This window comes from Peromyscus leucopus, chromosome 17, assembly GCF_004664715.2.
Source record: "Peromyscus leucopus breed LL Stock chromosome 17, UCI_PerLeu_2.1, whole genome shotgun sequence".
Classification (NCBI taxonomy): Eukaryota; Metazoa; Chordata; class Mammalia; order Rodentia; family Cricetidae; genus Peromyscus; species Peromyscus leucopus.
The window spans coordinates 3,601,644-3,743,902 of record NC_051077.1 but is presented as its reverse complement, the minus strand read 5'-3'; the positions used below and the strand labels follow the sequence as shown (position 1 = coordinate 3,743,902).

The following is a 142,259-nucleotide window of genomic DNA, read 5'->3' as shown; positions in this document are numbered from 1 at the left end:
CGGCGATCCTCCCAGCCTTGATACCTGTGAACCATAACAACCACCAGCATGGCACAATGACCCTAGGGTGCAGGAATGGCCTGAATATCTTGGCTGTAACCAACACTCTCTAATTAGGTTTAAGACCCACTCGACAAGAGGAAAATCATGCCTTGTCCTGGAAACCTAGCCAATTATCCAGGGCTAGTGAAGTCATGGATCTTGGAGGAGAACCCACAACCACTACTTGATTAAGTCATCATAATCCCTAACTACACTCTTAATGGTTGTCCTAACACCCACGGATAAGTGTAGTCCTCACCCCTCATCGAGGAAACATTTCTTTGAGACATACAGACTACTACAGAAAACCGCAACCAATCAAAATGCAGAGTTGTGGAGCCCAGCCCCCAACGGATACATCTACAGTACAACTTCTGTCCCTAAGGCTCAGGGATCACTGCACAAGAAGGAGCAGGAAGATTGTGAGAGCCAGAGGATCAGGGAGTTTGCTGTGAGACTGTGTCTCCTAGTAATGTCAGAAACTGAACCCATAATGTCTCACCAACATGACTGTTTAAACAGAAGCTGAACAAAGACGACAATAAGTGTGCTAACATTGACAGGGAAAGCCCAGGAGGTCTCAACCCTACACAAACAACTACAGGCAATCAAGGAAAGCTGAAATCTGGAGACATAGTCCTCCCCAGGTAAGAGCACACCAACTGGTTATCCAATACCAAACAGTCAGCCCTGAAAACACATGTACAAGTAACATTATAGTCAGAGTGTGTGTGTGTGTGTGTGTGTGTGTGTGTGTGTGTGTGTGTGTGTGTAAGACGATTTAAAAAGAGGTAGTGAACTTAAAAGAGAGCAAACGGGTGTGTGGAGGGTTTGGATGGAGAAAGGGGAAGAGGAAAATTATGCAATTATAATCTCAAGAAATAAGTTAAAAAAATTAAAATGAAAGGAGAAAAACAAAAAAATTGCGGGTACAGAGACAGAGGAACCCAGGAAGGTGGGGAGAGCCAGCCACACACCCCTGAAACAAAGACATCGCCTCCACCTGGGGCACAGCCAACAAGGGCACACAGACACACTGTGAAATCCTTTGAAGAAAAGCAACCATAATCAGAGCATGTGTGGTGCAATGAAGGCAGAGCCCAGAGCAAGCTCGGCCTTCCTGCTGTGTGTGCTGCCAATGACCTCAACTCCCCACCAAAGTGAATCAACACATTTAGTTCCTTCTTATATATGTATATAATTACCCAAATATTCACAATATAGAAAACTTCCATCACCCACAATAGCCCCCACTTTCTCTTGCATTTGATGTCTTCCTCCTAATCCCATCCTCATGCAGCCATGGATTTATTTTCATTACCTGTAATACTGCCTCTGTGAGACTGCCACATAAATAGAATCATGAAGCGTGGAGTTTGCTGTGCCTGGCTTCATTCACTTGCTACAATGCTTTTGAGCTTCATCTTTGTTGACACAGACACGCTTAGTCTTGAAGCAAGGGAAATACCTGCCGGCGACCTGGTTCTGGTAGAACGCTGACCAAGTGACGTAAGCAAGTAATCATGGGAAAATGTCAACTGGTCCTTCTTCCTTCCTTCCTTCCTTCCTTCCTTCCTTCCTTCCTTCCTTCCTTCCTTCCTTCCTTCCTTCCTTCCTTGAACTGGATAAGACTGGATCAAACAGCCGCAGCAGTGTCTATTAGAACTAACAGTGAGGGTGGTGCGGGTGACCAGATGAACATGTTTGAGGTCAAATGTTCTACTTTGGCTTTTGTTGCTGTTGATAAAATACTGACCAAAACCAACTTGGATTGGAAAGGATTAATTTCAGTTTGTAGGTTACAGTTCATCATCCCGGAAAGCCAAGACAGGAGAAAAAAGTGTGGGGTGTGTGTGTGTGTGTGTGTGTGTGTGTGTGTGTGTGCTGCTGCGTTGGAACCCAGGGCCTCACATGTGCACACAATTTTTGTTTCCTAAGATGCATCCTTCACACATTTTTTTTTTTTCCGATTTGCTCAGCTACCCAGCCAATTCCCTAAATCCTTAGTTTTGTGCTATCCTTTTCCTTCCTGTTCTGGAATAACCCAGGGACTCTGTTTTAGGTGCTCGACCGTTGGCCTTTGCCTGCTTGCTGCAGGACTGTGAGCCACCAGTGGAAAAGCATCTTGGTTTATCTGAGGAAGGTGACGGCAGGCCCTGTTTCCTGTTCTGTGAGGTTTCACACAGCCTGCCCAGAATCAGGACCTCAGAAAATGCTGAGGACACACCACATCCATAGGTGGTTGTTGTATCATTACATAACTGAGGCCTTTTGTTTCAAAAGTTCATGAGTAAAGTCCAAATTATTCAGTGAATAAAATCATGAAGCAGACATGGCTGTGTGCTGGTAGAAAAAGAACATGATCTGATATCAAGTTTTAAGCCTTGGTCTAAAGAAGTATAGGAATAAATTGAACCTTTAACTTGGAAGTACAATGGTTTCGAGATTTTATCTTTTTTGTTTTTTTAATTTTCTATTTAAATGGCTGCCTCCTTAAACATTCTTATCTAAGTTAGGCATGACGGTGTGTGTCTGTAATCCTAGCACCTGAGATGCTGCAAGGCAGGAGGATGAAAAGTTTGAGTCCAGCTTATGCTACAGAGAGAGGCTGTTTGAAAAAAAAAATCATCTTTAATGGAGAAAAATATTCTCCTAAAAATGAATTCAAATGCCAGGACTTATTTTGTGGTGGTCCCTCGGTTTCACTCTTCTCAAAACAGGACTTCTGTGTGATCTGCAGCAGTGACCTTCCTGCAAGGTCTACTGGGGCAAGAGTGGGACCACGTGAGGGGGTCACCAACCACTCTCTGATTGGATTTAAGGCCCACTCCACGAGACTGAACCCATGCCTGACACTGCGAAAGTGACCAAGATCCTGAGACTAGACAGGCCATGGGACCTGGGGGAAAACCTTCTATTATGTTGCTAAAGGAACATAGCAATAGTGACTACAAGTGACATACTGCTCTACCTGTAGATCAATGTACTGCTCATCCCTCATCAGAGAAGCTTCGTCTTGCAGGAGATGGGAATTAACACAGAGACCCACAACCGGTCAATGTGCCGTGGGTGAGAGAGACTTTGGAGCACGCAGCCTGGATGGGATGTATTTATCACGGAATGCATTACCTCTTAAGGCTCAGGGGTCTATTCAGAAAGGAGACGAAGACTGTAAGAGGCAGAAGTGGTGGATAAGTCCAAGGAAACAGCATCTTCCAGAGACAACTGGACTGATGCACATATGAACTCATGGTGACTGTGACAGCATGCACAGGGCCTGCACAGGTTCAAACCTGACAAAAATCTCAGCTCTGAGGAGGGGAAGTGGACACAAGTTCCCACCCCTAACCAGGAAGCTGTTTGCAATTGGCGCCTGCTGGGAAAGGGAAATCAGTTTTCTTCATTGGAGAGTCCCTGGGTATTTCAACCTACTCCAGGAGTAGTTAGTTGGCTAACACAAAATGGACTCCATGGTTTTTTTGTTTGTATTTGTGTGTATGTGTATATATGTGTATGTGTGTGGTATGTATGTGTATGCATGTATGTGTGTGTTTTTTGTTTCATTTTGATGTTTTTGTCTTATTGTTTTTATTTTCATTTTGTGCTTTGTTTATTTATTTATTTATTTTTTTGAAGCAAGGAGAAGGAACACAAATCTGGACAGGTAGGGAGGTGAGGAGGATCTGGAAGATCTGGAGGAGGGGGAAGAATGTGGTCAAAATATATTGGATGAAAAAAAATCTAATAAAAACAAGGACGAAGGAGCAACAGCCAAGCAAACTAACAGACACAGGACTTCTGCTCAGCAGATGCTACAAGTTCAACTCCACTCTGGGGTCAAGGACTCAGGCCACACGCATGGTTCCAGGTGACTTCTCCCTTACCTAGAACTGTGCCTGTTTCAGAACTAAACGTCTCACGTTTCACTAACTCCCTCAATGTCTGGCTCCTGGTCAGTCCACCCTAGAACCAACCACAAAGCACCTCCTGGAACCGGCCGACTGAGCGCACTCATGACTTGCCGCACCCGCTGAGCAGTCCTTGTGACCCAGTTATCTGTGTTGCTGTGTGGTGGTAACGCAGCAGGACACAGACGAGGGCTAAGGAGCTGCTTCTTGGGGCCAGGCCCACCCGAGAGGGCTGGTATTACCGCGGTATCCCGTGTCCAGCCTCTGACAAACCCAGCGTCTCCCCTCAATCCCTCAGCTTCCTGCTCCTCAGCCAGGCTGAGGCAAGAATCCTTATCAGTGGACCTGGGGCCTGGGAAGCTCCTGCTGAGAGTATGACCCGAAGGGCCTTGTCCTCTTTCCCAGTAGGTAACACATGCTGTCTGCTGCTGTTAAAACATCGGAATGGAGTCGGGGTAGACACAGCTCCCAAGGTGTGATCCTCCACAAGGACTGGAGGCCAGATGGCCTGTCAGCAGCAATCAGCTCCAACTCACTGGAGCGCAGCAGTGTGTAATTAAAAAGAACAGCAGGCTCCGGCCAGCAGCGCTGGGACTAAGCATTTGGCTTTGGTGGGGGGGGGGAGGTAGAGTGTGTGTGGGGGGTGGGCAGAGGTGGATGATATCCTTAAACCAGGCATTGCTACAGATGCTCTGCACTGTGTAGAAGTGGTACAGCACTGGCCACATGAAGCATGTGTGTGTGTGTGTGTGTGTGTGTGTGTGTGCGTGCAGCAACATACCCTTTTTGTATGTCTCTCTCTGCTCCTCAAAACAGGGTAGTCCAGGTATGCTTGCAACTCAACATGAAGCCTAGAATGCCTCAAACATGTAGCAGTTTCCTCTCCTTCAGCCTCTCAGGTCCCGGGCAATCTACCAAGTCAAGCTCTAACTTCTTCCTTTCTCTAAGGAGTGGTGGCATGATAAGCTCTCGAGAGAGAACAAGCCACAAACACATGTGGACAGTCTGCTGGGGCGTCTTGTGAAGCTGCCTCTGCAGAGCCTCATAGGAAACTTGGGGTGCAGGGACAATGGATGCTGGGTCGTCCTCTCGGCTCTGGTCACTCTGTAGGCCAGGATCAATGTTCCTAGATTGCAGCCCATTCTGTCTTCAGAACTGGGTTCTTCATGGTTGACACACCATAGTGTTTGAAGTTAAGAAACAAGCAAATGAAAGGTTTGATGGCCAATGTTCTGTGTGGAGGCGGGATGTCCCTTCCGATGCCGAAGAACGGTCACATCTACGCCAAGAGCATAAAATGTCTGTGTCGCCTGCATGGCAAATGCTTCATGTTGGTCTGCAGCCCTACCATCTGTCATTCTTACAGTCAGCTCCATGCAGACTCTCATTTATTTGAGAAAAAAAAACAAAACAAAACCGTGAAGTATCGATAGTCTGAATGAGATAAGTGTTTTCTATGACCGAGTATCCTATGACTAGAAAATAATGATCTTCACCGAGCTTGGAGAGACACAGAGTCACCAAGTTAATACAAAATAGGCCAGACAGTGAAATGCACTGGAGGGTAAAGGAATAACGTGGGCAGGGTGGTGTCAGTAGGCTTAAAACCTCTCTACAGGGATCATGGCAGCCAAGTCCCAGTGGAAAAAGGGAGATGGATGTGCAGTTACCTGGGGATGACGACAGCCTTGCAATGGAAAGAATGCACTCTGCTGAAAGCGTACCAAAGAGCCAAGAGTCCTGGAACAGCAAGAAGAGGGTCAGTAGAAGAGTCTGGAAGAGCAGCACATGTTCACACAGCATCCATTTATGTGCTTGGGGGACGCTCAGAGGTCTTTGCAGAGGACGCGCGCTCCTTGTGCGACATTTGTATCCTGTGTCCCGTGCGATGTGAGTCTGAACTTAGTAAAAGATATGGAGTCCCAGCTGGTCCTTGAGGCCTTCTATCACCATCGACACTTAAACATGACATTCTGCTCAAGACCCGCCCTTTCCTTAGGTCCTCCTCTCTGGCTGTCTTTCTATCCTTCCATCCTAGATGGATCAAGTTGCTCATCTCGTGGACATAAAACACAGCTCTTGCTCCAAAGGCAGTAAGAACAGTGTATTCTTCACCAAATATGAGTAATCCTGGTGCAGGAAAATCGATTAGGGTCTCTCCAAATGAAATGTTCCGCTGGGGAAGTGGCAGTGCTGTTTTTGTGGTTGCAGAATAACACAGTCGTGAATCAAGGCTTTTGATAGACACATCAGTGGGGACACCAGGTAGGGATATTTCTGCTAGAGACCTCAGATGCTGTCTGGTGACACTCAGCCTGCTGGCTAGCGGAAGCCAGAACTCTGCTAAATGAATACGTTCCAATGCTTTGGCTTGATAGCTGAGAGGCTATCAGATACAGGGAGGGGCACCAAGAGCTGCTAAGGGAATTAACGATGGCCCCCAAGTAATTCTGGCTCTAGATCAGCAACCTTCCAACTCCCCACAATGACAAAGTTCTAATCAACCAATGGATCTGAACCATCATCAACACAGGTTTGGCTGTTCATAGTAACAGCTGATGCGGGGCAACCCCAGCTCTGTAGACAATGAGGCAAGAAAGACAACGGAACGCCCAGTGACTAGGCTGAGAGCACCTCAGAGGTCAGCCAGCCCTTATTCAGCCCAGGCAGATTCGTAGAGCACTCTAAGATGAAATCAATCAGACTCCACTTCCCTCTACCCCATAAAATCTGAGAAAGACCTAAGCAGCCCTAGAGCACTGGGTCCCAGGCCTCTGACAGCTCTCAGTGCCTTTGTTGGGTGGTCTGGGGCTCAGCTTCCCAAACAGTGGATCATTCCCTGTAACTGAAGGTAGGGTTGTGCAACGGTCAAAGGTTTCTAAACAGATAGTAACAAAAAACTAACTCAAAATCAAATACGGAACAGCTCCAAGGTGTTTTCTGTTGGTGCGTGCTGGTGTCAGAGTGTGCGACTTAACTGTAGCTTTGATTCTGAGTGCACAGCACTGTGCCCTGAGCATCCCATCATGCCATGCAACACCAGTCAATACGGCCTGAAACACAGCAGCTCAGAATCCAGTCTATTGCGGCATCTCACTGTGCATACGTTTCTTGCTCTTCTAGGAAACTAATGGTCTAGTTTTGGAGAACAGGATCAGTAGTTCCCTCCTGCCACCCCTCAGCACATATCAAATTAGTTCATTTTTTGTATTGTGTTCTATTAAAATGTTTGATTTTAAAAATTGCTGTTTACTGGGGCTGGAGAGATGACTCAGGGGTTAGGAGCAGTTGCTGCTATTCCAGAGGATCCAGGTCTGATTCTTAGCACCCATATAGTGGCTTACAACTGTAACTCCAGTTCCAGCGGACCTAACATCCTCTGTGGTGGTATTGTGTTCCCCAAAATATTGTGTACTCTAATAAATTTATCTGGGGTCAGAGAACAGACAGCCACTAGGTACAAAGGCTAGAAAATGGTGGCACTCACACCTTTAATCCTAGCATTCCAGAGATAGAAATCCCTCTGGATCTCTGTGAGTTCAAGGCCACATTGGAAATAGCCAAGCATGGTGACTCATGCCTTTAATCCCAGAAAGCCAGCCTTTAATCCCAGAAAGCCAGCCTTTAATCCCAGAAAGCCAGCCTTTAATCCCAGGGAGTGGTGGTAGAAAGCAGGAAGATATATAAGGCGTGAGGACCAGAAACTAGAGGCTTTTGGCTGGTTAAGCTTTCAGGCTTTGGAGCAACACAGTTCAGCTGAGATTCATTTTGGATGAGGACACAGAGGCTTCCAGTCTGAGGAGACAAGACCAGCTGAGGATCCGGCGAGGTGAGATAGCTGTGGCTTGTTCTGTCTCTCTGATCTACCAGCATGGACCCCAATAACTGGCCTCAGGTTTCATTTTATTAATAAGAACTTTTAAGATTCCTGCTTACCACCACAATCCTCTCCTGGCCTTCTCTGGCACTGCGTGCATATGGTGCACATATATACATATAATCACACAAGCACACACACAGACATACAAGCACACATGCTTGCATGCACACACACACACATATGCATGATATAAATAAGAAAAAAAATCACTGTTTAAGACCACCGTGGTGGCTCAAGCCTTTACTCCTAGCCTCATGAAGGCAGAAGCAGGTGGATCTCCATGAGTTTGAGATCAGCCTGGTCTACATATCGAGTTCCAGGTCAACCCGGGTTACATAGTGAAACCCTGTCTCAAACAGCAAAGCGATCTGGCAAGCTGGAGAGATGGGTCAGAGGTTGAGAGCGTGCTGCTCTTTCAGAAGAACTGGCCCGAGGTAAGCTCCCAGAGCACCCGAATAGGGCAGCCCCAACCAGCTGTAGCTCTAACTACAGGGAGCTCTGTGGGCACCAACACTGAACCTGCATGCACCTACCCACCCACAGGTGCACGCACACCCATGTGGTTTAAAGTAAATCTTAAAAAAAAAAATCCCATTTGAATCGCTGACCTGAAATTCATTTAAAAAAATTATGCAATGAATATTGGTCTGGGATGGGGACAAAACTGGTTAACAATTTCTGAAATGGTTCTGAACATATCCCCACCATGTTGCATTATATATTTGTGCAAAGTAACCCCCAACACTGGTGATTCTAAGATCAAAATGTTTATCAAGAAGCTAAAGGTGCTCTACATCCTGCTGTATCAAATATGCAGCCAAAGTTTAATTCTTGATGCAAAAATATAGATGTCCATGCATCTCACTGGCATGCAAATTTGCTTTTGTTCTTTCCTGGTAGCATGACATGGACACCAAATAACTGTTCTAGGATAAATTTCTCTATGATTTGTTGTCAGTGTGTTTGATGTGTGTATCTGGGTTTTTTATGCCTGCACACCTGGGGTCCGGTAAAATTTTCTCAAGTGGAAAGGGACAGCAAGCGTTCAAACTCAGGAAGCCTTGGTCTGGAGGGACCCTTGCTGCTCATTCACCAAAGCAGAGCAGGAGATGAATGCAACTCCTTCGGGGAGAGTGGAACACATTTTGCAAGAGCCTGGGGGACTCTAGCCAGCAGGCATGCTTCCCATGAGGAGGTGACGGAGCAAACTTCTAAGAAGGGCCTCTCCCCTCCTCCTCTCCCTCCTCCTCTCCCTTGGTGCTCTCTCCTCCCAGAAATTGCTTTGATGCATGTGGAAGGGACAAACGAAAGGAGCTTGAGGCTTAAGCATGAAGACACTGCAGAAGATCAGGCCCCAGAGTAAGACTTGCCCTGCCCTCCTCTCCCAGGCAGGCAGGGAGGTGTCTAACCAGCAAAACAACCCCTGAGCCTCGTCGTGGCCACCCACAGGAGCCCACATGTCCCACCTGCACATGTCTCGTCCTAGGACAAGGTGGAAAAGACCATCTCTAAACCTCCAGGCCCAGGCTGCATCCTACGGCCCTCACCTCCTTAGAGGTCCGAAGAGCCAGAGGCTGTGCCTTGGGGGCAGCACTGTGCAGCACTAGAGGACTCCCGCAGTCCTCCTGTCTGTCCACAGGTGTGGCAGGATTAGAGTCTGAGTGAATGAGGGCAGGCTCAGAGCCCAGGGTGGAGCAGGGCGCACTGGAGGCAGCATGCGGCTGCTGTACCCATGGCTTTCTGCCACAGATAGCAGTGGCCCCAAGAACACAAGCTGTGTACTTCTAAAACCTCTCAAGAGAACAGAATCAACTTGAAAATGATGGGTCCGTTTAGCCGTCTGCTCACAGAATTCCCAACAGTTTAATGGTTTTTCTCTCACAAGCATGAACCATCAGCATGCCAGGGACTCAAGGCCAAGTCTTAAAATCACCCTTTAAAAATGTAAACAAACCAGGGGCTAGAGAGATGGTGCAGCAGTGAAGGGCATTTGGTTGTTTGTCCAGAGGACCTGGGTTCGATTCCCAGCACCTACAGGGCTGCTTTAACTATCTGTAACTCTAGTTCTAGGGGATCCGACCACTTCTTCTGGCCTCTTCCGCCACTGCAAGCAAATGGTGCACAGACATACATGTAGGTAAAACACTCATAAAATTAAAACATAAACTATATTGTAGAAATTAAATAGAGCAGATTACCCTAGCAAAGCTAGAACAGGAGGTGAAACATTAGAGACGGTTGGAGCTACTGAGTTCACCTTCTGAGTGTGTACTGGGCTGTGACTTCACTGGGCCATCTGCCTTGTGGTCCTTGAGCATTCTGAATTATTCTGGGATGGAAACAACCAGCTCCTCTCCTCCCATGGCTGGGTCAGGAGACTGTTACTCACTTCTGTGCGTCCAAATCTCACAGAGCAGGCTGGGACTTAGTCCTAAAGCCTATGGCTTCACAACATCCTGCAATCAAAAAGTTCTGGAGGGGGGAGGACAGAGAGAGAGAGAGACAGAGACAGAGAGAGACAGAGAGAGAGACAGAGAGACAGCGAGAGAGACAGAGAGACAGAGACAGAGAGAGATAGACAAAGAGACAGACAGAGACAGAGACAGAGAGAGAGGCACACACACACATACAGACATAGGCACACACACACACAGACAGACACAGTCATAGACACACACACACACACATTGATGGACAGACAGACGAAAGGGGAGAGGGGGCAGTGTGCAGTGGGGACCCAGGCTGTCCTATGTCATGAGAGCCCCTGCCCTGGGTTCCTTGCTATCAAACCCCCCGGGCAGCGTGCCGCTCACAGACCTTGAGTTTCCCCGGACCTCAGCTTCTTCCCCCCACCCATGACATGAAGGGCTGGTTTTGCAGAGGGCTGTACCCTGCAAGGTGAGTAAACACGGGTCACACCCTTCCTGTGCAGAGGAGGTTTGGGTTCCTACCGAGAGAGCTTGGTTTCTGGAGCTGCAGTAAGAAGGGGACCAGGGTGGAGCAGGGCACGCTGCGACAGTGAGGTGACAGCTGCCTCCATGTCACCCTTTGCTCTACGCATTCTAGCCTGTGAAAAACGTGGATTCACGTTCAGTTACAGGACAGAGGTCCTGTGGAATGGCTCTGTTTTCTCCCAGTGGTAACGCTGCTTTGCAAAGCCACAGGATTGGAATTGCTTCTGGTATTAGAATGGCTAATGGCTCACTGAGGTTGCCTTCCCGTGTGTGTGTGTGTGTGTGTGTGTGTGTGTGTGTGTGTGTGCGTGTGTGTGTGCGCGTGCGTGCGCTGTGAGTGTGTGTGTGTAGTGTAGTGTATGAACATATACATGTATAGGTACTAAATATGTGTGTGAGACTATGTTAGCATATGTGTGCTAAGTATATGCACATAAGCATGTGTGTACTGAATATGTGAGCATGTAACCTTGGGCATGTATGCACAGAGTATATGACCATGTGAGTGTGAGCATGAGCCTGTGCAAATGTATATATGCTGACTATGCAAACGTGTGTGTGGTGATAACAGGAGTGTGTGTGGTGATAACAGGAGTGTGTGTAAGCTTCTGTGGGCTGAGTCTGTGAGCATATGCCCGTGAACACGTGGATCTAGACTAATGCAGCTCTCTCATGTATGTGGATTCCTGTCAAAAGGCAGAGCATCTCCAGACGTCAGCGCCAAAGGGCTCTTCTATTTCTCATCAGCCACAGCTTCCCCTTTCTCTAGCCCTGAGACCATCTGGGCCTCCGTCTCTGTCGCTCTCTTGCTGGAGAATGTTGTGCAAGTGGCCTCCCTGCAGATGATGCCTGGCTGAATTTCCCGTACTGTCTCAGAGTTGCCCTAAGTTTAAGCCTTGGCCTGACCAGCAATATGCCTCACCCTATCTATTCAGCACATGCCTACTCAAGGAGAGGTCAAAGGTCATTTCCAGTTTTGCGTTTAACCCTGTTTTGTGTGCCCGACATCTTTTTTGTTTTGTTTCTTTTCTTTTTTTTCGAGACAGGGTTTCTCTGTGTATCTTTGCACCTTTCCTGGAACTCACTCTGTAGCCCAGGCTGGCCTCGAACTCACAGAGATCCACCTGCCTCTGCCTCCCGAGTGCTGGGATTAAAGTTGTGCGCCACCACCCCCCGGCCCAACATCTTTTAAAAGGCAGTTTCTCTCTGTAGATAGAGTGACAGATCATGGAGGTCCTTGTGGTGTGAGGGATGGAGGTCCCAGCCATCTTCCTAGCACAAAGCGGCAGAGCAGTGGGTGGCTAAGGAGGCTTAGTCTGACAGGATAGTGGTGCTCTGGAGACACCTGTTGCACTACCTCACACACCTCTCCCTGTGGTGTGTGGTGCGAGGCCTATAAACCCTCCAGTGCTCAGCACATGGCAGCGTCAGGGGATGAGAGGCCACTCCTGACTCTCAGGCAAAGTAGCCAGTTCAGGCCCAGGTGCCCACACCACGGTCTAGAGCCGTGATTCTCAACCTGCGGCTTGCAACCCTTTGGGGTCACGTATCAGATATCCTGCACACCATATATTTATATTATGGTTCCTAACAGTAGCAAAATGACAGAGATGAAGTAGCAATGAAATAATTTTATGGTTGGGGGGGGGGTGTCACCACGACATGAGGAGCTGTATTAAAGGGTCGCGGCGTCAGGAAGGTTGAGAACCACTGGCCTAGAGCTGGTCTTAGAGCCTGAGCATCTCTGTTGAACAGAGATTTGGGGAGAAGAGGAATGCTCGTCTGCACCTGGAAGACGAGGAGATTGGAGTGATGCGTGCTGTGGACAGACAGTGACTTCCTGTCACCCTTCACAGCCAAGGGCTCTGACGTGGATGGGGAAGCGGAATGTAGCGGTGCCCAGCCCGTGTCTGCTCCAGATGCACCACACAGTTGTCCCACCGGGACCTTTACACTCTTCATGGCTTGGGCCCAGAGGGTGAAGTGTGTGGGGTGTGCCCTCCTCAGCCAGCCCACCCTCCACTCATTAGTAAGTGACAGAGCAGCCCCATTTGAGGGAAGGAAAGTGGTGTGCCAGGTCCGAGCAGGGTGTGACCAGCGATCTTAGTCCCCTAGAGCTATTTCCTCTAAGAACACAGGCTCGGATTCTTCCGTAGCATGGCCACTCTGGCTATGCCCAGGATGTCTCTCTCTCTCCTCTACAGATCCCCTGTCCCTCGGAAGAGGGCAAGCTCACTTGCACCCGGAGAACCACACAGGGGAGCCAGCCCTTGGGCTGGGCCTGGCTGGGTGTCTCTGTTGTTTCACGGGAGGGCAGGTCCTAGCCACAGCCAAGTGCTTGGAAAAGATTTGTTATGTAAACCAGTTTCCAACCAGAGCCCACCGAATCTAAACACATATAGAAACTTCAAAGAGCCAGGAGAAATAAAAACTCTCGTGCTGAAGTGGTGGACATACAAGAATATTTTTGCCCATTTAGAGGTGGTTTTTCTTTTTCTTTTTTTTTTTTTTTTTTTTTTTTTTTTTACTCTTCAGCTGGGTCCCATGACTAGCAGCCATTGGTAACGACTTTTTTTCTTCTTCTTGATTTCAGCAGGCTTCAGCCGCAGTTTCGGATGTTCCCTGCATTCATTGTCTCTCCAGCACCTTGGACAGGAAACACCTGTCTGTGGGGCGGGACTTCCCACAGCTGTAGTTCTGCTGCTGCTTTAAGCCTGTGTGGGATTCTGACCAGAGGTTCCTGTCCTGACCGCTGCCGTTCATTTTAAACTCCTTTGGGTAATTTCATGGAGATTTTAAATGGGATTAAAAATACTCCCCTGCCATCGTTAAAGAGGTAAGACATTTGAGGTCTCGTTAGCTGCTCTTTTCAGCAATTTCAAAAGCTATTTTGGCTAATGAGGATAAAAATATTAAGCTAATTTCATTAAGATGAGAACCATATGGTCACCCCAAAAGAATGTTTTTATGGTCGTCACGGAGACATGGCACACTATCCCACGAGGGTATCCTTAAACACCAGATCTGCCCCTACCAGCTCAGGGTAAAGGTGCGGGCTTGTGTAGATGGTCACGGTTTCTCTCAGCGAGCCAGGGCCTGCTCTGCTGAGAACATCTGCATTTTTTTTTCTTTTCTTTTCTTTTTTTTTTTTTTTTTTTTTGGTTTTTTGAGACAGGGTTTCTCTGTGTAGCTTTGCGCCATTCCTGGGACTCACTTGGTAGCCCAGGCTGGCCTCGAACTCACAGAGATCCACCTGGCTCTGCCTCCCAAGTGCTGGGATAAAGGCGTGCGCCACCAACGCCCGGCGAACATCTGCATTTTAATGCTCTGCACACACAACTGAAACTCATTCTCACATGTGGAGGAGACATCCACAGCTGCAGCTGCACTTGGAGCAGGTAAAGCCATTCAGTCACCAGGAAGGGCCACGAGGGACCCGGCTTGCTCTGTGTGCACTCTGTACTTCGGTATGAGGTTTGGGGCCCCATCGAGAGAAAACTGGGGAACGCACAGGGACACTGACGGCCCAAGTAGGGAAGGGGGCTCACCACCCCCACTTCTACTTCTAGGCAGAGTCCTCGGCCTGGCTGTGAGGGGGCGGTCAGGGAGTGACAACCCACAGAGCCCCCTTCCTACTAGTGACAGAGAGCAGGGGACACCAAGAAGGGCTGTGGTGTGGACACACCCCAGCTGCTGTCACCTGTGCCTCTCCACAGCCTGCTCACCCTCTGCTGTTTCTCCACCGTCTCCCCTGTGACCCGCGAGACCACCAGAAGCAGCTTTCCCATGCTCTTTCTAGCTTTTCACGAAACAATGCACGAAACTCAGACACTGACTTGGCCCAGAGCGCGCGACTGCGTCCCCGCTCTCCAGTGTCATTTAAGATCAGAAGCATGTCCCCCTAACCTGTTAAACAACCTTTTGAATAAATTTTTTGAACAAAATATTGTCCTTCCTGCAGAGTTTACCGCTGGGCTCTTACCAGACACATAGCCCATGTAAGACGCTTTCTCTCTGTGTCTCTTTTCGACTCCAGCAGGCTCAGAGCTGACCTTTGTGCCCGTTACACCAGCTTTCCCCATATGATGACACCCCAATTCCTTCCTTTGAAGCTTCTAAGAACTACTCTCTCATATACTGACTGTTTATCTTATGCTGCCTCAAATCCTTCGAAAGGAGATTGATTGGCTATGAATAATGAGTGATCTAAGGAGCTACTAATAGTTTCACACTTCGCAAGAAATGATTTTGAGGGGGGCAGGAGATTATGTCAGAGAACAGGAAGTAATAGTAAGTTAGAAGAAAAAGAAATAATAGGCTCTGTATTACCATCTCTTGTTCCTTTAAAGTAGTTGTTCTCAACCTGTGGGTCGTGACCCCTCTGGGGGGTTGAATGGCCCTCTCCCAGGGCTGCCTAAGACTATCCTGCATATCAGATGTTTTCATTATGATTCATAACAGTAGCAAAATTACAGTTACGTAGTAGCAATGAAGATAAGTTTATGGTTGGGGAGTTCACAGTATTAGGAAGGTTGAGAACCACTGCATTAGAGCTTAATCTTTTCCTATGTGCCACTGGCTTTGTGTCTAGGACATGGACTGGGGAGGCCAATGATGTATGACGAAACTTTTCTGCTGGGAGATGCAGCACACACACACACACACACACACACACACACACACACTCTACTCATCCCAGATAGGGAGCCCATGACAGACCCAAGTACGGATGCCACCAAAGTCCAACTTGGTGAGCCATGAGCTTTATTGGAGTTACTTACAGGAACAGAAATGACTCAAAGCAGTTATGTCACCACAGGTCACCCCAGTGTGTGTGACAGCTCACAAAGTTGGGAACCTGGGACACACTGCACAGCTTTCAGGCAGCTCCACAAGTTGGAGAGTGTCCTTTTCCAGTGTCTCAGTTGGTCTAAACCTCTTCCAGGCAGCTCGGCTGGTTTCTGAGAGTCTTCTTTGTAGCTTGGTTCTGGTCCTCTGAGAGGGACTGAGCGTTTATTCACTCTCACAGGGTGGGGCCTGTAAATCTGCTCAGTTTCAGGGACTTCCTGAAGCTGAGTTGTTTACCTTCCTGCTTAAGGTGCTTCCCTGCTGGATGGAATGTTTCAATCTTGAAGGAAATTGTCACACAACGCGGAGGTCTACAAAGTTCTTTGATGGGAGACCCTAAGACATGCTACATAGGCACCTACGCTTCACAAGGGGAAGGGGGTCTACCCTGTGTATGACAGACTTGTGTGTCTGGTTAAACACAGCAGACAGTGAGCAGGACAGCCTTGGGAGTGACACCTGTTCTCCTTGGTGACTGTCCTGGGGTTCTCCAGAGAGTCTTGTGACATATGAATTTCCCCTCAGTTCTGTCCCGTGGTAAGGATGATGAACACAAGAGAACAAGTTTGTAGAGGGGTTCAAGAATAGGTTCCTAAGGCACAGGTGCTCTGAGATGCTTGGGTGGTAGAAACCTCAGGTTCTGGTAGGAATAGACCAAGATCCAGTCCAATGTCATACAAGTTCTGGTGCCACCAGCTGGCCCAGTAGCCTCTTCCCCAGCCCTGCTCATGGCCATCTGCATCCTAGGATAGGTGACAGCTGGGTCTGCCTGCCACCCTCAGTGGGTATCATAGATTCCCAACTCTAAATGGCTGAGTTGATGATGGTCTTATGGCTACGATGCTCTACCAGGGCTGAGCTGGACCAAAGGCTGCTTGCTGAATATCATGCATTTTTCTTAGGGATGTTCCCTTCAGAGCCTGGAGGACCAGTCTATGTTCCTCCAACCAAACTGCAGCATGGGCTTTCCACCCACAGACCACACCAGTGTTCTCTCCCTGGGTCTTGAGGGCAGTACATGTCAGACAACATGGTTATCTTCCTTACACTCCGAGCTGCCTACAGGGTTCTCTTCTGTGCCTACCTCAAATTTTCAGCCTTCTGTACCCTTCTAGAGATGGGCCAGAGAAGTGACTCCAATTTCACAATGAATCTGCGGCTCCAGGCCCTTCTTCACAGAGAAGAGTGGGAAGTGTGTGACATAATTGCCCTTGTTTATGAGGAATTTCCTGGTGTTCCTGGGAACTCTGGACACCTGGAGGCCTCAGCAAGTAACCGTCACAACTCTGCTAACTTGCTTCTGGACCCCCCTGAGCATGTCTTAGCAAAGCCTCGTTTGTTCCCACAACCTGTCAATGTTTTGATAACCAGTGTCAACTCACAGATTAGGCTGAGGTGGTGCAGAACAGGACTGGGAAGCTGTGGGGACAAGCTATGACAAGAGGCTGCAGATGAACTACTTCAATTCCCTCCATAGCAGGAAAAGGAGAAACACTTGGCAGGCACCTCCTGGAAGCCTGGGTAGGAGCTGGCACCAGAACTGTAGTAAGATGGCTATTGTCTCGAGTCTGTGGTTATCTATTGTTCCCCTTCAAAATCTATATGGCTCCTCAGGAACATGTCTACTGAATCATATTGACCACTTATGCTCCAGGGGCAGCACTGGTCTCTGTCCTGGGATTACTGCCTTTTACCTCCCTTTATGATGCCTTGGTTGGCCTTCCCAACAGGGACAGCTCTTAGCCTACAAGCCAAGGGTGTGCATGGGTGTTCAGACTCCCACTAAATTCACCTATGCAAACTTCACATTCATCACAAGGGGGGATGGTACCTTCATGAAGCTAAGTGTGCAGTTGGTCTACTGTGAGCCAGTCCTGTGCCGGGCTCGGTTGGTTTTTTTTTTTTTTTTTTTTTTTAGCTTCACAAGTCCGCATTGCACAGCAGCATAATGACCTTGGGACCACAAGCCCCAGCTGTTCTGGAAATATCTAAGTGAAAGCCCCTGCTAGGCGGCTGCAGGCCCTTGGGATGTCCTGGAGCATGTTAGCATGCACGCACACGTGCATGTGCTCACACATGCACACACCAGGTGTCATCCTCAGAATTCAGACTCACCTTAGTTAGCAGTCTGTAGGTGTGAAAGCTGATCACTCTGGAAATATAGGGCAAGGACTTTTGGGGAGGAAAAATTTCTTTAGTTTCTTGATATTGATATTTGGTTCCCTTTGGTTTTATAAATTAAGCCAGAGCTCCTGGGAGTGTTTTCCTTTTTTTTTTTTTTTTTTTTTTTTGGTTTTTCAAGACAGGGTTTCTCTGTGTAGCTTTGCGCCTTTCCTGGAACTCACTTGGTAGCCCAGGCTGGCCTCGAACTCACAGAGATCCGCCTGGCTCTGCCTCCCGAGTGCTGGGATTAAAGGCGTGCGCCACCACCGCCCGGCCGGGAGTGTTTTCCTTACGTAGCTATCTCCAGGCTCTCCTGTCTCGACGGTCATGATGCTACTGCATACTCGTTGCCGCTGATGGCTGACTAGCAGCTTTCCTCTCTCATCTCTCGGCTCCCTGCTGCCACTGTCCTCACCGCTGTTAGGTGCTCAGGCCTGTCTTATCTAGTACTTGTATGGGCTGCCGTCCCTGAGCATCTCCCAAGTGCACCTTCACCAGCGCGCCCTTGTCACTTTGTAATAGAGCATCATCTGCCCAGCCTCACAGAGCGGCGCATAGGCCAGTGAGCCGCTTCTCTGAGGATGTGAAGCCCATGTCTGTGGTCTGCCATGACAACTTGGCAGCCTTACTTCACCAAATGTGGGGTTGTACTTTTTTTTAACAGCTTCAAAAGGCTGTCTGAGGAGCAGGGGGTATTTGCTAGGGTACTGAGTCCCCCTGTAGGTATCAACAAAATCTCAATGAGCCACTCTGCTCCATGTCCTTCAGGTCTAGATCTGCCTGGCCTCAGCTCCTGGGGCCCATATTCAGTGTCTTGGAAGGGCTGTTGGTCAGCTGTCTCCTTCATTACGGCCTGGCTCCAGCTGATCCAGTAAAGGGAAGGGACCAGTAGATGGAACAGAAGCAGGTATGTAGTATTTTGAAGAGGTCTCAAAGTGTTTTCCAGGCATAGAGAGGTCATCTGCTTCTATTGAGAGAAATAAGACCTCTGAGCACATTCAGGAGTCCAGAATTCAGGTTTTCTTGGCCTTTTCTCTCCTTTGGTGGCTGTGTGTGTGTGTGTGTGTGTGTGTGTGTGTGTGTGTGTGTGTGAATTTGACACAAGCTAGAGTTATCTGGGAAGAGGAAACTCAATTGAGAAAATGTCTCTATTGCATTTCCTGTAGAAAAGTCTGCAGGAATTTCTTGATTGTAGGACATTGATGACTGATATGGGAAGGCCCAGTTCGCTCTGGGAAGCGCCACTCTTGGTCAGGTGGCCTTGAGTTGGGTCAGAAGGAAAGCTGAGAAAGTCAATAGAAGCGAGCCAGTAAGCGGGGTTCTGAACGGCTTCTGCTTCGGTTCTTGCATCCAGGTTCCCACCTGACTTTCTTTTATGATGGACCATGATGAAAACAAACCATTTCTTTTTACTTTCTTCTTCCTTCCTTCCTTCCTTCCTTCCTTCCTTCCTTCCTTCCTTCCTTCCTTCCTTCCTTCCTCCCTCCCTCCCTCCCTCCCTCCCTTCCTTCCTTCTCATTCTTTCTTTTGAGACAGGGTTTCTCTGTGTAGCCCTGACTGTCCTGGAACTTACTCTGTAGACCAGGCTGGCCTTGAACTCAGAGATCCGCCTGCCTCTACCTCCTGAGTGCTGGGATTAAAGGCGTGCACCATTACCGCCCAGCTTTGTGTTCATTTTTTTTTTTTTTTGTTTTTTGTTTTTCAAGACAGGGTTTCTCTGTGTAGCTTTGCGCCTCTCCTGGAACTCACTTGGTAGCCCAGGCTGGCCTCGAACTCACAGAGATCCACCTGGCTCTGCCTCCCGAGTGCTGGGATTAAAGGCGTGCGCCACCACCGCCCGGCCTTGTTCATTTGTTTTGTGGTCGGTGTTTTATCCCAGTATAGAAATCTAAGATAGTCTTTCCATAATTTTGTGTTGTCCGCCCCCCCCCCCACAACCCCCACTCCATCCCTGCCCAGCCATGAGCTTGCTAGACAAGTTCTCTACCACTGAGCTAAATTCCCGAGCTAAGAATTCAGGATTTTTAACATGTCAACCTAGAGGGGCTCCCTTCACAGAGCCTGACTGTGACACAGCAGCTTTTGGCCGGCTCCAGCCTTCGGCTGCTCTGGATACTTGCAGATCCAATGCCTTACTGATAGTCCTGGCCTGTGCATCATGGGTCTGTTCTCTGGTAGCTGGTGACAGAGCTACCGCATGGCACCAAGGGGCTTTTGTGTCACACCTTTCTTTCAGTTGGTGTATCAATGATTTAGCCCCCTGACTCCACAGCCAGGACCGGCTCAATTTTCAGACCTCTCAAAGGCAGTGTATTCTTCCCACAGGTCTCCCATCCAGCTTTCACTGATGAAGGAAGGGCGTTCTTCAAGGTCACTGCAGAGGTCGCCTCTGTCACCACTTAGCACCCACCTGGGCCAAGTCTGTGGAAGACACTTGCCGTGACTACTATAAGGCAGCTGAGGAGCCTGGAGCTCTTGCCCCTCACGAAAGCTGGGAGTTGTCCCTGCTGCAGGGAAAACTTCATCTTAGTGGAAGGATCAGGATAGGACCTCAGGGAGGTCTGATGGCTGCAGAGAGCCAACCACCCCAAAGTTGGATGGATACCAATCAAATTGCCAGTAAGCACCAGGTTTGAAGGTCCGGGGATGCCAAAATCAAGGCCCACGTAGAGGCTGCCCAAGTACACCACGGGGGCAAGCAGGGTCTTCCTGCTAGGCGCGGGGTCCACACGGACCTCACGTTGGATGTGCATCACCGTCCGATTCTTCAGCGCGATCGGCAGGTGTCACTTCTCTTAGGTGCTGAAGCTGGGGCCAGGGGAAATCTTTTCCTCTCATCCCTTTGGCTTGAATATAACCTTTTAAAATTTTAAGCGCGAGTCGGTCTCGCGGAAGCTGGCGGTTAAAACACAGGACAGTACTCACGACCCTCTCTTTGTCCCCGGTCCGAGGAGACCAGATCAGCGGGGATCAAGAGAACATAAACCGCTAAACCCCGAGTCCCTTCCGATCCCGCCTCAGGGTCGGACTCCGCCCCCTTACAGATCCGACCAAAGGGACGCAGAGTTTCACAGTAGGCGGAGTCGTGCGGCCCCGCCCCGCGCGGAGCCCTAGCCAATGAAGATCGGGGGTCTGGCAGAGGAAGGCGCCCACCGCCCCGCCCCCGAGCTCTGCCAATGGACGGGCGCGAGGCGGTGCACCCGAGCAGAGCGCGGACCGCAGCGCGCGGGGCTCCGGGGGCATCCGCCGCTCGGCTCCGTCTGCCGGCCTTGTCCGCCTGTCTTGTCCTCCTCCTGCGGCCGCGCTGCCGGGCCCTCGCGCCCTGGCGAGGTCGACAAGCAGCATGGCGGTGGAGGAAGAGGGGCTGCGGGTCTTCCAGAGCGTGAGGATCAAGATCGGTGAGGACCGCGGTGGCGTGGGCAGCTCCCCAGACCCCTGCTCCTGGTATCCGGCCCGGCTGGACCAGCTACTCGTGCTTCCCCGCCCAGACGGCCCGGTTCTCCGTGGCACTGCGGGGGAGGCGGGACCTGCATCAGGGGGGGCGTCTGTTTGTGTGCGTGAGCGCGCGTGGCTGTCTGCGTGTGTCCGTGTGCGCAGGACCGTTCCCGGACCGCTCCGGGTCTCGGGCGCCTGAGTTTACATGCACGAGCACACGCGGTACCGTCCCGGTGCTCCCACTTCAGGGGTCAGGGCTACTGATGTTAGTCTCCGGGTGTCCCCTTCCCAGTTGTGCGCAGGAACTTCCTTCCCAAGGAGGGGGCGCCCCTTCACCCTTTCTGCTGTGCGGTGCTGCAGGCTTCGAGGCCGTGCGCGCGCGACTGTGTGTCTGCGCGCTGCAGGCGTGGTGATGGAGCTGCCAGCACCTCCCCCTCCTTTCATTGAGAACTGGCCGTGGGAGCTGTGGCCGGCAGGCCTGGCATTCAGGCTGCGCTCGGCTGTTCCGGACTTTGGCAGCAACGCTGGGGGCAGGGAGTGAAGTAGAACTGGGGTGATCTGGAAAGGACTTCCTGATTTTTTTTTTTTTTTTAACCTGAAAAATTTGCTTTTCCCAGTTGCCTTTTTTAAAAAAAATCTTGTGAGTGATGTGTGAGTCCACTTCCTAACAGTGGTTTACAGAAGTGACCGTTACACATCGAACCATTAACGCACTGGGCAAGGGCCAATTTTCTGGAAGGAATTCTGGGTCCTAGCGCTCTGTGCCTGTAGTCTTTCCCCTCTGAACTGCGTTCCACATACTGGCCTGTTCCCATGTGAAAAGGCCCCTAGTGGGTGGCAGCAGCCACAGTCTAGTGTCAGTTGTCGATGACATTCGATGCTGTCTGAAGAATGCCCGCTACGCGCAATCAGCGTGTTGCTTCCTGTCCGCTTTATTTTGATTTTGAATCATCGCCGAGACAGTTTGATCTTTGGTTCAGAAGCACTGCGGATACCATGTGGAGCCTGGGCTCCCAGAGGGCATGGGAGGGATTTCTCTTGCTTTTGTGCCTGGAATCGCTGTCAGTTTCAATCTGAGGAATGGGGCCGCTTCTGTCCGCTGTGCGGCAAAGAGCCCTCGTGAGAGGGTGGCCAGGCTTCAGTTTCTTTCAACCGAGACCATCTCACCAAGTGAGTCCACCGGGCTCCAGGGGTACTGAGCCCCTCTACTCCAGGAGAGCAAGGGGGGTGGTCTTGTTGTGGAATACTGTTAGGGGAGAATCCAGGCCTTCAGGTCAGCAGGGAACAAGGGTCCAAGACCTTCCTGTTCGGGCCAGTGTGGCTAGCTCAGCTACTGTGCACAGGGAAGGGTTTCAGTTCTCATCAAACAAAGAGGATTTCTCTTCCAGAAGGACACAGGAAGACAACAGGGAAGGGAAGTCTCTGATACCCAGGACACAGCCTAACCAGTCTGCCAGCATAGGGTCTTCGATAGAGGAGCCGTGGTGGTGACAAGTCACAAGGTCTCCTCTGTGGATACATTTCGAATAAGGTTGTGATTGGAGCCTTCATTGCCTCTGATTACATTGGGGGCTGGGCAACACTCACATGTTCAGGACGGCGGCAGTGAGGTTGGGTAGAGATACCCAAGCTCCAACTACCTGCCCCCTCCCTCCCTAAATGTGCTCTGTCTCCAAGAGGCTTGTCTTTCTCAAAGGTCCTTACCCATAGGACTCATCAAGAGGGGTGCCCGTGTGCTCTCTGGGTGGAGTATGCAGGGGCACACAGCTCTGCCTGTAGACCCTGCCTCCTGCGTCCGCGCACACGGGTGGGCGTGTTGTGTTAGCCCTTCGGAGCCCAGAAAACAGCTGTGGCAACTGGTTTGGGTTTGATGTTGCGTAGCTGCCCTGTTTGTCTGATGCCACTGGGGTCCCCAGGGAAATCCCATCAGACTAAATAGGACTCCTCGCAAGGTGGGTGGTATGCCGGGCTCCCCGTGTGCTGGGCTCCCCGTGTGCTGGGCTTCTGGGTTTCCTTTTGCAGTTCTTGGTCTGTGGTCAGTTCACTCTGTGATTAACATCTGCCTGAGTGTCAGTGGCTGTGACATTGTAGTTGACTCGAGGGCACCACGGTTGACCCGTCCTGCCCCTCCTGTTTCTCTGTCTCTGTCTCTCTCACTTTCACACACACACACACACACACACACACACACACACACACACACACACACACACACGTCACTCCTCTGAGCCTTGTCTCCAGGCACTGTGGCTTCCAGCAAGCCTGCTGGTGCCTGGCAGGGTGACCTAGAGGAGCCTCTTTCTTGTCACAGCCATTTCCCCATCTGAATAAAGCAAGAGCTCATGTGGGCTACATCCGGTGGGAGTGCGCGAGGCTGTGGTCTGTCCTAGTCGACACCCTCCCCCACCCGGAGAAGGAAAGAGAGACAGCTTCCCCTCCAATCACACAGATAAACACCATCACCACTGCTGTAAGAACGTAGGGAAGGGGCCAGCGCTGTGAGGCTTGGCCTCCACTTGGTTTTAGAGCACGGGATAGTATTGGTTTCATCAGAAATGAATCTCTCTGTTCTTCCTCTTTCTCATTCCGTCTACACTTTGCTTGTGCAGAAGAAAAAGCCACAAAAAAAAGTAAAGTATCTTAATTAAAAAAAGAGTATTTTTTTTTTTTTTAAAATCCCGTCTTGAAGAAGAATCTGTTGCTTCTCCATTTAAAAGTTGCATGGTTGTTTGGATGTGTTCCTCTGTGCACTTAGAATCTTAAGTGTCGGTGGTAACAATTACTGCTTTGTTACAGCCATCTTCAGCCATCACATGTGACTGACCCACGCTTCCTCGAGGCGGCTGTATTGAGGAAGTGTGTAGCCCAGCTCTCTGGAGTCGATGCTGGCTGGTGATTGGGCGGGTCGCTGTGGCCAGAGCTCATCTGCCCAGCTATTTTGGGCCTGACTGTTCCCTGTGGTTGCAATATAGCTTTACTTCCCAGTCAAGTTTTCCTTTTGCATAATATTTATTACTTGTTTTTAAAAGTGCTCTCTGGATAGAAATGTTGGGTGTTCTAGAAGGAATTATCATCTGTCGATTAATAAATAAAAATTCAAAATTCTGGCTTTGCATTCCCAGACCAGAAATGTTCTCTTGCGCGGTTATGGCTTTCTTCCTTTTCTTTCTGCTGTGGTCTCTGTTGAGCTCCCCGGGTCCCCAGGAAGGCAGGCTCTGCTTCCTGAGTTCCCACTGGGCTCTTGGTGACTTCAGTCCTTCCGCCTGGATGTCACGGCAGCCACTCTGCATCCTCGCTGAGGCTCTGTGCTCTCGCTCTACGGTTAGAATGTGGTTACGGAGAAGTGTAGTGTCCAACAGAGCATACAACGGTAGCTCCTCCCATCCCGCGGGACTGGGCTGCTGTGGACCAAGGCTGGTTTCTCGCTTACAATTCTCCCCCTTGCCTCTCTGCTGACAACAAAATCTCACCAGAATCAGGAGGAATCAGTGAAAGGAGGATGAGCAAGAGTGCAGGATGGGGTCAAACAGGGGTGTGAGCCGGCCTGGCTGCTCAACCCCGAGTCGGCAGCGGTTGACAAAGCCCCAGATTAAGGGCTGGAAGCTCAGTTAGCCCATTGAGTAAAGTTGCTATCTCCACTGGCCACAGCATGTTGACACCAGGGTTGCTGTGGGTCACACAGCAGGCCATGGACCTGCAGGGGGCGGTTATGCTTTATGGGTTAACACAGTTGTCATGGGCTGGCCAAGGCTGGATTCAGAGAGAAGAGGTGTTTTGTGAGTCATGGCAATAGCCTTTGTGATACAGTAGCTTCTGGGCCCGAGTTTAAGAAGATGCCGTGTGGGCCAAATGTGGTCCTTGGCATGGGAGATTTTAGATTCTCTTGAGCTCTCTCATGCTAAAATTAACTTGGGTATTCCATTAACCGAGCTCAGCTCAGCTGGCTGGGCTATTTTTAGCTGCCCAGGACTAACGTGCAGATCTAGGCTGTACCTGTGGAAGCTTGGAAAGCTCAGGGTTGGACTGCTTCGTCTGCTGATCCAGGTGCCGCCTGCTGGCATGCTGGGTTTGCCATGCCTATGGTGGGCAGAGATCTCAAGTGAGGGGTTTGTGCACATTATTGTCTCATTAATTTTTTTTGTTTTTGTTTTGTTTTGTTTTGTTTGAGAGAGGGTTTCTCTATGAGGTTTTGGAGCCTGTCCTGGATCTCGCTCTGTAGCCCATGCTGGCCTCGAACTCACAGAGATCCACCTGGCTCTGCCTCCCGAGTGCTGGGATTAAAGGCGTGTGCCACCATTGTCACCACTACCACCCGGCTGTCTCATTGATTTTAAAGATTTTATTTTACTAGTAATTGTGTGTGTGTGTGTGTGTGTGTGTGTGTGTGTGTGTGTGTGTGTGTGTGTGAGAGAGAGAGAGAGAGAGAGAGAGAGAGAGAGAGAGAGAGAGAGAGAGAGAACACGTATTAGTGCCATACCTGCCGAGGCCAGAAGAGGGTACTGGAGTCCCTAGAGATGGCATTGTAGGCAGTTGTGAACTGCTCAGCTGTGCTGGAAATTGAACTCAGGTCCTCTGGAAGAGCAGCAAGTACATTTAACCTCTGAGTCTATATCATTAATTTTAATTTCTCACATGATGTCCATGAAGGGTAACCATATATATATATATATATATATATATATATATATATATATAATAAAACATAGCTAGCCTGTGTGGCCCTGGACATTTCCCATCAGTTCGCAAGGGCTTTTACTTCCCCTATGATCTTAGATTTGCATGGCGGCTGGCAGGCTAGTGGGGAGCTTTGGAGGGAGCAGGCAGCTGATGCTAACTAAGGAGGCTGAACAGGGCACCGGTCCGTGCTTGCAGACAGCAGGGCTATGCTGACTTCAGTGCCGGCTGAGCGGGCTGACACTCACTGACAAGCAGGTGCAGGGCCGGGAACTGAGAGGAGCTCCTAAGTCTGAGCACGGGGATCAGCCTGAGGTTAGACTTCCATGAGGTAGCCCCAACGTGCTGTGTGGCAGCCGCTCCCGAAAGGCAGAAAATATTTTGATTGGACTCCCCGAAGCTGATTGTGTATCTGAATGCATAAGCCGTACACACGCATACACACACCGAGGAGCTGACTGCAGCTGGCCTAGGGCAAGAGACAGTGTGTTTTAAGTGTGAGTATGAAAATATTTAGCAAAAAATAAATAAATAAATAAATAAATAAATAAATAAATAAATAAATAAATAAAAAATGGATTTTGCAAATGGCCTTAGAAGGCCCAGGTGGCTGAATGACCTTGGAATGTGGGCTGGCTGGTCTTTAGGACCAGAGCCCCAGACAGTCAATGAGGAGAGGAGGTGGATGTTCCATTCTTGGAACAGAAACTCAAGATAGGGTGGCGGTTGGTTCTTGATAACTCTGCAGTTTTAGTAGATGAACTCTGGCCTTGGTCTCATTTACCTAAGTGGAAAGTGATGCTTCTGTTGACCCAGTGATTGCAGATGCACCCAGCACTGGGTCTTCGCCGACAGTGACAATGCTTCCAGTACAATTTAAAACGTTTGGTTCTGTTAACTTGTACAAATTAGTGTTCCACCCAAGCTGTGCATCAATCAGAGAGGGCTGAACTTTGACTAGTGGAGGGGGTTGAAGTCTGAAGAGAGATGGCTTTGGCTCTGCCCTTGGAGAGAGGATTCCATGGATCTATGGATCCTGATGTGTCGCACCCCCCCCCCCCCCCCCCCGCCCACCTCGGATATTGTGAGGGAGGCATCACTGGTTGTGCATACAACTTTGGGCACAGATGATTTGGCCTGGAGCTTCCAACTTCGTGAATAGATGGGCCTCCCTGTAGGGCAGAAAGCATGTGTAGGTAGGTCGTGTCAAGACTCAGATATATGACTTGTAGGTGTTGGTTGGCTTCTGGAAGGCGCAAGTGATGTCTAGTTATGCATGTTGGGCTGGGAGGGGCCTCATGGGTCACAGCTGGTCTTCTGTGGGTGCCTGTCAAGGTATGCTGGTCTATCCTGTCAAGGTCTGCACCGGGTGCAGAAGAGGAGCCGCTTGCACAGCTGGACCTTTCCTGCTCTGACCAGACGGTGATCTTGTACAGAAGTGCCTTCTGCACTGCCCCGTAACCCAATGAACCAATAACAGAAAAGTGAAGTAAATGCTGGTTGAAAGGGTGATCGATCGCATCATGGAGTATCCGCAGAGGGACCAGGGACGCTGTCTCTGGGCTATTGTGCACTGCATGAGACCTGGACTGTGTCCTTGGGTTCTGCTCTGGGCTTTCCCTTACTGAGAAGAGGCTACATGGAATGACCCCACAGCAGTTAAGCTCCTCTCAGGGCTAAGATGGTCAGTCAGGCTTCTCTTTGGTTTCTTGTGAAGAAAAGAATTTCCTTTCATATCTGAAAGTGGTTCAGATTAGTGGTTCAGCTTGCCAAAGCTATGCTTTCTTCTCCAGGTGGGTTTTCCTGGCGCGAAGCAGCAACTCTCCAGCCGGAGAGGGTGAATCTAGGTTCCGAGTCATCTCTTAGGGTTTGCTTCCATGCTGGGCTATGCTCACCTTGGCATTGCCGAGCAGTACCAGTGCCAGCCACTGCTCTTAGAGCTGATAGAGCAGCTGAGGCTACATTGTACCTGTGGAGGGTGGTTATGGTCCCAACAGGTATTTCTCACTTTTCATCCAAGGCTCGGAGAAGCAAGGTGGCCTCCTACTAAGTTGTTCTGTGACGTGTCTGCCTCTCAGGGCCCAGGAGTCTTCATGATTGGCAAGGATGGTCCTTGTGGACTTGTCCTCCAGATAGGAACGACCAGCCTCTGAATGAGTGCCCTTCCTTCTCAGTACATTTTAAAAGCAGCCTTCGTGGGACTAGTCCACGGAGCACACCCAGCTCTGACCAGCACTGGTATCACCAGGCAGCGTGGGATAGAGAGAGCTGAGGAGTCAGTGTCAGGGGTGACCATTTGCAAACCCTGTCCCAGCTCAGCGACATCTTGTCGGGTGAAACCTTCAGACCAGCATTATAAAATATGACAGCCTGGAGATGCTGCTCTCTTCTCAACCTTGGCCTCCAGGGTACTTGATCTCTCTGTCTTACAAACTCCTCTCAGGAGGGGTGAGACTCACTCTCTCCCGCTGGAGAGTTGCTGCCTCGTGCCAGGAAAACCCACCTGGAGAAGAAAGCATGGCTTTGGCAAGCAGAAAGTGGGTTCAGTTTCAGTGTGGGGACGTATCTCAGTCCTAAGACCCAGAGCCTCTGGGCATCTGCTTTGTTTTGGCTCTGGCTAACTTGGGATTTTCCAAGGCTGGGGTCAGACTGGGGCACGGGGCTATTAGCATCCAGGAACATGAGGCACTTCCGGAAAATTCATCTGTGTGCAAGCCCCAAAGGCCCTGGCCAGCCTGCCCTCTTGTCTAGAGTCTGGGATGAGTGCTCTGAAGGGGTTGGGTTTCCCATGGCCTTTGGGGTGAGGGCTGAGCGGGGGAATTCCAGACCCACAGATATACAGATGGCATACTTAGCCTTCTTGGGAAGCCTTGCTGGCCCGAGGCCCTTGATGTAGGCAGGCTGCTGCAGGAGGGAATTCTGGGAAAGCTCAACCGCCACAGAGCCTAGAGAGGACACTACCTCTTGTCCCAGTGGCCGATCTCCAAGACTCTGCTGCTGGATTCAGAGGTTGTGCCAGATTTTCATCTGTGCAGCTGCCTCAGCCGGCTCCCTGATGAGAGGATGCATTTCTGCTACCCAGTCCTTGAGCCTGGCCCTAGACTGGGCACAGGAGGAAGGAAGCAGGCTGCCGGCCTCAAGCCCGAAGGGGCACTGAAGATAATTCCTGAGTGTCAAGGCTATCTCCCAGTAGTGGTCATGAGAGCCGTAAAGTTGTTGACCTAAGAACACACAATAGGGCATTTCCTCCACCGTGGAAAGCTGAGTTCTAAGGGCTGGAACTGTGCCCTACGCTTGTCTGGACCGCTGGGGGTCTGACACTGGCCACCACTGCCGCTTCCTGAGGCGTGAGGTAGGGAGAGAGAACTGACCTGCACCCATGAGGCCAGCATTCAGGTTAAGTCAAGGGCCATTCTCTTTTTTATGAGGCGTCCACTTCTTGTGATATGGTTAGGAGCTCATTTACACATGCACACGTGTTTGTGTGTGTGTGTGTGTGTGTACGCGTGTACGCTGGGGCCACTGGCAGGGCGGAGCTTCATGCCCCAGCATGCACAGTGTAGCAATTGTGTTGAGGGTTGGGGTTCTACACTTTCCAGGATTCGTAACAACAGGAACGGGTCACTCCTGGCATTGTGAGATTTGCGAAGTTTAAATTAGTCCAGATTTTCACTTCTCCTGTCACCTGCATATGGGTGGGGCTTTGTCACCTGGGGTCCAGGAATCCTTCAGACAACTTACCTCCTGCTATCATGGCTTTGGTACTCGGGTGCACCTGCCCTTCCATTCCCACGCTGTAGGATCTTCTCCCACAATTGTTTTGGATTTTTAATGTATTTTATATTTGCGTAACACCCTCATGGTCTTAGGCCTGCAGTTTAGAGTTCTTCTCCTGCCATTTCTTCTGCTTGTTTCTGACCTGTTTCCCCAGGCAGGAGCCAAGGCCGGTCTCCTAAGCTGTGTGCTCCGGAAGCCATAATGATTCCCAGGTGAGGGTAGAGCAAACCTGAATGAATCCTTATCTATGGGAAGGAAGCCATGGGCAGGTGCCGGAGCTTGAATTCAGTAGGTAAGATGGACCAGGGACCCTAGGCAGGTACGAGCCATAGACTGCTAATGAGAAGCATGAAACAGATGCCTGCAGATCACTGTTTGGACAGTAATTTGGGGAGGGTCCACGGGTAGTTTCTACCTGCAGCTTGTTCCGGGCAGAGTTGGTGCAAAGCCCTGTGCCCGGTGGACTTTTGCCAGAGGGTGAATGAAGCTCTGCCGGGAGGATGCCCAGCCTCTTTGAGCTGTGCTGACTGCCCAGCCCTCCGGCTCTTCCTGGGATGCAGTTCCAGTTCCCTTGAGGAGTCCTGGAGGCTGCATCTGAGACATTAGTGAGGCTGCCCAGCTCCCCAGCTGGTCCCATCCGTCTGGAATCTGTGACATTCCTTTTGCTGTTCATCATTTCCTGCCGCCGGCGGCGGCGGCACCGCGTTGAGTGTTTAGAGAGAGAGGTTCTGAGTATTGGAACCCAAGAATGTGTTTATGCATGGCCTGAGTGGAAACCAAGGGTCACATGGAGAGAGAAAAAAAAAGTCTTTCACTGTTTTTGCCGAGTGTCTTGATTTCAAATTTTGTTTCATGAAGTATGTTTCATGACGCCTGCCGGGAAACTTGGTCTCCTTTGCTGTTCCCTCGCTGAGCCCCGGGATGTAATTTTCTCCAGAGGGCTAGAGGGACCGGGTCAGGAGGGTTCGGCAGGCAAAGAGCTCCCATGGGGTCTTCTGCCCCGAGTCAAACACAACTTGCTTACTCCTTGCGATTGCCATTTTTACCATCAGTAGTGTTGTTCATCCCCCAGCCTCAGCTCCCACTCCATGGAGGCCACCCACCTCAGGGCCGGCTACACCATCTCTCTAGCTACACTGCACCTCATGGGGTTGTGGACATAAGGATGGTCGGCTGCAGATGTGTGAGGGGCTGGAGGCTGATAGGGTGTCGGGCTGGAGGCAGATCAGCTGCACTAGTTTGGAATATGATGGGCAGGATTGGAGTTGTAACTCTGTATGTTTGGATTCTGGTGTGTTTCAGAGTGGCTGGCTGCCTGGGGAACGCAGGGTAGGTGTTGCCCAGGGGCTGCTACTCAGGGGCTGCACACAGGTATCATGTTTTGGGATGCGTCTTCTCCTTCCTAAGATGCCTTCTCAGTTCCCTGGTCCTTGCCCTTGTCAGGGCAAGGAGAGAGTGATAGGGCAGCCCTTTTACCAGAGTGGACATCGAGGAGAGGGTTCAGAGGGAGGCTGTGTGTGTGTGTGTGGGGGGGGGGGCTACCCACCAGCCCCATAGCTCCCCAGAGTTTTGAGTGAGAGTAGGAAATATTAGACAGAAGGATTAGAGTGTGGAGATAAACAGAAAATAAAGGATAACCTCAAGACGGCCTGGAACCTATTCCAATGGGCCCTGACTGTCTCTGCCCTAGGGTATTTATAGAAATGCCAAGGGGTGGAGCAAAAGACCTCCTCCCCCAGCACAGCCAAGTGCAGACCATCTCAGACACCTGCACTCAGGCCCGTGGTCCCATCGTCCTCTCTATGCAGACCTGCTGGGTAAAGCCACGAGGAACCTGAAAACAGGCTCCCATACAAGTAGGCCCTGGAGAAGGTTTACCCAGGACCTTGGCCTCCCTGGTCATGAGATGATGTAGAGGTAGGACCCCATCACCACCCCCCCCTTGCTGGCTCTAAGGGGCCTTGTTACCCCCAGATTTGCTACACACGGCCGAGAAAGCTATGGTTTCTGTCGGGTCTGACTGAAACCCTGGGGGGAGAGGCTGTGTGGTGTCCTGTTTATGTGTGGTCTTCAGCACCTGCCACCTTCTTCCCAAACTGAGAGCAGGTCAGCCCAGTGCACAGCAGAATTGATGCTGCCCCTCTGCCTGGGTCTGCCATCCCAGAGTCTGGAAGGAAGCGTATGCAGAGGGCAGGTCTCTCTGGTACAGAGGTTTTATCAGGCAATTTTGTGTCCCCCCACCCCCCAACCAAGGGTCATTTGGCGATAGATGGGTTGTTTGTTACATGGTGGATGCAAGCCATGGGCATCCATGGGGTGTGGGGTGCAAGCCATGGGTATCCATAGGGCATGGGGTGCAAGCCATGGGCATCCATGGGGCGTGGGGTGCTGAGGTGGAGCCCTTGTTGGATGACATTCTTGAGTGGCAATGTTGGGAGGAAGAGTGGCTATGGGGATTTTGTTGAACACTTGTGGACACCGAGAATGTGTCAGACTCAGGTCCCCTCTTCTCTTCAGGAAATAGAATATCACATTACTGTCCGTCATATTTTGGGAGCAGGGAGCAAAGGTCTCTTTGTACATCTGCTGGAGGAAAGACCCCAGAGCTGTGTACTGTATGACTGCCGCATCACAGTCTTGGGTGCGGATCCAGGGGGTAGGGGCACTTGCAGTTCACCGGCTGGGCGCCCGTCACACGTTACGTGAATTTTCTGTGCCTTGGTTTCATGGGCAACGAGAATGGTAACGGCCCCTTCCTAGTAGTGTCGAGGATTGGATAGTGTGTGAAGTGCCAGTTCCGAGTGGGCACAGACTAAGTCGAGTCTGATGTCATCGTTCCCTTCTGGCTTTTTATCTCATCCAGGAGCGACGTGGGGGTTGGTGAGCCAAAGGCTGGGCTGGGTGTGACCGGCAGAAAAACCTCATAAGACTACGGAGTTTGCCTGATGAGCGGGCACCACGGGCGGAGTCGGGCTGGGAGGGTAGGAATTTGTGGGACCCCTGTAAACCAGAGCCCACGCCGCCTGCCACGCGAAGGCCGTGTGCCCTGCATTAACTGACAGTGTTCAGATGAGTGTGCTCCGGTCTACCATGACATGCTCACCATGTTGTGGCCCCGTGCCTGTGTAGAGTCTTTATACCATGTCTGCTGCGGGGCAGCAGCACCAGGGTGTGGAGTGTTGTACGTCAAGGCTGCCTTCCCAGAAGCTGTGACTGGGCTCCCTGCCACTGGTGATAAACAGTTGGTACAGGATCCCGAAGTTGAACGGAGCGCTTGAGTGTGGTTGCAGGTAGCCCGAAGCCACTCAGCATAGTCGTTGGCTCTGTGCTATTTCCCGGACTGTCCGGTGGCCGTCTCCGCTACGCAGGCCACCGTGACAGCAGATGCAATGTGCCGTGGTAAGAGTGTTGAATGTCCCTGAGGGCCTGTGCATCAGAGGCTTCATCTCCAGGTTGATGCTGTGGGAGGAAAGATCTTTGGGCGGTGGGGCATGGAGGATGCTGCGGTCCTGGGGCCCTTCTTGTCCATTCTTGGTTATGAGGTAAGCCATACTATCCATCCGTGGTGTGCTAACCCTCCACACCATCCACCCGTGGTGTGCTAACCCTCGCCTCGAGTGCAGCCTCCCGTGGTAGGAGCCTCCAGGGCGGAGTGAAAGCCGACCTCTCTGTAAGGTGATGAGCACAGGGGATACATCTTCAGTTTATTTTGCAGAGTAAAGGAGGGCTCCCACGTTGGGCCCAGCTTAGAGCAGACCCTGTGTACCGTATAGCCCACGTGTGGACGGGCAAGGTCAGGTTCAGCGCCTGGGTCCCAGTGTTTTCCTCCGAGTTCCTTGCTCGCTTTCTCTTAAGATGCGTTCATTTGCTCACACCCAGCAAAGCTGACTGGGATGGCTCCACCAGGGTGCCCAGGAACTCTCCTCCACAGTGGCACAAAGGAACAGGTACCTCACTGCTCACAGGCAGGAACACAGTGCCCTCCCCACCTACAGCGAGGGCCTCAGGGGATCTGAAGGGACTCTGGATTGCTAGACCTTGGCTCTGTGCACCCATGAGGCAGCCTGTCCCTGGAACTAGTCCTGCTCGGGCCTGTAGCTGACCTGCTGGTAACATTTCAACTCCAGAAATACCAGGAATCTCCCTGGCTTCCTTCTCATAACTTTTCTGGGGCACACTGGGCCACTTCATTGTTGATGTGTGTGGAAGTAGAGTCTCTGAGAAGTCAGCACTGGAGGAGTGTGGGAAGCAGGTCAGCCCCGTGTGGTTTTAAAGGCCACAAGAATCAACTATTATGTTTTTCAGAGTGAAATAAGGTCTGGGTTCATCGCATTCTTAGCAAGCAAATGGCTAGTTTTTTAATGGGTGGAGCTCATGCAGGCTCTCAGAGCTGGGAAATGCTGACTGTCCTGGCCCCCTCTCCTTACCCTCAAATGCGTAAGACCCATATGTCCTGTAACGCTTTCCAAGATAGTTTTGGACGCCAGTCTAATAAAGGAAACGTCAGGAAATCCAGAATAGAAAGTTAGCACATGGCCAGAGGAAGTTCATTTTAAGCCCTACAGATAAGTTAGTGGTCTGACTCTCTAACAGTACCATACCAGTCAACTCGCTGAAGACAAGGGTGTCTCCTTCACTCAGGGAACGGGGGGTCAGTGTCCACTGGGAACCTGGAAAAGCGGGTTAGGGGTTTTTGGTGTTTAATGAGCTAGTGAATGTCTGACATCATCTATTTCACAAGCTGGGTCTGGGTGTCCTGTTAGGCTTCTCTTATGGTCACTGGGAAGGAACTCAGCAGTGGTCCGCATTGTTTATGAACCTTTCTTTTCTTTATGAGCGGCAGCTTTCAGGGAAAGCCACGGCAGCTTGCAGGGAAGCCATGGCTGACGTGCTTGCCTCCCAGTGTGTCTGTCTGTCTCTGGTGCCCATGCAGGAGCTCTCCAACCCTGGGGCTCCGTGCACGGGTGTCCATGCTCCTTGGAAGCAGAGCGAACAGCCTTGCAGGAGAACACAAAGCAGGAAAGCAGCCTGTGGTCATGGAGGTGTGTTGGTTCAGGATGAGTGGTCAGGGATCATTCATACTCTGATTCCTGCCTGCTAGATAACAGGGCCCTGTACCCTGTCAGGCTTCCCTCCTGTTGTCCTGGGTCAGCCATTACCATGGCCTGGCCACTCTGTGGTCTTAAGGCTTCATGGCATCCCTGTGCACTCTCCAGTCCTTCTGTCTTACCCTGGGGCACTCTCCATCCCTCATTTCTTTGGAGTAAGAGGAGGGACCCACCCTATCCGTGCAATATCTACAAAGGACATGCTGTTCTGAGTTGCACTTGGAATCACCCCCAGATGACTCCGTGGCCCTCTAGAAACACATTTGTCAGTTCTAGCCTGTCCCAGATGCTGATTTGCTACAAGTGAGGTATTTGGAGAAGCTGTGTAGTTAGAGGCTATTTGGGACAGAAGGCAGTGTGCCCGTAGCTGAGAGTACTGAGCACTGGTGTGGCACTCTGAGAGACTGGATGTCCTGTGGGTGGGAGGTGGCATTTCCTCTGTGAAGGCATCAGCCAGCACAATTCAGTTTGTGGTCCAGCTGTGGCTGGCACCGGCAGGTGCTATTCCGATGGTTCCTGCAGCCCTGACAATGGTGGCGTCAGTATGTATGCATGGTGAAGACATACTCTTGGCTTGTTGGTTTAACTACATGTACAGGTCCAGGTCTACGATAGAATCTCATCCTGTTGTCCATGTGAATTCGGGGCTCTCTGGGTAATCCCTTACCCTCCAGCCATCATAAGACCAATGTGAATGTGTTGAGTTCAAGTGGTGATGCTCCTGTACAGACCCTCACATGGCCGAGGAACCACTGTGAGCCCCACCTGTGTGGTCTGGGAACTGGGATGCTTGGAGCCTGTGGCGACTCAGCCTCGCTGCTGTAGCTCAAAGTAGCCAGACAGTGTGTCATGGGGTAAGTGTGACTGCATGTCTGTGGAGCCTTATTTATGGACACTGACATTTGGGCTGCACATAATTGTCTTATGCTCTGAGATATCTTCTTGATAAAGTTATTTGGAAATCTAAAAGCCATGTCTGGAGAGATGGCTCAGTCAAAAAATTGCCTGCATAAAGATGAGTTCAGATCCCTAGCGCCTGGGTAAAATCTAGGCACAGGAGAGTGAGCGACCTTGGAACACTCACTTCTCAGTGGGATATCTCTATCAAATTCCTCTCCTCATGGTGCAGGGAACTCTATGGAAGAGGAGGGGGGACAATTGTAAGAGCCATGAGGATAGAGGACATCAAGGAAACAAGACCGTCTAGACACACCAGGACCGACGTGCATATGAACTCACAGAGACTGTGGCAGCATGTATAGGGCCCGTACAGGCTAAACCAGGGGTCCCAGTGCTGAGAGGGGATGGAGACGCAAGCCCTCACCCTTAACCCAGAAACTATCTCCAGTTGCTAATCATCCACAAAGGAAAAATTAGTTTTCTCCGACGGAGTCTCACTGGGTACACAAACCACACTTAAGGGCAGGCTCATGCCCAGCAGATGGCCAACACAAAACGAACTCAGTATTTTTGGTGGTGGTGGTGGTGGTGGTGGTGTGGTGTGTGTGTGTGTGTGTGTGTGTGTGTGTGTGTGTGTGTGTGTGTGTCTGTCTGTCTGACAATGCTTTGTCTGGACACTTTCTTTTTTTTACCTTACAGATCTTGTGCTTCTCTATTATCATTTCCAATTTTGTTTTTATAGGTCTTCTGTGTGTCTCATTGTATATGTTTCTTGTGCTTTTTCTTTGGCTCTTTTTTTTCTATTTGCTTCTTTGTTATGTCTTTTTCTGGTTTGTTTTTATTTTATTTTTTTTTTTTTGGTTTTTCGAGACATGGTTTCTCTGTGTAGCTTTGAGCCTTTCCTGGAACTCGCTTTGTAGACCAGGCTGGCCTCGAACTCACAGAGATCCGCCTGCCTCTGCCTCCTGAGTGCTGGGATTAAAGGTGTGCGCCACTACTGCCCAGCTTGTTTTTATTTTACTATTACTTTAGATGCCTGTTTGTATTTTAATGAGAGAGAGAGAAAAAGGTATGGACTTGGGTGGGTGGGGAGGATCTGGGAGGAGTTGCAGAAGGGGAAACTATAATCAGAATATATTGTATGAAAAAATATATTGTATATTCAATAAAAAGTAAATAAGATAAAGTAAAACCTGGGCATAGTAGGAGACAGCTGTAATCCAGTGCTGGATGAAGTGGGTGGGTAGGAAAGGAGGGCCTCTGGGGCTCACTGATTCCTCAGTCTGGTAGAATTGATGGATTCCAGGTTCAGTGAGAGGCCCTGTCTCAAAAACTAAAGGAGAGCCGGGCGGTGGTGGTGCACGCCTTTAATCCCAGCACTCGGGAGGCAGAGACAGGCGGATCGCTGTGAGTTCAAGGCCAGCCTGGGCTACAGAGAGAGATCCAGGAAAGACGCAAAGCTACACAGAGAAACCCTGTCTTGAAAAACAAAACAAAACAAAAAACCAAAACAAAAATAAATAAATAAATAAATAAATAAATAAATAAATAAATAAAATAAAAAATAGAGCGGACAGAGGAAGACACTAATGTTGACCTCAGTTCTCTACATGCATGCACATACATGTTTACGAATACCCATCTGCATACATAATGTACACCCACATGAGTGTGTATCCTCCATACACATACACAAGCCAAAAAAATACATAAAAAGCCATTTTTATCTTGCATTGGCAAACAGAACAACTGATTTGGGGCTTCAGTCCATCTTGCTGACCCCAAGCATTGGTGTCTCGATACAGGGCAGCGGGCAGCCCGAGAGCAGGGGTCCAGACCTCTAAGCTGCCCAGTCACCAGGTTCTCCAGGTTCTCTGCCTCTGGTTTCCCTTCTTTTAATGCTAGATTCTGACCTTTTCTTTTCCTTGACACACTGAGTTTTCTGTTTATAGAAGGAATGTTTCCCTTCAGTCCACATTCAGACCACAGCCAAGTGAGGCTGTTCAGTGCCTTGTGAGCATGAGAGGGTCTGGCTTGTGGTTTGTACCCTGCCCTGACCTAGGGCTTGGCCGCGTCAGAGCCTAAACTTTTTGAGGGAAAGTTCCATGCCCCCTGTCCTTGTAAGCTCTGGGAGCTGGTTGCCCTTGGGGAAAGCAAAACTTGGAGAATCAGGGCTTAGGGAAAGGCAGAGCCTGCTTCTGGGGACCCGACAACTCTCTGAAGTGTTTGGGTTGGAATTCTCGCTGCAGAAGTTTGTGAGCCAGAAGCGCCAAGACTCTCTGGCCGGGGAGGAGGTGAGGCTGAAGAGCGGGGCATCCCTGGCGGAGGCGCTTTGCCACCGGGCTGGCAGCTGCTGCCATCCTGGGTGAGCTTCCTGCCAGTCACGGGTGTGTGAAGCCAGCACCCACGCCTTTGCTTTCACCTTTTAGGGGTGCATCACATGGTACTAATTTTTTTTTTTTCCTCCACGAGACCAGTGTGCTTAGCAGTGCTCTGCTTGTGGGATACGGGTGGTTGTGAGCTAAAGTGATTACACAACAGGCCCCGGCCTTCCCAGGGAGGACTGTTCCTCTTTAGTGCCCGAGTGAGCTGGTGCTCCTCCTGTGCAGGCCAGCGCTGGACACGCCCTCCCGACTTGGCCTCTCCTCCCCTTGCTTTGTGCCGCTCACGGTGCAGGCTCTGTGGATGCTCGCAGTTCCGAAGGCTTCCGGCAGATGCGGGCGCGTCCCTGTGAGGAGGCCCTGACAGGACTTCTTCCGTTGAGTGAGGGGCCTCAGGGACGACTCAAGGCCCCTTGCGTAGTATCGGAACTACTGGGGACCCCCCCCCACAGCCCCAATGCACAGTCCACTCCCCCAATTCCCCGGGCTGGGCTGGGACTGGCTGAGAACTTCTGGGGACCTGATGTAGGATCAGACGCGAAGGGGAAGCAGAGGAAGTTGGCAGAGAGTGTGTCTCTTCTCTTTCCTCAAGTCTCTACCCTGAACTCTCCCCAAATCCTGTACTGCTCATGTCATTTGTGGGTTCCTGGCAACTGTTGGTCTGGGTCAGCGGTTCTCAGCCTTCTAGAGCTGCGAACCCTTTAGTACCGTTCTTGTTGTGGTGACCCCCACCTCCCCAAGCATGATATTATGTTCATTGCTACTTCGTAGCTGTAATTTTGCTACCGTTGGGATAGGGCTGCAAATATTTTTGGAGACAGAGGTTTGTTGAGGGGGCACACGACCCATAGGTTGAGAACCATCGGTCCAGGTCTTTGTGTGACTTTTACATGCGTGTGTGGAGCGGTGATGGGTGAGGTTGTATGATCACTGTAGAAAGTTTGGGGGAACCCAGAAAAGCAAAGTTAAAACGTGTGTAGCTGCGCTTCCACACCGGGGTGCCTCGTGTGTAGGAACCCCCAAACACGCTTTCTTCTGGAGGGCTGGACTTTGCCTGTGGGTGTCTGAGACCTGGAGCATGTTCACTGGGTGGTGTGAGCTCTATGGGGACCGTCTTGCATAGTTTGAAGTTGACCCCATACAATATCCTCAGCCTGTGTTGAGGGGAGACCCTCTCATCTAAAAGCTCTCTAACCCTATGGCCTAGCCACACGTTGACTGTGTGTATGGCCAGCCCTAAAAATCATAGTTGGGAGGTCTGAAGGCCTTATTACTGTTGAGACGAGGACCTGCAAGCTTTGTTGGGTGGGCAAAGGATGAGTAAGACGTTGTTTTGGGGGATTCGGTTTTTGCTTTGACATACTGGCTGTGGGTTGTAAGAGCCATTGGGGTTATCAACCTAGTTCTTTGTATCTCCATGTTCCCATACCCATAAAAAGGTGAAAGAGGAGTTTCTAAGCCAGCCACGTGTCTGTTGGTTTTATCGTGTTATTCTCTGCCTAAGATGATAAGCGTGTGGAGTGTTGACTGAAATTGAGTTTTGAGACCTCTCTTGACGCTGATGTCTCTCTGATCCTGGGTCAGCAGGTGGGTAAGGGCCATGTGCCAGCGGATGGTAACCCTTGGCTCCAATACTAGGATGTTGTTGGCAGGAGGCATGCACAGCCTGTGCCTGTCTGGCAACCTCCTTTTTTGGAACTCTGCTAGCCAAGGTGGGAAAGTGAATGGGACAAGGTTGTTCATTTCACATAGGCAGTATGTCCCTGGAGACTGAAGCAAGCAACCAGAATTGGTCCACTTTACTGGTAGGGAAACTGAGACTTGAAGCAGCTCCCATCCGTCCTTAGTGCTGGCTTCTATCTTGGGATGAATGCCCTGCAGCGAATACAGGCCTCTGTTTCTGAGGACCCAGGGCCATGTGGTCCTGTTGGAAAGGACAATGGTGATGTGCACCCTTCTCCGGTGGCCGCTGCAGATCTAGCCTGTCTACTGAAGCCTGTTAACTGCTACTGGCTTATGCTGGCTCTGGCTTCTTCTGTCATAGGCTTTGTGCCTTCTGAGCTGACTGGGTGCCACGGGAGGTGATGGGAGAGGAGACAGGTGCTGTTTTAACGAGGGCCCAGACTCTGCCTGAGGAGTGTATAACAAAATGTCAAGGAAACTGTCCAGAGTCTCCCACTGGGTGTGGGGAAAGAGGAGGTGAGAGCAAGCATGTTCCACACTCTCCTCCAGCAGGCTGGAGGGTAGGTAGGAAGATCCGACTCCAAAGCTCGTGCAGCAGGCAAGATGCAGGAAAAACCCTTCTCCACCAGGAAGCCGTTGATGGAGCACTGTGTCTGGCTCCAGGGTGGTGCGAGCCCAGGCTTACCCAGGGCGTTGTCTTCTCGCACACACTGACTTCTCCACCTTCTGCCTTTCTCTCTGCCTGGGCTTGGTGGAATTTGGGGTCCCTAGTCAGGTTCTGGAGCCCAGCGAGGTCATTTGTGAGATACGATAGTGGAAGTCCGTACCGGGGATTTCCTATGAGTACAGTTGATTTTAATTCATGGAAGATTGAGGTCAGCTGCTGGCTGGATAGTAAATGACAGTCTCCACCAACTAGAGGCTCCGGGTCTGGGAGCTAAAAATAGAACCGGTGGGGGAAAAGAACCATTTAGAGGATTAAACTGAAGATGAAACTCCAGGGAGCAAAATTCAGGGTGAAATGGTTCGGTTGGCACAGAGCTGGAGAGAAATGGCCGCCCATGGGGTGCAGAGACTCTTAAAGACACGTCTCTAATCAGGCTGTGTGTAGTTAGGTAGAAACGATTACTTAGAATTGCAGTAAAGTGAAGACACTTTGAATTTTGGTTATTAGCTCTGCTTAAACTTTAAAGAAGAGAAATTACGGGGATGCTTTTGAAGAAAGATTTTATTTTGTGTATGTCCGTGCACTGTGTGAGTGCATTGCCCTTGGAGGCCAGAAGAACGTATCAGATCTCCAGGAACTGGAGTTGCAGGTGGGTGTTAGTTACATCGTGGATGCTGGGCATCAACCTGGTCCTCTGGAAGAGCCAGCGCTCTTAACAGTTGCGCCATCTTGTTGCCAGCCCCGTTCTTTGGGCTAGCACCTGTTCTCATTGGAAGTTGGGCTTTGGAACCAGAAGTCATGAAAGGTGACATGGTTCCTAGGAACCAGGTAGACTCTGCATTCCGCAAACTGTCTTGGGATGCTTGTGTGGTCATTTTTTTCCCGTTGGTCCTAGGGGTCAGGCTTTCTGATGGGCAGGAAGTGATGCAGGAAGTGATGACCGCAGTGGGATTCAGAGCCAAGGTGATGCCTCAGGAGGCATTTTAATTCCCCAGGAGAATGGAGTGGGTTTGATAAGTGGGGTGGATTCGTTACCCATTCACCTTAAAAGGAATTGCGTTCTGGCTCACACTGTAGAAAACGTAAGTTCTGTACGATTCAAGGTGACTTGTGGGGAAAAATTGAAATAACAACACAGTTGGTAAGCCATCAGAGTGTCCTGATAGCCCAGGACCACGGGAAAGTTCATGACCAGGAGAACAAACCAGAAAGCAGAACTGTGACTCAGGAACCTACCAACTGAGAAGAAAAAAAAATATATATATATGAAAAAAAAGTACCTCTGCTGAGCACAGTCTTTTCTCTTGTTATTCCATAGACAGTACTCACTTACAAAGCACGTGCGTGGCTATTACAAGTCACCTAGAGCGATTTAAAATACAGATGAAGATGCTACATGTAAATTCTGCACCATTTTCTATAAGGGCCTTGAACATCCGTCCCGGGGCGGGGGGGATACTGACTGGTCCCCACAGATGCTGAAAGTGATGCATATAAGCCTTTAAATGTCTATATGGCAAGATGTTAATGGCTGCAGAGTGCTTTGTTGTTTTTTTTTGGTTTTTCCAGACAGGGTTTCTCTGTGTAGCTTTGTGTCTTTCCTGGAACTCACTCGGTAGCCCAGGCTGGCCTCGAACTCACAGAGATCCGCCTGGCTCTGCCTCCCTAGTGCTGGGATTAAAGGCGTGCACCGCCACCACCGCCGCCCGGCAATGGCTGCAGACTGAAGTAGACCCTGACCCCCCAGTGGCTTCTACAGAGCGACACCAAGGCTCAAAGGAACACAAAATACAGACTTGATGCTGTTGCCTTGCCCACCCAGCACTTTTGGAAACAAGCAGGGAGCTGTAGTTACAGCAGGGAACCACGGGCTTTCTCTACTCAGATCGATACCGTTTGAGGGCTCCAGGTAGTGAGCGTGTGAACTCTGCCCCAGGGCTCCACTGTGTCTGTGTGTGGGCTCCTGTGTGCCTAGCCTGTACAGTGATGTGTGTAAGGGTTTTGGAGGTCAGTTAGTGATAGCTCTCCACAGGGACTGGCAGGTGTGTGGTCACAGCAGCCTCCAGCACGGACATGAGGCAGGAGCTGCTGGAGTGAGATGAACAGAGCAGTCAGGGTAAAAGCCTAGTGATAGCTTTTTCAATATGGTAGAAGGGTGGGGAGCTACTTCAGTATCGTGGGATAAAACTTCACTAAAAGTAGGCTGGGCATGGTGGCGCACACCTTTAATTCCAGCACCAGGGGCGGCGGGGGTGGGTGGGTGGGTGGGTGGGGGTGGAGAGGCAGGCGGATCTCTCTAAACTCAAGGCTAGCTTGGTCTACATAGCAAGTTCCAGGCCAAGCAACGGTACATAGTGAGAGCCTGTCTCAAAACAAACAAACAAAAACAGCTTTAGTAAAAGTTCAGAGCGCCTCTCCTGTTCCTAAATGCATTCGCTTCTTGTATGGCTGTGTGTTCAGAGAGAAGGGGACCTGGGTCCACACCATGTGACTTGCTTGGCCATCTAGGTGTGGGACTAGGTGGAGGGAGCAGAGCAGATTCCCTACCGAGGCCTATGTGGTACATATACATATCTATATATATATTATATAATAACATATATTTTATTAAAACATATATATATATAGTTTTAAAATATAGGAAAATGGTTTTTGAAAGATTTAATTTTGGACACGCACGACCTTCTCTGGGCTGCCGCTGCAGGAGCAAATGCGAATCCTGCCCAGTGGGTCTGTGGTAGTGTGGGTTCCCTGTCAGGAGACTGGACTGTGTGTAGTTCTTCCTCGCATTTGTGCCAAGGCCTGTGGCATCTGGGTTTCCAGCAGCAGTGGGTCTCCTTGCTCGACCCAGCCGTCAGCATGGCACAGAGTGGGCGCAGGCGGCGGGCATACCCAGAGTGATTACAGACTGGGACCTGTCCCAGTTCTCTGCCCCTTGTGGAGAACCACACATCCAAGCTTGCGTCAGCCCCGCCCCTCCTGGGTTCTTGGTGATGATTTAGAGTAGGAGGCAACAGTAAAATTAGACTTTGGTTTTCTTTCCTTATTCATTGCCGGGGGCAAGATTGCTGGGGATCGGATTTCACGAGTGTGTTCCGCTTGGACGGTCCTCAGCCCGTGTGCCCCAGTGTCAGAAACCCCACCCAAACAGTGCATCTGACTGGAGCGGCAACCACAGAGCCCACGTGGGTTTGTGCTAGGTCCTCTGCATACATGCTGTGGTTGCTTAGCTTGGGGTGTCTGTGAGACTCATAACGGTGGGAGTGGGGGTGTCTCTGATTCTGTTGCCCGTGCTTGGGCCCTTTTTCCTCCTACTGGGTTGCCTTGCCCAGCCTTGATAGGAGGGTTTGTGCCTAGTCTTTTTGCATCTTGTTATGCCGTGTTCAGTTGATATCCTCAAGAGGTCTGCTCTTTTCTGAAGAGAAATGGAGGAGCAATGGAGCTGGGGGAGAGGGGAGGTGGTGAGGGAGCGTGGAGGGGGGAGGGGAGGCTGCAGTTGGGATGCATTGTATGAGAGAAGAATAAAAAAAACCAGTGGCTCTTACAGAAGAGTGGCCGTGAGCCCTCCCTGTGGCTTCAGCTTCCTAGATAGACCATAAGGTTTCCTCTCTGCTGCAGTTAGCACCCATGCATGTAAGTCCTCATCCTGCCCCAGAGCCCCAGGGCGATAGCTCTGTGCACCACCCAGAACTAACTCACAGGCTGCTTTAGGCTTTCCTGAGACCTAGGGATTCGAGAATGGTCCCAGTGAGAACTCAGGGGGTTCCGGCTGCAAAGACACCTGGACCTGTCATCCTCGGTCACCGCTGGGCTCCCTTGTCGGTCATATGGGTTGGTGATAAAAGACTGAGCCCAGCAGCACAGAGGAAGCTGCCAGTGAGGAGCCCTTTGCCCGGGAGTTCTCGGGAGCCTGGCTTTCGGGCCGCTGGATGAATCGAAGCCCCGTGAGGGGAGCCATGCTGGCAGGTCCAGCTCCATCTCAGGGACAGTGAATCCTGGGCAGTGCTAGCCCCGACCTGATCCCCAGAGGCCGTGTCGGGTCAGAGGAGAAGGTGAGAAAACACTTCCTCGTCTGTCTCAGAGCTGGCACTGGGACCAGAGTCTGCCAAGGCAGAACTGTGCAGAAAAGCAAGCTCTGGCCCCAACTCACTCCTTGTTTCCCCCTTAGACTGGCTGTGGTGACAAGCTCACAGTTTCTTGTCAGCCCTTAAAGGACACGTGTTAAAGAGGCCCTGTAGAAGTGAATTAATGTTCTGAATATTCTTTAGAAATAATACACCAAAGTTCTGAATGATTTTGAATGAAGTGTTTATGATAGAAAACAGCTTATTAGGGGAAACAGAAGCCATGAACTGTTTTACTATGGAGGCCCCCTCCAAGGGACAGAAGGGGCAGGGCCATGGAGGAGCCTGACCCTGGACTGATCTCCAGTCCTCTAGAGAGGGATGGTCTGGGGCTGGTATGGGGCATTGCTAGCATGTTCGAAGCCCTGTATTAACCTCAAGCATTACGTAGACCAAGTGCGGTGGCTCCTGCCTATAATCTGTGCTCTGGGAGGTAGAGGCAGGAGCATCAGGAGCAAGGTCACCCCCAGCTCTGTAGATCCAGTTGCCAGCAGCCCGGGATACATGAGACCCTATCTCAACAAAAGCAGGGCGGGAAGCTGGGGAGATAAAACACTTGGCACACAAGCACAAGGACCCAGCTTCAATCCCCAGAGCCACATACAAAGTTGAGCGCAGTGGCTTGTGCTTGTAATTCCAGCTTTGGGGAGGCAGAGACAAGCAGATCCCTAGGGACCACCAGTCAGCCACCCTAGCCTGATCGGGGAGCCCCAGGTCCCAGTGATGGCTTCTGAGGAGCAACACCTGCTGAGACTGACCTTCAGCCTCCACAGGCATGCTTTGTGTGTGTGTGTGTGTGTGTGTGTGTGTGTGTGCGCGCATGCGTGCGCGCACGCGCACGTGCGCACATACACACACCTCACACGGAGTCGGGAGGTCTGAGTAGGGAGGCTAAACCAGAGTTACGATGTGTGCAAGTCTTCTGACTCTTCTCGGTGTCTCCCTTATTCTAACAAATTAAAAAGAAATCATGCTTAGGACTGTGAATCTGTTCTCAAGCATTAAATAGCCCATGGTCCTTCTAATGCAGGTGACCACGCGTAAATGTGGCAGTTTTCCTTAAGAGTGTTACAAAAAATAATTCTGGAAACTTGAAACAGTCTGTTAGCCAAATGACGTCTGCTTGTGTGTGAACATGGAGGAGAGGCTGAGCCGTGCGCGTGGAAGCTGCAGCGGGCTGCCGTAGGGCCGTGGCGGCGCAGTGACATTGTGCTGTTTGGATCTGCTTCCCGACACTAGGCACGGGGTGGGGGTGGGGGCTGGTCGGTTATGATGCTGGTGTCCTTGCTGGAGCTCAGCTAAGCTAGCGGGTCACCAAGGACTGATCTGTTGACCGAACCAGAGGACTGTCTAAGGTCATTCACGACTTTGACCCTTCAGCAGTTACCACTTGGCTCTGGAGATGTTCAAGTGGGTGTTTGATCAGAAATGCTCGGTCTGAGGAAGTGATATGAGAGGTACAGCTGCTCTGTGCGGGAGCTGTGAGGGCTGAGTCAAAGGTGGCAGTGGCCGCTTGCTGAGGGAACTCAGAGACCAAGGCGGTTCTGGTTCTGGTGGATGCCCAGCGAAGCCCTGCTGGAGGAGAGGGCTTACACACAGGGCCACGAGGTGGCTGGAGGTGTCAGCAAGAGGGAAGGGTGTGTCCAGAAGTGGCTGCCGATGGGAGTGTGTGCAGGAACGTCAGGGAAAAAAATCTGCATCAGCCTGGGCACAGGTGGGCGCGCACCGGTTGGGGCTTCCATGGTGGCTGGGATCGTGTTGACTGGAGGCAGCAGAGAGAGCCCTTGCCTGCCTTTCAGGAAGGAGAGGAGACATCTCGGGTGACAAGCCCTCTCGTGAGTCAGTGAGCTGTACACATGCTAGGAGAATGGGAGTGAGCAGAGGACCTGGGGTGTGGGCTTATTGGGTGCAACAATTCTTCCTGTTTAGGGACCAGGTTATTCTGGGTGGGGATGGCCACATAGAAGTGAAGGAGAGTCTCGTCTGGGAGATGGGGTGCAGGCCGGGAGCTGAATATTGGGCATCAAGCCACGTCAAGGGTCTGGCAAGAAGTAGATGACACTGAGTGGGAAGAACAGTTCATAGATGTCATCTGAGGCAGGAGGATGGCCCAGATCTGGCATCTTGTAGTGCCATGAGAAAAAAATGACTGGGGCACAGGCATGAGATATGGCGGTCACTCTCAGGCAGGAAGTCTGGATGCTCAGGAAGTTTGTCCAGGAGTCTGGCACTTGTCGGGTGTCTGTGATATCTGATGCACACACTTGTCAGCCTTTTCTCTGTGGAGGACTTTAATATACATTGAGTGAAAGAGTAGCTTGAGTTAGCTCACAGGAACAAAGAAGATTTTTTAAAATTGTCATTTGAGACGGAGTCATGCTGTGAATTCCAGGCTGCCTTTGACCTTATGATCCTCCTGTCTTAGCCTTCTAAGTAGCTGAGATCACAGGCAAATGCCACAGCATCTGACTAGATCATGGTTTTGTTTTATTTTTGTTTTTACTGTAATAGCTCTTCCCACTGACTTGGAGTGCAGTGAATGCAGTAACATACCTTGCTGCGTGGAGAGATGTACAGGACTGGGGCCAGTCTACCTACGGTAAACCACAGGAACTGTAGAGTTGGAAAGAAACTCAGAGTGGTGGTTCAGATGAGAATGTCCCCATAGGCTCATATATCTGAACACTTGGTCTCCAGTTGGTGGAACTGTTTGGGAAGGATTAGGAGGTGTGGCCTTGTTGGAGGAGGTGTGTCACTGCGGATGGGATTTGAAGTTTCAAAAGACTCACACCATTCCCAGTGTCTCCCTCTGCTTCCTACTCAATCACTCTATGAGCTCTTGGCTGCTGTTCCAGGACCATGTCTCTCTGCTGCCTGCTGCTGAGCTCCCCGCCATGATGATCATGGACTCCAGCCCTTCAAGGCTGCAAACCCCGATAGACTCTTTCTCCTATAAGTTGCTTTGGTCATGGTGTCTTCTCACAGCAACAGAAGAGTAACTAAGACACTTAGTTGGCTGATGACCAACCATGTCACTTACAGGTGGGAAAACTATGGCCCTGAGAGGCCAGACAACTCACTCCATGCCCCTGGATTATGGGCGAATGAATGCCTTACTCCCGGACCACAGCCACAGCTGTACTCCCCAGGTTTGTGAGAACTTTTGACCATGGTGCCTTCTTCTAAGTGTACTCTTGGTCCTGTGCTGTGGTGACTGTGATGCCAGTGAGTTGAAGCCCTAGACAGGCTGTGACATGACAGAGCCTGGAAACACAGTACTGTTATAGAAGTTGGGTTCAAACCCCACATATTTGTCCATTGATGTGAAAAGTCCACGGCATTGGTAAATCCATAGGAACAATGCCGAAGCGTGGATTTCGTCTTGAGGTTGAGGGCGACTCTGGTGGCAATGAGTTGCTTCCTTAGGTGATGAGTAGCCTTTACAGTGATGTTGTGCTGCTCGGTGACACACTCAATGCCTCCAAGGTGCAAACTTTACGAGGGAGAATTGTATGGTATGTGAATTACATCTCAGTAAAACGTAAGTGCAAAAAAAAAAAAATCTCAAATTAAATCTTAGTTAGGTGACTATTGCTGTGAGCAAACACCATGACCAGAAGCAGCTTGGGGAGGAAAGAGTTTATTTCACTCACATTTCCTTATCATAGTTCAATGTCAAAAGCAGGCAGGGTAAGAACTCAGTCAGGATAGGACTCTGGAGGCAGCTGAAGCGGAGGCCACGGAGGGGTGCTGCTCACTGGCTTGTTCCCCATGGCTTGCTCAGCCTGCTTTCTTATAGAACCCAGGACCGCCAGCCCAGGGATAGCACCACCCACCATGGTCTGGACTCCTCCCCATCAATCGCTAATTAAGAAAATGCCCTACATGCTTATCTATAGCCTGATCTATAGAGATATTTTCTCAGCTGAGGCTCCCTGCTCTCAGATGACTCTAACTTGTGTCCAGTTGACTGAGAACTAGCCAGCACAGCTACCTTCTGAGTGCCATAGGGGACCAAGTCATCACTTGAGAAATCAGGATACAAAGTAATACCAAGTAATAATGATTTACTTGGTGGCTTCGTGAATGGCTCACAGAAACAGATGAGGACGTCTTACCCCTTCAGTTCAGCCTATCAGTGAACATGAAGTACTCAGTTTCTGTGTGTATAAGAAAAGGCAAAGAGAGGTTCTAGAGTCCTGAAAGGTGCTGAGCTGTGAGGGAGGCTGTCAGAGGTGGCTGGCATTCCCAGTGGAGTCCATTCTCACTGCTGGGCCTGGATGTGAGAACCCATGAGCTGAGTTTAATGAATGTTTGTCATGTCCCACTGGGCATGTGACAATAATAAAGCTAAAAATAAACACTGAAGGATGTGCTTCTTCCAACGCCTTATGGTTCCTTACAGAGATGGGGATTAGAATGTGAGCTGGTGTAAGGAGCGTGAAGTCATGTGTGTGGGTGATGGCCTCTGTCAAGATGGAGGAAACCACCTTTGAAGAGGTTGGTTCTGGGGTAGGGAGGAAGCTTAATTAGTGTTTGTCTTGCAAGCATTAGGACCCAGGCTCGAACCCACATCAAAAATCTGGACGGAGTGGTGTACACTTGTAACACCGGTGGAGGTGGAGACAGGCAGATCCATCCCCAGGACTCTTTGGTCAGCCGGCATGGCTTGCTCGGTGAGCTCCACGGAGTGAGAGACCCTGTCTCAAACAATAAGGTGGATGTCTCCTGAGGAACGGCACTCAAGGTGGATCTCTGGCCTCTACATGTATGTACACACACATGCACCCACCTACACATGCACACATAAAATAAGAATACAAAATAATTTTGCAGATGGCACAGAGCATAAAGTTCAGAAACCTGCAGCAGCAACCCATTCCCTTTGGAGGGTACAATTCCCATTAACCATTTACCACCTTGTGCCACCATGGACCTCTAGTTAATTTTGTTATTTTTAAAATCACTTCCAGAATATTCTATCTCTTTAAGTAGCAACATTCATGCCTGTCTAGATGATTGGCCATGGTTTGTCAACTCCTGCATCAGTAGGCACTTGGGTTGTTCCCACTTGCTGGCTATTGTGGCTAAGCATATCCACAATTTTCTCCCCCTCCCTCCCTCCCTCCTTCCCTCCTTCCCTCCCTCCTTCCCTCCTTCCCTCCCTCCCTCCCTCTCTCTTCCCCCCTCCTAAATAAGCAGAGGGGTCTGTGGGTCCAGGGAGGTGCTCATGTAACTGGGGTCCCGCAGGATCGCTCTCTGCTGTGACTTTGTCTTGTGATGTCCCTGCAGCGATTCTCCAGGGTTCCGTTCTCCCCATCCTCTGCCCTGCTTGCTTGTTTCTTCTGTTTTTCTCTTTTAAACTGTAGCCGCCCTTTGTGGGTGTGAAGTGATATCTTGTGGTTTGGGGTTGAGATTTTTGGAATGACTAATGACTTTGGCGTTTTGTATTTCTCTGAGGAAGTGTTTGTTTGGGTCCCTGAGCTTTGTTTTGTTTTCTATCTCTCTCTCTCTCTTTCAGTTTGGTTTCCTTTGTTGAGGTGCACAGGTTTTTAGGATTGAATTCTAGGGCTGGGCATGTGGCGCCGTGATAGAGCATGTGCCAAGCGCGTGCTCGGCCCTGGGTTCTGTCCACAGCAATACACACACACACACACACACACACACACACACACACACACACACGCCTTGCTCTCATCTCGTGGGGGCCTTCCTATTTAGTCTCTGTTCCCAGACACCACTGTCATTGGCCCGATGCTTTTCCGAGTGTGTGCGTGTGCAGGAGGGTAGTTATGTTGAACATGCCCTTGGAGAGACAACTGCTCTGAGTGTCAGCGATTACTAGAGCTCCATGGGGTCGTGACAACTATGTCTTTGTCACCAGAGCCATTTGTCTGACTATTCCTGCCTCAGCTGACAGCAGGGGAGAGGAGGGGAGGGGAAGGGAGGGGAGGGGAGGGGAGGGAAAGGGAGGGGAGAGGAGGGGAGGGGAAAGGAGGGGAGAGGAGGGGAAGGGAGAGGAAGGGAGGGGAGGGGAAGGGAGGGGAAAGGAGAGGAGGGGAGGGGAAGGGAGGGAAGAGGAGGGGAGGGGAGGGAAGAGGAGGGGAGAGGAGGGGAAGGGAGAGGAGAGGAGGGGAGGGAGGGGAAAGGAGGGGAGGGGAGAGGAGGGGAGGGGAGGGGAGGGGAAGGGAGAGGAGGGGAAGGGAGAGGAGAGGAGGGGAGGGGAGGGGAAAGGAGGGAGGGGAGAGGAGGGGAGGGGAGGGGAGGGGAAGGGAGAGGAGGGGAGGGAGGGGAAGGGAGGGGAGGGGAAGGGAGGAGAGGGGAGGGGAGGGGAAGGGAGGGGAGGGGAGAGGAGGGGAGGGAAGGGAGGGGAAGGGAGGGGAGGGGAAGGGAGGGGAGAGGAGGGGAGGGGAAGGGAGGGGAGGGGAGAGGAGGGGAGGGGAAGGGAGGGGAAGGGAGGAGAGAGGAGGGGAGGGAAGGGAGAGGAGGGGAGGGGAAGGGAGGGGAAGGGAGGGAGGGGAGAGGAGGGGAGGGGAAGGGAGGGGAAGGGAGGGAGAGGAGGGGAGGGGAAGGGAGGGGAAGGGAGGGGAGGGGAGAGGAGGGGAGGGGAAGGGAGGGAAGGGAAGGGGAGGGAAGGGAGGGAAGGGAGGGGAGGGAGAGGAGGGAGGGGAAGGGAGGGGAGAGGAAGGCGGGAAGGGAAGGGAAGGGAAAGGAGGGGAAGGGAGGGGAGAGGAAGGGAGGGAAGGGAAGGGGAAGGGAAAGGAGGGAGGGGAGGGGAAGGGAAGGGAAAGGAGGGGAGGGGAGGGGAAGGAAGGGAAAGGAGGGGAGGGGAGGGGAGGGGAAGGGAAGGGAAAGGAGGGGAGGGGAGGGGAGGGGAAGGGAAAGGAGGGAGGGGAAGGGAGGGAAGAACCTACTGGCTTGTAATGAGAGTGTGGCCTCTCTGCTCACTGCCTGGTGGAGCATGTCGTGTCGTTGGGACCATGTGACTGGGTAGCTGCCCCCCCTCCACTCCCTGTGTCTTTACCAAGGTCACACATGCATGTTGACCCTTGCTGCACAGGAGCTCTGAGCTGCACTGTGTCCGTCCTCTCTGTTCTTGCTCTTGGAAAAGTCTCCCGAGAGGCGTCCAAGGTAGCCTGAACTACCGGCAGGATGCTTGAGCAGCCCACCTGCCTTGTGTTTCGGGAAAACCCTGGCTTTGGCTGGAGCAGTCAGTCCTCAGTGCTCCTCAAGCCTGGATAGTGTGCGGCTGTCGTCTGGCTCCGTAAGACAGCCTTCTGTTTGTGGAGCTGGGACATTTTGTCACCTGCCTGAAAATATTTAAGCAGGTTTACCTTCCAGTCAGAGACTTATAATGAAATAGATGCATCCATGTATAATTTGTTCTGGTTTTTTATTTAATTTAATTTATTTATTTATTTATTTATTTATTTATTTATTTATTTATTTATTTATTGGTATCAGCTAAATTAAGGATAGGCTCTGGTGTTCTGATTAGAAGTGGGTGGGGGTTGCTAAAACTTTTTGACATCCAAATGTTTTTCTTTCTCACGTCCGATTCAGGATTCTTTTTTTTTTTTTTTTTTTTTTTGGTTTTTCGAGACAGGGTTTCTCTGTGTAGCTTTGCGCCTTTCCTGGAACTCGCTTTGGAGACCAGGCTGGCCTCGAACTCACAGAGATCCGCCTGGCTCTGCCTCCCGAGTGCTGGGATTAAAGGCGTGCGCCACCACCGCCCGGCATCCGATTCAGGATTCTTCAAGATAATGGTGTAGAAAGGGCAAAGAGAAGTAAGTAATCCCCAGGTTAGAACTGCAGAGGAGCTCGGGGTGAAGTTCTGTTTGATCCCAGAGGAAAAGATTTTTCTCTCTAGTGGGGAGCAGGTGTGTCACAGGAGGGAGCCCCTGTTCCTAGGTCAGGACTAGGGCTTGGTGGTGTTCCCATGGGGCTGGGATTCTTGTTTGTTTTTTTGAGACAGGGTTTCTCTGTGCAGTTTTGGTGCCTGGCTTGGATCTCACTCTGTAGACCAGGCTGGACTCAAACTCACAGAGATTCGCCTGGCTCTGCCTCCTGAGTGTTGGGATTAAAGGTGTGCGCCGCCGCCGCCGCCGCCGCCGCCGCCGCCGCCGCCGCCGCCGCCGCCGCCACCACCAACACCGCCCGGCTGGGGTTACAGCTTTCTATCTGTCCCAGTCTCAGTGCCCTGGTGGCTGATTCCCCAAATGCAGTGTTTCCCAGCTCCAACTCCCTGACTCGAAACCAATAAAGCACATGCCAGAGGAGTCCTTGCTGCAAGCCTATGTGGCAGCATGTCCAAAATCTGTGGTGCCTCCTGAGATGCCTGTCAGGGAGAGCTCTAGGGAGGTGGCAGGGACCCTGTAGCCCCAAGAGGGATGACTTTGAGCCCCAAGGCTGACATATGGCTGGATGCTTTAGTAAATCAGAAGCAATAGGTCCAGAAGGTGCTGGGAAAATGAGAACTTTGATAGTAAGGATGATTTTGGCTCTCCTAAATGGTGTCTTGGGAGTTTGTGTTCGGTCTCCATCGGTACCTGTCCCTGGTCCCGGGGAGGAAGAGAGTTGGAGAGAAATGTGATGTATAAGTAGTCTAGACTGCTGACCAGGGGAAGGCTTTTCAATTGATGAAATAGAATTAGAGTCCTTTTAAAAAAGCTCCTTGTAATAGACAGACACATCATAAATGCACGCCAGAGGGGGAGAGCATGGGAGACTGGTATTTTTATCGGTCTAGCAATGTGGTCATTTAAGTAAATTTTGTGCCAGATATTTTAAGTCTAGGAATTTATCACACAGAAATGGACTCTATAGAAGTCCGTTTATGCTGCTTTCTTGGTAACAGCAAAAGATGGAAACTAACCCCGTTATTGGGGAAGGCTGAACCGTAGCAGCAGGCTGTCTCTGCTTCCCATGCTGGCAGCGATGTGAGTTTCATGATGTTTTCAAAGAGCTCTGTCATGGAATGTTGTCCTCAGGAAGATGAAAGAATGCCAGTTTGAAACTGGAATCCAAACACTGTCAAACCAGCGAACAGGAACCCCAAACCAGGGCTTGTGGGTGGCGGAGGTACCAGTCTTCTACCCTGTGCGTGGTAGATGGGGGTAAACCAGACAGAAAGGGATGGATGGTGACGGAGGAGCAGATGGCAGTGGCTGGACAGTGGAATGACTAAGGCCACATCACAAACGGATGTTGGGGTTAAAAAAAAATGTTTTCATATTTTTTGTGTCCAGGTTTTTCCTGTATGTGTATGTATGCATCACATGCATTCTTGGTGCCCTCAGAGGCCAGAAGAGGGTGTCAGGTCCCGTGGAACACAGTTAGTTGTAAGTGGCCATGTGGGTGCTGGGAATTGAACCTGGGTCTTTTGGAAGAGCAGCCAGTGCTCTTAACCATTGAGCCATCTCTCCAGCCCAGGTGCGCTTGGGATTTACCATGGGCTCCAGGGACCCCTGACCAGGCCATGCATGACACTTGGTTCTCAGCAGACAGTTGGATGGTGATGATGATGATGATGATGATGATGATGATGATGTTGTAGATGACATTTTGTGGGGTCAGAATATTTAGTAGTTGACTTTGAAAGAAAACAGGGTTAGTTGTAGACACAGAGAAAACTCCATTTTGGACAGAGTGCCTGCTCTGACAGTAAAAGTGTCAGCCGGCTTCATGCTCTCTATCAGCAGACATCTTGCAGGAGGTATGCTCAGAAATGGCAGGGAGGCTGGCTGTTGAGGAGGCAGGAGTTGGTGCCATCCCTGGCTGTTCTAGAGCGAGGGCGCAAGAGTGTGGCTGCACCTGGTTTAATCTTGGACCTCACGGGTGGAGTGTTTCCTTCTGTGCATGCTGGTGCCATGAAAGCATGGTGCTGGCTCCAGCCTAAACATCCATCAGTGTGGTCCGTCCACGCCGTAGACTATCACCCAGCGTGAGAAGCGAGACGCCCCCGCCCCCCACGGTCGTGAGCCACTCTCAATGTAAATGAACCCTGAGAAGAAACACACGTAGTGTGGGGTTCAGGGCTGGAGGAAGGGGAAGTGGCAGCGAGCGGGACTGGCCTCTTCCATGGGACAAGAATGTCCTCACATTGGCTTTGGGGATGCTTGCACAACTCCGCTGCTGTCCTGGGAACTCGTCAGTTGTGTGCTGAGTGATGTTGAAATGCTGTCTCAGTAAAGCTGTTCCAGGAAAAAAAAAAGCCACCAGCCAAAAAACAAAAAAACCCCAAGGCCCAAGACACAAGAGATACACAAAACGTGTCCCCCACACCTTACCGGCGAGAACAGTTGGCTGCCGGGGTGGTGTGCTTTACAGTTGGCTGGCATCCCCATATCCTGCTTCCTCCCAGGCTCCCTGCACGGAAGACAGGCATGTTCTTGCTCTCGCTTGGCACTTGCCCTTGGGGTGTGTTATTTTGACACCTCCCGTCGCCTCCCTCCCCTCTGGTCGTTTCTGAGAGGGGCCCAGACTTCCCCAGGAAAGCAGGCTTTATTCAAGTCCCCTTCCTCGGCCCGTTTCCGGGGGGCACCCCATCTTTTGAAAGCGCCTGTGTTGTGTTAGCCTGAGCCTCCCAACGCTGTTCCTTTTTAGTCTTGTCATATTCCTGCCCACTCTGTTTCCTTTTATTTTCTTCCCTGTGCAGCTACCCCGAGCTTCCCACCCCACGGGCTTAGTGACAGCCCTCTGGAAATTGTTGTGCAGTGACTAAGACCAGAGCTGAATCGCAACAGGATCCTTGAAGATGGCCTTGCAGGAGGCAGCAGAGTCCTGGGTCCCAGGCGTGGACTACTCCTGGCTGGTGTCTGGGCCTCTCTCGTGCTTTATTTTTTTTTATTCATTGATTTAAGGAGCAGCATTCGAGAGCAAAGACACAGAGATGAGTTGGGAACCCACAGAAGTAGACTGACTCGGCCTCCCGGCTCCCAAACTCTGGAGCTCCGAGTGGCTGGCTGTAGTGACTCCCTTCCTTCGAGGGTTACGCTTTGAGAGGGAAGGAGGCAGTTTAGGGTGACACAAGAGAATCACCTTAGAAGTGACTTGGGCTGGAAGGCAGCGAGAGGGTCCTCTGTTAGTTGGGCTAGGCCTGAGGTTGTTGGTGGTGTAACTCTAGAGCTCAGTATGGGCTGGACACTGTACTTAGAGTCGGGCACCCACCGTGGCCTTTGGAAAGCAAAGCATGACGCAGTACTTTCTTATTCAAGGGCAGGATAATTACTTCTGCTTCCCAAAGTTGCCGCTCACTAATAGCAGTTGTTTTGCGTGGGGCTTTCCAGCCCTGTCCCAAGGATGTTGTGTGGGTACAGAGCAGTGTGACGCTTCCTAAGTGTAGTATGATAATGATGATGACATTTAATTTTAACTACTATTTAAAATGTACCTGGATCTGTTTGGGAGGCTTCACCCAGCTAACTTAAGGACTAGCAATGAACCCTCTCCCTGGGTCGGCTCCCAGGAGCTCAGATGCCTTGTCCTTCACTATTATCCAATGCAGGTGCCCAGCTCACAGGAAGCTGGTCCACAGTCCCACCCCACCCAGTGAGCACCATCCAAGACTACTGTGGCAACGCTTTTCTGATGATGCTGGAAGCCTGTGACACCCGTGACACCGCTGGGTGCCCTGGCTGGTCGGGTGGGCAGAGGCATAAAGAGATCAGAAGCCAACGAAAGATTTGTGTTCCCCCTTTTTTAAATCCAGCACATGCAGGAATCAGGGCAGAGCAGAGTAGTCCTGACAACTTTGTCACGGGTCCAGGGTCAGGACAGGCCTCCCACATCATTCAGGTTTGAACTTGCAGAACTGTTGATGAGCAGATCCCTTCTGCGGCTTGTGAGCGTAGACGGGCCCCAAAAGCCAGATGGGGTGTGATAAATACAGCTCTAGTGTCGTGACATGTGCAGGCAGCTGGGTCGAGTCCTCTCCAGACATCTTTACCTGGGAATATAGTTTGGGACAGCTGTGGACCCCAGTGATATCCCCATGTGTTTGGAAGGCCTGCAGGCTGGTAGCTGATGGCGTGAGGCTTCCTGGAAGAGAACAGTATTCTCATTTGACGTCGCTGGCTTCTCCCTCTGGGAATTTGATGGCAGAACATGATATTGGCCCTTCAGGAGTAGTCTGTCCTTCACTAAATGGTATCTCGGAAACAGGCTTCCATTCAGTACAGAGGCTTTGATGGTGGGCCTGCCCTGTGGTCCTCCGACGTAACTCATTCAGGAGGCAGGTGGACCAGCGTGCCTGCCTTCTGTGGGTGCCTGTGTCTACTTCCACGGGGGCCTATGTGGCTCTTACTTCACTAGTCTCTTCAGTTCCCAGGCAGGTCCTGGCACACATCGAGGCGTGCACAGAGGCAGCTTGTTGAACCTGCCAGTCAGAAGCTAAGGAAAGCATTGGATCTGCTGACACGTACAGTTCTGTGTAAGGTGTGTGGTATGGCTGGAATATGTTGTATCAAGAGTGAGGGTGGTAAATACCCAGCTGTTGTTCCCTGGATGGTTCACCTTCTGACACCGTCGCACGTCTCATGCCTCCCTGAGTTGAACCCCGTAGTGACTTGAGGGTGGGTGCACTAGGCTCTTTGGCTGCAGGTTGTTTTTCGATGGTCTGGGCTTAGAAAATGATGGAGAAAATGTGGATGTAAATAAGATCCGGTAGCTGAAGCTGTCATACCATGACTAGCACAATATAAAAAATAACAAAACATAAGCCGGGTGGCGGCGGCGGCACACACCTTTAATCCCAGCACTCTGGAGGCAGAGGCAGGCAGATCTTTGTAAGGTTGAGGCCAGCCTGGTCTAAGAGCGAGTTCCAGGATAGCCAGGGCTACACAGAGAAACCCTGTCTCAGAAAAGCAAAACCAACCAACCAACCAACCAACCAACCAACCAAATAAACCCCAAAACAAAACATTCAAATAAAACATACAAACTTTCCAGGATTTAATCGTTTGATCAACGAGTCACTTGGGACATTAGCAGATGAGGGAGGTATCAGCGTTCCTGAGGTGAGGCTGGAGGAGGCCTGGTTGACACAACTTGAAGAATTTAAGGCCAAGAAACAGGCTGTGTGACACCCATATGAAGAAGCCATTTTATGTGCTCAATAGGCAAGTCCAAGCTTCATGACAACGACAGATCGCCATGTTGGTTAGTTATGGGGTCAAGAGTGAAGCCACTGTGAGAACCTGGCGGCCTATAAAATTATCTGCTTTTAAATAAAAGATGTTCTGCATTTTAGTGCTTTTGGTGTGCCGTGTGCTCCATTTGATGCTTGAGTAATCTATGACAAGCCTGGGTAAACACATGCATGTGTGTTTTCTCTGGAGAGCCGGTTGCCAGTACTTCCCAGCACCCCAGCTCAGCATGGTCCCTTTTGGCTGGAGTTAGGCATCATGCAGGTTGGAATTATTCCTCCTACGCCTCTGTCTGCCTCCCCAAGCTTGATTCCATAGAGACAATTCTCTCCATGTCTTGTAGGCAGAGATTCTGTTCTCTTTGCCCTCCCTCCCCCCCCCACCTCTTTGTCCATCGCCTCTGAACGAGGGGAGGTGTGTCTCTACCCACTGCAGTGAAAACATGTCCCACCTCCTCTGCCAGCCTGTGATTCATGTTGCCTAAGCTCCGGCTGTTTGCAGTGTGTGTGTGCAAGCAGCACCCTTGTCCTGGGTTGGGAGCACTAAAATTTGCAGCAGCAATTGGAGTTAATGCAAAATCTCTTTATCTTGGACCAAGAGTTGCTGGTTTCCTGCTGCGTCTGTGAGCTGGTTTATGAGGAGCAGCTCTTGACAGAAACCAGTGTCTCCAGCCTGGGCTGTACCCCAGAGCCACCCAGGAGCATTCATGCCTGGTTCCTGAAACCCTTAACCCATACCGCCAATAGGATTTGGACTCTGGGTGTCCTGTGGGTGCCCGTCTCCTGAAGGGCCTCCAGAGGTTGTACTGTAAGGGAAGTCTGGAGCCATCTCTGTTGTGGGCATGAAGCATGAACACCTGGGATGGAATCTGGGGCCCTGACGCGAAGGTGTCACCGTCGATTTTGTTTGTATGCGGCCGCCACCCGGCACAGGACTAACCTTCAGGTGCATAGAGCCTGTGGACCTGTGCCGCGTGTAAATAGAAAATCTACATCTGTGCAGTGGCTTCCTTGCCTGTCTGTGAATGTGCATGGAGCCCCAGCTTTTCTCCCCGCTCCACATTTCCCAGTGGCTGTGGCATAGGTGCAAGCCAAACGTCTGTGGGTGTATCCGAGTCTCCCGGCGGTGTGTCTATGGAGACGGTCTCTTCTTTTGTGACTGCCTGTCTCCATTATTTTGGTTTACCATCCTTGGCTTGTCAGAGTGCCACTCTCATTTATTTTATATTTAAACAAGTCAGAAGCAGCCACATCAGTTCCCCGATGTACTCCCACAGGGCTTCCGCTTCCAATCTCCAGGGCTCGAGAATTTCCAGACTAGGTTCCCACATGCTGCTCAGGAGTTAAAATGCAAAGACCAGCTGATGCCAGGATTCGGGGTTCAGGGGAGAGTCTAGGAAGTGGAAGAGGCAGGTGGGCAGAGCCTCCAGGGCCTGAGCCTGAAGGGAAAGATGCTCCCTGTGGTGGTGGGAGGGGCCTGTTCCTCTTATGTGTTCAGCTGACTGGTGACCTGTAAACTCCTGCTAATGCTCTCAGGGGCCAGCTGTGAGTGGCTTCACCGGACATGCTTATCAGGATCCTTGTAAGCATGGGTCGAGAGACTTGAGCTGGATAGAACAAATGGAAGCTAATGTCCCCGGGTTCATAGTCATTTCTTCTGCTGAGAAATCTTTTCTGGGAATTTGTAGTTCATCCATGTTGTTGCTGCTCTTAATGGGGCTAGAAAATATGGCCTCATTTCTGCACCTTTTATAAGTCTTCACGGAAGACTCATTATTATGTCTGATGCATTATTTAATATCACTTGCATAAGATGTCTGGTAAATCCCTCCTGGAGAGTTGGTGCATTTCATTTTAATAAAATAAAATAATAAAATTATGTTATACCAGCTCCCAGAAGCTCAGAGGAGTGCTGTTCCCACAAGCTAGAAATGGGTAGATGTAATTTTCCTTATTTTTGCCATTCCCAGTCTCTTTATTTTCACACAACAGTCTTATTTTATGCTCGTCTTTCTGGAAAGTACTTCCTGTCCTTTGTGGAAACTGAAGGACTCTGAGATGTGGCAGTGGCCACGGGGCAGGCTCTTCCCAGGGGCCCACTCGGTGTTGGAGGCCCATGCTCACAGTCTGTGTGATGTGATTTAGAAATCCAGACTCACTAAAATAATAAGGCAGTAAAAATGCATTCCAAGAATAGAATATTTCGATGTCGTTTTTTTTGGAAAAACTCTTCCGTGTTGTTACAATACATGGCCTTGACAGATGTGAACTCCAAGGCCCAATTATTGATTCAAAGTTAAAGATGTTGGTTTCCACACTGTGGAGAATCCTGGACTCCAGTGGCCCTTCCTGCCCTCCTCAGTTCAGAGCTGTTACTAGTTGAGTCTGGGAGGAAGACAGCTTTCAGCCAGCAGCCAAGTCCTTCCCAGTTCCCCAAACTCAGACTCCGGTCATGCTGGCTTCTGGTTTATTCTGTTAGCTTTCAAGGGCTGCCGTTGACTTCTGTTGGTGTGCTTCAGAGTCTGGGAACCCCTGGGCAGGGAGCAAGGGTTGGAGATGCGGTTGATGGAGCTGCAGTCTTGAGTGTGGTCACTTGCATGGCTCTAAGAATGAAACCTGTACATTGTCCCCATCACCTACCGATTGGGATAGCTGCGCTCCAGCTGTCTCTGGTTTGTTCCCCAGAGATTATAGCAGTCCGTGAGTAGTTGTCATACACCATCTTCAGGTCCACATTGACCTTAACACAGTCACAGTAGTTAACTTGAAAGGCCTGCTCTTACTGATAGGCAGTGTACACACACACACACACACACACACACACACACACACTCATGCACTCAACAAAGAGACCTTAGAGTATAATGACATTGTAAGATAAAACAGGGTCCCGGCACATGTCTTTAATCCCAGCATTTGGGAGGCAGAGGCAGGTGGAGTTCAAGGCCAGCCTGTCTACAGAGCAAGTTCTAGGACAGCCAGGGCTATGTAGTGAGGCTGTGTCTCAAATTAAAAAAGAAAAAGAAAAAGAAAAAAGGATAGACCTAATAGATGTCTATAGAATATTCTTCTCAAACACTACATAATACACATTCTTCTTGGTAGCCTATGGAATTTTTCCATAAAGTAGACCACATAAAACAAGTGTTATCAAATACAAGAAAACTGAAATAGTTTCTTGTATTCTATCTGGCCACAATGTAGTAAAACTAGAAATCAACAGCAAGGGAAATTGCAGAGAATACACAACTCATAGATCTTGAAAAACACACTATTGAATGATGAATGGGTCATTGAAGAACTCAGGGGTGGGGGATTGACATTCCTGACACTGAATGAAAACACCACCTACTGGATGGAATGTGTCTGATGAAAGCAGCCTAAGCGGGGACCCCAGGTCTTAGAAAAACAAGGACAATCTAAACCTGGAACCAGGAAATGGAAGGAAGTAACAAAGAGCAACAGAAAGAAGAATACAAAGAATCAATGTAATGAAGAGTTGGCTTCTCAAACAGGTAAGAGTTACAAACTCTTACTCAAACTGAGAGAGAAAGAGAGCCAGAGTGAGTGAGAGAGTGTGAGTGAGAAGATATCAAATTAATAAGGTTAGAGGTTAAAAAAAGGAGATATTGCAAAAAAAAAAAAAAAATCAGTGAATTCGGAGGATTATCATGGCATATTTTACAAGCCTACACTCTAATAAATTGAAAAACTTGACTGAAATAGATACATTTCTAGGGACATCTCACCTACCAAATGTAAACCAAGAAGACACAAACAACTTAAGTAGATATACAATAAGCAATAAAGTTGAATCAGCATTAAAAAGGCCTCTGCAGCTAGAGAGCTGCTTCCGGAAGGGAGCACTGGCCGTCTTGGTCTTTTAGAGGGCCTGAGTTTAGCTCCCAGTGCCCACGTGGCCGCTCACAACCATCTGCAGCTCCAGTCCCAGGGGATCCAACACCCACTTCAGGCCCCAGAACTGCGTGTACACACGTGATACATAGACATACAGACAGGCAGAACATGCATACACATAAAAATTAATAATAAAAAAATTTAAAGACTCTGAACTAATAAAACCCAAGGCCCGGCTAGATTCACAACTGAATTCCTTCATTGCTAAAGAAGAGCTAATAGGCCGGGCGGTGGTGGTGCACGCCTTTAATCCCAGCACTTGGGAGGCAGAGGCAGGCGGATCTCTGTGAGTTCGAGGCCAGCCTGGACTACCAAGTGAGTTCCAGGAAAGGCGCAAAGCTGCACTAGAGAAACCCTGTCTCGAAAAACCAAAAAAAAAAAAAAAAAAAAAAAGAGCTAATAGCAATGCTCTTCAAACCTAGGGAATTCCATAAACTTAGCTCATCTTCATGAAGCCGATGTTACACTGATTAAAAAACTGGGCAAGGGCACAGCAGCAGCCAAAGCGATAGGCCAGTCTCCCTGGTGAACACAGATGCAAAGATGACCAATAAAATACTTGCAAGCTGAATCTGACTATATGTCTAAAGTATCAGTCACCACGATCAAACGGGCTTCATTTCAAGAAGGCAAGGATGGAGCAAATCAATAAATATAATAATCACATTAATTGTCTCAACAGATGCAGAAAAGGCCCTTGATAAAGTTCAGCATCCCTTCTTGATTAAAAAGCTTGAGCTAGGAGTAGAAAGACTATACCCCAGCGTAACAAAAAGGCTTTTTATGATACTCGCGTATAAACATTTTACTAAATGGGGTCTCAGTGCAGTTCCACTAAAACCAGGGACCATCGGGGCGTTCACTTCCTCCACCTTATTCAGTGTCGTCTCCGAGGTCTCAGCTAGTGTCACAAGACAACAGGAAGGAGTAAGAAGGATACTGAAGGACAGTGAAATTCATCTCTATTTGCAAATGATGTGATTCTGCGCAGAAGAGACACAGAAGGCCGCACAAAGCTCTGGGAACTGGGGGACGCAGAATTAACGTGAAAAAGTCAGTAGCTTTTCTACATCAGAGTAATGAATGTGCTGAGAAAGAAACCAAGAAAACAGTCCTAGTCCCAACAGCATTTAAAAATGCCTAGGGATGAACTTGACAAAGGGGTCAAAGACCTTGGCGATAAAAACTTGAAGGCCCTGAAGAAAGATATTAAAGTAGACACGACAAGATGGAAATGCCTTCTGTGCTCATGGATTAGCAGAGTTAATATTGTGAAAAATGGCTATATTTTGCCAATAAATATTGCCAAAAGTAATCTATAGATCCAATCCCCAGTAAAATGCCAGTGAGGAGCCAGAAAGCTGACTCAGCAGTCGGGAGATGTGCTCAGATCCCAGCACCCATGTATCCCGATGGGTGTCCCTTAAATACCTCTAACTCCAGCTCTAATGAAATATAGCACCTTCTTCTGGACTCTACATTCATGCACACAGGTGCATTCAGCTACACACAGCTGCACACATACACACACATACACACACACACACATACACACACACAAATGATGAAAACACATCATTTAAAATTTCCAACAACTATCTTAATCAGAACTAGAAAAAAACCCCCTCAAGTTCACAGACATAAACCTACATAGCTCCAGCTACCTGCTTTTTGCTAAAGGTGCCAAAGACATACATTAGATAAAAGACAGCTCTTAACCAATGGTGCTGGGAAAACTGGAAATCTGTATGTAGGAAAATAAAGGGAGATTGCTCCATGCTGGGAAGACTGGAAATCTCTATGTAGGAAAATGAAGATAGGCTCTTCATCCTGTATGAAAATCAACTTCAAATGGGTCAAAGATGGCAGTATAAGAACTCAAAATCTGCAGCTGTTACAGGAAAGCACTTTAAGAGGCAGGCATAGCCAAAGACTTTCTGAAAAGGACTCTGCCAGCTTGGTAAGTCATGCCAAGAATCGATAAATGGGCCATGTGAAATTTAAGAGCTTCTGCACAGTGAAGAAAACAGTCGCCAAGTGAAGAGAGCCTGGTTCCGAAGAGGAGAAGATCTTTGCAGGCTGTTGTTTGGCCAAAGGTTAATACCTAGGATGTAGAAAGAATTTAAAAATGAACACCAGAAAACCAAACAATCCAGTCAACATTTGGGTCAATAACACAAGCAAGCAGCTCTTAGTCCAGTACAAGTGACCGGTAAACACATGAAAAGACGCCCCTCAACCATCAGGGAAATGCAAACTAAAACCCCATCGAAATTTCATTTGACCACAGTCAGAATGCCCGTCATTCAAACAAACAACAGGTTCTGGCCGGGACGTGGAGAGAAAAGAACCCTTGTACACTGTAGGCGGAGTGCGAATTTGTCCAGCCTCCGTGGAAATGATTATAGAGGGTCCTGAACTAGAATGAGAGCTATTCTATGACCTGGCTACACCACTCCTAGGCATTTCACTAAAGGACTAAGGGAGCACACCACAGAGATGCCCGCTCACACCCAAGTTTACTACAGGGCTCTTCTCAATTGTCAAGCCACGGAATCAGCAAGATGAAGAAATTGTATGTGTGCAAATGGAATTTCATTCAGCCGTGAAGAATGACATTATGTCAGTCTCTGGGAAGACTGTCATGTTAAGTGAAGTAAGCTAGCCAGAAAGATGAACACTGTCTTAGTCAGTGTTCATTGCTGTGAAGAGACACCGTGGCCACAGCAACGCTTATAAAGGAGAGCATCTCATTGGGGGTGGCTTACAGGTTCAGAGGTTCAGTCCATTATCATCATGGTGGGGAGCATGGCGGTATGCAGGCGGATATGGTGCTGGAGGGGTAGCTGAGAGTTCTACATCCGAGTCCAAGTCCACAGGCAGCAGGAAGAGAGGGACCCTGGGCCTGCCTTGGGCTTTTGACACCTCAAAGCCCACCCCTGTGACACACTTCCTCCAACAAGGCCACACCTCCTAATCCTTCTCAATTAGCGCCACTCCCTAGTAACCAAGCATTCAACTCTATGAGCCATGCTTGTTCAAACCACCACAAATACCGTGTTTTCCTACCTGTGGGTCCTAGGGTTTATTTTGTTTTACTTTTTAATCTGAGACAGAGTCTCTCTATGTAGCCCTGGCTGTCCTGGAACCTGCTATGTTGACCAGGCTGGCCTTGAACTCAGAGATTCACTGTCTCTGGCTCCTAAGTGCTGAGATTAAAGGCTTGTGTCACAAAGCCTGGCCCTGCTAGAGTTTTTTGTAGATATATAAAAGTGTGTGTGTGTGTGTGTGTGTGTATGTGTGTGTGTATATGTGTATGTGTGTTTATGTGTGTATGTGTGTGTGTATGTGTGTGTGTATGTGTGTATGTGTGTTTATGTGTGTGTGTGTATGTGTGTGTGTATGTGTGTGTATGTGTGTGTATGTGTGTGTATATGTGTATGTGTGTGTGTGTGTGTGTGTGTGTATGTGTGTGTCTGACAATGAAAGCAGGGAAGACTGAGATGAACTAAGACTAGAAGGAAGTGGAGAAGGCAGGGCACTAGGGAAGAAGCACTACCGGCGTGAATATAGTCAAAATACATGACATGATACACAATTGTCCTTATGAAAAACAACACTGTACAACAAATATGACAATTTAAAAACAGGAAAAGGAACACATGCAGTTTGGGAGGAGATGAAGGAGGGCACTTGGGTGTCTGCAGCCTGTGTGCACTCAGCCGGATCCGTGTACTTGGGATGATAACTCACTGTTCTCCGTTCTTTATGACGCAGACAGAGCCTCTGAGTCTAGGAACCTGGTGAGAAGGCACAGGGCAGATAGATGTGCAGTGCTCTTGTCTTCCTGGCCAGAGTGGCTTGCTAATGGATGACTCAGAACAACCATCTGTTGGCTGGGGGTGCTGTTGTCATAGCAATCGGGATGTTTCTACCCTGTCTAGGTGTCGGCCAAACTGTGCGGTGCCAGTGAGTGAATCCCACAAGCTGTTGGGGCCTGACTGGATGCCCTTCCAGGGAAGCACAGTTGCTATTCTCCTATTTTGACTTTCTGTGGATAATAAACAGGATATCAGGTCTGTGTCTTCCACCAAAAACCATCTCCCACAGGACCTTTCAAAGAACATGTTTTTTTCCAAGAAACAGGGTGACTTGTGGCTAACAATCACTTAGCACTCATTGTAAAAACACGTGCTCACACAAACCAAAACAAACCCAGACATAAAAACACAAAGAGAAGACAGTTAAAAATCCAAAGGAAAGGAAAGCTTTAATTCATGTCATAAAGGTGTCTGCCTGGAAGGTAGTAGAGTCCAGTGATTTTTCAACTCAAAATTTGTGACCTCTGCCGTCGGTCTCCAGCCAGAGCTGGGGATGGAGAGTCCCTTTTCCACGGCCAGAGCTACAGTGTTCCCTCTGAGACCAGCAGGGGGGCTGTAAATTCCAGCTCACTCCTGTAGAAGTTGTGAACCTTGTTCTCACCTGTGGATTCATCATTGGTCGGTACAGATGATGCACGTGGTGTAAGGCCGCCATGTCTTAGGGAGCCAGCAGAGGTTGATCTTCTGACATGCTGAAACTGGGCCCAGCTTTACTGCCTCAGACCAGGTCAGTCATGTCTTGATTCTACCCAGGAAGAAGCGGACACTCTGGGAGAGCCGTTTCTAGGGTGAGAGTGACTATAAGAAACATGCCGGGTGATTTTTCTCTGAACCACTGTTGGTCATGGATGGTTCATTGATGAGTCCTGAAGAACTCCAGGGCTGGTTGGGCTTGGTGGTTCGGAACTATAATCCCAGCCTCCCCAGGAGGCTACGGCAGGTAGATCACACACTCAAGGCCAGCCTGAGCAACTTAGCAAGACTCTGTCTCCTGCCGGGCAGTGGTGGCGCACGGCTTTAATCCCAGCACTCGGGAGGCAGAAGCAGGCGGATCTCTGTGAGTTTGATGCCAGCCAGGTCTATAGAGTGAGTTCCAGGACAGACTCCAAAGCTACCCAGAGAAACCCTGTCTTGAAAAAAATGAAAAAAAGAAAAAGAAAAGACTTTGTCTTAAAAAATACAAAACAAAACAAAAAGACAAACAGAAAACAAAACAAAACATAAAAAAGAGGGCTAGGAATGAAGGCCAGTGGTAGAGCACTTGCCTGGTACAGCGAAGCCCAGCACACACCCACACACACACACCCACACATGAACCCCAGGGCCTTTGAACTGTCCAGACTCAGAGCCCAGAGTCCTCAGGGTAGAGGGAACTGAGGCCCCACACAGACTATATGCCCCCACTGTGGGAAACAGCGCCATGCAAGTTAGGACCTGTGGGCAGCTCCAAGAGATGATATGTATTGGCACAGGTGTCCAAAGCACTCTGGGACATTGGAAAGAAAATGTGGTACAAAAAATATCACCCATTGAAAAACATCTTCTTTAACCCTCCCCTTCACTCCGTGTCTCAGGTGAACAACCTTAAGGAAAAGTTTAAAAGTGAGCGAGATGCTCTGGGGAGTTCTTGGCTGACCAGTTTGTAAGTTGGTGTTGTTCTGGCTGAACTGTTTTCCTCAAAAAGGCTGAGCCTATGTGCCCGCTTGCCACTTGAGGAGGCCAAGGCTGTTTGCTGCTGTCATAACGGCTGACTACAGAGCTCTGAGGAACATCCGTCATGGCATGATTGGCTGTGTTGCTTGTTAATGCCGACATGAAGTGGTATTGACAGGTACCAGTGTGTGCCTTCTGTATCTCTGTTGTACGGTACTACTCCTGGGAAGACGTGAACAAATGTCTGTCCACCCAGTAGTCAGCCGGTGATGGACCAAAGTGCCGGTACCACCAAAATCCAGCTTGTGTTTACTGGGGTTCATTAAGAGAGTATGGGTGCCGGGTTACTTACAGGAGCAGGGATAACTCATAGCAGCTGGATCACCAAAAGCCCACCCAAGTATGGTTGATGACTCAAAAAGCTGGAACCCTGAAGAGCTCTGCAAGACTTGCAGTTCAACAAGTGGGAGAGTCTCTCCTCCTCCTCCTCCTCCTCCTCCTCCTCCTCCTCCTCCTCCTCCTCCCCCTCCTCCTCCTCCTCCTCCTTCTCCTTCTTCTGTTTTTCAATACAGGGTTTCTCTGTGTAGTTTGCCTGTCTTGGAGCTCACTCTGTAGACCAGGCTGGCCTTGAACTCACAGAGATCCACCTGGCTTTGCCTCCCAAATGCTGGAATTAAAGGTGTGCACCACTGACACCCGGTAAGAGAGTCTCTTCTAAGCAGCTCTTGCTGTTTATATAATCTTGGGGAGGGAGGGACCTTGTGAGCCTGGTAAGTTTCAGGGACTTCCTGAGACTTGTGAGTTGTTTACTTCCTGAGTTTTCATGAGCCTCCCTTTAGAACTTCCAGAGTCTTAAGGAGCCCTCTTCCAGGATGGAAGGTTTCAACTCATAAAAACTTGCTACACAACAGCAAAACATTGCAAACTGAAGTCTCCAACCTTCCTTCTTCCCTTATGCCGATGTGATGGGATGATGTCTTGCCTCCCTCTATACCAATGGACTACTGCACATGGGCATCTGGTGCGAGGTGCCTTTAGAACCAAAATGGCTCAGACAGTTGATGCCCTTTAGAAGGCAAGGTAGTTCCAGAGGTGCTTTTTCACCTGAATGCACTTAGATGGGTACCAGTAAAATCTGGGATGGAAGCCACTGCTTGTATTATCCACCTCATTCATCCATAGGCTGGGCCACTTCCAGAGCTCTTCTGTGCTTCTGGCCCTGGAGCCAATGGCTGGGCTTAGAAAATCTCCTAGACCTACCGAGGGGGCAGTCTACTGCAGTATGGCAAGAATGTTCTGCAGGCCCTGCTGGCACGGGCTGCCTCAGAGTCTCCTACAATCCCTAGACACACTCAGAACCTTTGTAGGGCTTCTCAGAGGAAGAGTGGCCCATGGAAAGGAAGCAGGGGCCATTGCAGGCTTCTCCTTCTGGACTTTTTTTTCCCCCCCAACTGGCAAATCACAGTTGGAGTTCAGAGTTTAATTTTGTGAATGAGAAAATGAATCCTTGTGGTTATTGCTGTCCTTACCATAGTAATAAAATTAAATATGAAAAAGCCACTTGACACATGAAGGGACAAAATGCTGTCTATGCCACATTTTGAAAGGAAGAAAATCCTGATACGCTCTACAGTTTGGAGGTTACAGGCCGAGATAGTGTGGATCCATGACGCTGGGCCTCTGGTGGGATGGTCAGGACAGCGGTGGCGCAAAGTGCTCACCTTGGGGCCAGGAAGCAAACGAGGGCAGACAGACCAGGGTCTCACATCCCCTTCAAAGGCACAACCTCAACAACTATCCAAAGCCTCCTGTTCCCAAAGGCTCCACTGCCTCCCCGGTAGTGCCACCCTGGGGACAAGCAGAAGCTAGACGTGGTTTCACGAAGGCAGCCCCCAGAGCCGTCAGAGTCACAGCGGTAAAAAGGAGAATGGTGGGTGCTGGGAAGGTGCAGGGGAAGTATGAGGGAGGATTGAAGAGGCCCTGCTGAAAGAGGTGGCGGTCCAAAGCGTGGTGATGGAAGCCGTGGGTAGATGGAGGCGTTGGTGCACAGCAGTGTGACCACGCGTACCGCTTACTACGCTTAGAGGTGGATGTGGTGAGACATGCTGTGTGCATTTTACCTTGATTCAAGTTTTTGTCGACTAGAGGGACGAATGTGGACAAACAGAATAATCTCCAGTCCCAACGCTAGGGATCCTCACGCTCCTGAGTTGCTCTAAAGGTGGATGCCTGTGTGACAGACATCGTTCTAGACAATCTTTTGACTTGTAAGAGAACCATATGAAGAGTGCATGAGTGTCCAAGGCGAAGGCACGCACCTCCCCATGACGTGACGCCGGCCGCGGTTCAGGCGTGTGTGTGTGTGTGTGTGTGTGTGTGTGTGTGTGGCTAGTGGCTGCGCTGAGCGCCCTGGGGTCGGCGAACGATGTGGAGGACGGCGAAGGAGGTTGAACATTCTGTGCTAAGTTGGTGTGTGTCACATTTTTACTCTTCAGGTGAAGCCAAGAATCTTCCTTCCTACCCGGGGCCAAACAAGATGAGGGACTGCTACTGCACAGTGAACCTGGACCAGGAGGAGGTTTTCCGGACCAAAATTGTAGAGAAGTCACTCTGGTAATGTCCACTGCTGCTTTTATTGATTCTGATTCCGCATCTGCCTGTCTGTGCCAGGCTGCACATGGAGGGGTGTGTGTGTGTGTGTGTGTGTGTGTGTGTGTGTGTGTGTGTGTGAGGAAGCATCCACTGGTGTGGGCTATAGTGGGCACCTCTGGCCTGATGAGATAGTGTTCCTGATCTGCAGGGCCTCAAAGCATGGGAAACTCTTGGGGCCATGTCTTTCCCCCTGGACATGAAAAGAGCTTCTTGAGAAAGTCTGCAAATGAGGCTGGAGAGATGGTTAAGCAGTTAAGAGCATTTGCTGTTCCTGCAGAGGACCTGGGTTCAGTTTCTAGCACCCATAAGGTGGCTCACAGTCACCCTTACCTTCAATTCCAGGGGATGGTACCCTTTCCTGACCTCCATGGGAACCAGGCATGCACATGGCGCACATACATACATGCAGGCAAAACATTCATATACATACATTTCTTTAAAAGGTAAGAATTTCAAGAAAGGAAATATTTTAAAGCTTCCTCACCCCACACCATATTTCTTTTAAAAATGTTATGAGACACATTGTCTGTACACAGAGATGTTGATTGAGGAGAAAGGTCTAGAAAGCATTTATTGGCGTACTTTGAGTAAGGGAGGGTCAGCCAAGGAGAACAGGAATGTAATGGGAGCTCTAACTTGTTAGTTTGTGGTCCAGGATGAGAGCTTTTTGTCTCCAGCATGAATTTTCAGCATGGTTGTCTGCCCCAGCGTTCTGGGGCCCGGACCTTGCCTTGCCAAAAAGCGCCCAGTCTGTGGAGGGTCTGGGCTGTGGCTAAGAGCATGTGGGGACAGGAAGTGACATCTTAGAACCCGCAGCAGTGACCGGAGAGTGAGAGGGGGAAGAGCAAGAGAGCCGTGAGCATCCCGTGGGAGCTGGTAAGGAGCCCAGACTATCATCAAGGCCGGCGTACCAGCCTCTCTTGCGGTTCTTCAGGATCAAAGGCGACAGCGCTGAGCCAGGGACTCCACCTTTTGGGTTTAGAATTATGGGTTGTGTGGTTTCAAAACGCTATTCTGATTCTGAGAGCATTTTTAGCAGCCGAATTATATCCTTGCCTATTGCTGCTTCAAGTGGGAGCAAACAGCGTGTCCTGATGACTTAATGAGCTTAATTTTTGGAAAACCGCTAATGCTGCCCGCCCCTGAGGGAGGTGGATGGTGTACTCAATTCTGTCTGCCTTGCAGCCACCCTGCTGAGGCCCCACGGTTAGCTGTTTGTGTTGTTATTTATGCACGCTTCGATTTTTTTTAAAAAAATGAAACTGAAGACAGAAGAATACAAGTCTATGTTGAAGAATGTCTTGTGGGGTTGGTGAAGATGATGCTTCATTACTAATATTAACTCTCAAACATCACATATCACACGTGTACTTATGCATCTTTGTATCTGCGTGCATATACAGATAGATGCATGCATGCATGTATGCATGTATGCATGCGTGTATATATGCTGCAGCAGAGTTCACTGGTTTCAGAAGTCTTGAGAACAGGGAAGCTAATATTAGTGCAAATAAGTCTATTGGTGTGTAATAACAAATCGAGTTGTGAAGCTCAGCGGTTATTCAAGAGTCAGGGAGATCAGAATTGAGTTTCAGGAGTGAGGTGAAGTGAAGGGACTGACCTAGTCTAGGTGAATGAGCGTGTGGACAGATGGACCGCCACAGGCCCAGACAGGTGAACGGGTAGACAGACAGACAGCAGTTCTAGTATGCCCTGTCAACAGTGCGGATTAAGCCAAGGTAAAGTTCCTGGAAGGGTTAGAAATTCTGTCTTTCTGTCCTTGGTGCACACACCAAGGGCCAGACAATTGGTCATGGGGTAATCGCTGAGCTAGTGCTCAGTCCTTTGGGGTCCATGGGACGGAGTTACATCCTTCCATGGTCTGCCTTATCCAGTGAGTTCTTGTGTCCTGTCTTCCTGACAAGACCTTAATATGCCCCCACAGTCCCAATTCACCGATAAATCTGTAGGGTGGCGTCCTTTCTACTCCAAGTTGGTTGATATTTAAATATTCTTACTGGAAACATCTCTACATAAAAGAAAGTCTCTGTGTTTGCAGCTTTCACAGAAAAAGTTTTTCAATTGTCCTGGAACTTTTGATTCTCATCTGGCGAGAGACTTCAGCCAGACTCTGGGGTGAGAGGTGAGGGACTCTTTTTCCCTTCCTTGTCCCCATCTTCCCAGCATGCCTCGGGCTACGGATGGAATATGCCAGCTGAAAACTGGGTCCTGTTATGAGTACAAACTGGTAACCACAGAAGTGAGCATAGGCATTATGGCAAGAGCTTCGTGTGTGGCTGGGCAGCCCTCCTACTGGTAGACCTTCAGGTTGGCACCCCAAGCCCTGTGTGTTCATGTGTGGGTCCGTGGGGCCGCTTCGTGTGTGGCTGGGCAGCCCTCCTCACAGTGGTATCCTTCGGGCTGGCACCCTGCACTGGGCTACCCGTGCCGGTGACTTGCAGAAGAAGTGAGCCGTGGTAGGGTGCTGCCTCGACCTGGTGCCGAGTCCACATCTGAGGTCCGAAAGCCTCAATCCGTGTGTTCTAGGTCAACACTGGGTCAGCGTCCACTCCGGCCATGAAGTGTCCATCAAAGCAAATCCAATCATCCCTTTCAGTCCAAATCTCAAAGCGTTTTCCTGTATAAAGTTCCATAGAATGTCCCATAGGAGGAGCGTGTGTACAAAGAAAGCATGTTTGTGAGTGTGTCAGTGAAGGGATGGCTGGGATGACAAGCCACAGGCCACAGATGGACACACAGCAGGGGGACGGAAGGCCATAAGGAACATTCTTTTAAATTAGCCCTTGTATGAATGGACAGTGCAGCAACTTGAATGGAAAACCTGGTGAAGGAATTAAACCGCTCCTGGACAGAGCTGAAGAGGAAACCGAAGGCCAGTTTGAAGTAGAAACTGGAAATGCAGGGAGTCTAGAGAAGTGGAGGACAGTGAGGTGACAGCGTCATAGCTCTCTAGGAGGGGGGAAGGGCACAGTAGCCCAGGCCCGGGTCCTGCTTAGGTTCTGGTGTGGCCTTGGGGCCGGGGGGCCGGACCCAGCAGCAACTGTTGATGGGAGGGGCAGACCCAGTGGCCACTGGGATAATGATGAGTAGTGGGACAGAGCAAGTGAGACACCCCCGGACCCTCCTCCCACTCCCCCCACCTCCTCCACCCCCCACCCGCGGTCCAGACTGAGAGCCTATAGCCAGACACCACCATTCCCATCGTGTGACTGCCGCTCCACGGAGGGCAGCTATGCCCATCAGACCCGTTCCTGGCATCAACCTCCAGAAGCAGAATCTCCATGGCAACAGTGCCCTCCAGCATCAGCATCACCCTTTAGATGAGATATTGATCTGGCGGCGTTGCCGCAGGAACCGAAGACTCAACAGAACCCACAAGTCTGAACTGGAAAGTGTGCAAGGGTGTCCTGACGGCACACGCATGCAGCCTGGCAGAGCTGGCGAGAGCAGCAGGCGCCGCTCGTGGTCCCCTCGAGCCTGGGAGGGTGCTCACAGAATACACTCACTGTGAGTCCTTCTGTGCGCCTGGACTCAAGGCGGAGTCACACAGTATGTGCAAGGTGAGAGGGGGCTGAGTCTCTTTGACCCCTCTCCACGTTACGGACGCTCTCCCGGAGTCCGTTCTGTGTCTTTCCCGTGTGTGGATGGGACCTGCTGGGCTTCAGTGTTTGTGCCCTCCCTCCCGAGCCAGTGTCTCTGGGAGAATACTGTCCTCTACATCCCTCTTCCTACTGTTAGCTCTTGGAGAGCAAGCGCAGCTCACTGGCCCTCCCAGCCCTTCCCAGTGAAAGTCGTATTGTGGAAGGTTACGTCCCACCTGAAAGAGATGCTCCTGGTGTTGAGAGTGAACTCTCTCAGTCACTGTTCTGTTGCTGTGAAGAGACCCCACGGCCGAGGCAACTCTTAGAAGAGAAAAGCTTTTCATTGGGGGCTGGCGTACAGCTTCAGAGGTTTAATCCATTATCATCATGGCAGGAAGCAGACAGGCAGGATGCTGAGTATTACCTGAGAGCGTTAACATCCTGCTCCACAGGGGGCAGGCACAGAGAGGGGGGGGAGAGAAAGAGAAAGACAGAGGGGAGAGAGAGAGACAGAGAGACAGAGAGAGAGAAAGAGACAGAGAGACAGACACAGACAGACAGACGCGGGGAGGGAGAAAGAGAGACAGACACAGAGAGACAGACACAGAGGGAAAGACACAGACAGACAGACACAGAATCTGACGTGGGCTTTTGAAACCTCAGAGCTCAGTGAGTGACACATCTCCTAACCCATCTCAAACAGTCCCCACTCCCCGGTGACGGTGACTAAGCATTCAAATACACCAGCCTGTGAGGACCATCTTATGTAGCCGCCACACAAACCCCTCCTCACTCCTGACCTCGTAGAGCTGTTACTTTGACCTTTCCTGTGAGGGCCGCCCACTCCACCTTCTCATTCATGGAAGTGCACTGTGACCCTGGTCTGGACGGCTGAGAAAGCAGCATGGCATGCTGTCTGAAGGCATCTCCGGGCTGCCGCTTTCAAAATCTGTGCAGATCTGTGTTCCCGGGTTTCAAGATGAACAATCCTACCCCACGCCTTAGCTGCACTTGGGTACCCTGCAGCCAGTGAACTGCAGGCCTTCCTGCCAAAACCCTGGCGTGCTGGGCGATGGCACACAGGGCACCAGGCAGGAAGTTACCCTGGTGTGGAAGCACCGTGACCTGACCCCAGGGTCATGCTGGTCCCAGTCTCCTCTGTAGATGTGTCTGAGAGCCACCGATGCCGGGTTTTGGTTTCTTACTGGATGACAGGTGTCGTCTTCTCCGGTTCCCCATTCTGTGGATTCTCTGTGGGCCATTCTGGTAGCAATTTCCCAAGGGCTCAGGCACAGCACCAGTGGTTAAGTCTGAACTGCTCTGCCTTCCTGGCTGCCTGTGATGCTTCAAGAATCTCAATCCAGGGGACCTAAGAGGCAGAGTTGTGCAAAGCAGGGAGCCTTCCCTCAGCTCAGAGGGAAACAGAGTCCCTCTGTTCCCTGAGGTCCTTCTGGAACAGACTGTTGCCCTCACAGGACCCTTCCATGCCCTGAGGCTTCAGTCTACCCCCAGCCTATCTCCTGGAGACATTTGATGTACTGTGGGCTTTAATGGAAGTTTAATCTGGCTTTTAATTAGTGACGAACCCAGTGCCTGTTTCGTAGTTGGACGTTCAGCCATTGAGAGACAGGCTGGAATCTTGGTAGAGAGCCGCTTCCAGCCCATGGGGCCAAGAGCCCAAGAGTCACGTGGCTTCTTCCCTAAGTCCTCCTGGCCACTGGCCTTGTCTGCATCTCCTCAGACACTGGGGGGGGGGGGCACGAAGACCAGGCTCCCAGAGACCCACCCTGATTCCGTTCTTCTTCTCCACACAGCCCTGTCCCTCCCCCTCCCCTCCCCCTCAAGTCCCCATCCCGCTCACGATGTTGGGAAATAGGCCCAGGAACTTGCTCCGGGGAGGACACTGGGGACCTGGCTCTATCATTTTCTCATGACCAATGTCACTTGTCACGAGGCTCCCGCAGCTGGGATGGGGTGGGGTGGGGCAGCGGTAGATGTCGGGAAATGACTCAAGGGAGACTTGGTGGTTTCTCTGCAGGTCCCAAGTGAGGCTTCTGTGAACCCGGTGCCCGGTTGGTCCGACGGACGGGCAGCGGGAGGGGGAGGGAAGTTGGAGGACCATGAGAGAAGGGATTCAGAGGGCTCCTGCCAGAGGCCCCACGGGGGGATAATGGCCCATTGTCAGCTTTTCTGGATGAAAGTCCCTTGATTCTGTGAGCCTCCACTGAGCCCGGCTTCTTCCTTTTTGATGAGGTGAAAGACAGCATGTCTGTCATTCTGGTGGCCTCAAGGCAGAAGCTTCTGGCTAGATTAATTTCCTCTTGTCAAACAGCAAGGAGGAGCGAGGTCCCCAGCCCTTCCCTGTGGGTCTTTTCTTTATTGGGAAAGAGGTTTCTGGAGCCCTTGAGCTGAAATGGGGGCTGCCTGGCTAGCAGTATCATGCCTCTCCTGCCACTGGCTGTGGCCCGGACAAAGGCAGCCTGTGTGGACACAACTGTGGCTAAGCAGTGCCCGGGAAGGGAAGCACCCTCCCTGTGTGCCCCTTTGAGGGCCACAGAAAGGAGACTTTGTCCACGGGGAAGCTCTGGGAGGAGGGTGCAGAAGAATGTCCTCCCTCGTGTTCAGCCTGTTTCCTTTTTCTTTCAAAAATAAGCTTTAAACTCTGATGCCCAGGAAGGGACGCGGGCGACTCCCATTGATGAGAGAACCCAGACGCAGGGTGTTGAGGTCCTGATGCTGTGTGCCTGGTTCTTCCTGCTTCTAGCCTGATACTTAGCATCCGGCACAGGAGGAAACCTGGCGTGCGGCTCACCACGGCCTGGGTGTTTCTGCCTTAGCTGGAGGAGCCCTGCTGTGGGCATCCCCACGGGTCTTCATTGAAGGCACTATGTAAGGGTGGGGCAGCCATGGCCCAGTAGGTGAGAAGTCTAAGTCCTGCTGGTGAAACTGGAGGTAGGAGGTGGAGGGTCTCAAGTCACCCACTAGTAAGGAAGTTGTCTGCAGATGTGGGGTGTGTTTCCTTTAAAAGGGTTCCTCCTATGCTGTGAATTATTGGAACATAGATTCAAACATTCCTAATGGATCAGTATCCTGAGAGAGAGAGAGAGAGAGAGAGAGAGAGAGAGAGAGAGAGAGAGAGAGAGAGAGAGATGCTAATGGAAAACAGGCCAAAGTCTTTAAGAAAAGTGATGTTTTAAAAGCTAATAAATATATGGAAGAATCTCAAACTCACCTGTAATTAATTTAAACATGTCAAATTAAATAATTTCTTGATATCAACTGAGTCAACTTTATTTTTTGGTGCTTGGAAAGGGGTATACCCAGGGTCAGACCACACTCCTGTACAAGCAAACTTTATATAGATGTAACCTGGCATGCTGAGACGTGAGCCAGTTCATGCTTTCTGGAAGGTTCTGTGTCGTGATGCCTCCAGAAGTTTAGAACATTCTTTACCAACGATCCTAGCTCAGAATGGTTCTGTGGGAGACGGCAGGAGCCATGCAGACCCACTGTCTGGGTGTGGGCTGTCTCGCTGCTTCTCGCTGTGAAGGTTAGGGAAAGCCAATGGGAAGTGAGGCTGGTGGTTTTGTTGGTGGCCATGGGGATATTTGGCCCAGGGTGTTAGGTTTGCTTATCCTGGAAGCGGCCATCAGGATGATGTTGAGGAAAAGCTGTGTCGGAACATGTATGGCAATCCCCCTTTGAAATCTGTCTGTTTCCGTTTCTCTATCTGTATATATTTAAGGCAAAACATTCTAGGAGGGTCTTATCCCAGAATGTTAATTCTAGTTTCTAGTTTTCTGACATCTGGCTATATTTTTGTTTTAAAAATAGTTTTATTGAAATATAATTTCCGGATCCTGTAATTCAGCCATTTAAAATCTCAGCTCCGTGGCTGTTGGTAACTTGACAGGCCTGTGTAACCATCAGCACCGTCGTTTTCAGAACATTTCACTTTTCCAGAAGGAGCGTGGTTCCTGTAGCTGCCACCCTGTCCCCCGTGCCTGGCACCCGAGGCGTCTCCTAGCGGTGGCGCTCTGTGTGGGGCTCATCTTCACCCAGTGTCTCAGTTCATCTGTGTTGTCACACACATGGGCTGCGCGCCACACCGTCTGCTGATGGAGCTGCTCCTTCCTCGTTGTTCTTTTTCAGACAGGGTTTCTCTGTGCAGCCCTGGCTGTAGCCCAGGCTGGCCTCAAACTCAGATCCGCCTGCTTCTGCCTCCTGAGTGCGGGGATCAAAGGTGTTGCGTCACGGCGCCTGGTTTTCCCTTTTTTTTTTTTTTTTTTTTTTTTTTTTTGATGATGTGTTGGGAACATTTGTAAGTTCTGATCTGCTGAGATTTCATTTCTCTCAGGTGTATGTATACCTAGGAGTGGAGCTATGGGTCACCTGGCAGCTGTGGGTGACAGTGAGGACTTCCAGATCTTTCTCCTGGCACCGAGCACATGACCATCTCCCCGCCAGAGCTGGTGCTAGCATTTCTGTTCCCAGGGCCGCACCTTGAATGTAGTTTGTGGTCGTAGCTGTCTTAGTGTGTTTTTTTGGTGGTGGTGGTGTTTGTTTTTGCTTTTGTTGTTTTTGTTTTTTTGAGACAGGGTTTCTCTGTGTAGTCCTGGCTGTCCTGGATCTCACTCTGTAGACCAGGCTGGCTTCGAACTCAGAGATCCACCTGCCTTTGCCTGCCAAGTGCTGGGATTAAAGGTGTGCGCCACCTCTGCTGTCTTAGTGTGCTGGTTTTTTGTTTGTTTTTGAGACAGGGTCTCACTGTGTTGCCCTGGCTGACCTGGAACTCTCTATATAGACCAGGCTAGCCTCAAACTCATAGAGATTCACCTGCCTCTGCCTCCTGAGTGGTCAGAGTAAAGGCATGCACTATCACGATAAACCAGGCCATGAAAGTAAATGTTTTAAACAATGTAGCTATAATAGATTTTTATTTTTTTTATTTTATCTGTAATTTAATTTTATTTCTCATTTAAAAAGATATTCCTTAATATCTTAATGTTAGTTTAAATGTAAGGAAACATTCTTTGTCGTGGATGTCTCCGGTTTCCAAAAGCCCACAAATTGGGAGTATAACGGAGGGACACATGGGCAGTTCTACAAATTTGCACATGACCTGCGTTGTGAATTAATTTGTCCCCCCAAATAGCACTTTCCTGGATATTTGCTGACTTTGAAGGGAGGGCTTGCTGAGCTGTGAGACACGAGGCCGGCACCTGGTCCGGTCTTGCTCCAGTCTCTCCTCTATTTCAGCCTGGGGTCCCTGCTACCACGCTGTGACCTGCCTCTCAGCCAGAGCTGGGCCAGCTGGGCCAGCTCTCCGGTGGCTGGTGACTGTGGAGTGCTACATGCAGAGGCTTCTGTGTTTTTCTCAGTGACATCCCACGCTGGCGAAGGAGAGCGCTGCTGCCGATCTCACACCCACCTTCAGCAAACACCAGGGAATCTGGGGCCACTGTCTGTGACAAGCGGTGTGCTGGAGGATTTATAGCCGATAAGTGGGTATTCATTCCTTCTGTCTGTCTCTGGAGCAGAGACAGGGCTGTGGTGTGGCACCAGTGTCTAGAGCAAAGTTCATCCCGCTAATAGCCCAAGGGAGCCCCCATTTCCCACCCCACACACACATCAGCCTGAGATTTTCTCAGGTGCTGGTCCAAAGGGACAAGTCAGTGGGCTCCTCTGTGTGTGCCCATTGCTTCTACATGCTCCGCTGGGTCTGGTGGCCCCAGATTACATACATGCAGCTGTTGAGTGAGCAGGAACTTAATTCTAAGGGGCAGCATCGTGTTAGTTGTTTTTTATAGACTCTCTGAAACATCCGGGGCGGACTGTAAAGCGAAGAGGGTAGTTTGGTTGGTTCAATCCGGGTGGCTTCTGTCTGGATGGTAGGGTGTCCAGGCAACAGCAGCAGCAGCAGCAGCAGCAGCAGCAGCAGCAGCATGGGACAGGCAGGTACATGGTATATGTGTAAGTGCATGTGTGTGAGCCGTTGCCTGAGCCAGGGCTCAATCATGGCCTTATCTGTGTTCCTTCATCCCTGGCCTGGCACTGATAATCCTTTGGCCTCCCAAGCAGCAGGGATTACAGGAAGACGTCGATGTACCCAGCTTACTTTATCTACTCCTGATCACTTGCAAAGGGCCCCACTTCTAAACACCGTAGTTAGATTACATTCCCACCCTCTTAATACCTCATTGTAGGGACAAGACTCCAGTATGTGGAGTTCCAGGGACACTCCACCCAGAGTTTTTGGGGAAGCTCAAGCTGCTTGTTGCCCAGGATCATGCCTGGGGGTCCGGTTTGTGACTAGACTGCCAGGCAGGAGTGTTAAGTGAGGTGGGCAATTATCTGCATCCCCTCATTTAATTTCCCAGCAGGCATGTGAATTGCAAGGCTGGTTCATAACGGTGCTCAGGATTAGACTTGGGCAAGGGCCTGGGTCATCTCAGTCACGCTCACAGCAGCTCTGCAGCTAGATATCGCTGTGGACACTTTGTTTCTAAGAGCTGACCCACCAGCCCTGGAGTCTCATCTACCTCATCACCCTGCCCCAGTGGCCGGGCATGAGCTGGGGACTCTGTGGACTCTGCTGTAGGTCAGGTAGCATTGCTGGTCCATGCACACCCCAGGGAATGGCCCAGTACAACTTACCTAGCTGACCCCACTTCCTGCCTTCATTTGGGCTTGAGGAACTCACAGGTCTACAGCATTTGCTTGTGGTTTGAAGGTGCTCGTGTGGCCGCAGATTGGGGTCCCCAGTGCCCTGCAAGCCTCTGTGCTCGAGGATGCTAATCCTGCTGGGTTCTCATTGGGCTGAGACCACAGCCGCCAGCCGGGGTGCCAGAGAGTGGGAAGACTTGCGGGTTTGGGTTCCCCTTATTATTTTTTCACAAGGAAACCAGGGGTCTAAAAAACCTGAATGAATTATGGGTTAGGGAGAGGGTAAAGGTGCTGACCATCAACCCTGCTGACCTAAGTTTGATTCCTGGACCCTACATGGTAGAAGAAGAATACTGACTCCAAGATGCCCCCCGATGTCCACATGCTTACCACGGGACATGTACACACATACACATGCAATAAGTAAATGTTAAAAAAAAAAAAACCCACCCACACTGTCTTTAAAAAAAGAAAGCCTACTGAACTGTAGTCGGGGATGTGGGATCTGCCTCTCTATGGAACCCTCGCCTCCCATGGAAACTAACACCAGCTCGGCCAGGCCAGCCTCCACGGCCTCTTCTCTTCAGCAGTGGTCAGACCTCAAAGCTCCGTGGATCGTCTGCTTGGGAAGCAGCCCTCTCTCCAGGCCCAGCAGAAATGATAGTTCTTCATTCTCTGAGGGCGCCATGCTCCTCAGGAAAGGGGTTACCTTCGTTGTTCACTCTCTCTTTCCCCCCTTTACCAGCTCAGCCAGTTCGTAGGAATTCAGCCTGCACACACTAGCTCCTCATTTAGTAAGACCACCCCCTCATCTGCTAGCGTCCCACCTGAATTTCCGGAGTTTTGAGGAGACTCACAAGTTCACCAGTAAAATTTAAATTTAAGAGTTATATGGGATTAGAGAATAGCAAACATAGTAACACCCACCCATAATCCTAACACTCAGTAACTGAGGCAGGAGAATCTCTGTGAGTTTAAGTCTAGCCTGGGCTACATAGTGAGCCCTAGGACAACCTGGGCTATATGGTGAGACACTGTCCCAAAACAAACAAACAAACAAATAAATAAACAAAATCCCATGCAAAATAAAACCAAAAAAAACATGAAATAAGAGAAGAAAAAACATTTAAGGTGATTGAAACTACTAGAAAAAATTTACAAAAAGATGAGACAAAAGGTCACTTGTCTGCTCTACTAGGCCTGCTGGAATGTCCTTAGCTCACTGGAGGCATGCCCAGTGTGAACAGTAAGATCTCGGCCCCTTCTGTTTTCCCCCTTGCTTTCCTGACATGTGGTAGACTTTTGCTCCATCACATGTTCCTGCCACGGTGTCTCTCACATAGCCCCAGGACAACCGGCCAAATAATCATGGGCTGGAATCTACAAAACTCTGAGCCAAAATACCTGGCCAGCTCAGGTACTTGTTATTGTAGTGACATATCATGACATAAAGCTAAGTGGCACATCATCTGGGCCTCTCTGTACGTGGGTCACAATGGGACCCTAGATGTGGCAAGAGGTCCTCCCCAGAGCCTGGTTCCCAGAGGTCCTCCCCAGATCCTAGTTCTCAGAGGTCCTTCCCTGAGCCTGGTTCTCAGAGTCCTCCCCAGAGCCTGGTTCTCAGAGGTCCTCCCCAGAGCCTGGCTCCCAGAGGTCCTTCCCAGAGCCTGGTTCTCAGAGGTCCTCCCCAGAGCCTGGCTCCCAGAGGTCCTTCCCAGAGCCTGGTTCTCAGAGGCCCTCCCCAGAGCCTGGTTCTCAGAGGCCCTCCCCAGAGCCTGGTTCTCAGAGGCCCTCCCCAGAGCCTGATTCTCAGAGGTCCTGTCCTCCCCAGAGCCTGCTTCTCAGAGGTCCTCCCCAGAGCCTGGTTCTCAAAGGTCCTCCTCAGAGGCTACCCAGAAGGGACAGGAATGCCAGGTGATTTCAAGGTTGGATATCCAAGTGTCTCAACCCAAATAGTCCTTTCAGCATCGATCCCTCTGAGTGTTGACACAGGGATATGCAGAGAAACTATTTCATACTTAAAAAAAAATCTGAGTGTTTTACTATTGACTGTTAAATGGAGCCATTTAGCAGTGCTTGTGGCCGTTGAGGTTTCTGGTGGATGACAAAGTGCCTGTCTGGGCTTGTTCTGTGCTCCCTTCTTTGAATTTTAGGGTTGATGATAGTTTTTCTTGTTCTTGGACCAAAGCCTGTGGAGCATGGGCCGTTTCCACCATGACACATCTTCTTGGAACGTTCACAGACAGGAATCAAGAGGTGTCTTGTTTGTAAAAATCTCATCGTTTTCCAGCATCTGTGGCTTCATGTGGAGGTGGACAGGTTTCATTCCACACTTCAAAGGCAGTGCATTATGGGGAGACACGCATTGTCTGTGCTTTTACACATGCCTGTGACCCACACGTGCACTTTAGGGGCTGACATACGTGTATGGGGCACACACAGCTGCACCCAGTGTACAAGTAACATAGATACATACGTGAAGGTACACATGCATACATATCCACAGGTACCCATACACATCTGCACGCATCTGTGCCCACAAACACGCACACTCACACCTGCATCTATGGGCATGTGTACACATACCACACCCAGAGGTACACACACAGGATTATTTACGCTTCTGCACCCATGTATGGACATGGACTTCTGACGGGAAGGTTCTGTCTCCCAGGGCTTCAAGAATTTTCATGTAGAAAACGCAGTGTTTTTAAGGTTCTCGGTTCCAGAGAGGATAATAGACCTGAGAGATCAGTGCCCAGTGCAGGGAGGCTGGGGATGGAGGTTTACACGAGGCCTTGCTCTGTTGTTGGATGTGTGTCTGGCACACATACCGGAGAATCAAAGGCTCACGTGAATGCAGAGGCTAAGTGCAATTTCCTTAAGAAAACGCCGTTAACCTAAGGGATTCTGGGTGGAAGTCCTTGGGCATCCCGCTTCTATGAAAGATAAAGTGATGTTCCCTGTTGTCTTTAAGTCACTACTTCTCTGTACCCGAAATGTTCGAAACAACTTCAGCATCTCCGTTTTCCCTTCGAAGATTTTGCTTTCATTGCAAAGAGGTAGTTTCTTACCTAGACTTCGCCCCATTTCTGACAACTTATACTAAACAATGCTACTTACGGATGGCGCTGTCAGTCTGCAGCCCTGGCCTGAGAAGGAAGGTGTTGGGCTCCTTCTCTGACCCCAGCGGGGGGGGGGGGGGACACTAAGTATTGCCGTCCCACCCAGAGGCCAGGGTGAAAGGCTCACCTGCGTCTCCTGCTTTAATTTGTATTTCCCCGTGATCAATGTCTGGTTACTATGGCAATGCACCTGCTAGAAGCAGCTGCCATTTGACATCTGGCCCATCAGGAAGCAGAGAGCTCAGGTGGCCACTTTTGCTAGCGAGGCAATATCCCCGAAGGGCCCCAGAACCTCCCATAGTGGGGATCAAGTGTTCGAACACAGGACCTTTGGGGGAGACGTTGCACATTCAGATCACAGCAGCTAATGATAGTTGGCATTTTTCATGTTCCTTGGCCATTTGGCTTGAGTGTGGTGTAAGTGTTCTTATTGTGGACACAGACCCTTTGTCAGATAACTGAATTACAGATATTTTCTTCCCTAGTTCCCTAGTTTCTCCTGTCTGTGCTCTCAATGACATATTTTAAATCATAAAGACTTATTTTGTGTGTGTGTGTGTGTGTGTGTGTGTGTGTGTGTGTGTGTGTGTGTGTGTGTGTATGACACATGTCATGTGTGCAGATACCCAGAGACGCCACAAAGGGGTGTTAGATACTCTGGAGCTGGAATTATAGGCTGTTGTGAGCTGCCCAATGTGGATATGAAGGCCGAACTCAGGTCCTCTGGAAGAACACCAAGTGCTTTAAAACACTGAGCCCTCCTTCCAGTCCCCAGCACAAACACCTTAATGGTTTACGTCTGTTAGTCTGACTTAACTATTTTTTTTTAAGCAGTCGTGCTTATGATGTCACATCTGACCTAACTCCAGGTCACAGCTCTGTTCCCATGCACTCCTGAGAAGCTTGTGGGTTTAGCCGTTAGGTCCGTGTGTGATCTGAGCTCATTTTGTCGGTGGTGGTGATGAGCAGGTCTCCGCACGTGGATGCCAATGGCCCTTCCCTCGTGTGCTGTCCTGCTGCTGTCCCTGACGGTGACACCCTGCCTTGGTTCCCCCTTCCACAGTCACCCTTCCTGGCTTGGACCTCAGCCATGGCCATGCATGGAATTGGAATCACATCTAATTTTAAGTCCGGGCCACATATCTGCACTGAAGTCATCGGGTTTCCTTCGCAGTTTCGCCAGGTCCGGTGGTGTCTTCGTGGTGTCATGAGCCAGTTTTTCCTAGCCCAGAACAATGGGAAGTTTGTTTAGTGACAAAGCCCTCTGGCTCTCTGCCCCTTTAATTAGAACTTGGGTTTATTTTAACTTTCCATTTGCAGGGCTGCTGCAGCTGCGGGATGACTCACGAGGGGGCCAATGAGCCATGAGGAGAGTGGGAGTCAGCCATGGGGCTGGGTCCTCCCCTCCCAAGAAGCAAGGGCAGACAGGTCTCTGCGGGAAAGGAGCGGATCCGAAACTTCAGCGTGTTTTTCCTTTTGATGCATCCAAGAAGGCTGCCCCCTCCTCTCAGTTCCCATCAGAGCTCTGTAACAGCCTGTAAATGTACTGGAGATGGCTTCATTAATGACACCCACCCCCCCACCCCCCACCCCCGCTCCCATCGAGCTCTCTGACTTTTTCAAGACCATCCCCTGGACATGTCAATCTTTGTGAGGACTCATCGTCCACTTGCATTCTAACCACGTGCATTCTGTCTGTTTGTCTAGCCCCTTTTACGGAGAAGACTTTTACTGTGAAATCCCTCGGAGTTTCCGGCATCTCTCCTTTTACATTTTCGATAGAGACGTTTTCCGAAGGGATTCCATCATAGGTAGGTACTGAAGTGGGTGTTGTCTTCCTCTTACAAATCTCATCCTGGTAGAAGTGGCAGGTCTCGCCTAAGCACCTGCTGCCCTTATGACTGCGGGGAGATCAGCATTTAATCCGAAGCCTTCCTGAAGAGGACCGTGCGGCACTGAGTCACTCCTGATGGGAGTGACTTGGAGGCTTGCCTGTGTGGCCTGGCCTCTTGCATTGTCCTGTCTTGCGGCCTGACAATGTACAGAAGAGCTTGCCGCTGGAACCTCACATCTGGAACACACTGATCAGGGCCTTCCTAAGGCTAGCATGTCCCCAAGTGTCCCTAGACAGATTTCAAGAGCTCCTTCCCAGATACCCTAGGGAAGTATGGCTGTGAACCTTCCTTCTTCACTGTCTCTAGGCTTCCCTCATCCCTAACCCCAGCATAGTGGTAGGGATAAGAAAGGGCCAGGGAGAGGGTTCGGGGCCAGTCAGGCACACGTGTGTGAAGTCCACGTTAACCCCTGTGTCTCTGAGCCCCAGTTTCCTCGGGGCTTCAGGAAGGCAGCAATCCTGATGCTCTCCCAGACAATAGTCATGTGATGAGTCCAGGTGATGGGCAGGCCAAAGGGTGGTTCCTATTTTGGTACTCCCTTGAATCCAAGAGAACGGTGATAGGGTAGTACCCGGGTTTACCCACCGCAAGTGGGCAGAGGAGGCCACGCCTACCCGAACTACGCTGTCCCAGGTAGGAAGTGGCTCTCTCTGTTGTCTGAGGCTCCCCACGTTAGTTGAGATGAAGAAGTCACAGGAATGCAGCGGTGAACACTGCTGAAACCAAGAGGACCCTAATCTAAGCCTGGGTGGGTGCCTGTCAATGAAACGGGGGGGGGGGGGCCGTGACCTGGAAGAGGAGCAGAAGCTTACTTCATCCCCCACATCTGACCTCACTCTTCCTTCTCTCTCTCCCAGCTTCACACTCACTGCTCGTACCCCGTCACACTTCACCCCTTCACCCACCTTCAACCGTCATGACCAGACCCCCCTTACCCGACCCCCAAACCTCCCCTTCCACCTGTTCTCACCCCAATGCCCCACCTGACCTCCCGGCATGCCCACCTTGTCTTGCTCCTCATCCCAGCCCCGTTCTACCTGATCCTTAAGCCCATCTTACCTCCGACCTCACACTCTTCTCATCCTCACCCTTACACCCTCTCTTCTTCACACCCTGTCTTAGCGACTGTTCTGCTGCTGTGAGGAAACGCCACAACCAAGGCAACTCTTGTCAAAGAAAGAATTTAATTGGGGACTGGACTTGCTCACGGTTCCCGAGGGCTGGTCCGTTATCATCATGGTAGGGAGCGTGATGGTGGGCGGGCGCTGGAGCAGTACAGCTGGGAGCTTAGATCAGATCCAGAAGTTGCAGATGTGGCAGGGGTGGGGGGGTGGGGCAGGGGTGGGGAGTGAGGCAGGGGTGTGGGGAATGGACGATGACTGAGACTGAGCGGGCGTGGGCTTTTGGAACCTCAGAGCCCTCCTCCCAGTGACACACCTCCTCCAGCAAGGCCACACCTCCTAATCCTTCTCAAACAGTTCTGCTAACTGGGGACCAGGTTTTCTTTTTTGTTTTTTTTTTTTCAAGACAGGGTTTCTCTGTGTAGCTTTGGTGCCTGTCCTGGATCTCGCTCTGTAGCCCAGGCTGGGCTTGAACTCACAGAGATCCGCCTGCCTCTGCCTCCCGAGTGCTGGGATTATAGGCGTGTACCACCACCGCCCAGCCAAGTATTCAAACATATGCACCTATTGGGGCTGTTCTCATTCAAACCACCACACACCCTTTTACTGGTTTTTCTCACCCCCTTCACCTCGCCCCTTGCGTGACCCTCACACCGACCTCACCTCACCCCTCACGTGACCCTCACTTTGCCCCTCCCACCAGCCCTCAGCTTGCTCTTCGGACCTGGCCTTACACTGCTCACAGGCAGCTCACTCTCACTCCTCACAGAGCCCTCAACTCTCTCCTCACACCTACCCCCCAACTCTCTCTCCCTCTCACTTGCTCTTCATACTGCTTCTCTGGTGACTCACCTTTAGTCCCGGCCCTGCCCATCCCCCTGTCTCCGAGCCTCTCCACATCTGCTCTCCGGGTTTCCTGCCTGTGTGTTTGTCCGTATTCCATTGTCCGTACGATGTCTGCAGACAGGAATTTGTTTATCGTAGTCATGCCTTCGGTGCACACTTGGCATACGGCCAGTGTGCTGAAGGAGCGCATAAACATGAATACACGTGTGCACACAGGGACACTTCCTTGTCGTAATCATGTAAAGAAAGTGGGAAAGCGAGGGACCAATTGTACCGATGGTGCTTTTCCAGCATTGCACACCTTAGCTGTTTCGTACACTTGTGTCGCTCATTAGTACATTTAATCATTTTGCAGACGTCTCTTGGATGCTCATTAACAACCAGGTTGGTGACTTTGGTGCTCACGGTCCTAGATGTCACCAGCCCTCAAGGAGTCTTTCCTTCCAGGCTTTTCTTATGCGTGGGGATTATTTTGCACAGTTGTGATTCCTGCATACACCCTTCACTTCCCATCATGCGTCTCTTAATTTTCTTGGAGTGGAATGTCTCAGTGTCCTCTTGGTGTGTGTGGCCTCCTGTATCTTCCTTCAGGGCTAGGGGAAGCATGTTGATCTGCAAATTCTCACGGCAATTAGACGGTCACTGTGACTGTTGGATGGCACCAATTGAGGGCCACCCCAGAACTCAGTACCCTACTTTCCAGCCTGTCCCTGCCAGTGACTGGCTGCTTGTGCATGTTAGCATGACATAGTTTGGACACCTGATTTTTATTTTTTTATTTATCCCTAGCTAACAATATTCATGGATGTGGCATGGGGTAAAGAAAATGAGTGAAGTTGGTTGCATGTACTAGGATCTGCAATAGCTCCTATCTGTACTCACCTTATGTCTCAAGCCTCGAGACAAGTCTGTGTGGGGGAGCCTGACACCAAAAGACCTGAGTCCCGAGAAGTCTCTCTCTGAAGGGGCTGTGATTCTCGAAGCTTTGTGTGTCTGCCTGGTGGCAACCGTAAATGGGCTTCCGGGTGCAAGCCACTAGTTGGCCGCTATTAGGAGTGCCCAGGACTGCCTAAGCTGCTGCGGGGATGGGGAGCTGAGGCGACGGTGGGACCAGATTTTCACTTTCAAAATCAGCTGGAGAATCTGGGTGTTTTCATCACCAGCATTGCATTATTAGAAAGAGAAAATAGATGTGAACTGTTGGGGACACACTATAGGGTCCCTGTAGCAGGAATCTTAAAAGTTCTTATTAATAAAATCAAACCCGAGCCGAGTTATTGGGGTCCATGCTAGTAGATCAGAGAGACAGGACAAGCCACAGCTATCTCACCTCACCGGATCCTCACCTGGTCTTGTCTCCTCAGACTGGAGGCTTCTGAGTCCTCATCCCAATGGCTTTCAGCTGAATTGCTGCTCAAAAGCCTGAAGCTTAACCAGCCACATGCTTAACCAGCCAAATCTTCTAGTTTCTGGTCCTCACGCCTTATATATCTTTTTGTTTTCTACCACCACTCCCTGGGATTAAAGGCTGGCTTTCTGGGATTAAAGGCATGTCACCATGCTTGGCTATTTCCAGTGTGGCCTTGAACTCACAGAGATCCAGAGGGATTTCTATCTCTGGAATGCTAGGATTGAAGGTGTGAGTGCCACCATTTTCTAGCCTTTGTATCTAGTGGCTGTCTGTTCTCTGACCCCAGATATTTTTATTAGAGTACACAATATTTTGGTGAACACAATACCACCACAGGTCCCAGTTTTCAGACTGTTTTGACCTTGTTCTTGCAAGCTCTGTGGGTGTCTAGGCTCCACCTCCCCTTCCTGGGCACCCCTCATGAGGACTGTGCTCTCCATCCCTCCTCCCTCCTCCTACACACACTCTGTGTGTCCATGTAGTGAGTGTTTCCTGGTCTCTGCTGTCGGCTTCCCGTCTACTTTCCTCTCCCGCACAGGCCAGCTCAACCATGACCCCTAGGAACCCTGAGCTCCCAGAGTGCTATCTGTGTAGCACATTTGTGTGCCTGTGGGTTTTGGTGTTTGTTGTTGTTGTTGTTGTTGTTCTTCTTCTTCTTCATCCTCCTCTTCCTCCTCCTGCTCCTCCTCTTCCTTCTCCTCCTCCTCCTCCCTAACCAAGGTCTCACTTAGCACAACCTCAAACTCGATATGTAGCCAATGAGCTTGAATTTCCAGTCCTTCTACCTCCGCCCCCCTGAGCACCGAGATGACTATGCACTGCTGTGCGTCTTCATGGTTTATGTGATGTTGGAGTTGGAATCTGGGGCCTCGTGTGTGTTGGGCAATCGTTGTACAGCTGTGCTATATCCCCGACTGTTCTACTTGTTGATAGGACTAATGGGACCTCGTGGAAGGTGGTAGCAGGGTAGCAGGCGGGCTTCTCTTCTTTGCCTGTTTCATATACCAGAGCTAGCTGAGGCTTCCATTCGCCAAGGGCAGGAGACCCCCAACTCTGCCACAGCCGGCAGTCTCTCTCCTGGAGAGAGGCAAGACCATGAATGTTCCTCAGCTCCAAACAAGCCACGTGCATCCCAAACATGCCAAGGAAAAATTGGGTCATGGCTTCGAAGAACGAGTGAAATTTGTTAATCCAGGTGTTTCCCAGGGGAGAAAGCAGGGCAGGTGGTTTTCCCGTAGGTGGGCAGGCGTCGTGTGTGCAAACCTGTCCCCGTCAGGTCCCTCACTGGGGAGCCATCTGCCGTTCCAAGCGCGTCAGTCCTTAGCTACGTCAGTCCTTAGCTACGGAGTTCACCATTCTCGGGACCATGTCCTTCCCTGTAGTCTCCTGAGAGGATTGGGCCCGGGCCTGCTGGAAGTTTGCTTCTGGTTGGAATCTGTGTCGGCCCGGGCTCCCCTGGACCGTGGCACTCAGGCACAGCCTGGGAAGGTCCGCCATGATAGGTCCTCTTTTGCTTACAGCACCATTGACCGGGTCTCACCTGTGTTTGTTTCCTGGGAGAACTACCTCGATTGTGTGGTGACTGTCCCGATTAGACCGATTCCTTCCTTACTCGTGGTTTCCACCTGGCACAGGGCTCCAGGCCCTCAGTCCGGACAAGAAGCGGAGCTTGCCCTTCTGAGTGTAGAATGCTAATGCCCTAGGAGCCAGTTCCCGCCAGCAGGCCCTGGCTGGCCACTGCCAGGCTCCAGTCCCTTCACTAGGGAGGTGTTCTCTTGAATGTTTAAGGATCTCTCAGAGATGCTGAGGGTCTTCCCAGGATCTGATGCTTCTCTCAGGTTTGGGGGTGCTTTCTCAGGCACTGAGGGCCTTTTAGGAGCTGGTGTTTGTTTTTGGTTTATCTCTGAGGTCTTTTCAGGATCTAGTGTCGCTGGCTTAGGCTCTTGGTTACACTGAGGTATTAGAGGTGTTGTCAGGACCTCAGACACTTGGTGACCCTTCTGTTGGCTCTCGCCACCCCCAGCGACTGACCTGGTGGCCTCTCGGTTTCAGGCCATGAGGAATGGCGGCCTCCAGGTTACAGGTTTCTCTTATCAAGAGGGGCCTGAGGGACGTGGTTGTGTGTGCTCTAAAAGCACAAAGTGAGGTCAATTTCAATAGAAGCTCCTAGAGAAGAGAGTAACAGACCAAGCGTGAAGAAACACTCCCCAACTACCTCACAGAGGCACGGGCCAGGCATACCAGAAAATATGAAATATTATCATTGAAAGTCTAGCTGTGTTACTAAAGTTCCATAAATGTTTGCCTCATATAACAACGTAAGTGTATGCCTCACAAAATAGTCCCACTGGAGAAATCCACGGTGAGAGAAAATACACCAAACACACACACGAGTCGCTTCATCTTGGAGAGGGAGAGGGCCTTGAGGTTGGATCTGCTGTTTATGAAGCTTGGGCCACGAGCCGGTGTGTATCATGAACTGAACTCACTGGTTTTCCTAAGCTGCCACACTGCCTACAGAGCCTGGCTCAGCAGCGTGGGTGCCAGGTGTTCTGGTTCATCTGGGGTTTTATTTAAAAAAAAAAAAAAATGCTTGAAGTGAGAACTTCTAAGTAACGAGGCTGGAGGGTGTGGTGGTTCTGGGTCTGGGAAGGTTCAAGAAGCGTCCACACTACTTCTGACAAGTCCTTGACTGCGTCACAGCACAGATGAGCAGATGATGAGATGGAGATGACGCCTTGTGGATGGGCCAAGCATAAGGCCTGTGTCACCTTCCCACTGCCTGCTTTGGGGCTATCTAATCCTTTTCACAGCTAAGAAGCTGTTGACAGGCACTCCCTTGTGGGAGAGGGACCCCGGGAGAGAGGTGCCTTCACCCTGTCAGCCTCCTGAATGTCTTGAATCTTGTTCTGTGCATCAGACCACATATGTAAAAATTGAATGAGGTACTTCTAAAAATAAACGCTGGTGGTGGTGTCTGAAGTGTAGGACTCGGGAGGAGTATCATGCATGAACCAGTGCTCCTTCGGCCAGTGTCAGTCAGTGAAGGCACAGAGGTGTGAGGACGTAGCTGTTAAAAACTTCTGAGATTAGCCCTCTGTCTGGAGAGCTGAGCACCGAGCCCGAGGATTTCATTACCCTTTTTCACGGACTTGAGCTCAACCTCATGAAATTGTTTGTTTCATGTGGGCTTACTCACAAGAGACCAAAAGAAAAAAATGAAAAAAAAAAAATCAGCTCCGATTGTGGGCAAAGGTCTGTTTTGTAAAAGCCACCAAGTGGCTGCCTTCAGTGGTCAGAGGCCTCAGGACCCTACAGTGGAAAAAAGTCAAGGAATACCCAGCAGATGGTGGTGGGAAGGGAGGAAGGACCTACGGACAGGTTGTGCCCTTGTGGCAACCACTGTTCTTCGGACACATGTGCAGGACCACGTCACACTCCACACGCGCACACACACACACCACAGGACGTGTAAATTAAAGATGCACGTTTGTGTCCCCTTCTGCGGCTTCTCTTAGTAGACACACACCTCCTGCTAATGTATCACAAACCTGCAAAGAGCATTTTACTCCTGACTGCACGTGATGGATGGGAAGGCAGCAGGAAGGTGCCAGGACAGTCAGATCTGCTGCGTGGGAGCCTGGCGCCACTAGGGAACAGCAGGCTGACCCCTTTTTTCTCATAAGCCCGCCTGCTGTAGTGGCTTAGATAAAAGGCAAGCTGGGAGAGTCTTTATTTGTAAAATCTGGCTCTTGTGCCATTTAGCTTGCGGGAGGGGCTGTTAACACGAACAGGCAGACCTGCAGCCTCGACCAAAGCCGGCGTGAAGTGTGTCCTTCTGAAGTGCGGACTCGCCAGATCTTAGCCTTGTTAGGGAGTCGGGGACCCAGCCTCCCTGAACCCTTCCGTGTTTCCACGGCCCTCCCCCATCCACGGCCTTGACTGTCTTTTTGTGCTCCAGGCAAGGTGGCCATCCAGAAGGAAGACTTGCAGAGCTACCACAACAGGGACACGTGGTTCCAGCTACAGCATGTGGACGCTGACTCAGAGGTGCAGGTGAGGCTTTGCCCGCGTGGCCTGAGGAGGGAGGAGGGCCCGCCTGCCCGCCCTCTCTGTGTGTTTTCACCTCTGATCAAGCTCTGCAGGCTTGCGAGCTGTATTTGTTGCTCGGGTTATTGGCACGTTTTTTTGTCAGGCAGATGGAAGCAGCTTTAAAAATACAGAAGGTGGGAAGGGAGGCGGGGCCGGGGAGGCAAAGTGCATGTAGTAAACTTGGGCAGGGCTCTCTGTGCTGCTGCTATTCTGGGCGAGAGCAGCTGAGCCACAGGTACCAGCCGCCGCCGTCCAGGTTCCCACCACCCCAGTAGCCTCCGCACGGCCTGCCTGCATGGTTTGCCCTCTGGGGCCGAGCACCCAGCTCTCTAGGACAGAGAGAGATCATGGGCACTTAGTAAGGAGGCCTGGCGTGCCTGGCCCTTGATGAGCAGCAGAAAGCCTGGTAGCTTGGCCCTCCCTCCTTAGCGCAGCCACCCTTGGACTGGCCTGGGAGGGGGATGCAGCAGGGTCACTTACCCAGGGCACAAGCCCGTACATGACTGTGGGGCTGCCCTAAGCCCTGGCCCTAGATAAAGATCAGCTACGATGATCCTCCAGTTTGCAGGCGCCCTGCTGTGGCTGTGCCATGACTGGGAGCTGGGTCCTCCGTCAGAACTTAGCTCCCATGTTCAGGAGGACCATGACCCCCGATGGCTGGTCTCTGTCAAGCCTCAGTTCCTCATCCGTAAAGCGGGGTTTTTGTAGGCTAAGGCGACTTGCATGTCGTCTTGCAATACTGTGTGCACTGTGGAGGATATGGCGATAACTACTGTTCTTATACTGTCGGGGGGGGGGGGGGGGGGATGGGGATCCATGAAACAGACACATTGTAAAGACCTGGGCTGCCATTCAGCAGAAGGAATTCACCAACAGTTAACCAGGGAAGCTCTGAGTCCTGTGTCCCTTGTGTCCTAGCACTACAGGCCAGGCTAGGCTGCGTGCCCCACATCCTCAAGGGTTCTCCTCCCCAGCCTGGCATCTCTATGTACAGGGCAAGGGTTCCTTGCCAAGGTCAAAGGTCAAGTGCAGAGTTGGCCGTGAGACCAGCAGGAGAGAGACATCGAGGCACCGAATAGAAGAATCCCATGGCCAAGCTGCAGATGGACCTGTGGAAGCCCCACCCATGGGGGGGGCACATCTGATTTCCCTGTTCTTTGACCCCGCCTCCCGGGAGCCCACTGTGAGAGATAAACAGTGCAGTAGCTGCTGGTCAAGCAAGAGTGGGAAAGCTGAGGCTTTCTCAAGGCGGCACCCCCCCCCACTTCCCTCCCTGGCTGGGAAAGCTTCTCCAGAGGGCACTCGGCATTGCTGGAAGTGTCGGGCCTGTTCCCAAGAGATTCCCAAGGCCAAGGCCAGCTCAGCACCTTCAAAGAGCTGCAGAAATCCCTTTCTGGGCACCGTTTCCCTCGAGTTGGACTTCACTGACAAGTGTGACATTTCCTAGTTCTGGTTTTTTCATTAGGTATTTAATTTTCAAATGGCTGCAGATTCACAGGAAGCTGCAAACAGGAGTCCACAGGGAACATGGCCAGAAAGTTTATGTGTTATCTTTTTTACAAAGGAGTCCACAAGGGATGTGGCCAGAGAGTACATGTGTTATCTTTTCTCTTTCTAAAGATGGGATACTGTTTGTGAGGACCCCATGGCTGCTTCTCCTGGTGTGGCTGGTACAGGTCACATGACTGTGCACTTATCTTGTGTGATCTCACCAATATATACATTTAAACACACACACACACACACACACACACACACACACACACACACACACACACACGAGCACACACGAGCACACATGCATGCACGCTCTGATCAGTTTTTTAGTGTGGTGAAATGCAGGTCTCATAAGACCTGCCACTTCATCCATTTCTAAGTATAGTTCAGTATCATCGAGGGCATTTGAGTTTATGCCATGCCTCTCTCCATCTCCAGAACTCTGTTCAAACCATGAAACACAGGTTCCCAGACCCAGAATCCACTACTCTGCTGGGCCAGGAGTGGGGAGGGGGGTGGGGACATTGAGTTTGCTTAGACCTCAGGTGAGTAAAACCTTGAAGACTGTCTCTTTCTTTCTGTGACTGTCTCATTTCACCGAGTGTTAACTCCCAGGTCCATGAGTGTTGTATGTCAGAATTCCCTGCCTTCCTAAGGCTGGGCGGCTGGACCACATTTTACATATCTGTTAACCTAGGGACAGCACGGGAGATGAGGCTATTACTGGGTTATTAGATTTCTTTGCAGCTTTATCCTGTGTACACGTTTGTATAACAGCTACTATATATAGTCAAGCTTCAGAACCACAAAGCTATAAACGTAGATGCATGTGCCAACCTCATGTCTGGAGGGGAATTTTCTACTTTGTGCCAGAAAGTGACTATAGTACCATCGGGGCAGGATTTCTCCCTCTGTAGCCTGGCTCTTACGTCAGTGAAGACAGACAGTCTTGACTCTGGCCCTCTGGTCTCTTGGGGCCTGGGAACAGTTCCACAAATGAAAGGGCTGGAAAGATGGATCTACAGTTAAATGCATGGACTGTTCTTCCAGAGGACCCAGCATCCACTCGGCAGCTCACAGCCATCTGTAACTCCAGTTGCAGGAGATCCAACGCCCTCTTCTGGGTTCTGCAGGCACTGCACGTACATGGTGCATGAGCATACACGCAGGCGAAACACCCCCCCAAAAAAGAAAATATAAATAAATAATTCTCAAAGAAAAAAGTGAAAAAAAAAGACTAAACTGCTGTGGCTGGGCTGAGGAATAAGCAGACCTCTCTAGTGTGTGAAATGCTTGACTTTCGTTCTCAGAGAGGCTGAGACAGGGAGACGGCTCCTCCCCTCAGCCTGACCTTTAAGTCGTAATTGCCATCTTTTACGCCACAGCTGCGGCTTGTTTTGAAATGTCACATTTACAGTTTCTAGAAGGGCAGAGAGTGGCATTTGGGTTCTCGGATCCACCTGTTTTGTAAGCCACCGGAAAGAACCATGCATTATGACAGCGGGAACTGGGCCCGCGTGAGAGACCGTGTGTCACCGAAGTGGAGAAAAAGGCGCCTGAGTATCTTGCCTCCTTCCTCCACGGATGCTTTTCAAAAACCTTTGTACGTCACTTTGTTATATAGAATCAGTCACCCCTGCCGCCCTCTTCCCGGGGACACGTCAGAGGGCAGGGTCTCCCGCTGGCTGGGCACCCTGCAAGGTCCACGTTCCTCCAGTTCTGAATGGCAAGGGGGAGGGATGGTACTGGTCCCTCTCTCCTGGGGAGGGATGGTACTGGTCCCTCTCTCCTGGCTCCTCCCCTACTGTGCCCGCCCCCAGATCTGTGTTTCTGAAGGGCGTACGGACACGTGATGTAGTCAGGACCCATGGTATGTTCACATAGATCTGTTGTAACTCATGACTGGCCCAAGGCCAATGCCATCTTGGGGATGGTGGTTGACTCTGAAGGCCAGAGTAGGGGGTGGGCATTCCACCTCTCCCATAGTGTTTGGGGATTTGTCTCTGGTGTGTCAGATCATCTAAAAGGTTGCCAGTGGTTGTCCATGGTCGAGGGCCACTTTTGTCTCTGAGGGTTTGAGAGCCTGGAGGCTAGGAGAAGTACTGACTTCCTTCCTTCCATGGCCCGGGCCTGACTTTTTTTTTGTTTTTGTTTTTGTTTTTTCTTTCACTTGCCCCGATCTGTCTTGGCTACACAAATCTCACCTAGAGCCAGCTCCACATTTCTCCCTGCCTTGGCCTAGTGGCCTCTCAGGATGCTAGGACAGTTCAGCATGGAATGTCCACTATCACGAGCTACCTTCTCAAGGGGGACTGGTCAGGAGTGTTCTCTATTTCCTGAGGCACCTCTTAGTGTGTGGGTGTGTGTGTGGGGGGGTGGTATCATCCGAGAAGAAATCAATGGACCACCAGTCTTTTATTTTGTTTGAATTAATGAAGTTGAAATGGTGTTAGAGTTTTATGTTTATAGGGAAACTAGGCAGAGATCTGAGTTGCACACATCTTCCCGGAGCCTTGACAGTTCCCCCAGGTGACCAGTGTTGCTGGTCATTGTTTCCCAAAGTACCCAGTTCACACTCACACCCCAATGGTAAGTGGGCCACAGCCAGCTTGCCGCACAGGCAGCCTACCCTACGTCGTACGCTCAGGTTGGGCACACCCTCATTGTGGTCGAGGGAATCTGTCTTTCTCTTTTGGTCTTGGTAGCCTGAATAGAGACCTATCTCTCCAACCATCTCTTCAGAGAATCTAATCAGGGCTTTGACTTCCTGCTTTCAGGTTTTGTTTTTGTGTTTTTACTTCTAATCAGGTGTTTGGTTATTTCTGCTTTCGGGGGGTTAATTCTGTTCCTGTAAGGTTACTGGCTCCGGGTCTTCTTCCTTTCCAGAACGTGCAGCTAGCACTCAGAACGTCCCTCTAACATAGTGCTTCCGTGGCTCTCACAGATTCTGATAAGCCATTCTTTGGTTTCATTTATTTAAAAATATTTTTGGATTCCTCTTGAGACTTCTTTTTACCCCTGCGGTGTTTAAAAGTTGTCGTCTCTAGGCATTTGGAGTGTCCCTTTTCATGACTGGTTTCCAGTTTGTTCTCATGAGTTCTAAGAGTGAACTCTGTGGTTTTCCCCCTGCATTATCTGATGAATGGCCCTAAAGGTACTTCCCTTGTCCCCAGTGAGCGCAACAGGGTGTTCCCTGCTGTGTGACAAGGTCCAGGAACTCCCATTGGCTCTCCTCAGGACCTCATACAGTGGAAGCCTGCAACCTGTCACTTCCTGTCACTGCCTCCTTTCATGAACGTTCTTGACGGTCATCTTAAGTCCGACTGGAGGGCGACTTCCAGCACACTCCCTTCTGCACCATGGAAGGGGGTCGCCCACAGAGCAGAGAATTCAAGCTCACCTGCTTGGTCTTCAGTAGCTCTTAAAGAGAAGGAAGGCACCTGGGCCTGTGGCGTAGAAAATCACCGAACCCAGTTGTGGGGCCTGGGAACGGAGGGTATGGCTCCGAGGGGCTGAAGCACGGGTGTGGAGCTGACGTGTTGTTGTGTACCACCTGCCCACAGCACAAGAGGCACCTCCCAGCCTCCACCCTGACACCTCGCCCTTTAGGAAACGCCCATCGTGCACAGGGATGGAATCAGAATGGTTCTGGCCCACAGGCTTGCCGAGAGCAGCCTCCCGGTACAGAGGGGTCACGGTGTGGCCTGCTGTTTCACCTCCTTCTAGCCTCTCCCAGACCTCTAGAAACGGAAGCCACACTGCTCATTGAGGTGGGAGCCGCCCTTGTGAGGAGTGTTTGTGCTGAGTCTCAGGGCGCTGCTAGTGTGTGTGGGAAAAACAGGAAACAGGAAGGCAGCTGCCATCAGCCGTGGGCGGTGGGGTCATCCACCTCACCCCAGCGCTTCTGCCTTTCAGAGGCTAAAGATGAACAGAGCTCCATCTATCTGAACGGCTCACAGCTGGGGCCCGAAAAATGGCCTGTTGGTGGTAAGGCTGACTTCAAGTGCCTGGGATGGCCATTATTTCCCTTTCTCAGTTCTCACCCTTGTTCTAGCCTGAGTCAGCATCCACTCAGGCTTCAGGCAGTGGTAGCTTCAGGCAAGCTCCACCAGTCATGAAAAAGGGCTCTGCAAAAAGCCTTTGATATTGTAGTTCTTATCGTTTGGGTATTTTCCTCCACCAAACAGCAGGGGTAGTGGTGGGGAGCCGGCGCCCTCCTCCCTGGGCCTTCTGTCTTAGTTAGGGTTCCTATTATGGTGACAAAACACCACCATGGCTAAAAGCGACTTGGGGAGGAAAATGTTTATTCTACCTCACAGGTTGCAGTCCGTCACCCAGGGCAGGATCCTGGAGGCAGGAGCTGATGCAGAGGCAATGGAGGGGTGCTGCTTACTGCCTTGCTCCTCATGGCTTGCTCAGCCTGTTTTCTTGTACAGCCAAGGACCACTTGCTCAGGGGAGACATGACCCACAATGGGTTGGGCCCTCCCACGTCAATCACTGACTGAGAAAATGCCCCACAAGCTTGCCTACAGGCCAATCTATGGGCGCATCTTCTCAATCAAGGTTCTCTCTGCTAAGATTTGTTTATCTTTGTGCCAAGGCAACAAAATCAATAAATAAAGCCACCCGAACACATTATGTCAGCATTTTGGGGTGGCAAAGGTTTCTCTAGACTTCTAAAGACCTTTATTCAAGTCAAATCAGGATTTGTGGCTTCAGTACAAAAGAGAGCTCAGAACTTGCTAGTGTGAAACAGAACAGAGATTTAATGAAGATATTTGAATATAGGCTCAAGCATGAAGGTTAGGAGAAAGGTGCTCAGAGGACACACTTGAGAGCATGGGTGTGCTCTCGACACACTTGAAAGCATGGGTGTGATCTCAAAGAGCCACAGAAAGTGGAACGCCCAGGTGTGGGTGCAGGTTCCTCAAGGAGGGTCACAGGTGATGGTTTTTTACAATAGGATGGAGGACTTGGGTGAGGTTTGAAAGGATGTTAAACCTGAATGAGATCACTGAGTAGTTCCCGGGGGCCTCCTGACAAAGGTACACTTGATAAGGACAAAGTCTAGCTTACAGTGATATAGGAAGGTAGGATATCTTTGTTGTAAACAAAGTTAACAATTTTGGACTCTCTTAGGCATTGTTGGATGACTCCGTAGCCCAATGGTTTCAGTCACAAGAAGCCTTGGAGACTGCCTGGGTTCGCTTCCCCTTCTCTAATGACAGATACCTTGGCTTAACAATTGTGTGCACCCAACCCATGGGAGGTCCCACGTCCCATGTGGATCCTGCTGGGTAACGTCTTTTTCTCCTGATGCCATTCCCTCTGAATTCTCATAGTGTGTAGAGATAAACAACAGGACATTTGTGTTGCCAGCTGCCTGTTTCCCTTCTAGAAGCATCCATGAATATTAACATTGTTCATGAAGAACAAGATTTGGATGCTCTGGCCTCCCCATGGAGATTGTGACACTCTTGGGTCACACTTACTGTGCCTTACTACATGTCCTGTCATAGCACTCAGGGCCACATGTCCAAATGTCCTTTTTTTTTTTTTTTTTTAACACTCTTGAACCCATTAACTTTGAGCCAGCATAAGACCAGTGGGCTGCACCACCCTCTTAGTGTCTGAGCCTAGGTTAGGCACGTAGTGGCACAAGTACCACCCACTTGAAGGGCCACAGATTTTCTACCAACCTTGTCTATTTGTGACACTGTCCTTGTGCCTTGCAGGGCAAGGTCCACCTGGAGCTGAGGCTGAGTGAGGTCATTACAGACACCGGTGTGGTGTGCCACAAACTCGCGGCACGGTAAGTCACCCGAGGAGATAAGTGCCTCCTTCGTTTCCCCAGAGGTTGCCCGTTTCATCCCTCCTGTCCCTGACAGAGCTGATGCCCACCCCCAGTGTGATTGACAGGCAGCTCTTGGAGAGAGCCTGACATGTTCGATGCCATCCTTCAGCTAAGAAGTGGGCCATTACCTTCCAGAGCTAGAAACGGGTATGAGTTGATAGGCAGGGAGGTAGCCCGACAACAGTGAGGTCACATGGCTACATACAGACGTAGGAGGCACACTCCAAGTTAAGTTAGTCCCAGGACTTTGCAGCCGAGCGAGCACTCAGCCCCTCTGAAGGGTGGTGGGACCTTATAGTAATCCACAGGATGTTGTGTCTTCAGGAGAGTGTAGTTCCATGCATTCCATTGTGCATTCATGTTTCAGGTGGACCCCACCCCGGCCTTAGGAGTGCACACCAAGTTGAGACTTTGCCCTTCAGACCATGGCCCTCAATGTGCTAGATGGATTTTCTTTGCTTCCTCTCCTTAGATCATGTGCAGAGTAGCTCCATACATCACCCCTCTCCTGCTGGCTTTCAGGTCTCGGTTGGCTCTCTCTCCCTCTCCAAGGGACCCAAGCTGTGTCTTGGAGAGTTTTCCACATGGTTGGATAAGTAGAAGGGAGCTCTGGTGATCAGGGACATCCCCACCTGGTCTCGACTACTGTAAGGAACTACTTGAGGCCAGGTAACTGACAAAGAGCAGAGATCTATCTGGCCGTGCTTCTGTTAAGGCCTTGTGCTGTGTCCTAATAAGACAGAACAGCCCCCGGTGAGACTCTGAAAATCAGCTATTGGCTAAGATTTCGTCTCAGCACCCAGAGTGTGGTCCCTGGGTTCCAGGAGCTGTGAAGAGGTCTTGGATAAGAGAAAAGAGTCTGTCTGTGGTAAGGATATAGAAGTGTGATCCTGGGAAGGAATCCGGGGAACAGGGCCTGGTCTTGTAGCATCAACTAGACAAACCCAATCACCTTCAGCTGCCCAGTAAAGATGGGAAGGGATGGAAGTTAGCACCCTATGTTGTCTGCCCCGGCTCTCAGTGCAGCAAGGGACCCAATGCCAAGTTTTCAATGTCAGCCTTGGTCGGGAATTAGTGTGGATGGTTCCTCCTGAGACATCTCCACATGCTGCATTTCCCTGATGAGGTAGCTCACTGGTATGCAGAACTACACCTCAACAGCTCCACACCAGTGTAGCATAGGCCCATTTTGAGGGTTCAGTTGAAGAGCAAATGCCTTAAATATTAAACACAGAATGCTACAGTTCTTGTTCTTTAAACTCTAGATTTGGGAACTTATTGTGATTCAAATTTTCCATTCACAAACTTCAGGAATGGCTTACCAGTGGTGGTGGGGGCATGGTGAATATTTTATTATCTTTCTCTTTCACAGAGATCATGCACTGTGTTTGTGAACCTTGATTCATGTCAATTTGGATTCAGATGAGTGCAGTGCACAGTGTGGGACTATCCCTGATTCTAAGTCAGATAAACCTGGCTTCTGAATCTCAATCAAGGGTCCCAGTGTTGGAGCTGGGGAGGTGGCTCAGTGATTAAGAGCATTTCCGGCTCTTGCAGAGGACCAGGGTTTCATTCCCAGCACCCACTCTTGGGTAGCTCACAAATTCCAGATCTGTGGAATCCAATACCTTCTTCTAGTCTCCACAGGTGCCCACACACATGTGCATGGACACACACGGACACACATGCACACATATAAATAAAATATACCTTTAAAAATATGAGACCCCGCCGGGCGTTGGTGGCGCACGCCTTTAATCCCAGCACTCGGGAGGCAGAGCCAGGTGGATCTCTGTGAGTTCGAGGCCAGCCTGGGCTACCAAGTGAGCTCCAGGAAAGGCGCAAAGCTACACAAAGAAACCCTGTCTCGAAAAAACCAAAAAAAAAAAAAAAAAAAAAAAAATATGAGACCCTAGTGATTAGACTCTTAGGGTGGACAGTTCAAACAGTTGAGGCACTGTATTGCCCTGCACTGTGAGGGGCATGGGAAGCCAGCTGGCTTTTACTCCGAGTGACATGCCCTGCATGTAGAAGATCTCTTCCTGGTCTGCAGCTCCTCTGGCCATTGTAGGGCAGTCTCAGGTTGAACTGGAAAGTGTAGCCTTTTCCTGATGTCTGCATGAGCTGGAGAGAGGATGCAGCAGTACTCCGCAGATATACCTGGATGCTGCAATTGGGGCAAGGCTGTGAAAGTCTCTCCATCCCACATGTCCAAAATGTGGTTGTGCCTGTGGAGCCTAATGCTGTTTGCTGATTAATAGCTGAATCTCATAAAACAGGTTTGCATTAGGTTGAGACTGTCCACCCAGGTGGGTCTCTGTGGCCTTCCTGGGCCAGCAGCTGTCCAGTGTCTCCCTATGGCAGCTGCCTCATTCCTCTAGAGACCCCGACCACACTGAAGGGTTGGCTGCTACCTACACGTCTCTGTATTATCCGGTTCTCTTCCCTGTGCGGATCCCACAAAACTCCGTGGAGCAGTGGCTGGACAAGCCACATTACAGTTCTCTCATCTTGTGTCTTCATGGTGTGCCAGACAAGCAGGCCTGAGCTGTGCAGGGCCACCTTTCCACTGCTCCGTGCTCGCTGCTGCTTCAGAATAGCCTGGAAGACGGCAGAGCTCAGAGGCCATCTGTTCAGTGGGCCTGTTGATGGATGAGTGAATGAGAGAAGGAAGGAGGGCAGCCAAGGGCCAAGTCCTCAGAACGGAGGAAAAGCATATCCCAGAAGGCGGAGAAGGGCACAGAGCTGGAGGATGCTGGGTCAGACTGGCAGAGGTGCCAGACCATGCCACAGGGCACGTTTCTCCTAGCAGGAGTCTTGGAAAGCAAGAGGGTGGGTTAAAGAAAGCCTGGCAGGGTGGAGCCGTCTCACAGACCCATGGGTGACAAGGAGGAGAAAGAGACAAGGCTCCCCCCCCTACACACACACACACACACACACACACACACACACACACACACACACGACTACTCAGGTGAAACAGCCCCAGGCATTCCAAGCAGACCTAAGCTCTTTGGAGTGTACTTCACGCAGCACCTCCCAGACAAGTGTCTTCAGCCTTTTAAGATGTAGGCGGAGGCGCTGGGACCCATGGTGTGTGTAGCTGTGCCATGAGTTGGGATCAGGGTTGAGACTGCTACCTCTGACTGATTGAGTTTCAGGAACCGGGCTTATACAAAGGAACATGAGACGCACTGTATATACATTTATATATATATATATATATGTATATACACACATCCATATATACATTATATACATTCATATATACCCATTGTGTATATATTAATGTGTATGCACTATATATACATTCACATATATATATTCATATGTATGCACTGTATATATTCACATATATACATCCATATACACACACTATATACATTCATATATACCCATTGTATATATATTAATGTGTACACACTAATACATTCACATATATACACATGTACACACTATTATATACATTCACATATATACCATTCATATGTACGCACTGTATATATTCACACATATACATTCATATATACCCATTGTATATATTTTCATATATATACACATTCATATATATGCACTGTATATACATTCACTGCTTCAGAAGCCATGCTCAGGGGACAGCTCTGAGCCCCCTGGAAAGAAACACATCTTAAAACATGGAGTCTCTGACTCTGTTTCCACCCAGCTGATGGCAGAGCACAGGCTGAAGGGAGCTGTGGCATGGGGTATCAGATCCTGGATAGAGCCTCAGCCCTGTGTCGAGGACCATTAAAAGCCTCCCCCCCCTGCCACCCCCCGGTTTACATGCGTCTAAGAACCACTTGTATCCCTCTAGCCCAGGGAAGAGCCTTGTTATTGCCCAGAACACATAGCGCAGACAGAAAGATGGCTACAGCTTTATCGATTATGAACCGTCTCGAGGAAAGAGCCGCCTCCCCTAAAAGGCAGAGAACGAAACTGGCCGAATCAGAAGAGTGATAACCACAGCCTAGAGCTTGACCTCAGCTACTTTGTTCTTTAATAACCAGCTGCGAAAATTCTGGACATTTGACCTAAACTTCACAAGGCCTAGCATCTGCCCGAAGAGCTCATGTCAATGGAGAGTAGAACAGAACCCCAAGAGGTGCAGTCAGCGGAAAGACTAAGTGGTGGAGACGTGGTGCTCGCAGGCCAGTATAGGAGAGTCACGGTGCCGGTCAGAATATATGGACAGCCACGGGCATCGCTGTCAATCCCCCGCCTGTAGACAGGGATCAGGGAAGCAGCTTGCACTGTAGGAAGGCAAGAGAGGTGCGGGGACCCCACAGAGGGGTTGCCAGTGCAGGCTTCTGAGCAGTGGAGGGCAGTGCTGGCCCTGGGGTGACACCAGGGTACTCAGCTGTTACCTAGGTACAGTGGAGGGGCTATGACTGGTGGTCACAGGACTCAATACCCTAGAAGAGGTAGCTTTGTGAAGGCCACCTGCTCTGTACTTTGCTTCCACAATCCTTTGCAATTGCTAATCCACATTCTTGCCAGAACTTGCCAGGCCATAGGAAAGAGGAGAACTCCTGGTCTAGGAAGCACTGGTTTGGTTTACTGTGACCTCCACGTCCTTCCCCTGACCTCTGTCTTCTCTGTCTCAGCATCTTTGAGTGCCAAGGCCTCCCCATTGTGAACGGGCAGTGCGACCCTTACGCCACAGTGACGTTGGCCGGACCCTTCAGGCAAGTTGTCTTTCTGACATCCTACCCCTGCCTGGGTTTCAGTTCTGGGTTGAGGGTGCAGGGAATGGCCAGATGGAGCTCCGGAGGCAAGAGGTTGGCCCTCTTTTCAGGGGGGTGGGCGTGGTGCACTTGGAAGCGGAATGTGTCGTGTGGATTCATGGTGGCGAGGTCTGTTTCTCGGGAAGCCTTTGTGAGCTTCGTACCGGGTATTTTGGGCTCCGAAAAGGTCCCTGTTTTACATGCCATCTGGAGGTGGAGACAGACGATCCTTGAGAGATAAATAAAGGTAGTAAACAACTGTGCATTTGACAGTTCTGTTTCAGACCCATCTGGAGCCGACAAACTCTCTCTCTCTCCACTGCAGGTCGGAAGCGAAGAAGACGAAGGTGAAGAAGAAGACGAACAACCCCCAGTTTGACGAGGTGTTTTATTTCGAGGTCGGTGCTCCAAGCGGGAAGAAGTCTGAGCCTTAGCACCGAGACTGACAGCAAATCTCAGTCTGAGCCACCTGACTGACTGTGTCTCAGGAGCTGTCCAGGCCCAGCCCAGGGATCCTCAGATCTGGGTGGCATTTGATTCCCTGGGAGTTTTCCTCCCTCTCTCAGGAGAGAAAAGCCACGCGTCTCTTCCTGAAGCGGCTGCCTCCCATTGGAAGGGCAGGTGGATGCTGTCACAGTCCCCAGGACTGGCGTTGGGGTTGTTTGTTTGGCCTCGGGGCTTTTGTTTTCCTGGCTGTTCACCGCAGCTTCCCCAAGCAGGGCGAGGCTCATTTCTCCGGAAACGTGAGGGTTTGAGCAAAAAAGGGGAAATGATTCAGCCCAGAGCACCCTGGGGCCTCTTAGAACTAGAGCAGGTTAGTCAAGAAGGGTGAGGCTGGAGCCTGCTCAGGGCAGCAGGTCCCCCCTCAGCCTCGGAGGCTCCTGTATATTCTTTAGCACCAGGTTCTGGGGGCTGGGGGGGGGGGGGGGGACAGGCAAGGCCTCAGTTCCCATCTTCAGGGCCTGCTCCCCGGCAGGAAGGACAGGCAAAGTGTAGACACAGCCTGGTGTTGTGACAGGCTGCAGACCAGCGAGGCAGCCCAACATATCTAACGCCTGCACTCAAGAGTCAGAAGCAGAAAGATCGTAAGTGTAAGGACAGCCTGGTCTGCCTAGCAACTTTCAGACCAATGGGCGTTAAAGAGCTAGACCTTAATTTACAAACTAGGACTTGGGGAGGTGATTCAGTAAAGCATCTGCTGTGCATGCATAGAGTCCCGAGTTCGGACCCTAGAACCCACCTGAAAGTCCAGGCATGGCAGTGCACACCTGTAATTCCAGTTCTTAGGGTGAGGCGACAGGTGGATCCCTGAAGCTCACTGGCCAGCCAGCCTGGCCAGATCAGTGAGCTTTGGTTCAGTGAAAAAAAAAAGACCCTGCCTCAAAAAATAAAGGGTGGGGAGCGACTGAGGAAAGAATTCCTATGTCAGCGTTTGGCCTGCTCACATGCGGGTGCACACATGCAGGTGCACACATTGTATGAGACAGACACACAAACCCAGTCAATACATTAAAAAATAAAAGCCACCCGGCTCTGGTGGCACAGAGACTGGCCCTGGTGCTGAGAGGGCAGGGCTTCTCAAGTGTGGAATTTTCCAGAGCTTGAGCAGGGCTCCCAACCTGAGACTGGTACTGTCAGGGCTGGGGCCGGGGGGCTCTGTAAATCTTCATGGACCAGGGTGCTGTGGATGGAATCAAGTTAGTCAGAGCAATGGACAAGTCTTCAGAGCCAGCTCTAGGCAGGGTAGAGGCAGGGAGGAAGAGGCCTGAAGGCAGGTCTGCGGCCTGGGAGGTGCAGGGGGGAGTGGTGGGGAGTAGCAGTGCTCTGTGCTGGCTAGGAAATCCTTGCCGTACAGGCAGGTGGAGGTGTCACAGAGCGGGGCACGGCACTGGGGCCTCAGCGGGCTCTCCCGGGAGGCATGAACTTGTGGTCACAACATGTGAAAGTTTAGCAGGAATTGAAAATCAAAGCCAGCGATGCCTGTCCTTGTCTGGGCGCCTCCAGTGGCTCCACCAGGCTGTTACAATATGGTATGCGTGAAGATGGACTCTTCCGACACCATATCGACCCTGGTGACAAGTTCATTCCTACTCTGTTTCTACTGTGCGAGACCCTGCGTCTCTGGGCTGTGCGTGTCTTATTTACTTGCTAACGACATGAGCGCCAGCCCATTGGGTTAACCCAGTGTCCCAGAGAAGCTTGAGAATCACGTTGTGTGGCGCCTGTCAGACTTCCAAAGACAGGTGGGGTCCCTGCTCCTCCCGGTCCCAGACTTGAGGTACCGCGGCTGTCAGTCTTTCAGTCCAGTGACTCAGCAGCCACACCCAGCTTACAGGACTTACCGGGGTTCTTTATCACTGTTTGACTTAAGTTGGGTGCAGACTTGGGGGTGGGGGGGTAGCTTGGAAAGAAGGTGAACTCCCTGGCTGACTGTGTAGCCTCTCACAGACATGGCTTTAGTAGAAGGTAGCTTCCACATCATTTTCTTCCTAGACTTAGCTTAGATCCTCCTTGCTGGGGAGAAGAGTGATGGGAAGCCTGGAGCCTGCCTGGGGCGTGCTTCCCTGAGACTCACTGTGGGCTGTACCACCGTCTTCAGTGGGAAGACGGAGGCAGTAGGGACCAAGGGGCATCAGGACAGGGTGGTGTAGGAAGATGATGGCGCCTGGTGGATGTGTTTCTGGGAGAAGCAGTTGACGGGTGTGGTACTCAGGAGGGAGGCAGTGAGCCTCACTATCCAGTAAACTAAAGCACTGTCCAGTTAAGGAGCATGAGCGTCAAGTTCTAGATCAGGGCTTGGAGCAGAAAGCCTCTCTCTGATCCTTGCGAAGGATCCAGAGTGAGGCAGCATTGTACGATACTGTGGTCAAAGCAGAGCCAGCTCCTTGGCCGTTACCCCGAGCCTGAATTCCAGTTCCTGCACCTGATTATTTTCAGATAGGGTCTTGAGTGTCTCAGGCTAGCTTTGAACTCACTATATGGCTGAGGATGACCTTGAACTTCTGATCCTCCTGCCTCCACCTCCTGAGTGCTGGGGTTATAGGCATGAGTCACAAGGCTATGTTAATATGGTGCTAGGGATGGAGCCTTGTGCATGGTGGACAAGCATTCCACCAAGATACCTCATGAGCCCTCCCCTACCTGTTATGTTACAGTCATTCTAAGCTATCAGAAGAAAAGAATGGCAGATCATTCCCTCAGTTCAGACTTCTCCCAGGCCTGTGTGTCCCTCCTGAACCCTTTACTGCCACACTGGAACTGTGGGTCACAGGTCCTTCCTTCTTCCTCACTTTGTCAAGATGGTCTGCAGGCAGTCTCTCTCTCTCTCTGTCACACACACACACACACACACACACACACACACACACACACACACACATCTTGCATGGCCCTTCCTTGGGTTGTGGGGTGCAAAGCCGCCTGGCAGATGTGTCTGACATTATTTACCCCATTCTGACTCCAGGTGACCAGACCCTGCAGCTACAGCAAAAAGTCACACTTTGACTTTGAGGAGGAGGACGTAGACAAACTTGAAATTCGGTGAGTCGCTCACAGAGGTTGATAGCAAAAGTTAGGAGATGTATCACTTCAACGGGTCCCAGCCCCCAAACTATTGAGGTAGCCCTGGCACGTCACAGCCACAGCTGTTTGGGGGTCTCATTACTTGCTACCCTCAAAGGTCTAGGATCAGTTTTAGAAGCCACGAGGGCTACTTTCTCACTGGTACTGCCCCGTGGGAAAGCCTGCTGGCACCCGACAGGTCTCTTCCTCCAGACTATTTTCTGAGCTCTGACAACCCCTGTAGAGGCCATCTCCTTTGATGTTACTGATTCTTTCTGGGTACTGTGTGGCTCCTGTATGGGTCTGCCTGCTCTGTTACTATAGAAACCAAGTCTTCTGTAAAGGTTAGCATGCACCACATCCTCCCCCTGTGGATTCCTAAATCCATCTAAGTTGTTTGGGGAACATGCTGGTCATCCAGTGGCCAAGCTTGCCAGCAGGAGCCTCCAACACTGTGGTTGAGAGACACCAGCAGCTCTCCTGGTTCCCACAGATATGTTCTCAGTGAAGCGTCCTCCCTCTCGGTCATACAGGTATGCTCTGTAGGACGGGCAAAGATGACAGAAAGATCAGCCAAGTCTTCTGAAACACCCTCTTCCATAGCAAGGCCTGGGAGAGCCCGTGTGAACCTTTCAGCTCTGTGGGCCTGAACTCTGCTGAGTGTTTAATGCTGTCAGGAACCATGCTCCCAACCCATTCTTATTCTGGTGCAGATTCTTAGTCTGAGGGTATAAGGAGCGTTCTCTTAGGGAAAGGGCATCATTGAGTAGCCCATCCTCCCAAGAAGCACCGGACACTGCCATGCTGCAGACTGTGTTGTAGTGTGTGGCTCCTTGGGACCCAACTGCGGCCCCTCCAGTGGATACACAGTACCCCTTGATCCTGGTTCACACCCCACTGTCTAGTGCTTGGTGGAGACAGAGGCAGGACTCTAGGAGCAGGGTTGCCCAGTGTCCAATGCCCCTCCGAGGTATAGCCATGGTGGAGCATCTGCCCCGGCTGGCTATTTTGTCTTGTGGGCAGCTGCTCAGCCTGATGACACCTCTATTGCTTGATGTGATGGGCTCGAAGATCAAAGCATGGTACATCCGGGGCAGAGCCAAGGCCCTCGGGGCCATAGCACATCTCTAACACCTGCTTAGGGCCCTTGGGTTACTCCTAGGCGAAGGGACCCAGTCATAGCCAAGAATGGAGCAGCTATTTGGCTCTGCCATGGGTAGTGACACCCTGTAGTTCCCTCCATCAGACTGAGCTGGGGATCCCCACTGACTCCCAGACACAGATACCCTGTCTGCCCACCGCTTGTCTGTTGCACAGAGAATCAAAATCTCTGCTCCACAATGCAGCCTGGTTCACCCGCTCTTGGTAAAATCTTCACCCACTCTGAGAACTGGAGGCCTTTATTCCTTGCCCCGCTGGGAAGCAGGCTTCCTCCATCCCCTGCCCACTAGGTGGGGCTGCTTGGTGAGACCTGAATGACACTTGCTCATCTCTTTCAGAGTTGACCTCTGGAATGCCAGCAACCTGAAGTTTGGGGACGAGTTTCTTGGGGAGCTGAGGATCCCTCTCAGAGTGCTGCGACATGCTAGCTCTTACGAAGCCTGGTAGGTCTGCATTTCAAGGTACAAGGCTGGGAATATAAAATAGCTTCCAACTGTGCAGGGCACTGCACTGTGCTGACCTCTACCCCCACCTACCACTGCCTGCTCTCTCCCTTTGCCCAGTTGACTTCCAATTCTACAGAGGTGGTGCTCACGTAGGTCCCCTGCTAGTTCCATGGCCAGGTTCTGGGACACAGGGCTCCACCCCAGCAGATGACAAGCTGCCTGGCCAGGAATATTTGTGTGGCAAAGGATGGCTAGTGTGGGCCAACAGAGAGAGAAGGGTTCTCAGAAAACACTTCAGTGACCACCGGCCACCAGTACAACCCAACTTGCTCTTATGAAAACCACACACTTGTGTTAAACTGGTCTCCATCTTGTCTGAGCACGGGGACCTGTCCTCACACAGATGCTGACTACGAAGGCCCCTGGCCTCCTGTCTTTATCTTCTCCCAGCAGCTCATCTCTCTTTCCTCTCCTCTCCTCATCCACCCAGCTTTAGCCTCCCCTTTGCCTGTGAGTCTGTGGCTCTGCTACCGGAAACATCCAGGTGGCCGAGCCCTGAGAACAGCCCTGGAGCCTTGTCTTTCTGCCTGAGACCCATCTATGGCAGCCCCGACTCTCCAGGGGCAGGGCACTAGGCTGCCCTGGGAATGCCTCTGGGAGGACCCTGCCCTTACCTGCCGCTCTATGTCCCTCCTTCTTAGGTACTTCCTCCAGCCCCGGGACAATGGCGGGAAGAGCCTGAAGCCAGACGACTTGGGGTCGCTGAGGTTGAACGTAGTTTATACGGAAGACCACGTCTTCTCCTCTGAGTACTACAGCCCACTGCGCGACCTGTTACTGAAGTCTGCGGACGTGGAGGTGTGTGTCAGCCACGTTTACTGGTGGAGGCCCACATCCAGCCCCACAAACCTGCCCTGTGTACCCACCCATCAGGCTCTGCCCATCCAAAGCATCCCACTGAGCCTCCGCTACCCTGTTTCCAATACTTGCGGACACTTGCACCGATTTTGCTGTGCAAATAACACTTAACTCTCTCCGGCTATAGCTTCCGGAGCCTGACCTACTCGGGCTTCTCTCTTTTCCAGCCCCAGCGCTGCTGGATTTGGGGTTTGGTGGGAGGGTGCCCAGGCCACACTCGTAGAGTATAACCAGCGAGGTCACACCGGAGATTTTAACACGGGTTTCCATAAGGTGTGGGTTTCCCTGCAAAGAGGGATCTTTAAGTAGATGGGAAGGAAGCCACAGACGGAGGGAGTGGCTGGCTCTCTGCACGGTGGCCTCCTTGTGCTGTCATGCACATGACTGTAGGGTGAAGGTCTGGAGTCATCAGGTACCAACCTGTGGACGGAGCCCAAGCTGCAGGGGGTGGGTGCCACCTCGTATGCTCACTGCTCACACTCCCCCACCCCAGCCCGTCTCAGCCTCAGCGGCGCACATCCTGGGTGAGGTGTGCAGAGATAAGCAAGAGGCAGCCATCCCCCTGGTCCGGCTCCTGCTGCACTACGGCAGGGTGGTGCCCTTCATCAGTGCCATCGCCAGCGCGGAGGTGAAAAGGACTCAGTGAGTGTCCCCGGCGGCTGCCCGTCGTCCCCTGCACGCCCAGCCCCCCCCCTTCCCGCCTCATGCCGTTTCCCCCTGTACCCCAACCCCGTACAGAGATCCGCTACCATCCCTTTACATTCCACGTGACTTTGCTGTTCTCCAAACCTAGCCACCTCCTCGATGGGAAGCGGGGCCCCTAAGCACCCAGTGGTTAGACACCAAAAGTAGCCATCCTAACCCATATCTATACACAGCATTGGTGGGGAGTCAGGGTGTCGGGGTCTTCAGGAGCCAAGCAGGTTTCTGACCACCTTAAACAAATTTCCTTATTGGTCCTTTCAGAAAAATCACCATTTCTGAGAAGGCCCAGAGAGGGTGGGGGAGGGGTGGACTGTGCCCTAGGGCTTGAAGGACCAGCTCTGTCCACCTTGGTGAGCTCCAGAGAGGGGGTGGCCTGGGCCCCAAGGCTTGAAGGACTAGCTCTGTCCACCCTGATGAGCCCCAGATTTCCCTGTTGAGCCCCATTACTGAGTCAAAAGGTAGGATCTGCTCCCTCCTGGAACTGCAAGCCTTGTCTCAGGATGCTCTTGATGAAGAATGAACCAGAGCGAAGGTGCCATGGTCATCAGCAGCCGGTTGATGCCCGGCTTTGTGCGCGGACTGAAGCTTTGGTGCAAAAAGCCCAAGATTTTGCAAAAGCACCCTTCATAGAGGGGTGAGGCAGGGTCCATCCAGCCCTGCACACCAATAGTTCAGAACTTGTTGAGATAGGGGTATTTGCTCCAGAGCACTGGGCATTGAGTTCCTCATGAGATGTTTGGAAACAGGCCTGGCAGCATTTAAGTCCCCACCTGGTGACCAGGCTCTCAGAGGAGGCTTTGCTCTCTTAGTGCCTCAAGGCAGACATCATCCCAATGCTGTTTTCCAGGGACCCCAATACCATCTTCCGAGGAAACTCACTGACATCTAAGTGCATAGATGAGACGATGAAGCTGGCGGGCATGCACTACCTCCATGTGACCCTGAAGCCCACCATTGAGGAGGTGAGATGGCCCTGGCCACTTTGGCATGGTGACCAGGGCTTCTACGAGAGATAGGACTACCCTCCAACCCACAGGGACCTCATTTTATTAGCTTTTATAAAGGACATTTCATGTATATTCCAGAATCCTCTTTGCTTTAGGATGGATGGATAGGGTAGATAGATAGACAGACAGACAGATAGATGATAGATAGATGGGTGGATGATTGATAGATAGATAGATAGATAGATAGATAGATAGATAGACAGATAGATGATGGGTAGATAGATAGATAGACAGACAGATAGATGATGGGTAGATAGATAGGTGATGGATGGATTGATAGACAGATGATAGATAGGTAGGTAGGTAGGTAGATAGATAGATAGGTAGATAGGTAGATAGGTGGTAGATAGATTGATAGATGATGGATAGATAGGTGGGTAGATAGGTGATGGATAGGTAGGTAGGTAGGTAGATAGATAGATAGATAGATAGATAGATAGATAGATAGATGATGGATAGATAGATGGGTAGATAGGTGATGGATGTATGGATAGATAGATAGATAGACAGACAGACAGACAGACAAATGATTTCCTCACTGTTAAAGACAGGACATGCATGAGAAACCTCATTTTCCTCAGCCACTCCTTCCCACATGCTGTGGGTCCCTCAGTTCCTAAGGCCTCAACTGTGACCTGTACTGACTGTCCCAGCCTATGGTTCAGCTGCCTTTTGTATCCAAACTACCCCTGCCCCTAACTCCACCCCTACCATGACTCTTAGTGGATGTCTTGCTGACAAGATGGGTTGTGAAATTGGGTTCTCTGCAATGTGTGAGAATTTAATCTAGAATACTGGTTTATCTATGAGCAGAATCATGGGAACATTTGAGAGGACAAATGTGCTTGAAGTTTTGAGGCATCTCTTCATGAGTAAATCAAGCAATTCAGTCTTGGGGAAATGCCCACGGCATGGCTTCCTTGTTTATGGGTTCCTCCCAGCAGCCTGTGTAGAGGCTACTATCTACTGTGTGGAGTCTCATAAGGCCTCATGGGACTCTGTGGGATTCGTTGGGGCTATGTGGTGTTGTAGAATATTATTTTAAGGTGTGTTACTTTTGTTTATGTTGCATTTGTTTAACTCTGTGAAGCTGTGTTATTGTGCCTGTCTAAAATACCTGATGGTCTAATAAAGAGCTGAATGGCCAACAGCGAGGCAGGCAGAGAGGATAAATAAAAGGAGAAATCTGGGAGGCAGAGAAAGAAGTAGCCAGAGAAGGAGGGGGACCCAGGGGCCAACCACCCAGCTACACAACCAGCAATGGAGTAAGAAAGAAGGGTCTACAGGAAGAGAAAAGGAAAAGCCTAGAGGCAAAAGATACAGGGGATAATTTAAGAAAAGCTGAATAGCAACAAGCCAAACTAAGGCCAAACATTTGTAATTAAGAGTAAGCCTCTGTGAGTGATTTATTTGGGAGCTGGGTGGCGGCCCCTCCCCCCAAAAGAGAGCAAAAAGAAACAACAACAGTGTGGGGCCAAGGCTGGTCCTCAAGGCAGCTGCAGTACAGCCCAAGCCTTGGAATGCTCCTGCATGCCGGTAGCTGTCCCGCGTCCGTTGTGGGCGCTGCCTCCAGGAGGGCCAGCTTCCTCGGGAAGCCTCTCGGCTCTGTCTTCCCACTGTGTGCAGTATCGTCTTAACCCTCTTCCAGATTTGCCAGAGCCACAAGTCCTGTGAAATTGACCCCGTGAAATTGAAAGACGGCGAGAACCTCGAGAGCAACATGGTAGGTACCGGCTTTGTTCTGGGACACTTCCCAAAGCCAGCCTCCTGTAGACACTGAGGATCTCAGGCATGGTAGGGATGTCTGGGCCCCAAACCACTTGTCTGGCTCTTGACCCTGAGTACAGTATTGAGCCCATATGACCTATCAGCATCAGATGTCTATTAACCTCCTGTCTACCACTGCTCCACTCATGTGCCTCAGTCTACACTGATCCACACACTCGCCTCAGTCTACACTGCTCCATACACCTGCCTCTTGGAGGCTCCATCAGCTCCCACTGTCTCCTGAGGGCCCAGATCTGACCTTGTGAGCCCACAACCTGACCCCATGAACTCCACCGGTTCTCAACTCAGGACAAACAAACCTCTCCACATGAAGTGCGTCAGGCTGCTCGAGGGGCCCCTGCATGTTAGGGTCTTCTTATGCCTTCATACAGACTAGACTTCGTTAGGTTCACACTTGCAAACAGAAGTGCAAGTCCTTGGATCCTAGTGAAGTTCAGTCTGTTCTGTGATGTGGAGCAAGAGGACCCCAGGGGACCGATTACTGTAGCCACTCAATACAGATCTTTGCAACAAGTGTTTGTAAACATCATGAGGTCCGGCTCTCCTGTCCCTGGGCATGTGTCTGGTGCTGTCTTGGCCTCAGGGAGACTCTGGGTCTAACTTCCCGACTCCTACAGGAGAGCCTGCGGCAGTACGTGGACCGCATCTTCACGGTCATCACCAAGTCTGGAGTGAGCTGTCCCACCGTCATGTGTGACATCTTCTTTTCCCTGCGGGAGGCGGCTGCCAAGCGCTTCCAAGGTGAGCCACCAAGGGCCTGAACTGGAGGATGAGGACGCAGACATCTTGGCTCACAATCCCCCAGTGTCTGGGAAGGAACACCAGCCCTATAGAGTGAGCATGTCCTACAGAACTGCCTTCAAATGTTTTCTTCGTGGGGTCATGAATTCTGAGTTACTGCATTGCCAAGAAGACCAGTCCCTTGGGGGCCTTTCCCTCACCGAGACCCCCAAGGTTTCCCGGTGACCCACTTCTGTAGACCTATTCCTTAGTCCCACTGGCTCCTGGAGAGGCAGAGATGCCCTCCCCACAGTCCTCCCTAAGCTGCATGCTTCACCCCCCCCCCCCAGAACATCATACCCTCATGGCAGTCCCCCTTCTATGACATTGCCCAGACTTCTTGGACCCTGTAGGCCTTGAGCCCAGCATCTGTCCCATGCAGACTAAACCAAACCTCTCAGGCTGCCCACTACCTCCTCCTACCTCAGACCCCAGTACTATTGACCTCTTCTGCCCCAACTCCGGCCCCACCCACACCTCTCCAGGCCCCGCCCACACCTCTCCAGGCTCCACCCACACCTCTCCAGGCCCCACCCACACCTCTCTAGGCCCCACCCACACCTCTCCAGGCCCCACCCACACCTCTCTAGGCCCCACCCACACCTCTCCAGGCCCCACCCACACCTCTCCAGGCCCCACCCACACCTCTCTAGGCCCCACCCACACCTCTCCAGGCCCCACCCACACCTCTCTAGGCCCCACCCACACCTTTCCAGGCCCCACCCACACCTCTCCAGGCCCCACCCACACCTCTCCAGGCCCCACCCACACCTCTCCAGGCCCCGCACCTACCACTCCAAGCAGATCATTCCACAAGCATGTGAGCTCCCATGACTATTCCACACAGGCTGGAGCTGCATCTCGGGCCAGAACACCTTGCTCTTGGGACCAACCTCTGTGAAACATGAATCTGTATGTGTCCCGTAGACCCTAGGCAGCTCCATTCCCGGAGCTCTGGGACTGCAGGCCTCGGAGGGACAGGGAGGGAGTTTCCAACAACAAAATAAAGTTTACCATCTCAGCCCACATGGGAGTAGATCACCCCATGAGTCCTCGGGGGGGCCCTGGTGAAATGACATTACGTCTGTGACCCTCAGCTGCCAGACTGTGTCCTCTTGTGTGACATAATGAGAGAAACAGCTCGGGAGATAGACAGACAGACAGACAGAGACAGGAAGAAATCTGTAGAAATATGACAGTACTATTGAGACAGAGGAGCGAGAGAAACGTATAGATATATAGACTGAAGAAAAAGAATGGAAGATGCAGAAGGAATACGTAAACAGAGAGAGACAGAAAAGGCGTCTTAAGCCAAGTCTGGCTCATCGGTGTGGCCCTTGAGAATTGCCGAGCAAGATCAGAACCCATAGGCCATTGCTTCTGTCCCAGACTAAAATGTCCCCTGTCTGCTCACAGATGACCTGGACGTGAGGTACACGGCCGTGAGCAGCTTCATCTTCCTGAGGTTCTTCGCTCCTGCCATCCTGTCCCCAAACCTCTTCCAGCTGACACCCCACCACACGGTAAGCGAGTTGTCCTGGAAGCCAGACAGCCAGTCCTTCTCAACTAGGCAGTCCGCCTCAACCAGCCAGTCCTCCTTAAATAGCAAGGTTTCCAGCTTCACCAGCCAGGCCTCTGCAAGTGGAAAGGAGGGTGGATTGAGCAGCTTTCTTCGCTCTAATGGGAGAATCAATACTATTTTATCTTATTTTGTATTTGTGTATGTCTAGGTATGTTTTGGAGTGGGTGGTGCACAGGCCAAACTCAGATACCTTTCGTTATGCACCAGCCATCTTGTTTTTTGAAAAAGGGTCTCTCATTGGTGTAAACAGACATTTCCTATCCCACACACCAGTTCCCAAATAACCACTCAGAGACTTATATTACTTATAAATGCTCGGCCGATAGCTCAGGCTTATTACTAACTAGCTCTTACATTTAAATTAACCCATTTCTATTTATCTACATTCTGCCATATGGCCCATGGCCTGTTACCTCATTTTATACACATCCTGCTTGCTCAGTGGCTGGCTGGCATCTGCGGTGACTGCCCTGACTCCGCCCTTCTCTCCCAGCATCCTCCCTGTGCCAGGTTGTCCTGTACAATCTCTTTCTGTCCTGCTATCAGCCAATCAGCTTTATTATTAACAATGAGCCTAATCCACAGCACACTGGGACCTGGAGCTTGCCATTTAGGCTAGACTGACTGGCCAGTGACCTCCAGGGATCTGTTTGTCTCCACATCTTCAGTGCTTAGATTACATGTTCCACTTTTCATGTGGGTGCTAAGGATCAGATTCATGCTTGGATAACAAGCAGTTCACCAACTGAACGATCTCTTCAACCCCTAGTTAATACTGTTTTAAATAATAATTCATGGTCTGACCAGGGTCTTACCTGCTAGTCTCTACTAGTGTTCTTCCCACCACCTAAGGTACGCATGTATTACTTCATCTACTCATGTGCACATGCTGTGGCCAAGTCCTGTCTGGGGGGACATAGCCTTTTACTGGGGTGACATATGTATGCCTGGTAGAGGCAAGGTGCAGGAGAGTCGCCCCCTGCTAAGGGGTTCTCCACCCTCCAAGCCATGTCTAAGCTGCGCATGTCCCTGGCCAGGGTTGTGGAACCCCGGTTAGCGCTGCAGTGACCTGCTGGATTGCGTTAGTTTTGAGAGGGTCCTTGGCATATAAGGCAGAGGGCCCTCAGCATGTGGCTCTTCTCAGCTGTCAATGCCAGGAACCTGGTGACTTGATGAAATGGGCCCCCAGGGTGCAGCAAGGTCCAGCCCCAGGCAATGCAGATCTTCCTGAATCTTTACTGATGTATCTACTCCCATTCTATGGTAGGTGTTTAGACTAGTAGTTCTCAACCTGTGGGTCATGACCCATTTGGGGGCCAACTGACCTTTTCACCTAAGACCATCAGAAAACACAGATATTTACATTATGATTCATAACAATAACAAAATGACAGTTATGAAGTAGCAATGAAAATAATTTTATGGTTGGGATCACCACAACATGAGGAACTGTATTAAAGGGTCGCAGTGTTAGGAAGGTTGAGACAGCATCATTTGTCTTATTACCTTATTCTGGGATTGACAGTTACTCTTCTACACAACTAATAAAATTCACATTTCTCTTGTCCTGTCCTCTCAGGATCCACAGACTTCTAGAACCCTGACACTTATCTCAAAGACAATTCAGACTCTCGGCAGCTTGTCCAAGTCCAAGTCTGTAAGTCTACGCTCGTTTTTTATCTGATTCTGAACACTGGGTTATTGTTCTTTTTTTCTTCTTCAGAAGCTATAAATGAAATGTTTTGCATATGGGGGAGGATGTGTTCGTCAGAGCTATTAGGATATCGAATAGAATCAAAGCCAGTGTCTATCCCCCAGCTCCCAAAGTACGCATTCCAGCACTTCCTGCTGCCTCTGCCCTTACCCGTCATGGTGGGGGAGGTTCAGTGGCCACACTGGAGAGCAAATCAGCCCCATCTGACTCTTCAAGGGGACAAGAGAGCTGAGCCTCCTCAGCTTTGCCCCAGGACCCCAAGCCACAGTGGGCCAGACATGTGTTCTTGACCTTGGCTGTTGGCACTATAGGGGCAAACCTAGGGACCGTCTGCACTACTGTTCACCCACATGTAGCCTCTACATCCTGGACAGCAGAGGCCGAGCCCCTCTTACCCCCCTTCGGTTACAAGTCTGGATTTCCCCCTTCTCCATCACTTGCCCTGGACCGGGGGTCGGTGCTGAGGTCTCTGGCCTGCCCTGGACTCCTGTTCCTACAGACCTACCTTCACTTTGATCCATGCTGCTAGCCCCAGGCTGCTATGAACACATCTGTAGCCAGTTTGTAGCCCTTAATCCGGGTTCCCAGGTGTTGATAAGAGTGAAGATGTGCTTTGAGCCAGGGGCTTTGACACAGACTCCCAGCAACCTCTACGGCTGCTGCTTCAGAATCCCAGCTTCATGCAGAAGCCTCTAGGTGCACTACACTCTTACCGTTCACCCGTGTGACCAGGAATCACCTCACCTGTGGCGCCCTAGGCTTGTCGCTGTGGGCTGCAGCTTTCCGATCTGGCCCATGGGCATTGGTGCCAGTGGCTGTCAGCAGATGACCTGTTTCCTTTCAGGCCAGCTTTAAGGAGTCATACATGGCGACATTCTATGAATTCTTCAATGAGCAGAAGTATGCAGATGCTGTAAAAAATGTAAGTGTCGCATCCTCCAAGGCACAGTTCCCCACACCCTCTCCATGGCCATTGCCAGGACCCACCACACCCCTTAACCGGAGGCTGGCCTGCCTGCCCTAAAATTCACCTCCTTTGGCTCCCCTCAGAGTCCAGTATGGAGACTCGCCCTCTGTTTTTTGTGCCAAAGGCTTTCTGTTAAGTTACTTTCTGCTGCTCTGATAAAACATTAACCACGACCAACTTGGGGAGGAAAGGGTCTATCTGGCGTGCACTTCTACATCACAGTCTGTCACTGAGGGACATCAGAACTCAAGCAGGAACCTGGAGGCAGGAGCTGAAGCAGACGTCACAGGGGAGTGCCATTGACTGGCTTGTTTTTTTTTATAGCTCGCTCACCTTGCTTTTTGTCCTGTTTCCAACATAATATTTTTATTGATTCTTTGGGAATTTCATATCTTCCACCCTGATCACACTCACTTCCTAGTCTTTCCATGCCCCCCCCCCCGCCCTTGTGACGTCCCCCCAACAAAAAAGGCAACAAACAAACAAAACAAGTCCAGTTTGTGTTATCTATACACTCACTGGAGTGTGGTCAAACTCTCAGTGGCCTGCGCCTTAAACAGAAAGGAGTCCCTGCCCTCCTGCACCCCTGCCAGAAGCCATCAATTGTGGAGTCAGCTTGCTTTCTTATACCTCCCAAGACCGCCTACCCAGGGCTGGCATGGCCTACGGTGGGCTGGGCCCTCCCTCCCACATCAGTCATTAACCAGGTAACACTGATGGAGGCAGTTTCTCAGTTGAGGGTCGCTCTTCCCGGATACGTCTAGGTTTGTGTTGAGTTGACCAACAGTGGTCCACGCGGGTCTTGCATTGACTGTGTTTTAACACCCATGTGTGTTGTCTGAGCCCTGGCCTGACGCATGTGTAGAAACGGACACTTCAGGACCCTCGGCTTTGCTGTCCGTCTACCGTTCAGAAGCAGTCTACACAGCGTCTCTCTTAGAAATCATCAAGTCCTCAACAGTGAAAGGGAAGTAGGGACCGAAGCTGGGGTGACCTTCAACTGACAGAAGGAATCCAAGCAGTGGCGAGGTCACACACCAAAGCTGGGGCGAAACATGAAATCTTAAAAGGTCTTATAAATAGAAAACTCAGAACCAGATATTGGGGTGAAGGCTGAAAGATCACAGAAACAGAACAAACCACAGCCAGCCTCACCTAGCCAGCTCCTCAGCCGATCCTGTTTCCACGAATTCTCAGACTGAAAGCCTCTGAGTCCTCACCCCTGAGGGTCTCAGTTGAACTGCTGCTTAGTTCCTGTCTCCTCAGGCTATATATATATATATATATATATATATACCATTCTCCACCCAGTCATGTCACTTCCTGGGATTAAAGATGTATGTGCTTCCCAAGCAAAGACATGAGATCTCAAGTGCTGGGATTAAAGGCGTGTGCCACCACACCTGGCTCTGTTCCCAGTGTGGCCTTGAACTCACAGAGATCCAGACGGATCTCTCCCTCCTGAGTGATAGGATTAAAGGTGTGTGCCACCACCGTCTGGCCTCTATGTCTAATCTAGTGGCTGGCTCTGTCCTCTGATCCCCAGATAAGTTTATTAGGGTACATGATATATTGGGGTATACAATATATCATCACACTGGGGGCCAGGGAGAAGAGTGACCTCAGCCAGGCAGACCTAGTGGGGCTCTGGGTGGGCTACGCCCCCCTCCCACATACCTCAGGATGCACCACTAGCACCTGACTTAGGCCTACGACGCTCAGGTAGACTCCCTACCATGCACCCGGCTCCTGATGAGAGCCCTGGCAAGGTCACGACAGATGGACAAGCCCTGGCGGGATGGACTCATCTCCTGGAGACGAGAGCAGACAGCTCTCTTAGGACTCACGTCCCCAAACCTCTCCCCCGGATTCAGAGATCTCGGCATCCAGCTAGGCTTCTGGCAGAGCAGACTCTGTCCACATGCTTCCCTTCTGACGGTCTGATTTCCTCCCACTTCAGTTCCTGGATTTGATCTCATCCTCGGGGAGAAGGGACCCCAAGAGCATAGAGGAGCCCATCCTGCTTAAAGAAGGGTAAGGAATTGGGTCTTGGTGGTCGAGACTGTGGTGGTGTTGGCCTCCTTCTCTGCCCCCATCCCTCCTGCCCGAGGGGCCCTGGGAATGCATCCTGCTCTTGTTTGCATGAACTTTGACAGGCATGCCTAGTTCCCATGAGCCCTGCTCTGCATCCCAGTTCCCAGTTCCTAGTTGAGACTATGTTCAGCTAGGCCCATGGCCCTTTGGCTTAAGCTTGGGCCATCCACAGGTCACCATCAGGCTGCTCTAACTGTATCTGTTGTTTTTCTTCAAATCACCTTCTACCTTAACCACATGTTCAACAATACACACACGACACCATGGAATATGCATTTAATTCACAACCTCTAAAGCAACAGACTTTGTCTCATAATCCTTAACTTGGCCCCAGTGTGTCCAGGCCTTGCAAGCCTTGTATCGATGGTAACAAGCTCTCAGGGTAACCAGCCATTGCAGGGAAGGGTGCAGCCTCTCCAGCTCTGCCAATACACTGCGAGAATTTCACTCGCTTTCTCGTGCCGGGGTTTGGGGCCTTGACCCCACACTGAAGCACTGCCTCTTCCTCTTCCGGGTCGTTTCCTCCGACCCCACGCAGCTCTGTATGCATAGCTGCCATGTCACCCTGGAGAGGGGCCTGTCACTTCCCACCCCGTCTTATCATCTCCATCCACTTGTGGAAGTAACTGTGTTCACAAAGGACCACACCATGATTAGGTGCATTTCCGCTTCTGCCGAAACATTCCTCAGCCCGTCACCTGCCGGTACACAGGACTGTGAGGTCGACTTTGTGCATTTAAGTGTATTTGCTGGGTGAAGTCAGCCCAGCTTATGTGAGGCCAGTGACCCTTACTGTAGCCTCCAGCATTGACTACTGCCTCTCCCCGCACCTGTGAGGAACATTGGTGGCAGTTAGAAAAAGTCACTTATGCATGTGATATTCGGGTCAAAAATCGAGCAAGAAGAGTTATGAATCCCTTTTCAAGGACCCCCCCCCCAGATACTTCTCCATAGAGCCATATAGTGCTGTGCATACGTGCTCCTCTATACAGGAAAGTCCAACATTACAAGTGATGCTGTGCACATTCGTTTTACACACATTCCATGTGTTTACAGGTCAAAGAGAATTGTGTTTTCTAGGAAAGTACTAGAAAGAAGCATAAATGTTAAAAAAACAAAAAACAAACAAACAAAAAAACCAAGAGCATGTGCCCTTCAACTTCAGCCTTAGCTCAAGGTCGTAAAAGGGCAGGGTTTCAGGAGCCCTGCCCACCCATGGCTTACAAGAGTGCAGAATTATTATGGTTACGTGTCTGGAGGTAGCTCGGGCCCTGGTTTGAGAACATTCACTGGGCGCCATGTGCCCTCTGTGCCAGGTTCATGATTAAGCGGGCCCAAGGAAGGAAGCGATTTGGAATGAAGAATTTCAAGAAGAGGTGGTTTCGCCTGACGAACCACGAGTTCACCTACCAGAAGAGCAAAGGTAACAAGTTTCTCCACTCCTTCCCTTGGGGCCCAGCAAGGCAGAGGGGCTCCCCCCGGTTAACAGGCTGACTGCCACAGGAGCCCGGGGAGCAGGTGAGACTTAAGACGAGCCTCAGCCTCGGGCCCTGTGAGCCTCGGTGAAGATGACCATGTTCTCAGGAATCTGCTCCCCATAGAACCAGAGGGTACAGAGCTGACTGTGGTACAGCAGACCCTTCACCCCCACTTCTGTTTCCTCAGCTGTCAGTAACATTGCTGCCCCTGGTACCCCTTTATATGTCTTTTTTTTTTTTTTTTGGTTTTTCGAGACAGGGTTTCTCTGCGTAGCTTTGCACCTTTCCTGGAGCTCACTTGGTAGCCCAGCCTGGCCTCGAACTCACAGAGATCCACCTGGCTCTGCCTCCCGAGTGCTGGGATTAAAGGCGTGCGCCACCACCGCCCGGCCCTTTTTTATATATGTCTTTCTGGCTCCTGTTCCTCTGTAGGATGCGCAGCCCCAGAGCATTGATCCAGCAAAGAGAAGAGGGGCCTCGGGTGTGGCAGCCACAGGCTTTCCTTAGGGAAGATGTCCTTAGCCAGGTCTCCTTGTGCCTCATCAGTTCTGGGTTCCAGTCGTAGGGCTAGAGCTGAGCAGTCCTGCCGTGCCCTGGATCTAAAACTGGCTAGTGTGCCCTAGTGCTGGAGATGGTGTGGGCCACACTCCTGTGGACCTGACTGAGACACTTTATCTCCAGCGTGAGAACGGGGCCAAGGTCCTGCCTTGGGGTAGGTAGGCACTGTGCTCTGAGAATCCCACGCCTACCCCAGCCCCACATCCGTGGCTCTTCCTATTTTTTCCAGCCTTTAGGAAAAGACAGCCAAGAGCCCTCCCTCTCCTGCGGCCTTGCAGTCGCTGGGCCATGGGGAGCCTCACGCCGGCGAGGGGCGGGGCACGCTGTGCAACTGAGCACAACTTCCACCCCCTCTCTGTTGCAGGTGATCAGCCCCTTTGCAGCATCCCCATCGAGAACATCCTGGCTGTGGAGAGGCTTGAGGAGGAGTCCTTCCGAATGAAAAACGTGAGCGATGGCCCAGTTCCAACCCAACGGGATGTCCTTCCTCCTCCTTGTCCACCTCCCCGCTGTTGGCCATGTCCCCTCCCCCACGACCCTGCATATCCAAGCCTGGGCTCCCTGCCACCCGGGCACTTACCATCCCACCTCCTCCTCTACCCGGCTCAGTGGTAGAACCCGTGAGAAGCTAAGGAAATGGCCCGGGCGCCTGCTGGACTAGCAGCCCCTGATCCCACCCTCCGTGCTCAGATGTTCCAGGTTATCCAGCCAGAGCGTGCCCTGTACATCCAGGCCAACAACTGTGTGGAGGCCAAGGACTGGATCGACATCCTCACCAAAGTGAGTCAGTGTAACCAGAAGCGCCTCACCGTGTACCACCCGTCCGCCTACCTGAACGGCCACTGGCTTTGCTGCAAGGCCTCCTCGGACACGGCCGCAGGCTGTACTCCCTGCACCGGGTAGGTCCACGGCTCCGCAGCCCTGTCCAGCCAGGCTCAGCCGTCGGCCTCTGCGCTATGTAAGGCGAGTCAGCTGAGATACGGAAGTGTGACTACGATGCAGTGAATCAGAAACCACACACACAGAGCTGTTCCTGAGGGGAGCCCTTGGTACGGTCCTCTGAAAGGCTCTGCATAGGCTGGTGGGAGCTGCAAGCCTTCAAGATTTCTCTCTGTCTCCTGCCTGGGGCAGAGATGTCTTCCAAGAGTAGGCTTATGTGGAAAGTCTTCAGCAGAGGACCCAGGGCAGGGCGCTCTGTCTCTTCGACAAGGAACATGAATGGCTTGTGCATCCTTGAGCACATCCTCAGCTCACAGATGCTTTGCCCTGGTTTCTCTACTTGAATCACACTGCCTGCAACCCAACCGCTTCTTGGAAACTGAGGCAGGTCTTTGCCTTCCTGGCCCTGTGGTGAGCTAGGCTTCCTGTAGTTGTCAAGGCTTTATCAACTGTGCCGGTCCTGGAGGCAGCCTAGTGCGGGGAAGATTGGTAGTGCCCCTTACATGCCTTGTCCACGTAAAAGAAGCAATGACAGCCTCATGTGACAAGTCCTGAAATGGAGGACCATTTAGGGTCACTCACCCTTCAGGCTGTTATTGAACCCTTGGAGTCATTGTGCCCAGCTTCATTAGTGTAGGGCCTGAGGCTCAGGAGGGTTCCTTGTCAGGCTCTCAGGTGTGTGTGTGTGTGTGTGTGTGTGTGTGTGTGTGTGTGTTGTATGTGTGTGTGTGTGTGGTGTGTGGTGTGTGTGTGTGTCCCATATCCCCAGAACCTTCCTGGGAGGAGATCAAGGGTTTCCTCCATCTTTACCCTGGGACAGAAGCCAGAGCCCCTCAGCCTTTGAGGATGTGAGGACTCAGGACTCGTGTAGGGTTCTTCTGGGTCGTTCCTACCCTATGTGCCCAAGAAGACCTTTTCTCACATAGTCCTTTCTCATATTGCTGCCATGTCTGAGTTTCACCTCTCTCTCTCTCTCTCTCTCTCTCTCTCTCTCTCTCTCTCTCTCTCACACACACACACACACACACACACACACACACACACACACACACACACACACACAAAGCAAGTGTTTAAGGAAATGCGTTAACCGTTCTGTACTTGCTGTGTTTGGACAGCGGGCTCCCAGCAAATATCCAGCTGGACATCGACGGGGACCGTGAGACAGAACGCATCTACTCTCTCTTTAACCTGTACATGGGCAAGTTGGAAAAGATGCAGGGTGAGTGTGGACCCTGGGCACCGACCGTGGGGGGTTGTGAATTGGGACAAGTGACCTCAGAATTGCTACTACAGAGCCTCTGGGGTCCTTGGTGCCCGCGGGTGTCTGTTACGTCGGACAGGGAGCTTGGTGAGGTTAAAGAGGAATCGGTAGGAGAGTAGTTTGGCCATGGGATATTCTGACATTTTCAGGTAGAATTTAACAGGCAAACTGTGAACTTGGGGATTCTTTGGCCTTTCTTAATAACATCTGCACCAACAAAGGATTTCATTCTTCTGTGCTTTCCAGAGAGGTTTGTACATAAGCATGCATGTGTGTACATATGTTACACAGATGTGCACACATCTGGATGCACACAATCGTGTGTGGACGCATGTGAGTATGCCACATGCTTAGCAGCTCCAGGCATACCGCATGTTCCAGATATCTGTTACTCTGTCACCCATAACATTTAATTCATCAGATTAAAGCAGGCACTCCAGGTGATGTCACCTGTACAGGGTTGGAGGTCTGTAACTCAGATGCAGAACCCGCCCGAAGCAGGTGAACCACCTGTCCACCCTAGCCTTGGGAGAGCTCACACCTGTTCTTAGGGATTATGTGATAGGCCCTGTGGCCCAATGGACAAGTGCAACAAAGCCAAGAAATAAGCCCGCGTGTCCCTCCTCATCCTCCTGCTCCAGCCCAGCAGCATTATTATGTTTAGTGAGGTGACTGTGGGATTTCCATGGGCCTCATGCCAGTGCCTTGAGAGCCCGGCCACATCTGCTACCCAGCATCAAATATCCAGGCTTGGACCCAGTGTGTACACACCTATGTACCGACAATACAAGGCACCTGTGTGTGCCCACCTGGATGCTTGACTAGGACATGGGCTTCACATACATGTACATATCAGTCACATCTTCACCCCTCAGAAGCTTGGCCTTCACAGTGCCTACTCTGAGGTTCCAGGATGCCACGCAGCCATGACTTAAGACTGCTCAATGGCTCGGCAGACGTGTGGCCAGCGTGGGCAGCTCCTACAACAGTAACTAAAGCAGAATAGGGTGGAATGAAGGAGCCTTGAGAGGCTGAGGCCTCTGTAGAAGACTCAGTGAGTAGTGAGCGTGACCACAGCTGTGACTGGGTGCCTTCCAGCGTCTCCTAGCCATGCTGCATGGCCTGGGGCTGCCCCGTATTGTGGAGCTCCATTTCTGTTCCAGGATCCCACCCCTCCCTCAACCTGGAAAGTCCGCCATCCTCAATCTGGTCCTTCCCACCTCCCCGCCTCATTCCATCCTGGATCAGCAAAAGGGACACTGTCTCCATATGTTACTATCTCCAAAGCAAGCTCAGAGGCCAGAGTTCACTCTGATTTGTGTCCACAGAGCAGACAATGTATCTGGTAGTTCTTGTGCACACTGCTGTTAGCCAGGCTCTCTGAGATTTCCCCACCATAACGTCTTCCAATGCCACGTTCACCTGAGTCAGAGCTCTGAACTTGGACCAGCACCTCGTTCTCAGATGGTTAGAGGGTCGGTCAGTAAAAGCATCTGTCTGTCTGTCTGCTCATTTTCTGCACACAGTTTACATCTCAGTCATTGTATAGACGTGCCTGTGGCCTTGCTGAAGTCTGCAAACACGAGACAGTTCCCTGAACACTCGGCTTAACGAGTGTCTTGGCTTCTTCCCCTGTCGCTATGATAAAAACACCCCGACAAAAGTGACTTCATGGAGAAAGTGTTTATTTAGCTCACAAGTCCAGGTTACGGCCCATCATTGGGGATACTAGGCACTTGTAACTTGAAACCGTGAATCATATCACATCCACAGCTCAGAGCAGAGAGCGGTGAATTAATGTATTCACACCAGTGAATACACTCGCTTTCTCATACAGTTCAAAATTCCCTGCTAAGGGATGGTGTCACCCATAGTAGGCAGGTCTTCCCACCTCAGGTACCATAAACAAGACACACACACACACACACACACACACACACACACACACACAAAGCCAATAATAGCTCATTGACACTCTCTTCCCTGATAACTCTTGTGTCCCTGCTGACAAAGTTAACCGGCACAGCAAGCCTCACTCCAAGCAGATTCTATTTTCTCACTTGATTTGTTCTTGTTTATAACAGTTTTGTCTTTTCCTCTCCTGGTTCAGAATCAATTTGATAACGTAGCCAGGCACTCCGAATGTGATGGCTGGCTTAGCGACTGTCTTCTCGGGTCTGGAAAGGTAGCCCTGCTCCTCTCTGACTTACCTTCCAGGTCCTCTTCCTTCATCTTGAGAAGCATGTATAGCAATAGCCTGTAGCTCTCTGGTCCGGTTCCGTAGGGCCTACGATGTCATGCAGCCGCCCTTCCTCTATCCTGTCCTGTCCAGTTCCCCCTAGTTCCTGCTGCAGATTCTGTGGGTGAGCCCTGCTTTGCCCCCTGGACCCAGGGTTTGAGTCCAAGCTCGCAGCACACTGATCTTGCTGGATGAGGAGTTCACTACCTTTTCAGTGTTCCCTTCCTTCCAAATGCTTCTTCATGTACAGGATGGGAAAGCCGGGCATTGTCCGAGTCCTTTTTGTTGAACAGTTCTGGGGACCTGCTTCTCTCCACCCCCCCCATCCCCGTTACTAGCAGCAGTGAGGAGCAGTCTGCTGTTCCCCATCCTCTTCACTTAGAAACCTCCTCCGCTAAATAGCCACGTCGTCAGAGCAAGTGCTTGTCTCGCAGGGAACAGACCGCAAACCCAGTTCAGCCGAGTTCTTTGTCACATACAGCGAAGATCACCTTCTCTCGGTGTTTCTCCTTCCTTTCTGGTCTCTGTGTGAGGCCTGAGCAGAATGGCTCTCTTCGACGGTCACTCTCTTCCCGTCGTCTGCTGGGTGTTCCAGGAACATGATGCCCCTGCCACTGTGCCCCACCCCCCATCCCAGAATCACCTATCCGACCCCGTTCCCGGCGGTTCCCAGCCTCTGCTGCCCGGGTCCAAAGCTACTTCGTACCCTTGGATAGCTCTCCCAGCAGCTCCTACCTTTGGCCTCCTCTTCTCTCGTGGTTGCTTTGGACTGCCACGGACTGGTCATTTGTGGCCGCGTGACAGAGACTGCTTTTCACTGGTCTGGAGGCCGGGCTCCTGTAATCCAGACAGCACGGTGCTGGCTCTGGGGAGGGCTGTTCCCATCGCAGACTGACTTCTCATATGCCCTTGGGTGTGGAGGAGGCCTCTTTTTGCAGAGGAGCTGTCCCATCCACAAGGGCTCTGACCACCTCCTGATACTGCCCTTCCATACACAAGCCAGACACAACGCATGCCTGTAACCCAAGCACTCAGGAGACAGAAGCCGGGGGACCTCAGGAAGTTCAAGGTCATCCTGATTTGTATACTGAGTGGAGGCCATCCAGGGCTGCTCAGCAAGACTCTTGCTCAGAAACCCAACCAACCAAGAAAAAAACCAACAAAACAAAACAAAAAGACTTCAGCGTATCACTTTGAAGGAAAACAAGCTTTCATTCCGTGACACATGCAGAATTGTAGGGCTTGAACACCTAGTCTGGACTAGTCTGGGTGTGTGCCTAGCTTGGTGACAGTGAGAGAGAGAGACGTGTGCCAGCTCAGGTGTTTAGGGTCAGGTGAGGACAGCTCAGGTGGGTGAGGGCAGCCGGGGTGCTTGGATGACCCTTGTTGATGGCCAGAGGCCATAGCCTGGCTTCAGTGGGGGTGATCAGGAAGACAGTCCTGGGAGGAGACGAGGGGAGCAGAGAGCAGAGACCCTCGGGTGCCGCTGTCCTTACAGCTAGCCAGACGAGTCTGGTGAGTGACATGTGCCAGACTCTGTACTTCAGAATGGAAGTTCTAGAGGCCTGATAGGCCCCCAGAGAGCCAAGCCGTGCTCAGGTGCAGACACCTCTCCTGGCCTGGCCGGCTGGCAGTACATGGATGTGAAGCTAACCCCTGTGAGGCCGGCTGGAGACAGCAATGTGGCTTGGGATGCGAGGTCTCAGAATTCAAACTGGAGAAACCTTGGCTATGCAGCCCACCCAGAGGTCCTCCGGGCTGGACCGTGCTTGGTCCTGGAAGTAGCCCCTACTTCTGGAAGCTTTTCGAGGGAGGGGCTGCTCTGAGGAGCACACTGGAGTAACCTGTGCAGACGTCCAGAGACAGGGCCGGGGACAGCAGAAGCCTGGGCTGCATCCCACACTGACACTCTCCTGCCCGCCCTCTTCCCCTCTTGCAGAGGCCTGTGGCAGCAAGTCCGTGTACGATGGCCCTGAGCAGGAGGAATACTCGACGTTCATCATTGATGACCCCCAGGAGACCTACAAGACACTGAAGCAGGTCATCGCCGGGGTGGGGACCCTTGAGCAGGAGCACGCACAGTACAGGAGGGACAAGTTCAAGAAGACGAGATACGGAAGCCAGTGAGTGCTCCAGGGCCGTGGGGGTCGATGTGGAGATCCGGACCCTCGGCGAACACCCACCTCGTGTGGAGGGTGCTGGGGCTCCATGGGGTCCAGTGGCCCGGGCTTATCCCCCACCGCAGTCTCTGGTAGAGCAGATGCCCGGCTCTGCACACACCAGGGGCGTGTGCAGGGAGGCAGCAGCCTCACGTTGCCCTCCCAGCTTGAGGCCTCAGCAGTAGCTTGGGCTCAGCCCCACCTGCCATTCCACATGACCTCTGCCATCTTCCCAGGCCGCCGAGAGCTCTGGGTGCAGGGTCACTAACCAACCACATTCTTGTCCCTGGTTGAGGAGGGAGGGGTGCAGAGGTGGAGGACTCAAGCCTGATGGAGACCTTCAGCCTGTCCCACTCTGGCCACGTGGCCCCAGGCCAGTCAACCTCTATAGATGAAGAGTTGTTTGGGAAGATCGAGTTGAGATCCACAAAGGCTGGGCTAGCTCCTGTGGTCCTGCCTCCATCCAAAGACTGCTCAGGGACTTCTCTAAGTACCCATGGCATAGCCCTTAATGCGTGGGTGACCCACGGGGAGCCCAGAAGCCTACATGCCCTCTCTGTACCACTAGCCTTCCTCCAGGGAAAGATATTGTGATGCTCAGGGACAGTCACAGGGCCCCATCCCCACTGCACTGGGACCCTTGGAGATGGCCATGACCCATGTCCCGACTCCCCCGAGGTAGTCACAGGACTGAGTAATTAGCATCTGCTGGCTCTGGTCTCAGATGTCCCTGTCTTGACTCCCATCCAAGCTCATCCTCCTACCAGATCCCTCTGGTCACACCGGTGGTGGTGCTCGCATTTACCTTCCGGAAATGTTGCTCTGTTTGTGTTCAACGTGCGTCAGCCCCACAGTCCGAAGCTCACAGGCTGAGAACAGTGAGAGGCCAGAGATTCCATTTCTCATGAAGGGAGGTGAAGTATGCACTCACCGTGGAGCAAGAGTTACCGAGCACCCACAGTGTTCCAGGCTCTGTCCAAACAGAGAGCATTCACCAGCACGGGAGAAGACAGCCGTGCCCTCCCAGAACATACTCCATATATATGTGCACCTGCTTCAAGTGTTGCATACTCTGTGTAGTACACACATGTGTGCCCATACTAACACATGCATATATCCGTGTGTATCTGCCACACAAGCCTAGAACGCACAGCCCACATGTAGGTGTATATAGTATGTATATTCTAAATGTGCTCTACACAAGCACGCATCATCTACATACGTACAGCATGTGGAATATGCCACGCACAGCAGAAAACAGTCACGGCAGTGCTTCTTGGGGTCAGCGCTGGCGCTGTTAGTGGATCCCCTACTTTCCGTATGTTTTATGATGTGCGTGTGACACGGTGACAAACACAAGGACTGCTAACAGTACAGTGGTTGTTGGGGTATCGGGAGCGGAGTCTCACTTTCTCATCTCCTCCCCGTCTCCAGGGAGCACCCTATTGGAGACAAGAGCTTCCAGAACTACATCAGGCAGCAATCTGAGATCTCCACCCATTCCATTTAACGTCACGGCGTCTCCTGAATGTGCTGTGGAGCCACGCCAGGAAACCCACCACCTGTAAAAAACGGATAAAAGAAGAAGACAGCACACACACGGAGGGGACGGAACCACGCTCACCAGTTCGCACAGGTCCTACCCAGCTGGCGGGGCGACCCAGCTGGCGGGCCGAGCATGCTCTTCCCCAGCAGGGACTGTTGCCTGGGCTGGGCGCTTTTCCTTCGCTGCCAGCACAGGTGGTCTGAGCCATTCTGGAATGTACGATCATTTGTCTTTTTACTACTTTGGTTTTACGGGGATCCAGGGATCTGTTAAATATTAGGGGAGTGTGGACTTTGTCTAAACCCGTTCCCACGTGGCCCAATCCCTCCTCACGGAGGCACGGCTGGTTCATTCATGGCGACGTGCACCTTTTCTGCACAGTTCACTGTCTCTTGTTCTTGGCCTGCTGAACTCTGTGGCCCTGCATACATGTAGCAGTCCGGCCCTCGCCGTAGAAGTTGTACTTAATCCTTGTCTGGGATGTTAGAAGCAGTGTTTTCCTGGCAGCCAGCAGGCAGGCAGCCTTCTTCCTTAGTTTGTGTTGGTTTGTTCCTGGCCAAAGGGTCATTTTGTGGCTGAGATGGACAGGATGGTACAGGAAGTCTTTGATCTTTGGGGACATGGAGAGGGAGGGCTGTGAACCCAGTCTTCGCTGGGTGACCATCAACCTTCAGTTTGAGCACACATCTGGATGCCAGGTGAGTTTTTAAACTAAAATCCACATGCTTGCTACCTTGATGAAAGTTTGGGAAAGAGTTTTTAAATGTGCATTTTTCAAGCTGTTTTTCTTAAATGTTTTTAAAGGACTGTTTTTAAATAGCATTTTGATATAAGGCAGTTTGGAACATCAACACCTATATGCATTAAAGGGGATGGTACAGGGAAACCCAAAGGGAACAGTATTTGTTTTCTCACAAATCCAAAGGGTCCTCAGGGACAGAGACCCAGGCTGGGGGCTGCATCATCAGCAATAAAGGCCAAACATGGTATTTCACATGCCTATGTCTTTGTGAACCCAACAGGCTATACATGGCAGTGTCTAGAGATACTTTTTGATTGGGGTGGGAGGGTCTTGAAACAGACAAGACAGACTGCATCAGCTTGGACCCACAGTGCTGCGGAAGCCTCATCCCACACAGCATCTCCAGAGGCTGAGAGAGAGGCACTCTGTGGACAGATGTTGCTGAAGGACACCCCGCGCACCCCAGTGCCAGTTTCTCTTTGTTCTTGTTGGGACGTTCACTCTTCATCTAGAAAACATAACAGCATTGGTTGTCACAGAAATGGAGGATAAAAAAAAAAAAGTCTCTGGACACAGCAGTTAGGCTGCACTGAACTGGTTTTTAACATGGATTTGTAACTTAATGTTTCTGTTTATAAGATACTAACGATTTGCAATGTATTTTATCGGTCAATTAAAAACAGATGTTTTATTCTTTCTGAGGAGTGGTTTGGATTTCCGGAGGGGTTCACATGATGGGAACCGTGTACAGGAGGTACCCTACAGGAAGGGTGGCAGATAAAGGTAGATAGCATCGCCGTCAGACCAGACAGGTGGCGTCTCTGATGACAGGTGGCATTTCGGATAGCATACGATGTCTCTGGCATGTGGTGTCCACTGATGACTCTGTGAGAGCCTGGCTTTTCGGTGTCCTCAAAAGAGTAGCATTAGGCACCACTGGGGGTCCTATGTAGCTAAAGACAACTAAGCTAGGCGGGGATAGATTCCCCCCATGTCTGCAGGGACCCAGTGGACTGAGCTCGTGGTAGAAGTGTATGGAGCAGACACACAGAGGCTTTGGGGGGACCGCATGGCTACTCAGGCCTTGCTGCCTCTCTTGGAGACCTAGAGAGTGAAAGGGCCACAGCATGGTGGCCCCTCACCCGACGAGGGACGCCACTACATCACCTAATTCCTTTATCCCTCTGTTCTCCATTTGACTTGTACTCATTTCTCTTCCTTTAATTCCACTGGGAGCCTAAACCATTATAAGGAAAGTCTGGAGTTCGGCTTTGAGAGCACTGAGTGAGACATTTCTCTGGGGCCAAGAACTCGGGCCAGAGGGCTTCCCAGGACAAGGTGAGGCTGACATGGGCCGCCGCCGCCGCCGCCGCCGCCGCCGGTCAGCCACCTCTGGCCGAAGAAGGGTGTGGAGTGGAGCAGGGAGGATGGGACCCTGCTCCTGGGCCTCTCCTCTGCCAGTCACCTGCTAGGAATGGAGTGGCGAGTGTCTGCTGCCCTGGCCACAGGGCTCTGTCCGCCTGGATCAGCTGGAAGCAAAGTATCCATCAAGAATTGGATAATGCCAAGGCAGAGGTCTCGAGGCCAAATCAGAGCTCTGCTTATACTGGAACGTGCTTGTCTAGGGCCCAGTTCAGGCTTGGCCATACCTAGTCAGGGCTCAGCTCAAAGTGGAGCATGCCTAATTAGAACTCAGCTCACACTGAGTCATGGCTAGTTAAGACTCAGTTTATTCTGGGGTATGCCTATCTAAGGCCCAGCTCACAGCCCAGCATGCCTAGTTAGTTAGGATTCAGCTCATTGGGGTGGGAGCAGGGTTCACACTTGATCACGTCAGTTAAGAGTCAACCAAGGGATAACTAGGAAGCTGGGACTAGACTAACTAGTACCTGGGGAGTGGGGGAGGAGGTACAGAAAATGAAACACCAGAGTACACAGGACTCTAAGCCCCTCCATCGCTCTCTCTGATGGAGAACTCAGTCATGTCTGTGTGCCTTTCTCCCACAAGGTCTGTTAGTCACTGGAGAAAGCAGTCTCCATGAACTACCTCTAGGCTTCCATCTTGAGCTCCAACCATCAGAGCATCTGGAGTGGGAGAGGGTGGCCACCAACCCCGTGGATGCTAGGTGTCTACCATGGTCACTGGATCAGGTGACCTGCAGCCTCCTGTATGTGAGATGCTGGTTGTGAGAGGTGTGTGTGTGTGTGTGTGCGTGTGCGTGTGTGTGTGTGTGTGTGTGTGTGTGTGTGTGTGTGACCTGCCTGCACAGGGTGACCTGGCTGTCGGGAGCTGTATGCTCCCAAGTAGTGATTTGGAGGTCACTTGGAGAGCCAGTGGCTGCAGATAGAAACCTCAGTGAACATCTCCCCTGAAGCAAGAAGAGGGTAGCTCTGTCCCCCTGAGGGTAGAGTGAGGGACTCTCCATGCAGACCTCACTGACCCAACCCCACACAATGCCCTTCACCATTCTTTTCCATTCAGCTAGCAGGAAAACATTTATTTTGCTACTTCTCGGCTTCATTATTTATGAAGCTTCGTCTTAGTTTGGTTCCTATGACTGATAAACACCACAACCAAGGGCACCTTGGAGAGGAAAGGGATTGGGCTCATACATCCTGGTCACAGCCAGTCATTGGGAAGGCAGGCCAGAACCATTCATTGGGAAGGCAGGGTAGAAACTCAAGCAGGATCGAGGGCGGGACCCATGGAAGAAAGCTGCTGAGTGACATACTGTGTGGAAGAGAGGGACTCTTGACCCTTTATAGCCCAGAAGGTCATATGTGAGTCCTAGACATCAGACACTAAGCTATTTAATTTTGGTTTTGCTTAGCTTTAATTGTAACTTCCCTGGTTCTTCCCTTGTGGAATAAGAAAACGTAAGGTATTAACTTTCCATGAGCCCACAGTTGAGTGACTTCGAATTTTTAAAGAGATGTTGGGTTTTTAAAGAGAAACTTAAATTTTTTTTTTTTTTTAGTAAAACCAAAATTTATTATAAGCCACAGTCGTCCTAGGGACCTCCATGCTATCTATATATATATATATATCCTCCATGGTTCTGTGGGTTGTGGTCTGATTGTTCTTTATTTTATATCTAGAATCCACTTATGAGTGAGTACATACCATGATTGTCTTTCCGGGTTTGGGTTACCTCACTCAGGATGATTTTTTTCTAGTTCCATCTATTTGCCTGCAATTTTCATGCTTTCATTGTTTTTCTCTGCTGAGTAGTACTCCATTGTGTATATGTACCACATTTTCTTCACCCATTCTTCCGTTGACGGGCATCTAGGTTGTTTCCAGGTTCTTTAAATTTTTAAGTTATTGCAATTGTTAAAAGACTCCTGGACTTTGAAAAGCTAAACTGTGTTTTCTGTTGTGGTAATATTAACATGACATCTTGGGGACAAACAACAAAGGAAAATGTATGGTTTGATGCTGATGGGTTTGTGTGTCAAGTTGACAGAAACTAGCCAGCACAGGGCCCATGCCAGAGAAATAAATTCATATAACTGTCTTCCTGCTGAATATACCTTGAGTCAATTTGATTCTCAGGCCCGATCAAAAGCCCTGGAGAGGCAGGGTGCCCTTCCTGCCAGCATCGTGGCTATCGGTGGCTGTGGACTTGAGCAGGGAGCCAGGGAACTTCTGTTAGGCTGTGTTAGGTCGAGCTGTGCGCCCAGCATCAGAAGTTGATGATCTAACACCAGAAACCTCAGACATGGCTGTGTTTGAGAAAGGGGGCCTTGGAAAGTTATGAAATAAGGTCACTAACGTGAATCAAAACTCCTAGAAAGATTGACACCTTCCAGTGAAGCTGGTAACTGATGAGAACCTCAATGACTGTGGAGAAGTTGCAGTGTTGCAGGTCCAGAGCCTAATTACAGTTTATCTTGGGCTATCTCTAGCCACCTTCATGGCCATTCCTTGCCTACCTCTATGTCTGACCTAACAGCCTGTGAGTAACAGGTACAACAGCCCTTTGCAATGCATTCATGAAACTCTGATTTCCCAAACCAAAAGGGGATGGACGCCACCAGATAGCAGCTGAGGCCTAGAGCTGAAGAGCCCCTGCTTTTTTTGTGGCCATCTATTTAATATTTCTGCCAATGTATTTGAAAAGCACCTTTGTTTATGGCTTTCCTTGTCCTGCTAAGATAAAAACTTCCAGAGGCTGAAGACAGCACAAAGGGCACATCTTGCTCTTCAAGTTCAGTTCCTAGAACTCAGATTGAATAGCTCACAACTGCCTGTGACTCCAGCTCCAGGAGACCTAATACCCTTTTCTGGACCATACCAACACCTGCACTCATGTGCACATACACCACACACACACACACACACACACACACACACACACACACACACGCGCGCGCGCGCGCGCCTATAATTAGTAATTTTTTAAAAAAAGTTTCGAGACAGGGTATCTCTGTGTAGTTTTGGTGCCTGCCCTGGATCTCCCTCTGCAGACCAGGCTGGCCTTGAACTCACAGAGATCTGCCTGGCTCTGCCTCCCAAGCACTGGGATTAAAGGCATGCACCACCGCCGCTCAGCAATAATTAGTAAATTTAAAAGACACTTTTTCAACTGTCACCATGTTGGGGCATGGAGTTTGGGGTCATTTGAATGTGCTCCTAGGCAGTGATGACTTGTATTTAGCTCCAGAATAAACTTTTATCCACTTTGAGGGGATAGTTATGCATTATGTTGACACTAGGGGGAGCCCCAACCCAGCGTGCCTTCAGACACAGACTGGGGACAGCCCCTTGAAGATGACATCTGTAGACCCTGAGAGGGGCTTCAGGGGAGCCAGCGGATCTCATCCTCCAGCCTTCAACTGGGAGACATTTTTCCAATTGAACCCATCCAGGCTGTGGTCCTATGTAGACAGATTCTTACGTCGAGGTCATTTAAATCACCAAAATGTCTTCCACCAAGCCCTCCTCTCTGGGTGAATTCTGACCCATTGGCCTGGATGTGAATCCGATCACACTGACCCAAGGCCCTTCATTCATTTTCCTGACTTTGCCTCCTGCCATCCTCATCTCTGAAGAAAAAGGAAGATTCTCAAGTGGGAGAAAGCTCAGGCGTCAGGAACACACATTTGTGAGGCATTGTCTTCAGGAAGGCCCCAGGCTGTTGAAGAATCCAGAAGTACAGGAAAGCAGCAGACATGAAACCGCTGAAAAAAACCTCGAACCTGCAGAGACCTCCGGGGTTGGCCCTCCACAAACATTCAGCTCTGCCTTGTGATGTCACAGCAGTACCTTAGCAACGGAGACTGAGCATGCTCTGGACCACTTTGCTGGAGGAGAGAAAGGGAGAGAGAGGTTGGCAGAGATGCCTTTGGTCTGAGGCTGCCCTGGTGGCTCCCTCCGCCCCTCTGGGTCAGGATGGAAAAGGATCCCCCCATTCACAGGAGGCACCGGCCTGGTCCTGGAGCCCTGCCTTCAGGAATAACCCCTGGATACCTCAAGGTGGCCAGTGAGGGGGCTGATCTCCAGAGGAGCAGGAGTGTGGGTGGCTTGCACCAGAAGGGGGATCCACCAGTCTGCATCAGGAAACTACTACGTAAGGAGCTAGGTGTGGGGGTGGCTCTCTCCTAGTGGGCTGGGAGGGCAGGCCAGACCTGACCCAACCTCAAGAAAGTAGGGTTTGTGAACATCTGAACATGGACAGTTTGCGCCTCATGCAAGGCACATTCCTGTAAGAAGTAGCTGGCTTCTACCTCAAGAACTGCACCAGGCTATGGAAATCCTACCTTTCTCTTGACTGTTCTTTGCCAAGTACATTTCACAGGAAGGATCAGGGCTAGAAGATTCTCCTTATAGTTAGCATCTTCTAAAACACAGGTGCATGTAGACAGGTATAGTCAGGTGGGACTGGCAGAGATCTTTATGTGTATGGGTGTTAGGCTAGCGTGTATGCCCGTGTTACTACATACATGTAGTGCTATGAAGATCAGGAGAGGGCTTTGGATCCCCTGGAATTGGAATTAGAATTATGAGCCCCCATGTGAGTGCAGGGGATCGAACCCTGGGCCTCTAGAAGAGCAGCCAGTGCTTTTAACAGCATTTCTCCAGCCCTTCCAGACCATTTTTAAATCCTTCTGGAAATATTTAAACCACCAGGAGGCCTTCCATGGAGGCTACTCTCCTCACGGCATTCTGACCCTTTGGCTGGGATGGCACTGAAACCTGCCTAGAACTGCCAAGGTCTGAATTGTTGTACAAAGCTATGTAAAAACACACACGCACAACACACACACACACACACACACACATACACACACACACACAGCAAAAAGGCCTCTGCCTTGTGCTTCTCTGTTGGGCAGGCAGCTTCCATCCACAGATGCCCACAAGTCTGGTCCAGCACTGTAAGCAGCAGAGGGAAAAGCATGAGGTCTCCTGAGAAAGGGCACACGCGGCACAGGCCAAGGCCAGGCGTGCTGAGCACAGGAGGAGACAGACTCCCTTCTGGGAAGGAGGCAGCTTGAAAGCACCTAGCGTCTCTATGAAGGACAACACTGGGGGGGGGGGTTGGAGGGGATGGAAAAAGAGGACATCTCCTGCGCGGGCATCAACCAGTCTAGGAGCTGACCCCAAGGAAAGGGCTAGCCCGTTGTTCGGGAACCGTCCAGAGCAGGGCAGCCTCCAGCCCCCCAGTCTCTGGGCTTGGCTTTCCCCACAACTCTTCTTTAACATTTTGGATTCCCCTCTGAATCCCAGAGCCACCATGGGGATCAGATAATACCAACCATCCATGCTGAGGTCTGGCCTCCATGACAACCCTGGGGGAGAGTCTAGAATGAGGCCTCAGTGAAGTCATCTGCACATGACTCTTCCCGTGAGATGCTGTGCTGGGCTGCCAGATGCCTGGAAGGGGAGGGGAGGAAGTTACACGCAGAAGGAGTATGCCATGTCGGGGCAAAGCTCACAGGCCAATTAGTGCCTCCCAGGATCACTTGCACGATTCCCTGAAGTTATTTCCCTGAAGCTGTAGAATTCATGTCTCATGTCCACTTGTTAGGGTCTCCTCAGCCTTGAGCACATTCAAGGTACCTCCTGCCCCATGGGATAGAGGATAATTCAGATCACCCCAGTGATGGCCCTCAGAGCTAAGAGGCATCAGTGGCCAGGATGTTCCTGAACAAGGCACCCCATCTCTAGCAAGTGGCCATCTTGTGAGGGTCCCTTTTCCTGGTCTCCTGTCCTGCCATTCCAGTAATCCACGCTGGGATGAGGAAGATCTGGGGACCCATGAGTGTGTTCCAGGAGGCCCTGGATGCCCAGCCTGGGCCACAGAGGGAGAATAATAGAGCAAGGGGGTTGGCTTTTGCAACTGTGCATGAAGCAGGCTGAAAACTCTAGCCTAGGCATGGAAGGTGCTGGACTAGGGGGAAAGATGGACGTGTGTTTGGAGCATGGCCAAAGAAGTAGATGAGGAAAGGAATTCTTTTGAGCCATGGCTGTTCACCCTCGGGCTGACCTTGAACCTGCCCTGAGAGGAGTGCCAGGCAGGACAGTGAACCTGTGAGGTGGCAAACTGGGGAGGTCTAGGTGCGGGAGCCATCCTACCTTGGAATGCTCATTTACTGACCGACTACCCTTGCTGCTCAGACTCTGAGGATCCAAGAAACGACACTGATGACATCATCTGGTAAGTGGAAGACACGTTCTTCTGAAATGTGAGGACTGAGGTCGTGGGGAGCAGGGATGGAGCCCTCCCCTCGGGGTCAGGACTTGGGAAGAGTCCTTTTAGCGGGAATTGCTTGGGATGGTTGAGGATCCTCTTTATCTGAAGGGTTCATTGTGAAAACAGAACCCACCATAGTGTGTCCCGGAACTGCAGGCAGTCCTGCTCACTTCCTGGGTAGCCCTTCTGGCTGGTCCTTGTCTGGCATCATGCAGGCTTGGTGAAAGTATCTCAACAAATACCTCCACGTGCCTCTCCCAGAAAGGAAGCTCCACCTTGTCTCATGTCAACTGGGCCCATTGAGGTGTCCTTGCTGAGCAGGGAGGGTACATAACCAGCCTCCTCACTATTGCTCAGATACAACAGGCTATCTGGCCACCTAACACAGAGCCATCCCTCTGCACTGCCTTCCATGGGGCTTAAAGGTCATTGAACCCAAAGACTCTTCTCAGATCCCAAAGTCTGTTCACCATGGGCCAGGCACAGGCCAGGCTGTCTGTTTTCACATCATTTCCCATGAGCCCACACCAGTAGAAGGAGCTAGACCAGAAAGCATTGAGGGGGTGGGGGGATGTTGGTGCCTAGGACACCACTGAAAGTGCCATTGGATGGTAGAACTAGGTACCCACATGTCACATAAGGCTGTAGCTGCTGTCTAGCCTCGGGAAAAGGACAGGCTGGAGCTTGGAAGGCCTTGGGGTGATGCAACCCAAAACACGTCTGAATCCAGCAGTTGTCTGAGTCTTACCTCTGGCAACAGTGAGGATGTACCTGTGTCCCCTTCGTCACACTCAACAAAGTATAGGGAGTAGGGGAGCCACAAAAGTAGGCATGAGTGACAGACACAGCTCAGTCCGCTGATCCCCACAGCCCTAAGGTCTCTACCTGGAGGGGGTCGGGCTGGTGTCTCCAGACAAGATGAGTTATTAGGGGACAGAGGAGAGACTTTTTGCCCCCAAAAGGGTCCACAGGCTTTACCCCACTCCCAGCGTTAGGGGAGGAGCCAGAGAGTCAGCAACTGATTCCCGTCGTGACACTTATTCCAAACCGCTTTTTCGAGCCTCCCCGACCCCACTTATCTCCAGTCAGGTGAGCCTAGAGGAAGACAGAAAGAAAAAGAACCAGGATGAGCCCGGAAAACTGGACCCAAAGTGTGGGAAAACGGAGCCAGAGAAGAGTGGCTCAGAGGCCAGCGCCACAGAACAAGATGATACCCACAAAGGAAGATGTACCTCAGTGGCCGAGGTCAGGCCTCCGGCAGCTCTGTGCACCTCTGCTCACCCCAGCCACCTGCGGGGCGTCCCCTGTACTGACCTACTGGTATCTTCTTTGACTTGTAGGGACAAGAGCCAGAGTCCATGAAGCTGAATAACCTTCTAGAAAAACAGGCAAGCGTTTCTCCCTTGAGTCACAGGAGTTAAGATGTGCAAGTCTGTCTATGTGCAACTCCCAGTGGGCTATGCATGCACTGTAGACTTGTAGCCTTTAAAGCCATCTGACAGGTGCTGTCCTGTCCATCCAGGCTAGAAAGGGGTTCAGGGACCAAGTTCTGGACCTCGTTTCCTGACCCTGCAGCATCGGGCCCTAGCTTGCCAAACAAGGAAGTCAGTTAAGGTGTGGGTCTTGAGATGATTTCCCCTTCCAATTGAACTTGACCCAGAGCCAGGCATACCTGACCTTGGTCACTGAGGGGCGTCGGTGCAAGCCTCAGACTGAATTAGGAATTCCACGGTGCCCTTCATGGAGGAAGGTAGCTCTATCTTCCTTCCCAGACCATGTTCTAGGGAACAGTCACAAAGGGACACATATTTTACCGCACTTCACAGCAGAAGTCCTTGGCAAGACTCTGGGCCAGCCAAAGAGTCAGAGACCGAGGTGGCATACTCTGAGCTGCCAGATCATCCCACTTTATAGAGTAGATCTCATTTCCATGAAGCTTGGCTCTAGGCAAATGTATGGATGTGAGCCACATGCTCCCAGTAGGTCAGGGCTGGGGAGGGATCCCCAAGTCTTCACAGTGCCTTGTCACCTGAAGGCCCTAGCACTCGAGGTGAGGAGGAAGGAACTGGTGGAATGTGAAGAGCTTGTTTCCCCTGAGTAGGAATGGGTCAGAAGGCCACACTCCTCTCGTACCCAGAGCTAGCCTTCGACACCACTGTCTGTGCTACCATGGGGGGCCTCCAAGCTTCAGAGGGGCCCTCTGTCACCACCAGAATCTGGTGGGACCACCCAGACCTAGGTGTCTACAAGTCAGAACCTTGCGGGT

General features: G+C 50.9%; 2 protein-coding genes across 4 annotated transcripts in view; both read left to right on the top strand.

The window, feature by feature from the left end:
* The first annotated feature begins 20,972 nt into the window (after nt 1–20,972).
* Nucleotides 20,973–132,991, top strand: Rasa3 (RAS p21 protein activator 3). 2 transcript variants are annotated; one of them, XM_028881248.2, is made up of 24 exons: nt 20,973–21,193; nt 69,636–69,753; nt 84,893–84,996; nt 92,420–92,514; nt 99,785–99,861; nt 104,526–104,606; nt 104,971–105,043; nt 108,109–108,185; nt 109,706–109,810; nt 110,515–110,671; nt 111,225–111,373; nt 112,284–112,398; nt 114,092–114,166; nt 114,849–114,972; nt 116,428–116,534; nt 118,173–118,250; nt 119,152–119,229; nt 121,235–121,308; nt 122,685–122,791; nt 123,769–123,851; nt 124,095–124,303; nt 125,462–125,565; nt 129,786–129,969; nt 131,440–132,991. In XM_028881248.2, the coding sequence occupies exons 1-24, from the start codon at nt 21,139–21,141 to the stop codon at nt 131,513–131,515; spliced, it is 2,505 nt and encodes an 834-aa protein (XP_028737081.1). In that variant the 5' UTR covers nt 20,973–21,138; the 3' UTR covers nt 131,516–132,991. The 2 variants fall into 2 exon arrangements, with proteins under 2 accessions (XP_028737081.1, XP_028737080.1); XM_028881247.2 differs by lacking the exon at nt 20,973–21,193 and adding an exon at nt 22,183–22,400.
* Nucleotides 132,992–137,584: 4,593 nt separating this feature from the next.
* The window catches only part of C17H13orf46 (chromosome 17 C13orf46 homolog), an 11,396-nt gene continuing 6,721 nt past the window's right edge, over nt 137,585–142,259 (top strand). For both annotated transcript variants that reach the window (XR_005093071.1, XM_037211608.1), the window contains exons 1-4: nt 137,585–137,866; nt 139,918–139,957; nt 141,079–141,238; nt 141,334–141,381. Coding sequence is in view for 1 of the 2 variants with exons in the window: in XM_037211608.1 (XP_037067503.1) it covers nt 137,689–137,866; nt 139,918–139,957; nt 141,079–141,238; nt 141,334–141,381 (426 nt within the window). In the remaining variant the exon portion in view is untranslated. The remainder of the gene's footprint in view (nt 137,867–139,917; nt 139,958–141,078; nt 141,239–141,333; nt 141,382–142,259) is intronic.

Excerpts from the sequence above, each read along its gene's own strand:
- Rasa3 (XM_028881247.2), top strand. The coding sequence starts at position 22,253 with ATGGGAGGGATTTCTCTTGCTTTTGTGCCTGGAATCGCTGTCAGTTTC. Across the intron at positions 111,374-112,283 it reads GCGGAGGTGAAAAGGACTCA|GGACCCCAATACCATCTTCC; the intron begins GTGAGTGTCCCC and ends GCTGTTTTCCAG. Across the intron at positions 125,566-129,785 it reads CAAGTTGGAAAAGATGCAGG|AGGCCTGTGGCAGCAAGTCC; the intron begins GTGAGTGTGGAC and ends CCCCTCTTGCAG.